Source organism: Salmo trutta, chromosome 30 (assembly GCF_901001165.1).
Source record: "Salmo trutta chromosome 30, fSalTru1.1, whole genome shotgun sequence".
Taxonomy (NCBI): Eukaryota; Metazoa; Chordata; class Actinopteri; order Salmoniformes; family Salmonidae; genus Salmo; species Salmo trutta.
The window spans coordinates 27,591,998-27,736,176 of NC_042986.1; the positions used below are offsets into that span (position 1 = coordinate 27,591,998).

The window sequence follows — 144,179 nt, forward strand, 5'->3', positions numbered from 1 at the left end:
CTGGTCAAAAGTAGTGCACTATTTAGGAAATAGCAAGGTAGTTGAGAGGCATTTGGTGTTGGTTTTAATTGTGGCCAGGGGTCTGGAGCAAGGAGTAGAGTGACACCGTGCAGGCTCCCCCAGCATTAGTGAGCTGAGCTCCACAGCCTGTTAGCTCATGGGCTCAGGTCATTAAAACACCAGAGACGGCATGGCTGCCAGGCACACCCCAGGCTGAGATCACAGTCCAGCTCTGAGCTCTGGACCAGAAGAAAATCTGTGTTTGTTCCCTGGGCGGTCACGACAATGGTATGTAGTCAGTCACAATACAAGTGGACACAATGTGGGTGGATTGACTTGACCTGTACTGGACAACATCAATGGATGCTGGCAAGATAGACTATGGGGCAAATGTTTTACCCAGTTACAGGATAGCACTGAACAACACTTTGGGTCATGGATTACACTTGTACGAATTTGTTTATAACACAGTTTGTTAAACCAGTGAAGCCTGACAGGTGATTTCTCAAAATGAAAAAGCTTGCCATCTTCATTATGTCTCTGTACAAGGGCAATCTGCTGAGATTTTCTGTACTATACCAGTACTATACTAGCACTATACTATACTCTGTACTATACTAGTACTATACTAGCACTATACTCCTGTCAGGTAGCCTAGCGATTAGAGCGTTGGGACAGTAACCGAAAGGTTGCTTGTTTTAATCCCCAAGCCGGCAAGGTGGAACAATCTGCCATTCTGCCCTTGAGCAAGGCAGTTAACCCCCACAACAACTGCTACCCGAGCGCTGATAACGTCGATTAAGGCAGCACCTCTCTGATTCAGAGGGGTCGGGTTAAATGAAGAAGACACTTCAGTTGTGAAACTGACTAGGTACACCGTTTCCCATTCCCTACTACATCAGATCAATAGTCCAGAGGAAGACATATGATCTCCATATTGTTTTCCCTTTTCAACAATGTGCACACAAAAACAAATGCTAGAACCATTGACTCATCCATGTCATTGATTTATAGTGGGGGTGTCCCTAAAATAAAGCCACCAATGGCACCATAAATCCCCTTGTGTTTGTCTGATCAATCTATCCATTCACTGAGGGGACTTTTGTCTCTAGGATCACTCTCACTGATGGCCCCCATGACCCCTAAATAAGATAAAACAGACTGGCTCGAGGTGTGTGTCAGACAGTGATGGAGTTGGTGGTTGCTGACCTCTACTTGAGGGTTATTTAAATCAATCAATCAATCAATAAAATGTATTTATTTATAAAGTCCTTTTTACATCTGCAGATGTCACAAAGTGCTGTACAGAAATCCAGCCTAAAACTCCAAACAGCAAGCAAATGCAAATGTAGAAGCAGGATGGCTAGGAAAAACTCCAGAGGTTTCAGAGGTTAGTCCACATCACAGGAGGTTCCTCTCTGCTGCAACCTAGATGTAACATAGTAAAAGTAAATTCATGACTTTCGATTAGTATGGTATGTTTCCAATTTGAATTCCAATTTGTTTAGACTAACGTTAGCCAGGTGACTAGATTGCTAATGCTACTGTTAGCTAGGTGGCTAACGTTAGCTAGGCTAGTGGTTAAGGTTAGAGGTTAAGGTTAGTGTTAAGGTTAGGAGTTAGGTTAAAGGGTTAAAGTTAGGTTTAGGAAAGGGTTAGGTAACAAAGTAGCTAAAAAGTAGTAAGTAGTTGCAAAGTTGCTAAATAGCTTCACATGCTAAAGTTGTCTATGATGATATCTGAACGCGCAAACTTTGGGCTGCTAGACGTTCACGTTATACACCTATCCATCCAACCTGACCAACCACCCTACTTCAGTTTTTGCCTTAAAGGGAAACTTGTGGATTTTTGGCAATGAAGCCTTTTATATACTTCCCTAGAGTGATGAATTCATGAATACCATTTTTATGTCTCTACATCCAGTATGAAGGAAGTTAGAGGAATGTGTTGCGAGCCAATGATAACTAGCATTAGCGCAACAACTGGAAGTCTATGGTATCTACTAGCGTGCAGAAATTACACTAACGCTAGTTAGCAACTTCCTTCAAACTGCACACAGACAGATAAAAATGGTCTCCATAAGTTCATCTCACTTTGGGGAAGTAGATAATGGGCTTTTTTTTGCCAAAATCCTGAAGTATCCCTTTAAGTAACATTCTGTATTTTATGTAACTATACCAAGTCTAATATATATACTATTTTGAGTGTCCCGGATTTATGTTTATGATTAGGTCTAGTCTATGAGACCAGGCTGTCCTCTCACGTAGACAGAGATTGGGCAAAATCTAATCAACGCTTCAGTCACGTGCCTGTCTTTTAGCGGGAGAGCAGTTTACCCACTCCATTGAATTACAGAAACTGATTGTCGTTAAACAGTTTACACACAGACGGCTATCTTAAATCTCTGGGCCTAAAACATGAAACACCGCATGGATCATGTGATATTTTCTTATTGAGTGAGAAGATTTGCAGGAGAATTTGATTATTGTGTGTGACTTGTAGCCTTTTTAGCCTATCCTTTATCCTTTTCAAGGTAATCAAATGGGCAAAATATGGCCATAATAGTTATTGAGCTCCACAATCTATTTTTGGTTGATTCAGCTGGAATTATAAGAGCTACACAAAAATGTCTCAATAATTAAAATATAAATTGCGCCAGGAAAAATGACTGCATTCATCAGTAAACACAAGTGCAATGGCTAATATTGGAATATGACAGCAAGCAGCCCATTTCAGTAAAGTAAAAGAGCAACGAGATGCAAGGAGTAGGGGATTGGAATTCGTTCAAGCGTGAATCAGTAGAGTAATAAACTAGAGGCGCGAAGTTATTCCAGACTTCTAATTTTCCAAAGTATTAGGAGAGCAAAGAAAGTTTTGTTCCGCCCTTTCCTCTCTCCCTTCGCAGAGAGCGCTTGCACATCCCCCTTCTCTTTAGAACGCGCACAACTAACTTTGGGGACAACCGCTGGCCAGTAGATAATACAGGATAGTCTACCCGTCGCACAGTGACAGAACTGAGACGCAAGGTAAATATACACTTTTCAATCACTGCCTTTGTACACATCATTGTGAAAATATGTTTATGTGCTAACCTTATTTAAGAGACTGCTTGAGATTCTTTCCATGATGTAAAACATGTAAGAAGTATGGTGTTTTCCCACATTTGTGCCCATCAGTTGTGTGCATGGCTTGGCATGACAGCATGTCACTGACTTGAACAGATTTCTCAGGCTATATTTTAGTTCCTTTCTCCAAATAACTAAGATATCAGCATTTGAATAATATATTAAGTTATGCCTATTTCACACTTATTTGTTAAAACACAGAGAAAATGGGTTTAAATCATGTTTCCAATATAAAATAATGCAGTATTCTCTTCAATTATCCCTGAAGTTTAATACTTATATCAATGTGTATGGAATGACAAAGTGTAAACAGTAATATTTGTTAAAAGTGATTTGGATTTATTTGAATTTGTGCACCTTATCACCCCTCAGGCTACTGACTTAATCACATTCAAGACATTCTTATGCAAAGTATACCAGATAACTTCAGTCTCTTTAAATCTTTACAACAGTCAGAAAATACAGTATTTCAAAACCCTAAGACTAACCACAAACAGTACTGTTGAGAACTTTTCCTGATATTCATTATCATGTTAAATGTTTTCTGTGTCCAGGCAAGAGCTGTGGTTGACAAAAGCTGGAGAGTGGGATGAGCAATCCAAGCCCACAACCATTGTTTTCAGAAGCTTTGGACATTGTGTGAACAGACTGAAAAACGTACAATGTACTTTGTTTCATTGAAACAATTGAGTATTATCTATGTAAGCAAAGATACAGTGGCCAGATGTATCTTCTATTCACTTTAGCTTCTTATCACAGATTCTGATAGTGGTTGTGCGTGACATATTTATACAATCAGTTTTATTTTCCCAGACAGACTTTCTATTTCTTTTTTGAATCTCACTCTAAGATGTGGCAGACATAGGAACAATCATGCCAATTGTCTTCACATGCCATGTGCTGAATTAAACATAATTAAAACACCAAACCAGTGGGGCACATGCCAGTCAAGACTGTGAGACCTGAAATGATTCCTTACCCGCTGCGTACAAAGCCATCATTGATTGTCTAAGTGGTGCATTAGTCTGTGCTGCAGTCCTTCTCATTCTGTGGTCTGGTATGATGAAGAGAGAGAAGTAGCCCCAGATGTGAGAGAGGTAGCCAGAACCAATGTTTTACTTTCAATTGGATGTCTGATGGCTCTCAAAAGCTTTGAATTTGAAAAAACGTTGAATTTGGAAAAGGAGATTGTAATATTTCATTTTGAAAACCTCTGCACTTGGCTGTGACTGCTATAACCTGTTCACTGTGCGCTTGGTTGAGTTTGACACTGAGGGGTTGTGTTAGTGTATGATGATAGAATCCTCACTGAAGGGAAGGCTGTGCATGGTCCCTTATATAATCAGCAATGAAGGAGGAATTTGCTCCTAGATAATAGGATGCCTCAACACAGAGCAGCACACTTTGGCATACTTACAGTCCATAACACTATATAGGTTGATAAACTCAACATTCTTATTCAAATATATTTAAACATAATAATATAATATGTCAGGAGCATAGTATTTTAGAATATGTTGATATAGAAAACATTGACTGTATGCAGTTATGAGTTGCTTTGAGAGTTTAAAGACGTGTCAGGGCAGGTTTCTCCATACAACCAATGTACACACGAGCGTGTCTATTGAGTAAAATATACCATGTCAACACGGGGGGATTTTTGCCCTCCCAAACTGCTCCACCACATGTTGGAATCTATGCACCAGCAAGCTGTTTCTTAGCACTAAGGGGGCACTATGTGTGTCTTTTGAGTCTAACTAACACTGTTAATATTCCTCAACTGAGTGTTAAGCTCAGTGTTAAAGATTTCTAAAATGTCAGGAGTAGATCGAATATCGGTTTTTATACACAGAATGTTTCACTTACAACAGGAATGTATTTTGGAAAATAACTTGTGAAATCATAAAACAGATTTCTTTGCTTGAAATGTCACAGTGTCTCTTATAACTGGACCAAGCACACGAGCAGTGGAGGAAAACAGGAAAAGTGAAATAGAAAGCACTTAGTTTTCAATAATATGTTCTCTGATTTGAAGTCACATCAATGACTTGGATGACACACGAGTATAGAATTGTCTGAATAACCAATCTGAATATGGATAACTGCAAAGATTGTTCAGTGCAATAGTGTAAGAAATTCATCTTATCAAGAACTTCCACACTTCCCACGTTCTGAATTGCAGATTTGGAAGCGATCGGGCACTATCAACCACATTACAAGCCTACTACTGTATTGGTGTTAGACCAGTGGTTCCCAAACTTTTTATAGTCCCATACCCCTTCAAACATTCAACCTCCAGCTGCGTACCCCCTCTAGCACCAGGGTCAGCGCACTCTCAAATGTTGTTTTTTGCCATCATTGTAAGCCTGCCACACACACACTATACGATACATTGACAGTGAGGGAAAAAAGTATTTGATCCCCTGTGGATTTTGTACGTTTGCCCACTGACAAAGAAATGATCAGTCTATAATTTTAATGGTAGGTTTATTTGGACAGTGAGAGACAGAATAAGAACAAAACAAATCCAGAAAAACGCATGTCAAAAATGTTATAAATTGATTTGCATTTTAACGAGGGAAATAAGTACTTGACCCCTCCGCAAAACATGACTTAGTACTTGGTGGCAAAACCCTTTTTGGCAATCACAGAGGTCAGACGTTTCTTGTAGTTGGCCACCAGGTTTGCACACATCTCAGGAGGGATTTTGTCCCACTCCTCTTTGCAGATCTTCTCCAAGTCATTAAGGTTTCGAGGCTGACGTTTGGCAACTCGAACCTTCAGCTCCCTCCACAGATTTTCTATGGGATTAAGGTCTGGAGACTGGCTAGGCCACTCCAGGACCTTAATGTGCTTCTTCTTGAGCCACTCCTTTGTTGCCTTAGCCGTGTGTTTTGGGTCATTGTCATGCTGGAATACCCATCCACGACCCATATTCAATGCCCTGGCCCAAGATTTGACGGTACATGACCCCGTCCATCGTCCCTTTGATGCGGTGAATTGTCCTGTCCCCTTAGCAGAAAAACACCCCCAAAGCATAATGTTTCCACCTCCATGTTTGACGGTGGGGATGGTGTTCTTGGGGTCATAGGCAGCATTCCTCCTCCTACAAACACGGCGAGTTGAGTTGATGCCAAAGAGCTCCATTTTGGTCTCATCTGACCACAACACTTTCACCCAGTTGTCCTCTGAATCATTCAGATGTTCATTGGCAAACTTCAGACAGGCATGTATATGTGCTTTCTTGAGCAGGGGGACCTTGTGGGCGCTGCAGGATTTCAGTCCTTCACGGCGTAGTGTGTTACCAATTCTTTTCTTGGTGACTATGGTCCCAGCTGCCTTGAGATCATTGACAAGATCCTCCCGTGTAGTTCTGGGCTGATTCCTCACCGTTCTCATGATCATTGCAATTCCACTAGGTGAGATCTTGCATGGAGCCCCAGGCCGAGGGAGATTGACAATTCTTTTGTGTTTCTTCCATTTGCGAATAATCGCACCAACTGTTGTCACCTTCTCACCAAGCTGCTTGGCGATGGTCTTGTAGCCCATTCCAGCCTTGTGTAGGTCTACAATCTTGTCCCAGACATCCTTGGAGAGCTCTTTGGTCTTGGCCATGGTGGAGAGTTTGGAATCTGATTGATTGATTGCTTCTCCCTTTAAGAGTGTGCTCCTAATCTCAGCTTGTTACCTGTATAAAAGACACCTGGGAGCCAGAAATCTTTCTGATTGAGAGGGGGTCAAATACTTATTTCCCTCATTAAAATGCAAATCAATTTATAACATTTTTGACATGCGTTTTTCTGGATTTTTTTGTTGTTATTCTGTCTCTCACTGTTCAAATAAACCTACCATTAAAATGATAGACTGATAATTTCTTTGTCAGTGGGCAAACGTACAAAATCAGCAGGGGATCAAATACTTTTTTCCCTCACTGTATTAAACTGAAGAATGAGTGTGTGTTTTTTCCAACCTGGCTCGTGGGAAGTGACAAATGACTCTTATAGGACCAGGGCACAAATAATAATATAATAATCAATAATTTTGCTCTGTATTTAACCATCTTACATATAAAACCTTATTTGTTCATCGAAAATTGTGATTAACTCACCACAGGTTAATGATAAGGGTATGCTTGAAAGGATGCACATACAGTAACTCTGCAATGTTGGGTTGTATTGGGTTGTCTTAAATCATTTTCCACACACAGTCTGTGCCTGTATTTCATTTTCATTCTAGTGAGGGCCGAGAATCCACTCTCACGTAGGTATGTGGTTGCAAAGGGCATCAGTGTCTTAACAGCGCAGCCCAATCCAGAAATATGGCAGAGGTTTCTGATTTAAATTCAATTTTCACAGAACTGCTTGTTGCAATTTCGATGAGGCTCTCTTGTTCAGATATTGGTAAGTCGACTGGAGGCAGGGTATGAAAGGGATAACGAATCCAGTTGTTTGTGTCATCCGTTTCGGGAAAGTACCTGAGTAATTGCGCACCCAACTCACTCAGGTGCTTCGCTATATCGCATTTTACATTGTCCGTAAGCTTGAGTTCATTTGCAAACAAAAAATCATACAACGATGGAAAGACCTGTGTGTTGTCCTTGTTAATGCAGACAGAGAAGAGCTCCAACTTCTTAATCATAGCCTCAATTTTGTCCCAAACATTGAATATAGTTGTGGAGAGTCCCTGTAATCCTATATTCAAATCATTCAGGCAAGACAAAACATCACCCAGATAGCCAGTCGTGTGAGAAACTTGTCATCATGTAAGCGTTCAGACAAGTGAAAATGATGGTCAGTAAAGAAAACTTTAAGCTCGTCTTTCAATTAAAAAAGACGTGTCAATACTTTGTCCCTTTATAACCAGCGCACTTCTGTATGTAAAAGCGTTACATGGTCGCTGCCCATATCATTGCATAGTGCAGAAAATACACAAGAGTTCAGGGGCCTTGCTTGAACAAGGTTAACCATTTTCACTGCAGTGTCCAAAACGTCTTTCAAGCTGTCAGGCATTCTCTTGGCAACAAGAGCCTCTCGGTGGATGCTGCAGTGTACCCAATTGGCGTCGGTAGCAGCTGCACTAGCGTTACCACTCCACTATGTCTCCAAGTCATGGCTTTTGCGCTATCAGTACAGATACCAACACATCTTGCTCAAAAAACTCCTGTGGCTTATTTTTCAAATTGGCATGTTTTGTTTCTAAATGTCTGCGCAAGAGGGAAGGTTTCATTGAGTTGTGAGATAGTACTTTTGCACATATAACACACTGTTGCTGAGGAAAGGCACTACTCCCAATATAAGTGAACCCCAAATCAATGTAGTTCTCATCATATTTGCGCCTCTTCGATGGTCCAACGTCCTTGTCTGTTGTTCGGTGCTTTCCCGGGTAAGGGGGCAGTAGCTCTTAGCTGCATCAGATTCACAACTGTCAGTGTCCATGCTAGCTGGGCTAACAACAAATGTAGAATTACTGATGCTAGCATTGGATGTGTTCGTGGAAGCAGAACAACTTGTGTCGTCGACGGGTGCAGGTGTAGTACTGCTGGTAGTAGCAGTACTACCAGTAGAGCTGGTATGTGTCTCTATGGACCTTACTTTTTTCAACCATTTATCAATTTTTCGAGCAAACTGAATAAGCAGCAGCTCGTTTGGCTACATACGGACCGTTAGTGGAATTCCCGCGAGAGAGTAACGGTTAATGTGATTGGATGTTCATTATTTGACTAGGCTACCTGTGTTTGACATTGTGTTGTTATTTTGCTGAACACTAGATGGTTTCATTTTATTTTTGGCAGTGAAACGAGGCTACTCAGGTGAGAAAAAAACCTCACCCAAATGTATAGCCCCGTTGGAAAATATAAATGGACAGAATCTTTTATTTTATTTTGTGTAAAAATAATTTAAAAAAATGTGAATCACATTTTCATTTGGCGTACCCCTGACGGCATTGTGGGTGCCCCAGTTTGGGAATAGCTGTGTTAGAGGATTAGCTTAGCTCTCTGTTTATTATTGTATCTGTTGAAGTTGTTCATGCTCTGTCAGGTGCAGTACTGTAGGTGGAGTACTTTCATCTGTTAATGTTCCTAACAACTTGTTACTGTACCTCAACAATACCCTCTTCATCTTAAAGAAACGTAACTTTGTAAAGCATTTTACAAGGCAATATTAAATTAAGTTGATATTGTTGCTGATAAACAATCTTCTGCTCCAAGCACTCTGTCAACTGTTTATGTGTGGGCCTCCAATTGTATTGTATTGTTTTGGAAGGTTGTGTTATTTCAGCCTTGCTTTTCTAACTGTGGAAAGTTTGTCTAGGGTTGTCCATATTTCCCCCCAACCCTATCCGGCGTTACCTGTAGCCAAATGTCCATGCCAATGTAATGTAAACCACATCATGCATCCACAGCTGTGCTGTGACCCAAGAGAGTGGGCATGGAAAAACATACATTAGCTCAATGGTCAATTTTAGTCTAGGCATAATGACAGTAATGTTAGCTAGTTTAAACACACTGGTGGGACCTAGTTCAAATGAAATGAAATAGAAGTTTGACACGTACACAGGTTACAGCAGCTGTAAACAGTGCAGCAAAATGCTTACCTGCAGCTTCCTCAACAATGCAGTTCAAATACCAATACCAATAATATCAAAAGTCAATCAAAAACAACAAGTAGAAGGAACAGACAACTCGGTGATTACCTTATGGTTCTGTCACTACAGTAACATAACAGAACAGATGTTATGCCTCTTTCATTCTCACAGGTTGAAGGAGGCCATTTGAAATCGGACCTTCAACATCATTCTCACTCTTGTTCGACTGCAGAGGACTGGGTACAATTGTCATCAACAAATTCAATTTTCAATATTTGTTCTTGGGGGACTTTTATGCAAAATGAACCAGAAGAATGTGATGCTGTTTCAATGTGTGCTCCTGTTGTGGCTGGGCACCTGTCTAAGCCAAAGGGACTGTACAAGCGTGGATTGTCCAGTGTTGGACAACTGCATTGAGGAGGTTTTGGAGAAGGGAGCTTGCTGTGCCACCTGTGTTAAAATAGGATGCTCATGTGAAGGTTACCAGTACTATGACTGCATCCATGCAGGATTCCGGAATGGTAAAGTTCCAGAGGGAGAATCTTACTTTGTGGATTTCGGAAGCACAGAATGTTCTTGTCCACAGGGAGGCGGGAGGATCGGGTGCCATTTCATCCCGTGTCCCGAGATCCCTCCCAACTGCATCGCTGTTGCGGAACCCGCGGATGGATGTCAGCAGTGTGAGCGCATTGGCTGTATCCATATTAACCAGAAATACGAGGCAGGTCACTCCTTCCAGATGGACCCTTGTCAGGTGTGTCACTGTCCTAATGATGGCGGGAGCCTGATGTGTTCCCCTATCCCTGACTGTGACTCGGGTAACGTTAAGAAGCCCATGATAGCAACAACCACACAGAACAACGACCCTCCGAGAGACCTCAGCAAACTGAATGATAACAAACAGACAAGCCCGCTAGACCCATTCGCAACCGCTAACACCCTACCTCTTTACAAAGAGGAGCCATCCGTCCTGGATGAAGATGAGGATTATGACTACACACTGCCTGACCCCACATCTACCACTCCACAAGACCTGGTCCAGCCAACAGAATCTACCACTCCACAAGACCTGGTCCAGCCAACAGAATCTACCACTCCACAAGACCTGGTCCAGCCAACAGAATCTACCACTCCACAAGACCTGGTCCAGCCAACAGAATCTACCACAGTGTCACCATCCTATGCTGAGACAAGCTCTTCTCCTTATGAGATTTTGAATGACCTGAGGCAGGAGCTGAGAGAGAGACTAGGAACATACGATCAGGAGCGAACAGAGGAGGCGACCGTTACTGAGGATCCACATCACATAGATCAGACCACCTCAATGGCCCAGGGTGAGTCAACAACATCAACAACTAAACAGGAAGTGACCTCAGAGAGCCAAAGGCGTCAACAGGAGGTTGTTGACCGGGACAACAGGCATCACAGAGACAGTGACAGAATGATGAAGAGTGACAGTTTGGAGGACGGCACACCAACTGTCCGTAGTGACAAGGGAGTGAGACACACTGGCCTCCACGAACAAAGAGACAGCCAAAGCAGTCACCACCATAATGGCAGTCCTTTATCCCAAAGTCATGGAAGGCACCTTGAGGAGCAGCGTGAGGAGCAGCGTGAGCAGCCCATAATGCCCCAGAGTAAACCTGACCAGGAGTCTTCATTCCCCACAGAGAAGTTCAGCCCGACCAGCAGAGCTCCTGTCACGAGGGAGGAGGGAGACCAGCTGGCCAGGAGACAGCCCCACACCCTCTTCAACTACCAGGGCCCAAACGAACAGCCTGGAAACACTGAGGGTAAGTCAACAACACTAATATGGCCACTGTGCTTTTTTTCTAGTTGATATTGAACCTGTCCACAGTCTAATACAATAAGGTACTGCCGATATGTTTCTATTCATTTTCTATAATTACTTTATTTAACGTGAGTAAATCGCATACAATGACCTTTGAGACCTAGTGAAAGGCACTATACATGACAGCAGTTCTTGTATATGCAATTTGTTAATTCATTAAAAGATAGGAACTACATTCATCAAATGAAATGGTTTGTGCCTGTGACAACAGTAGCCCAGTGTTAGAGCCTCAGATGATTTACTGTCCTATTTCTCTTACATCCTGTGTTCAACGTAGGAATTCTTAATCAGTCTATAGTAGCTACTACTGTAGCTGGCGCTGGGTCCAGGAAATGCTAGGGTTCATGGAAAGCATATGGTCCCTAGACAGTGAGTCTTCAACTTTCCTACTCACAACAGGGGTTGGAGATAACTATGCTTGTCTTTTTTTATTTATTTTTTTACTCATTTTAGTTAGGCATTTTATCAAATGGAAATTCCTTAGGATAACCTCTCAATAAAGGACTACAATGGAGGCATTTGGAGAATTCAAGGATGTTTCCATGTTTTCTTTCATTCAAACCCAAAGTGACAGATTGATACAGTATTGTGACATTTCCGTATCTTCCTTGTGACGTCTACATCAGTGCCTTCCATCCTTCCAGGAGCCTCCTGAACACCGCTTAGCTTCTGTAGCAGTGTCACTCATGTACCATCATCAGTAAGCTCTCAGAGCTAGCAGGCCTCCCCAGGGCATAAATACTGTACAAGAGCAGCTTCTGAGATGGACAGCAGATGATGAAGACATTAGTTAAATGTCTGGAGGATGGGTTAAGAGGGTACAGTGTTCATAGAGAATACCTATCTCTGCTTTCAACTTGAGGTCTTCTCGTCTGTGACACATTCATAGGTAGTAGCTGTGATTGTGTATGCCCTCTAAATGGTCGCTGTGTGGGGCCTCCAATATGTTGGAAAGTCTTCTCATCAAACCAGGTTTCACCCTGAGAGAAAAACCCCTCAATCAGATCATGAGATTCCTAAAGGGTTTATGGGTTTACCTTTCATAATGTTTACAGTAATAAAGTGATTTGAACTGAATAAACTCCATGGGATTTCATCATCACCGCCACTGTACAGCTACTGAATTACGAACTAGGTCAGAGTTATGGGAGTTCGGACTCTTGTACTATACTGTAAGTAGGTATCGTGTAACAAACAGTCATCTGTGGATTTTCCCAGCCTCGGCAAGACATCCTGCTTTGCTACACAATCACTGTTCAGACCTGTTGGTATTTTTCTCTGCTTTCAGCATAGGAATGTATAGTATGTATTAGCTGTATGGGGTGTTTCTTTGGGAGTTAGCACAAGAGATACCTGTCACATACATTCCATGCGGAGAGGCTAGATTCTACGAGTCACGGATAGAGTCTGGACTCACGAGAGCGAAGAAAGAAATATGTCAGTTCTTGTCTTCCTCAGTGGCGTTGGTGTTTACAATTCACACAATTTATTTACAAAGGCAAGGCGAAGGTCTGGTCAACTTCTCCAGTATGCCTTATGCCTGCCTGTGAGTAAATATCCCCCGGCCTGCCTTGGCTGCAGTGCAACACGTAGGTTTGTCTTGACAGATGCCCTCAACTGTTTTTCACGCTGCATATCAGAATATTAGGATATCATCCAAAAATTAAATGGTAGATTACTGTTGCTTCACGGTAGGTTGACAGAGAGTCTGAGTTCATTCACATCCATGCTTGTCAAACACACCCTTAGTATCTCTGCCCTGTTCGGAGCAGCGACATAGAGATGACTGGCCTGGCTACTGTCCAGCCCCCGGGTCAAACTGTAATTGTTAAGCAGGGCCGGACTACCGCATTCGGGGCCTTGTGGCCCCTTCCTCCAGGGGGGCCCCAACCCATTTTTTTTGTTGCAGTTTTAAAGAGAATTTCCTGATATTCTACACATTTTGCCATGATGCTGAGAGAAAATGTTGCAGTTTTAAAGCTAATTTACTGCCATTCTATACATTTTGCCATTTCTTATGACGTGTTCATATGCTTGACCACCAGGGTGCCACCAACCCCCCTCCCCCCAGAAAAAGTATTCGGGCCCCATGGAGGTTGGGGGCCCCGGAGCACATGCCCTGCTTGCCTGGCCCTGTTGTTACTGTAAGGGTCAGAGGTCATGGTCACTGGGTGAAGGGAAAGCGGTTCCAGCATGGTGACATCCTTAAGGACAGGAAGAGACTCAGTTGACAAGGCCCTGAATAATGCCTGTTATCAACCCCCTTTAGGGCAGCATGCCAGAGTCTTTGGGAGAGGAAAGGAGAAAGCATCGACTACAAAAACACAACTATTTTTCACTACACATAAAACCGGCCTAGTTTCTATTGAAGTAAAAAATATATATATATATATTTTAGAGTCAATAACTACCCTGCTCCGTCTGGAGTCTGGGCTGCTACCCTCCCTCTACCAGTTACAAGTTGTGGGGGTTTCTTGGCACTCCGAGGCTGTCATGGCCGTGTTGGTGTAGGATTTCACAGGGGGTTGTACCTGAAAAGGGCATAATACACATGTGATGAATGAGACCTCTGTTGTGGCCTGATTGCCAGGCGCTACTCGCTGGTCCCTCATGAGCCACTGTGATTACGCTTCTCCCATGAGGCACTGGGCCTCCCAATCCAACCATTAATCACTGGAGCTCCGCTAGACTTTCACACTCTTCTCCTGCTCATCAAGAAACTTACTTAGCCTACTCAACCAAGCTGAAGCCATTTTGGGATCGATTTGTTAAACAGGCATAGGAAAATGTAAGGCGTGTACAAAACGTTCAAGTTATTTTGGACTTTTGTCCAAAACTCAATTTTCAGTAGCCACTATGCTGTACTTTGTGCCCTCATTATTTGTGTCAGGGATATAGCAAGGAGGACATTTGTATCATTGCCGCTCACAACACCTACTGTTGCATCCAGGGCCGGATTAAGAAATCATAGGCCCCAGGACTTTGTTTTTTTATACAGGCCCCGCCCATCCCCACTTCCCGGCACACCATCATTTTCTGTAAACAAATCCGTGCACCAAAATGCAATTCGATGTGTGATAAATTTACTGTTGAAGAAAAAGCCGCTTTATAATAAAGCCATAATAACATTTGCAATGTACAGTTGAGCAGAGGCGTTTTTAGGATTTCCACACATGGGGAACATGTTAGCAATTCTACTTAAATTTACATGATAGAACACATTAGCTGAATCTTTTTTAATACTATATAAATTACCAAAATGAGTGGCTACACTAACAATCTGAGATCAACAGGTCTTGAATTCAAACAAACAATAGCCAAGGTCACTGAAACGTCACGCAGATTGAACAATATTAAGAGGCAATGTAAGTGCTGTTATTGTGAAGTGGAAAAGTCTAGGAGCAATGATGGCTCAGCTGTGAAGTGGTAGGCTACAGAAGCTCACGGAACGGGACTGCTGAGTACTGAAGCGCGTAGCTCGTAAAAATGGTATGTCCTCAGTTGCAACACTCACTACCGAGTTCCAAACTGCCTCTGAAAGCAACGTCAGCAAAATAACTGTTCATCGGGAGCTTCATGAAATGGGTTTCCATGGCTGAGCAGCCGCACAAGCCTAAGATTATCATGCGCAATGCCAATCATCGGCTGGAGTGGTGTAAAGCTTGTCGCCATTGGACTCTGGAGCAGTGGAAACACGTTCTCTGGAGTGATGAATCACGCTTCACCATCTGGCAGACTGACAGATGAATCTGGGTTTGGCAGATGCCAGGAAAATGCTATCTGCCCGAATGCATAGTGCCAACTGTAAAGTTTGGTGGAGGAGGAAAAATGGTCTGGTGCATTTTGTCATGGTTCCGGCTAGGCCCTGTAGTTTCAGTGAAGGGAGATCTGAACGCTACAGCATACAATGACATTCTAAACAATTCTGTGCTTCCAACTTTGTGGCAACAGTTTGGGTAGGCCCTTTCCTGTTTCAGCATGACTATGCCCTGTGCACCAAGCAAGGTCCATACAGAAATTGTTTGTCAAGATTGGTGTGGAAGAACTTGACTGGCCTGCACAGAGCCCTGACCTCAACCCCATCAATCACCTTTGGGATGAATTGGAACGCCGACTGCGAGCCAGGCCTAACCGCCCAACATCAGTGCCCTAATGCTCTTGTGGCTGAATGGAAGCAAGTCCCTGCAGCAATGTTCTAACATCTAGTGGAAAGACCAGCTCCATATTAATGATTTTGGAATGAGATGTTTGACGAGCAGGTGTCCACATACTTTTTGTCATGTAGTGTTTATTATCGGCTACTAAACACAATTTCCAATAGCACACTGACTCATCTAATGATGAAGATGAAGCCACAGGCTTCTTCCCACCAGTCTTGGCAATAGCATTATCTCAAGATGAGCTACTTATAAAAACTGCTGCTGTTTGCAAAACAATGTATAGTTGTTGAGAAAAATAGTTACTGTTGGTTCCACAGATAGATTAGTCTTCTCTTTCCAGAAGTAGGCATTTGCTTTCCAAACTTTACATTTTTCCCGCAATAGTTGTCACGTCCTGACCAGTAATAGGGGTTATTTGTATTGTAGTTTGGTCAGGACGTGGCAGAGGGTATTTGTTTTATGTGGTTCGGGGTGGTGGTTTGTTTAGAAGGGTGTTTGATTTATTATTTCCGGGTTTTGGGTTATGTTCTATGTTTTTTGTATTTCTATGTTCTCTCTAGTTTAGTATTTCTATGTCTAGGTAATTGGGTGTTGGACTCTCAATTGGAGGCAGGTGTTTTAGTTGCCTCTGATTGAGAGTCCTATATATAGGTTTGTGTTTTGTGGGAGATTGTTTCTGTGTATAGCTTCAAGCCTGACAGGACTGTTATTCGGCGGTGTTTCTTTTTGTGTACGTGTTTATTTTTGGTTCACCTTCTTTGCCAACTAAATAAAAAAGAAGATGAGTGCACATAATCCCGCTGCGTCTTGGTCCGCTTTATCCGACGACAACCGTTACAATAGTATTTTGAAATTTGCAAAAGACAGACAGACAGCTGCAACCAACCATGGAAATATAATCCATAGATGGCCGTTCCCATTAAAGTCAGGACTAGCAGCCATTGATATTGTACCTATGATTTTAATCTTCAAATTGCCAGGGTAAGAGGTTCCAAAACCCTTCTATCAATTATGTCTATAGCCACAACACAACAAGTTGTATATTTGGCTAGCATGCTGGCCAAATAGCAGCCTTTTCTGACTATAGGCAACCGGTAACTGCCAAAATAAAGGAAACACTTGAGTAAATGAGGGATACAAATAATATGTCATGGTGTGGGGTGCATTTTTCCTGTCATGGTCTAGGTCCACTTGTAGAATCTTTGACAAGGATCATTAAAGCTGTTCTGGCAGCTCGTAGTGGCCAAACACCCTTTTAAGACACTATGTTGGTGTTTCCTTTATTTTTGCAGTTACCTGTGTACGCTTGTGATAAAATTTTATCCACAGTATTTTTTTTAAACTATTGATCCTCTGTTGCTAAATTATGCTCCCTGGTGTATTTTCAACATTGAGAGTGGGTTCCTGTGGTTGGATAAAATAATATTAAAATTACAGATTTTTTTATTTTATTTGCTTTGTCTCTTGGGCCCCCTATAGGCTTGGGTCCGGCCCCTGTCTCACACAATTGACCAGTCACATGTATTTGTTATGCAGTTACCCAATCAAGGCAGGGCCCCCCAATTACCCACATGTGCCCCCTACCTTTTCTCCTCCCCCAATCTGACGATTAGCTGAGCGGCAGTAAGCAGCAGCAGTCTGTCTACATTCATTGAGAGCGGGCTCCTGAATCCTCCTGTGGTTGGTGGTTGCAGTAAAACATTTTTTTATATATATTACATATATAATATATACTGTATGTATTTATTTATTTATTTTCTCCATAAAAAATAAAGAAAATGCTGCCTCTTGGGGCCCCAATGGGCTTGGGCCTGGGCCCAGTGGCTTCAGCCCCGGTAAGCTCCTGCATTAATCTGTCCCTGGTAGCATCTGGGAGTGAACTAGGCAGATATGTAATTTTAGTACTGATGAAAAGGAGTGTGAATTCCAGACCTGGCCACATCAGGGTTCATCTTTACCGCTACTTTGAGGGAAGCGCTTGGAGGTGGTTGATCCTCATGCCAATCTACTGTAGGGGGCTTTCCAGGACATTTCCAGGAAGGCTTATCTCACAATTGCATGTCTTTACCGTAAAAGGGCAAACGGATCCACAAAACCACTCAGAATTGAAAATACGAACCCGACAAAGCCATATGCAGGAAACCAGATCGTCAACAAGACCTAGAAATAACATGAAATTGGTGATAAATACAACTGAATAACAGCTCTGCCACTTGTATCCATCTGCATTAATGTAATTGCAATTATGGTTACGTAAGGCCAACGGCTTGGAGCTATTTTCAGCATACTATAAATCTGTTCTCATGGTTAAAGATTAGATGATATGCTTTATTATTCTTCTTTGATGTGATTTGACCTGGCAGTCAAACATTTGCAATGGGCCAAATAAGATTAGGGGTTCACCTGTGTGACCACAAATCAAATCGTTATTTGTCACATGCGCTGAATACAACAGTGAAATGCTCACTTACAAGCCCTTAACCAACAATGCAATTTTAAGAATATTTTTTTTTAATAGAAATATAACAAATAATTAAGGACAGATCCCGGAAATGCAACCCTCTTTAGTGTGTGTGTGTGTGTGTGTGTGTGTTTATATTTGGTGAGGTTATTGCCGTATAACTCTATTGGATTAGGTTTTTTAATACTTAATCATCAATATTCAAAGGGTCTTGACAGTGGAACCAGAGCCTGTTAGAATAAGGCAATAATGAAAAGGAAAAGCTAACACCTTTTGGAAACAACAACCGTTCTTTCTATACAGTAATGTTCCTGTCTGAATGGCTGCATATAAATGAGACTGTTTTAACTGCAGTTTGCAAATTCAACCATGCTGAGCAATTGGGCAATTTTTCCCCCCCGTGGTATCTGATGTTGCAAAATGCAAAATCTGGATTTGGATGGATGTGCCAAGGCATGGAATTAAACAATATCCTGTCCTTTGGCTTGTGAAAACAGGCTGTGATATATTACCCATAGAACACCAACAGGAAATGGCTCCACACGTTGGAGTAAATGAGAGGTCTGGCGAGGGTGTGTTGCATCTAACCATAACTCTACATGTAGGGAAATAATCACATTCAAGAGCTCTATCCTTGAAATGCAGATGGATTTTAGTCTGTTTGAATGTCAATCAAAATCAAATGAGTTGTATTAATATGCATTTTTCACAGACATATTTTCAGAATGCTTAGCAAAACAGTGGAAAGGAACGAACAACCAGACCTAAACTAACTATTTATACTGTAACATTGATCCTGTCAATGATGTGGATCATTCAGATCACCGGAGCCAATCAGGAGTCGGGACGAGGCGATGGGACATTTCAGTGTGTGTCTGTGCCTCGTACTGGTCTGGTCATCCATCCAACACCACCAAAGACAGTGGGGTCTGGATGGCCCTCAGGGCTCCCAACCGCAAACCACAGCCCAGTCAAGAGTTCAGACTCCAGAGAGACTGATGGATCACATGTCCATCTGTTCTACTATCACTACTATCAGTCTCAGTCACTATCAGGGTGATCAGGATAAAAAGCTGTCGATACGCTGTCTTCTTCAACATGCTTCAGCCGGCCATGGAAAGGAAGTCATGCTGATGGGGGAAACACCCTCCCTGTTAAGTCATAGACAGCTGGGGCGTTCCACCAATTGAGTACCTTTTGGGTATTGTAACTTGTTAAAAGTTTTATTTCACTACATTTTTATAAAAGACTAACTTTTGGTGTATGGCTAATTACTTCCCACTCATCTCCCCTGTAACTATTCTCCAGGTCGTTGCTGTAACTGAAAATGTGTTCTCAGTCAATGTACCTGATAAAATAAGGGTAAAATAAAAACGAATTATAAACTGTACAGCAGCACCGGCCACCAATTTATGGCACAAGGATGGAGACATGTCGGGATGGGAGCTGCTCCCCTCTTGTTTTCAATACTCTCAAAGGATGGTGGTGGTGGTGGGCTACAGTGCTGTGTGTGCATGATATTACTGCAACTTAACAGGCTGACAAACAGATGTAATGACAGGCCAAGAAGAGAGAGATGTACCTAGAACCACCTATCAAGGCCACCTCCACAACTTTCCCCCTCACATGATAAATCAGCCATGGGGGTGATTACACACCTGAATGGAACATATTTGCTTTAGTCTCCTAATTAGAGAGATGCAGCATATTCATGGGCTGAGCTTAGACATGGTTCCGCTACTCCAGGTAATTGTTTCAAGGCTGTAAAGTGGCTGTTTCAGTCTAAATGTTTGACCTTTATCTGCAGGGTCTCTTTTCAGAGCCTTTTTGATGTTGTTAACTCAAAAGGCCTCAATTCAATCAAACCTGCATTGTGGTATTTTCAAAGTAGCTCTTTTCCCCATTTAAAAAACCCCAACTTAGAATGGTCTTGGGTTCTGTAAAAACTCACATATTTCATAATAAGAAGTATGTGTTTCTGGGCAGACATTTGTAAACTAAGACCTTGCACAAATATTGCTTTGGCATGTTCAACTGAATTCCAGTCCAACTGCAAATAATATCTTACCTTCTTAATGAGCACATGGGACCATTCTGTACTACGTTTTATGATTGCTATACTGATTCCAGCTGGAGAAAAAAATGAGTAGGATGCAAATGAAACAGATGACTGATGAAGCTCTCTGTCTTATAATAATAACAAATTCACGCAGGTTCAAAGAACATTGTCAGAGAGCGCGAATGGGGACAGATATTTCTGCATCAAAGAGGCCTTGCCTCCTCTGAGGTTCCCTATCTTTTCATTTCTAAACCTATAAATGATTCACTGCTGTGCAGAGCATTCTCCACTGGAAATAACAGCTTGGTGCTCACATGAAAAGGCATGTCAAGGAGAGTGGGCCAAACAAAGGAAAGTGAATCACTAAGAAAAGTTGGGGAAGTGAATTAATGACGAGAGAATTAATGACCAGTTAACATAAGCTCCTTCAAACAAATACTTATTTTTTGCATATGTATTATACTATGCAAATTTGACATTATTTATCCTTTCTGGCTGTTTCTTTAACTGGACTCATGCTTTAGTTGATTTTGTAGACTGTGGAGTTTAATCATGATATTGGGTAAAGATCTCCACTTAGCACTTTTCTCTGTACCGCCTCCAGCTGCTCTCCTATTAAATCAAATGCTATATTTTAATCAGCCTACATAATAATTGACAAATTAAAGTTATAAAAGGTATACAAATGAGTTTTTACAGTCTGCTGATTTAGAAACAGTGCAGCTGGAATGCCCACAAACATAAAACAGTTTTAGAACAATGTCCCAGTTTTGTGTTTCACAAGGGTAAACCCTTCAATAATATCATAACAGTCTTAAGATATTATGTCGTTTTATGAAATGTCATCTGTCAAAACCATTGTGATGCACAAAAGAGGCTTGAGTTAACGCTGCTATTTAATTTAACTGTCATTTGACCAATGTTGTCCCCAAGGTGGTACGGATTACTTGAACATTTTAATTTATTACAGATTACATGACAATAAAACATGATTAGTAACAAAATCCATAGAATTACTCAAAATGAATAATGATTCATTTTGCGTAATTATAACTTTTGGATTACTTCCTTGGTTAGATGGCATCTGCCTGCCTCCTCAATTGATTCTGCAGACCGATCAGTTCCCTCTGACTCTGTCCACCCAACCCCCCCAGCATCCTTAGGCAAGAGCTGGCTCAAATTCCTGCTGCATCTTCTTGATGACATGGCATCACTGCTAAAAGGTCAGCTTCACTATGAAGTTACAGGGAAAGCTTTCCCAACAGTCGTTCTTTGATTGTGAAATTATAGGCCTATTACACCCAGCCACCAAGCAGATTGTGGCCAGTAAAAGAGGAAATGGTCATTTGAGTGTCTGACCCACCATTACCTTGGGCTCCCGAGTGGCACAGCGGTCTAAGGTACTGCATCTCAGTGCTAGAGGCATCACTACAGACCTGGTTAGATTCCAGGCTGTATCACAACTGGCCGTGATTGGGAGACCCATAGGGCGGTGTACAATTGGCCCAGCATCGTCTGGGGTAGGATGTCATTGTAAATAAAAATGTGTTCTTAACTGACTTGCCTAGTTAAATAAAGGTACAAATAAAAAATAAAAGTATACCATAACAGGTTGGTATGATAAAGATGTCAATAGACAGATGTAATGGATCTAGGAGAAATCAGATGATTTGTTATCCCAGTGCTTGGGAAGTGAACAGGGTGGAGCTGTGTTGACACAAAGATCATGATGTTTTTTTTTTTTTTTTTTACAAATCCTGACGTAAAAAAAGTTTCTGTGGAAAGCCACCAACGAGAAAAAATGTGGCCGTTTTGGAGATTTCAAACAGATTACAACAGAAGGGAAAGCTTTAATTCCCACTGAAAACAGTGTGGCTCAGCAAGCTTTAAAACAGGTTCCAAAATAGTATGTGTTTAAGGCAACCATTTGCAGCCCACATCTTGATATTAGAAAAATACATCTAAAATGTAATCAGATGTTTTTAAGAATATAACTGTAATTTAAGTAATCCAGTCAAATTACAGATACTTTATTTTTGTAATCTGATTACGTAATCCCTGGTACTAATTTACTAGTGAACCCTGGTTGTCCCATGACAATATAAACTATCTCATGAGAGACATGGTCCAAGATGGTTGTAGCAGAGGACTTGGCAGCCTAGTTGGGAAGGAGCAGTGACAGAACGCGCAGTCATAAATCAACACCTATCAATAGGCAGCAGTGGTAATACATTTCACAGGCAATAATATTGCACACTACAAATATGAATGGCCAGTACTTAACGCTGAAAATCCATAAAGACATCATTTACATTAATATTAGAAACATTCAAAAACATTACTGAAATGGGATAAACCAAATAACGAGAGGCGCCAGCTCACAACCTGTGGCTAAAAGGTGAATTTGACTGGCGTGCGCACCTCACAGAGACAATTTAGAGGTGGTGAGTAGATTAGAGCAGGTTGGCGATAGAACAAAATCTATAATAAAACTAGTCCTGCCCGACTATATTGCTGACGCATGCCAGATCTTACAATGCCTGGATAGGTATTTTACCTGTGTTATAGCAATCTGGTACCTGAATACACAGTTGACCACGTGGCATGCAACCATTGGTTGATGCAATGCAACGCCTGAGAAGGGGAACACGACCAAACATTTCTTAATAAATTACGTGATTATCTGTCTCTGGCATTCTTTTATTATGCAAAACTAGGGCTGTCAGAGTTAATAATTTAACTCGAGTTAACTTTTTGTAATTTTGTGCACCTTTTTTTATGGTGTGATTCATCACATTGTCTGAAAGTGTTTAAAATAACTGGAAAACATCCATTATACATCATATTATGCTATGTCAAAACAAGTTGACTTTGAGGTTAAAGAAAGTGTGCTTTATCAATTTACCTGATTTTGCTAACTGTTAGTTTGGACACAATCAAGACATCAACATGCAATGTATTTTGTATAAAACAATCTTAATTCTGAATTTGAGATTAATCCTAAAAAATATTTATCGCTTGACATCCCTATGCAAAAAAACGATGTATTGATGGGACTAGCGATAGCATAGGCCTTGGTAAGCAAACATGTTTCATTAGCAACAAACTTAGTAGCAAACGAGGAGTTCATGTGGGAGAAATGGCACATTATAGATTGACCTAATTATACCAACCAGAGAAATACAGTATTGTAGGCTACAGGCCTACCTTTTCAGCTGGAATGGCTACACTGGGAAACATATCTTTGACCTAGAGGGTTAGGTTCAGTCTGTCCAAATGTCACAGAGTTAAGAACGTACCGTAAACTCACTCCATAGCTAGCTTGAAATGGCTCGGATTGCGCCATCCAATCGGTACGTTTTCGGTGGCCCAACCCTTTGGAATCTTGTCAAGGACAGCAGTCACATGTGTTGCAAAGCAGAAGGTCATTGGTTCAAGCCCAGTATGAGGCAGTTGCACAGTGGACTGTTAGCAGCAAACTGTTAGCAGCAAACTGTTAGCAGCAAACTAAGCCCTGTTACACAAAGAACTACAGTACAGGAAACACCAATCAGCATTGGAATGCACTGATCTGGAGTCATCATGATCATTGGGCAGGCTCTAAATGAGATTATTCTTTTTTTCCCCCTGTCTGTTCCTAGTGCTGGATGGGGTGATAGTGTGTTGTCTGAACACTGATTAGCCTTCAAGCTAAGATTTTGTATACATTGGCTCTGAAGTGTACTTTATAGAGTCTAAGGTTTCACAGTGCTCCCTGCCAGGGAAACAGAGAGAGGGAGACGGAGGTGGAAAATAATAAAATAATTTGTTCCTCATGCTGCTGAATGTGAATTCAGTCTATTCACCAAAGCACATTCAGAGCAAAGTCAATCACTCTAACAGACACGTGGAACAGTAACAGTCAAGCTGGGATGCAGACACACTCTCAGTAAACTGCCTCAGATTTATGTATCTTTGGATATTGCATAGACTACAATGTTACACATTAAATCCTTACTTCCATAAAGGACTGAGTGAGATGTATTGCGTGAATGATAGTCTGAGAGTTTGAGATTGTCCTCTCCAATGGTGATCTCTCCTTCATTCTATTTAGTTAGCCACTTTTCTTTTTTCATTTCATGTGTTCCCTCAAAAAAATTGAACTAAAACCCCATCTGTCTGTTGGTGTATTTGTTTTGTGTGTGTGTGTGTGTGTGTGTTTCTGTAGTTTCTTCCAAGGAGTTGGTGGAGACCTGCTGTGGGACAGGGGAGAAGTGGGCCTCAGCCAATGGCCACTGCAGCAACATGGAGCTCCCCAGAGAGGACAGACACTCCATCTGTCGGTACGCCCATGGAGACACACTAAACACAAGTTTTAGGAAGCCCCATTTTTCTGTAGAAATTTCTCATTGGTAGGGACCAGAGTTTTCCCTACTTAGTTATAGAGTGTGTTATAAATGTCAGCTTTGCTGCTTTCACTATGCCAGTGAGGGATGGTCGGCTGCCAAGTTTGTTTCTGTTTCTGCTACTTGTAAAATATGATCATTTTATAAATGGCATCTTACGTGATTTCGCTTCGTGGGACCATGTCATTATTGTATGGCATGATTCCATGAAAGTTGTATTTGTGGTTGATGTGTTAAATATGAAGTGAATCAGATCACGATCTCTAAAACAATTGTGCCAATATGAAAACTATACATTTTACAGGCCCTCACACATTATATTGCACAGCGTACTAGTGTGAATCTTTGCCCTAATAGACTTCCAATTTGATTCCATAACATTTCCAGATGATGCTGGTTTTGGCCAGAGGGAGGCACAGCTAGCCAACACTCTTCTAGTGTAGGACCACAGTTAGGTCTAGGTACAGTCAAAACACTGACTCAAATTCTAACATCTCTCCTGTGTGTCTCTCTCTCTGCCAGGACGGCTCAGAGACAGTGCTGTCTGGGCTCTCTGAAGGAGAGTCGCTGTTTCTCTGGTATGAATGCAGCCAGAGAGGGAGTTGTGTGTGAGGTGGACAACAATGACCAGTGTGGCGCTGACTCCTTCAAGGTAAATGTGGTTCCCATGAGTTGGTTGGTTGGTTGGTTGGTTTGGTGGTGCTAGCTGTAATCCCAGAGTTATGGGTTTGATTCCCACATAGGCCACATTCCATATAGTGAGTAATGTTCTGTTGTTCTTGCCATAACCAACTCCTACCTCTTTTCTAACATGGAATATACAGTATATAACCAACTCCTACCTCTTTTCTAACACGGAATATACAGTGTATAACCAACTCCTACCTCTTTTCTAACACGGAATATACAGTGTATAACCAACTCCTACCTCTTTTCTAACACTGAATATACAGTGTATGCTTGGATTTGGAATGAAAGTGTTTGCTAAATGGCCATATATTTATGTTACCTCATTCTCTGATCTGTTGACAGAGCCAACATAATTTGCTGGGGGAGTCCCCAGAAATGATTTAACATAGCCTACCTAGAATTAATTTAAATCAAACCAAATGCATCTACAAGACAAGAATAGCCACAGTTTCATGGATTAAACGTACAAAGACAACTGTAAAAGCAGTTAAAAGAAAACCTCCCTTCAGATTTCCACTGGCCCTAGTCATTGCCAGTGAAGACCACACCAATCAGGTGGACCGTTTAGAGTCTCTCAGTGACTCAATTACCTCTTATTCAATTTAGGCAGCTCAAAGAGGGAGGACCATGTTTGTGGTCAAGGTTCCCACAGATTTATGAGCTTCACGCTCATGAAACGAGGCTGCAGTACTGCAGGATATGTCTGAAGCTGTTTTCACCATCCTCCCTAGATCAATAGCTTGGACACTGGTATTTTGAAAGCAGTGATATTTGATATTTCTGGAAAATGTAGCTCAAGGTCTGTTATTGATGTCAGTGAGAATCAAATCATTGTGATGTAGTGTGGAGTTGTAGTGTATTAGCCCAGATTTCCAGAGCCATTCATCTGCCATCAGACCTGTCTTCCAGGAAGTACCCAGAGTGCCCAGAATAGTAGGGGGGCATTATATACTCAAGGCCTTGGTCTAATGTTAAATATTGTCTTTCACCACCCCACCATGGGCTCTACATGATCAAGTCATATAATAATTCTGTACAGCCACGCTATATCACAGTGGTCACTATTTCAGTGTTATGTTTCACTTTCCTTCATGTAGCCTGAACAACATCCTGCTGCGCGCTAAGACAGAGAAAGCGGAGAGAGACACTTGATGTGGTAGATATAGTCTGATGTTGAATCTGTCCACCCTACAGGAGTGTTGTAGCTGCTGCTCTCTGGGGCTGAGGTTCCGTAGGGAGGGCCACCGCTGTGAGGCCCATCAGTACCTGGGCTACCCCTGCAGCCACGTCTTCCTCACCTGCTGTGAGGGAGAGGAGGAGGTGGCGAGAGAGGAGGGGGAGGGAGACGGCTTGCACACCCTCAGAGAGAGGCCTGTGCTTGACCCGACTGCAGTGCCAAAGAGAGGTAGTGTCACATACCTGAGCACACACACACACACACACACACACACACACACACACACACACACACACACCACTGTCCTGCCAACACACTACACACACCACTGTCATGCCAACACACACCACTATCCTGCCAACACACTACACACACCACTGTCCTGCCAACACACACCACTGTCCTGCCAACACACACCACTATCCTGCCAACACAATACACACACCACTGTCCTGCCAACACACTACACACACCACTGTCCTGCAAACACACTACACACACCACTGTCCTGCAAACACACACCGCTGTCCTGCCAACACAATACACACACCACTGTCCTGCCAACACACTACACACACCACTGTCCTGCAAACACACACCACTGTCCTGCCAACACACTACACACACCACTGTCCTGCAAACACACTACACACACCACTGTCCTGCCAACACACTACACACACCACTGCCCTGCCAACACACTACACACACCACTGTCCTGCCAACACACTACACACACCACTGTCCTGCAAACACACACCGCTGTCCTGCCAACACACTACACACACCACTATCCTGACAAAACAATACATACACCACTGTCCTGACAAAACAATACATACACCACTGTCCTGCCAACACAATACATACACCGCTGTCCTGCCAACACAATACATACACCACTGTCCTGCCAACACAATACATACACCACTGTCCTGCAAACACACACCGCTGTCCTGCCAACACAATACACACACCACTGTCCTGCAAACACACACCGCTGTCCTGCCAACACACTACACACACCACTGTCCTGGCAAAACAATACATACACCACTGTCCTGACAAAACAATACATACACCACTGTCCTGCCAACACAATACATACACCGCTGTCCTGCCAACACAATACATACACCACTGTCCTGCCAACACAATACATACACCGCTGTCCTGCCAACACAATACATACACCACTGTCCTGACAAAACAATACATACACCATGTCCTGCCAACACAATACATACACCGCTGTCCTGCCAACACAATACATACACCACTGTCCTGCCAACACAATACACACACCACTGTCCTGCCAACACACTAAACACACCACTGTCCTGCAAACACACTACACACACCACTGTCCTGCCAACACAATACACACACCACTGTCCTGCCAACACACTAAACACACCACTGTCCTGCAAACAAACTACACACACCGCTGTCCTGCCAACACAATACACACACCACTGTCCTGCCAACACACTACACACACCACTGTCCTGCCAACACAATACACACACCACAGTCCTGCCAACACACTACACACACCACTGTCCTGCCAACACACACCGCTGTCCTGCCAACACACTACACACACCACTGTCCTGCCAACACACACCACTGTCCTGCCAACACACTACACACACCACTGTCCTGCCAACACACTAAACACACCACTGTCCTGCCAACACACACCACTGTCCTGCCAACACAATACACACACCACTGTCCTGCCAACACAATACACACACCACTGTCCTGCCAACACACTACACACACCACTGTCCTGCCAACACACACCACTGTCCTGCCAACACACTACACACACCACTGTCCTGCCAACACAATACACACACCACTGTCCTGCCAACACAATACACACACCACTGTCCTGCCAACACACTACACACACACCACTGTCCTGCCAACACAATACACACACCACTGCCCTGCCAACACACACCACTGTCCTGCCAACACAATACACACACCACTGCCCTGCCAACACACTACACACACCACTGTCCTGCCAACACAATACACACACCACTGTCCTGCCAACACACTACACACACCACTGTCTTGCCAACACAATACACACACCACTGTCTTGCCAACACACTACACACATCACTGTCCTGCCAACACACACCACTGTCCTGCCAACACAATACACACACCACTGTCCTGCCAACACAATACACACACCACTGTCCTGCCAACACACTACACACACGACTGTCCTGCCAACACACTACACACACCACTGTCCTGCCAACACACACCACTATCCTGCCAACACACTACACACACCACTGTCCTGCCAACACACACCACTGTCCTGCCAACACACACCACTATCCTGCCAACACAATACGCACACCACTGTCCTGCCAACACACTACACACACCACTGTCCTGCAAACACACTACACACACCACTGTCCTGCAAACACACACCGCTGTCCTGCCAACACAATACACACACCACTGTCCTGCCAACACACTACACACACCACTGTCCTGCCAACACACAACACACACCACTGTCCTGCAAACACACTACACACACCACTGTCCTGCCAACACACTACACACACCACTGCCCTGCCAACACACTACACACACCACTGTCCTGCAAACACACACCGCTGTCCTGCCAACACACTACACACACCACTGTCCTGACAAAACAATACATACACCACTGTCCTGACAAAACAATACATACACCACTGTCCTGCCAACACAATACATACACCGCTGTCCTGCCAACACAATACATACACCACTGTCCTGCCAACACAATACATACACCACTGTCCTGCAAACACACACCGCTGTCCTGCCAACACAATACACACACCACTGTCCTGCAAACACACACCGCTGTCCTGCCCACACACTACACACACCACTGTCCTGACAAAACAATACATACACCACTGTCCTGACAAAACAATACATACACCACTGTCCTGCCAACACAATACATACACCGCTGTCCTGCCAACACAATACATACACCACTGTCCTGCCAACACAATACATACACCGCTGTCCTGCCAACACAATACATACACCACTGTCCTGACAAAACAATACATACACCATGTCCTGCCAACACAATACATACACCACTGTCCTGCAAACACAATACACACACCACTGTCCTGCCAACACACTAAACACACCACTGTCCTGCAAACAAACTACACACACCACTGTCCTGCCAACACAATACACACACCACTGTCCTGCCAACAAACACCACTGTCCTGCCAACACAATGCACACACCACTGTCCTGCAAACAAACTACACACACCACTGTCCTGCCAACACAATACACACACCACTGTCCTGCCAACACACACCACTGTCCTGCCAACACAATACACACACCACTGTCCTGCCAACACACACCACTGTCCTGCCAACACACTACACACACCACTGTCCTGCCAACACAATACATACACCACTGTCCTGCCAACACAATACATACACCGCTGTCCTGCCAACACAATACATACACCGCTGTCCTGCCAACACAATACATACACCACTGTCCTGCAAACACACACCGCTGTCCTGCCAACACAATACACACACCACTGTCCTGCAAACACACACCGCTGTCCTGCCAACACACTACACACACCACTGTCCTGGCAAAACAATACATACACCACTGTCCTGACAAAACAATACATACACCACTGTCCTGCCAACACAATACATACACCGCTGTCCTGCCAACACAATACATACACCACTGTCCTGCCAACACAATACATACACCGCTGTCCTGCCAACACAATACATACACCACTGTCCTGACAAAACAATACATACACCATGTCCTGCCAACACAATACATACACCGCTGTCCTGCCAACACAATACATACACCACTGTCCTGCCAACACAATACACACACCACTGTCCTGCCAACACACTAAACACACCACTGTCCTGCAAACACACTACACACACCACTGTCCTGCCAACACAATACACACACCACTGTCCTGCCAACACACTAAACACACCACTGTCCTGCAAACAAACTACACACACCACTGTCCTGCCAACACAATACACACACCACTGTCCTGCCAACACACTACACACACCACTGTCCTGCCAACACAATACACACACCACTGTCCTGCCAACACACTACACACACCACTGTCCTGCCAACACACACCGCTGTCCTGCCAACACACTACACACACCACTGTCCTGCCAACACACACCACTGTCCTGCCAACACACTACACACACCACTGTCCTGCCAACACACTAAACACACCACTGTCCTGCCAACACACACCACTGTCCTGCCAACACAATACACACACCACTGTCCTGCCAACACAATACACACACCACTGTCCTGCAAACACACACCGCTGTCCTGCCAACACACTACACACACCACTGTCCTGGCAAAACAATACATACACCACTGTCCTGACAAAACAATACATACACCACTGTCCTGCCAACACAATACATACACCGCTGTCCTGCCAACACAATACATACACCACTGTCCTGCCAACACAATACATACACCGCTGTCCTGCCAACACAATACATACACCACTGTCCTGACAAAACAATACATACACCATGTCCTGCCAACACAATACATACACCGCTGTCCTGCCAACACAATACATACACCACTGTCCTGCCAACACAATACACACACCACTGTCCTGCCAACACACTAAACACACCACTGTCCTGCAAACACACTACACACACCACTGTCCTGCCAACACAATACACACACCACTGTCCTGCCAACACACTAAACACACCACTGTCCTGCAAACAAACTACACACACCACTGTCCTGCCAACACAATACACACACCACTGTCCTGCCAACACACTACACACACCACTGTCCTGCCAACACAATACACACACCACTGTCCTGCCAACACACTACACACACCACTGTCCTGCCAACACACACCGCTGTCCTGCCAACACACTACACACACCACTGTCCTGCCAACACACACCACTGTCCTGCCAACACACTACACACACCACTGTCCTGCCAACACACTAAACACACCACTGTCCTGCCAACACACACCACTGTCCTGCCAACACAATACACACACCACTGTCCTGCCAACACAATACACACACCACTGTCCTGCCAACACACTACACACACCACTGTCCTGCCAACACACACCACTGTCCTGCCAACACACTACACACACCACTGTCCTGCCAACACAATACACACACCACTGTCCTGCCAACACACTACACACACCACTGTCCTGCCAACACACTACAAACACCACTGTCCTGCCAACACAATACACACACCACTGTCCTGCCAACACAATACACACACCACTGTCCTGCCAACACACTACACACACCACTGCCCTGCCAACACACTACACACATCACTGTCCTGCCAACACACACCACTGTCCTGCCAACACAATACACACACCACTGTCCTGCCAACACAATACACACACCACTGTCCTGCCAACACACTACACACACCACTGTCCTGCCAACACAATACACACACCACTGTCCTGCCAACACACTACACACATCACTGTCCTGGCAACACACACCACTGTCCTGCCAACACAATACACACACCACTGTCCTGCCAACACAATACACACACCACTGTCCTGCCAACACACACCACTGTCCTGCCAACACACTACACACACCACTGTCCTCCAACACAATACACACACCACTGTCCTGCCAACACAATACACACACCATTGTCCTGCCAACACACTACACACACCACTGTCCTGCCAACACAATACACACACCACTGTCCTGCCAACACACTACACACACCACTGTCCTGCAAACACAATACACACACCACTGTCCTGCCAACACACTACACACACCACTGTCCTGCCAACACACTACACACACCACTGTCCTGCCAACACACTACATACACCACTGTCCTAACAACACAATACACACACCACTGTCCTGCCAACACACTACACACACCACTGTCCTTCCAACACACACCACTATCCTGCCAACACACACCACTGCCCTGCCAACACACTACACACACCACTGTCCTGCCAACACAATACACACACCACTGTCCTGCCAACACAATACATACACCACTGTCCTGCCAACACAATACACACACCACTGTCCTGCCAACACACACCACTGTCCTGCCAACACACTACACACACCACTGTCCTGCCAACACAATACACACACCACTGTCCTGCCAACACAATACACACACCACTGTCCTGCCAACACAATACACACACCACTGTCCTGCCAACACACTACACACACACCACTGTCCTGCCAACACAATACACACACCACTGCCCTGCCAACACACACCACTGTCCTGCCAACACAATACACACACCACTGCCCTGCCAACACACTACACACACCACTGTCCTGCCAACACAATACACACACCACTGTCCTGCCAACACACTACACACACCACCTTCTTGCCAACACAATACACACACCAATGTCCTGCCAACACACTACACACATCACCGTCCTGCCAACACACACCACTGTCCTGCCAACACAATACACACACCACTGTCCTGCCAACACAATACACACACCACTGTCCTGCCAACACACTACACACACCACTGTCCTGCCAACACAATACACACACCACTGTCCTGCCAACACAATACACACACCACTGTCCTGCCAACACAATACACACACCACTGTCCTGCCAACACACTACACACACACCACTGTCCTGCCAACACAATACACACACCACTGCCCTGCCAACACACACCACTGTCCTACCAACACAATACACACACCACTGCCCTGCCAACACACTACACACACCACTGTCCTGCCAACACAATACACACACCACTGTCCTGCCAACACACTACACACACCACTGTCTTGCCAACACAATACACACACCACTGTCCTGCCAACACACTACACACATCACTGTCCTGCCAACACACACCACTGTCCTGCCAACACAATACACACACCACTGTCCTGCCAACACAATACACACACCACTGTCCTGCCAACACACTACACACACCACTGTCCTGCCAACACACTACACACACCACTGTCCTGCCAACACACACCACTATCCTGCCAACACACTACACACACCACTGTCCTGCCAACACACACCACTGTCCTGCCAACACACACCACTATCCTGCCAACACAATACACACACCACTGTCCTGCCAACACACTACACACACCACTGTCCTGCAAACACACTACACACACCACTGTCCTGCAAACACACACCGCTGTCCTGCCAACACAATACACACACCACTGTCCTGCCAACACACTACACACACCACTGTCCTGCCAACACACTACACACACCACTGTCCTGCAAACACACTACACACACCACTGTCCTGCCAACACACTACACACACCACTGCCCTGCCAACACACTACACACACCACTGTCCTGCAAACACACACCGCTGTCCTGCCAACACACTACACACACCACTGTCCTGACAAAACAATACATACACCACTGTCCTGCCAACACAATACATACACCGCTGTCCTGCCAACACAATACATACACCACTGTCCTGCCAACACAATACATACACCGCTGTCCTGCCAACACAATACATACACCACTTTCCTGACAAAACAATACATACACCATGTCCTGCCAACACAATACATACACCGCTGTCCTGCCAACACAATACATACACCACTGTCCTGCCAACACAATACACACACCACTGTCCTGCCAACACACTAAACACACCACTGTCCTGCAAAAACAATACACACACCACTGTCCTGCCAACACACTAAACACACCACTGTCCTACAAACAAACTACACACACCACTGTCCTGCCAACACAATACACACACCACTGTCCTGCAAACAAACACCACTGTCCTGCCAACACAATGCACACACCACTGTCCTGCCAATACACTACACACACCACTGTCCTGCCAACACAATACACACACCACTGTCCTGCCAACACAATACACACCACTGTCCTGCCAACACACACCACTGTCCTGCCAACACAATACACACACCACTGTCCTGCCAACACACACCACTGTCCTGCCAACACACTACACACACCACTGTCCTGCCAACACAATACACACACCACTGTCCTGCCAACACAATACACACACCACTGTCCTGCCAACACACTACATACACCACTGTCCTGCCAACACAATACATACACCGCTGTCCTGCCAACACAATACATACACCACTGTCCTGCCAACACAATACATACACCGCTGTCCTGCCAACACAATACATACACCACTGTCCTGACAAAACAATACATACACCATGTCCTGCCAACACAATACATACACCGCTGTCCTGCCAACACAATACATACACCACTGTCCTGCCAACACAATACACACACCACTGTCCTGCCAACACACTAAACACACCACTGTCCTGCAAACACACTACACACACCACTGTCCTGCCAACACAATACACACACCACTGTCCTGCCAACACACTAAACACACCACTGTCCTGCAAACAAACTACACACACCACTGTCCTGCCAACACAATACACACACCACTGTCCTGCCAACACACTACACACACCACTGTCCTGCCAACACAATACACACACCACTGTCCTGCCAACACACTACACACACCACTGTCCTGCCAACACACACCGCTGTCCTGCCAACACACTACACACACCACTGTCCTGCCAACACACACCACTGTCCTGCCAACACACTACACACACCACTGTCCTGCCAACACACTAAACACACCACTGTCCTGCCAACACACACCACTGTCCTGCCAACACACTACACACACCACTGTCCTGCCAACACAATACACACACCACTGTCCTGCCAACACACTACACACACCACTGTCCTGCCAACACACTACACACACCACTGTCCTGCCAACACACACCACTGTCCTGCCAACACACTACACACACCACTGTCCTGCCAACACAATACACACACACCACTGTCCTGCCAACACAATACACACACCACTGTCCTGCCAACACAATACATACACCACTGTCCTGCCAACACAATACACACACCACTGTCCTGCCAACACACTACACACAGCACTGTCCTTCCAACACAATACACACACCACTGTCCTGCCAACACAATACACACACCACTGTCCTGCCAACACAATACACACACCACTGTCCTGCCAACACACTACACACACACACCACTGTCCTGCCAACACAATACACACACCACTGCCCTGCCAACACACACCACTGTCCTGCCAACACAATACACACACCACTGCCCTGCCAACACACTACACACACCACTGTCCTGCCAACACACTACACACACCACTGTCCTGCCAACACAATACTTCCACCACTGTCCTGCCAACACACTACACACACCACTGTCCTGCCAACACAATACACACACCACTGTCCTGCCAACACACTACACACACCACTGTCCTGCCAACACAATACACACACCACTGTCCTGCCAACACAATACACACACCACTGTCCTGCCAACACACTACACACACCACTGTCCTGCCAACACACTACACACACCACAGTCCTGCCAACACAATACACACACCACTGTCCTGCAAACACACTACACACACCACTGTCCTGCCAACACACACCACTGTCCTGCCAACACACTAAACACACCACTGTCCTGCCAACACAATACACACACCACTGTCCTGCCAACACAATACACACACCACTGTCCTGCCAACACACACCACTGTCCTGCCAACACACTACACACACCACTGTCCTGCCACCACAATACACACACCACTGTCCTGCCAACACACACCACTGTCCTGCCAACACACACCACTGTCCTGCCAACACACACCAGTGTCCTGTCAAAGAGGGGTAGTGTAACACACACCAGTGTCCTGTCAAAGAGGGGTAGTGTAACGCACACCAGTGTCCTGTTAAAGAGGGGTAGTGTAACACACACCAGTGTCCTGTCAAAGAGGGGTAGTATAACACACACCAGTGTCCTGTTAAAGAGGGGTAGTGTAACACACACCAGTGTCCTGTTAAAGAGGGGTAGTATAACACACACCAGTGTCCTGTTAAAGAGGGGTAGTGTAACACACACCAGTGTCCTGTTAAAGAAAGGCACAGAGTTAAACAAAAGAAAACCTTTATACTCCAGCCCTCCTTACTAAAGAGAGGCTTTGTAGTGGAATCTCCCCACTTTGTGCACCTCACTGCCCTGCCGGAGTGAGGATGGAAACTACTATAGACCCCTCTATGAGAGATACAGCTCAAATTGTATTTGTCACATGCACCGGTGTAGACCAGGTGTAGACCTTGCAATGAAAAGCTTACTTACAAACCCTTAACCAACAATGCAGTTGTAAGTGATAAGATACAGTTCCTGTTCTGTATTCTCTTGTACTGCCTTGGTTACCTTCTGCTTTACTTGACTCTATTCTACTGTACAACATAAAGGTTAGGCTATTAGTGACAGCCCTCTCTCCTTGTCCTGTAGTGTCAGACAGTCCGTTCCCTAAAGAGGCCTTCTCCATCGGGGAGGAGGAGGAGCAGGAGAGGGAGAATACGGTGGAGGGCCCTCTGGAGGTGGAGGATGTAGATGAGTGCCAGGTTTACCAGGGAACACTATGCCACCACAGGTGTATCAACACCCCTGGCTCCTTCAGGTGTGCCTGCTACCCTGGCTATGTACTGCAGAAGGACGAGGTCAGCTGTGTGCCAGGTAAAGGAAAACTACTCTTAGGTTGTTAGAGTATGTCAGAGTACTGTACAGTACCATGCACTGTACTGTACAGTACTCCACAATACTATATGTGCAAGACCACATAGCTATTAGCCTGGTTGCCTGTCTGTTTGGGCCTTGAATAATGGCACACAGTTGCCTTAATTGGCAATACGATGACACATTGGATAAAAACAGATTGGCACCTAGGCTAATAACTCAAGTATAGAACAGTTATGTTTAATTACATAAAACAAGTGAAGGATGACTGATTCCAGAGTGGAGTACCTTTGTGCCAAACCATTTTTCACAGCCACAGTATGATTAACAGCCTTCTGTGTTTTCAGACTCCTGCCAGACTCTATCTGTCCATATTTGTCCACACTTTTGACAGCATATGATTTTCCTGCTCTGGCCTGAACATTGCTTCCTGCCTACTGTCTCTGATTCAGACTGATAATTGTTATTCAGATCTCATTAATACATTTTTTTATTGTATTTTTTATGTGTATTTTTTACCCCTTTTATCCCCAATTTTGTGATATCCAGTTGATAGTTACAGTCTTGTCCCATCGCTGCAACTCCCGTACGGACTCAGGATAGGTGAAGGTCGAGAGCCATGCGTCCTCTGAAACACCCCCCCCCCCCAAGCTGCACTGTTTCTTGACACACTGCTTGCTTAACCCCGAAGCAAGCCGCACCAATGTGTCGGAGGAAACACTGTACAGCTGGCGACCGGGGCCAGCGTGCATGCACCCGGCCGCCACAAGGAGTCGCTAGAGCGCGATGGGACAAGGACATCCCAGCCAGCCAAACCTTCCCCTAACCCGGACGACGCTGGGCCAATTGTGCGCCGCCTCAAATGTCTCCCAGTCGCGGCCGGCTGCGACACAGCCTGGGATCGAACCAGGATCTGTAGTGACACCTCTAGCACTGATCAGTGCCATAGACCGCTGTGCCACCCGGGAGGCCCCCAGATCTCATACTGTTTTGATAAAGCCTTTCTTCACAGTTATCAGTAGCCTTCATACATTTAGACAAGTAAAGACAGTATGTTCAGGTATTTCCAACCTACTGTACTGTAGGCTACTGTAAGTGTGCCATACATTTATCGAATGGGGCTTTCACCAGCACAAGCCTGTCTCAACAGGAATCTAATGTGAAACCTACTTTACAGAAAGGTGCAGTGAGTCTGCAGGCTGATAAAAACCCAGGTTTGTCTGCAGGCCATGCCTTTTCCTGTCATGCCTCAACTCTCTGTCTCTAAGGGAACTTTCATCTGTGCCCTGTTGCTGCCTAACCTCATATCTGTGGATGAATTGAAGGCATTTCACAGCTCTCTCTTCTCAGGGCTGCGTGGGACGCTACCGTCCCACCCACAGTTCACGCTATTCAACAGCCAGTGAAAAATGAGAGCGCCAAATTCAAAACAACAAAATGTCATAATTCAAAGTTCTCAAACATACAACTATTTTACACCATTTTAAAGATAAACCTCTCCTTAATCCAACCACATTGTCCGATTTCAAAAAGGCTTTACTTCGAAAGCATAAAGTTAGATTATGTTAGGACAGTGCCAACACAAGAAAAACCACACAGCCATTTTCCAAGCAGGAGAGGGGTCACAAAACCATAAATACAGCTAAAATTAAGCACTAACCTTTGACGATCTTCATCAGATGACACTCCTAGGACTCAATGTTACACAATACATGTATGTTTTGTTTGATAAAGTTCATATTTATATTAAAAAAAAACATTTTACATTGGCGCATGATGTTCAGAAAATATTTTTCCTCCAAAACTGCCGGTGAATCAGCACAACAATTTACAAAAATACTCATCATAAATGTTGATAAAATGTTAAACTGTTATTCAAAGAATTATAGATAAACATCTCCTGAATGCAACCGCTGTGACATATTTCAAAAAAGCTTCACGGGGAAAGCACACTTTGCAATAATCTGAGTACGGCGCTCAGAAAAATACAACAGGCAATACAGATACCCTCCATTTTGGAGTCATCTAAAATCATAAATAGCATTATAAATATTCACTTACCTTTGATGATCTTCATCAGAAGGCACTTCCAGGAATCCCAGGTCCACAATAAATGTTGTTTTGTTCGATAAAGTCCATCATTTATGTCCAAAACCTCCTTGTTGTTAGCGCGTTCAGTAAGCTACTCCAAATGTAGGAAGTGCGCCCAAAATTTCACAACAAAAAGCCCAAAAAAGTTCTATTTACATTCGTTGAAACATGTTAAACGTTATATAGCATCAATCTTTAGGGCCTTTTTAACATAAAACTTCAATAATATTCCAACCGGACGATTCCAATGTCTTGAAAAACGTTATGGAACACAGCTACCTCATCACGTGAACGCGCGCCACAAAACTCATGTAATTTTCTGAGTCACCAACTTCCCGGCCTTCTTGTTCGCTCTGTGTTCACCGCAAAAGCCTGAAACTAGGTTCTAAAGACTGTTGACATCTAGTGGAAGCCTTAGGAAGTGCAAAATGAACCCTAAGTCACTGTATGTTAGATAGGCAATGACTTGAAAAGACTATAAGCATCAGATTTCCCACTTCCTGGTTGGATTTTTCTCAGGTTTTTGCCTGCCATATGAGTTCTGTTATACTCACAGACATCATTCAAACAGTTTTAGAAACTTCAGAGTGTTTTCTATCCAAATCTACTAATAATATGCAAATATTTGACTCGAGTATTAGGCAGTTTACTCTGGGCACGTTTTTCATCCGAAATCGAAAATACTGCCCCCTGTACCTTGACAGGTTAACCACCAAGACAGGATGACTGGGCGGTTTGTTGGTTATACTGTTTAATTAGTATTTTCCGTGATGAGTTTATTTCTGTTTTCACAGAGACGGTAGATGAAGAGAACAAGTTGAGAGAGGATGACAGGCCAGAGGTGGAGTCTACCTCCACCACACCCTCCACCACTCCAACCTCTGTTAACCCCTGTGAGGGTGGGTAGAAACTGACAGCAGGCCAGAGTGGTGCCTATCTACTGTAGACCTGGCAGACTACAATGTCGACAGTGTTTTCATACCTTAAAATAAGTCATTAGTCTTGATAGAAGAACCCAAATGCATGTCTGGAATCAGTGTGTGGAAGTAGTCCCATTATGATGGTGCGCCAGCATTAGAGGAATCATAGTGGAACACCATATTTGGTACGGAATAGAAAGGTAAATGAAGACACCCATTAGTCCGCTTAGAGAGCACAAAGCCTAGAAGGTTTTCAGTCATGCACCCTTCTAGTATAGTTCATGTCACATTCCTTCACATGACAGATGTTTCCTCATTCAGTTTAATACTTTAACCACCTTTGTCCATTTTAATTATGTTTGACCCATTGTACTTTTAAATGTCACATACAAGTTTTAAGATTGCATCAAAGGCCACAAAGCTCCTGTGTGTATTGCGAAGTATCCAGCCATTCCCATGTAGTCCAGCATAGTATGTAGTGGGGGTCTCCTCAGGGTGTGTGTGTTTGGCTCCATAATTCCAGGGTGGGGATCCCGCCCCATTGGGACGCAGGAGGAAATACAATCCGAACAGGTCAGGGGTCAAAGTGGAAACAGGAAATGAGTACACATGGATACAGTAAATCAGAGGTTATATAACACACACACACATACACACACACACACACACACACACAACACACACACACACACACACACACACACACACACACACACACACACACACACACACACACACACACACACACACACACACACACACACACACACACACAGGGCCAGGGACTGCCCTGTGACGTATGTCACCTTGACTACTGTTGTGTTGTGGTGTGTTTTGGTGTGATGTTGAGCTGTGTTGTGACCCTTTGAGCAGGAAATGGCCTCTGTATGCAACAGTGCTCCTCAGTGGCTGGTAGACCTGGCTGCTCCTGTTTCCCTGGATTCTCTCTGATGGCTGACGGACAATCCTGTGAAGGTAAGAAAAAAGACATGCACACACACACGCACGCACGCACGCACGCACGCACACACACACACACACACACACACACACACACACACACACAAACACAGAGGGCACATCAGCTCAGTATTTCAGCAGTTCCAGTCGGGCAGACTCTGTATGGCTGTCACTGACTCCAGTCTCTCCTCAGTCTCCCCCCAGTGCCCCCGAAGCAGAGCAGAGCTGCTCTCTGTGTACAAGATTAGCAACGGTCATCATAATTGTTTAAAGCTATTCTAATAAATGCAATAGTTGGACAATGAATGAAGATATTGACTGAATTATAGAATTATTGAACTGGCACGGACATAATGAATGGAATTCCAGTATTAAATGTATTGTCAAATGTCACTTTTTTTCTTATAATGCACTCATATATATATATATACCTTACCAGTCACAAGTTTGGACACATCTACTCATTCCAAGGTTTTTATTTATTTATAGTATTTTCTACATTGTAGAATAATAGTGAAGATAACAAAACTATGAAATAACACATATGGAATCATGTAGTAACCAAAAAAGTGTTAACCTCTCTGGCGCATGTGGGACGAACTCGTCCCACCTACGTAACAGCCACTGAAATCCAGTGGCGCGATTTTTGAATCGTTTGAAATACTATTACTTCAATTTCTCAAACATATGACTATTTTACAGCTATTTAAAGACAAGAATCTCGTTAATCTAACCACACTGTCCGATTTCAAAAAGGCTTTACAATGAAAGCAAAACATTAGATTATGTCAGCAGAGTGCCCAGCCAGAAATAATCAGACACCCATTTTTCAAGCTAGCATATCATGTCACATAAACCCAAACCACAGCTAAATGCAGCACTAACCTTTCATGATCTTCATCAGATGACACACCTAGGACATTGTGTTATACAATACATGCATGTCTGTTCAATCAAGTTCATATTTATATCAAAAAACAGCTTTTTACATTAGCATGTGACGTTCAGAAAAAGCATATCCCCCGCAAACTTCCGGGGAATTTACTAACAGTTTGCTAAATTACTCACGATAAACGTTCACAAAAAGCATAACAATTATTTTAAGAATTATAGATACATTACTCCTCTATGCACTCGATATGTCCGATTTTAAAATAGCTTTTCGGATGAAGCACATTTTGCAATAATCTAAGTACATAGCCCGGCATCACAGGGCTAGCTATTTAGACACCCACCCAGGTCAGCCTCCACCAAAATCACATTTCCTATAAGAAAAATGTTCTTACCTTGCTTGTTCTTCGTCAGAATACACTGCCAGGACATCTACTTCAATAACAAATGTAGGTTTGGTCCCAAATAATCCATCGTTATATCCAAACAGCGACGTTTTGTTCGTGAGTTCTAGACACTATCAGAATGCTACATCACGGTCTTGCGCATGGCGCATTGGCGTGACAAAAAATGTCTAAATATTCCATTACCGTACTTCGAAGCATGTCAACCGCTGTTTAAAACCAATTTTTATGCCATTTATCTCGTAGAAAAGCGATAATATTCCGACCGGGAATCTGCAATGAGCTTAAACAGCCGAATTAAATTTCTCACCAGGGGCGAATCGTGCACGCGCCTCATTCAATGGTCCTCTGATCCGCCACTTACCAAAGGCGATAATGTGTTTCAGCCTGAGGCTGCCTCGTCAACCTTCAGGTTTTTCGCGGGTTCTGAGAGCCTATTGGAGCCCTGGGAATTGTCACGTTACAGCTAAGATCCTTACTTTTCAATAAACAGATGCAAGACGCACGACTCCTTGTCAGACAGGCCACTTCCTGCATGAAACCTTGTCAGGTTTTTGCCTGCCATAGGAGTTCTGTTATACTCACAGACACGATTCAAACAGTTTTAGAAACTTTAGGGTGTTTTCTATCCAAACCTGAACAATAAAATGCATATTCTAGCTTCTGAGTTGGTGTAGGAGGCAGTTAAAAATGGGCACATATTTTTTCCAAAATTCTCAATACTGCCCCCTAGCCCAAACAGGTTAAACAAATCAAAATATATTTCATATTTGAGATTCTTAAAATTAGCCACCCTTTGCCTTGATGACAGCTTTGCTCACTCTTGGCATTCTCTCAACCAGATTCATGAGGTAGTCACCTGGAATGCTTTTCCAACAGTCTTGAAGGAGTTCCCACATATGCTGAGCACTTGTTGGGTGCTTTTGCTTCACTCTGCGGTCCAACTCATTCCAAACCATCTCAATTGGATTGAGGTCGGGTGATTGTGGAGGCCAGGTCATCTGATGCAGCACTCCATCACTCTCCCTGATCAAATAACCCTTACACAGCCTGGAGGTGTGTTTTGGGTCATTGTCCTGTTGGAAAACAAATTATGTTTGTGTATTTGATACCATTCCACTCATCCTGTTCCAGCCATTACCATAAGCCCATCCTCCCCAATTAGGTGCCACCAACCTCATGTGACTTTAAAATTAAATGTGCCTTATTTGCATATACACTGGGTGTATTTGCATACAATAATAAATTAATATAAAGGAGTGGGCTGCAACCACCAGAAACTTGTCTCTAGGCCTACCTGCGCTCTACTGCCTCACTAATTATTAATTACCATTGTTATCATGTTCTCTTGCCTGATTCAACAAGTGTGTCAAGAGAAGGATACCCATGCGATTTAAAATCACAACTCTTGGCTCTAGATTACACCTATGTAAAAATGTTGTTCATTGACTACAGCTCAGCATTCAATACCATAGTACCCTCCAAGCTCATCATTAAGCTTGAGGCCCTGGGTCTCGACCCCGCCCTTTACAACTGGGTCCTAGACTTCCTGACGGGCCGCCCCCAGGTGATGAAGGTAGCAAACAACATCTCCACTTCACTGATCCTCAACACTGGGGCCCCACAAAGGTGCGTGCTCAGGCCCCTCCTGTACTCCCTGTTCACCCATGACTGTGTGGCCATGCACGACTCCAACACCATCATCAAGTTTGCAGACAAAACAACAGTAGTGGGCTTAATTACCAACAACGACGAGACGGCCTACAGGGAGGAGGTGAGGGCACTCGGAGTGTGGTGTCAGGAAAACAACCTCTCACTCAACGTCAACAAAACAAAGGAGATGATCGTGGACTTCAGGAAACAGCAGAGGGAGCACCCCCCCCTATCCAAATCGACGGGACAGTAGTGGAGAAGGTGGAAAGTTTCAAGTTCCTCTGCGTACACATCACGGATAAACTGAAATGGTCCAACTACACAGACAGCGTGGTGAAGAAGGCGCAACAGCGCCTCTTCAACCTCAGGAGGCTGAAGAAATTTGGCTTGTCACCTAAAACCTCATCGAGAGCATCCTGTTGGGCTGTATCACCGCCTGGTATGGCAACTGCACAGCCCACAACCGCAAGGTTCTCCAGAGGGGGTTGCGGTCTGCACAACGCATCACCGGGGGCAAACTACCTGCCCTCCTGGACACCTACAGCACCCGATGTCACAGGAAGGCCAAAAAGATCATCAAGGACAACAACCACCTGAGCCACTGCCTGTTCACCCCGCTATCATCCAGAAGGTGAGGTCAGTTCAGGTGCATTAAAGCTGGGACCGAGAGACTGAAAAACAGCTTCTATCTCAAGGCCATCAGACTGCTAAACAGCCATTACTAACACAGAGAGGCTGCTGCCTACATACAGACTTGAAATCATTGGCCACTTTAATAAATGGATCACTGTCACTTTAATAATGTTTACATATATTGCATTACTCATCTCATATGTATATACTGTATCTTATACCATCTATTGCATCTTGCCTATGCCGCTCGGTCATCGCTCATCCATATATTTAAATGTATATATTCTTATTTCATCACTTTACTTAGATTTGTGTGTATTAGGTAGTTTTTGTGGAATTGTTAGATTACTTGTTAGATATTACTGCACTGTCGGAACTAGAAGCACAAGCATTTCGTAACACCCGCAATAACATCTGCTAACCATGTGTATGTGACCAATAACATCTGCTAACCATGTGTATGTGACCAGTAACACCTGCTAACCATGTGTATGTGACCAGTAACACCTGCTAACCATGTGTATGTGACCAGTAACACCTGCTAACCATGTGTATGTGACCAATAACATCTGCTAACCATGTGTATGTGACCAGTAACACCTGCTAATCATGTGTATGTGACCAGTAACACCTGCTAACCATGTGTATGTGACCAGTAACACCTGCTAACCATGTGTATGTGACCAGTAACACCTGCTAATCATGTGTATGTGACCAATAACATCTGCTAACCATGTGTATGTGACCAATAACATCTGCTAACCATGTGTATGTGACCATTAACACCTGCTAATCATGTGTATGTGACCAGTAACACCTGCTAATCATGTGTATGTGACCAGTAACACCTGCTAATCATGTGTATGTGACCATTAACACCTGCTAATCATGTGTATGTGACCAATAACATCTGCTAACCATGTGTATGTGACCAATAACATCTGCTAATCATGTGTATGTGACCAGTAACACCTGCTAACCATGTATATGTGACCAGTAACATCTGCTAACCATGTGTATGTGACCAGTAACATCTGCTAATCATGTGTATGTGACCAGTAACACCTGCTAACCATGTGTATGTGACCAGTAACATCTGCTAACCATGTGTATCTGACCAGTAACATCTGCTAACCATGTGTATGTGCCATTAACATCTGCTAATCATGTGTATGTGACCAGTAACACCTGCTAACCATGTGTATGTGACCAGTAACATCTGCTAATCATGTGTATGTGACCAGTAACACCTGCTAACCATGTGTATGTGACCAGTAACATCTGCTAACCATGTGTATGTGACCATTAACATCTGCTAATCATGTGTATGTGACCAGTAACACCTGCTAACCATGTGTATGTGACCAGTAACACCTGCTAATCATGTGTATGTGACCAGTAACACCTGCTAACCATGTGTATGTGACCAGTAACACCTGCTAATCATGTGTATGTGACCAGTAACACCTGCTAATCATGTGTATGTGACCAGTAACACCTGCTAATCATGTGTATGTGACCAGTAACACCTGCTAATCATGTGTATGTGACCAGTAAACTGTGATGTGAGATCAGACATAATATCGCTATCATCCCAGTTTTCCTTTTTGGAAAGATGCTTTTATTTCAGCGCATCTAATTTGTAAACATTTCAACTTTATTAAATCATACCTTTTTTCAATTGCACAAACATCAACACCCACAAAAATAAAGTTATCTTTCTTCCCTTTCTTGTGATGTAACTGCCGAGACGATGCGTGTAATCCCAGACGAAACATTCGTGTTTTTATAGAGCAACAGAATGCCGATGCATTCCATTGAGCCCATTTCAGCCATTACCGGAGTGTGTTTGGCAGATCATAACAAAGGTTTCCCCGGTCATTACATTAACGGGAACACACTAATGGCACAAGCAAGAGTTGGAAAGAGTCACCAGAGTAAAATGAAAGCAATCAATCCAGATTTAAGTGACAAGTGGATTTTGCAATCCTCAAACACAGGAAATGGAAAGGTCCTCAGGTGGGCGGAGCATGCACATTGCTAACCAGAGTACTAATCCCCTTTTCTCACAGTGACATTGGAGGCGAAGACGCCAGGCTGCAGACTAACAGAGCCTTATACTTGGAGGCAGGCTCCACTATGTGATTAAATGTGTTTCTATCTTTGTGATCTCACACTGTCCCTACAGTACTACACGCCACACATGTCTACTAGTTGAGACACAATATGGGATTGTATGGTTGTTACGATGAAGCTAATTAGTGAGCTAATGTATCTGTTTAAGTAATCTCGTAGAAAAGCATATGTTACGCCACCCTTGTTAGAGATTGCTCGGATTCCATATTAAAGGGATAAGCCATCGCTTCTTGCAGACTGAGACTTCCTGCTTGGTGGCAGTGGATTGTTCTGTTGTGACATGGTGGTGCAGTGTTTTGACAGACCTCTCATTGTGTGAGACTTACACCCTGTGGCTGTGCCCCCAATCCCTTCCCTCTGTGGAGGCCAGGCTGCTTAATCTATTTGGGACTGCCCCTGTGTTACACTAAGAATTGAACAGGACTAGGGGTGACTAGGGTATTCCAATGTGCTTACTTTCCCTCTCTATTTCTCTCACTTACTCTGATTTACCCTTTCCATCCCACTCCCCTCTCTCTCCATCTTGTCTCATGCTTTCATTCTCTCTTTTTGCTTTTGTATCTCCCCTCCTACACTCTTGGTGTCTCCCTTGGTGTCTCCCTTGGTGTCTCTCTTGGTGTCTCCCTCGGTGTCTCTCTCGTTGTCTCTCTCGGTGTCTCTTGGTTTCTCTCCACCACTCTCTCCTTTCACACAGATATCAATGAGTGTTTGATGTCCACTCGTACCTGTCAGATGAACGAGAGATGTGTGAACACGGCTGGTAGTTTTGTGTGTCAGCGTCAGATCACCTGCTCTCTGGGTTACCAGATCAACAACGACGTCTGTGAAGGTATGGAGACAGTACAGTAGCTGCAAACTGTACAACACCCAAATCATTCACTCTCCAGTATAGGTGTAACTAGTAGCAACACAACAACTGGTGTGTATTCATTTGACCTTTCACAATGTGAGGAAAGCACATTGTTTAGTTTTACAATCACAGTTGCCACCCATGGGAGTGACTACGAGTCAGAGATTGGGAGCTGCCAATTAGATCTTGAACCATGTAAGCTACATTTTTCAACTGACCACACGAACAAGTCTGTTTGATGCTGAATATGATTACAAACAAGATATTAGCATTAGGTTTTGCCTGCATACCCTCTATACGAAGATCTCACTTGACTTGTGTTTATGTCGGTGGAGAATGTACAATGCTCCAACACAAAAATAAACCTCACAGCCTTCATCATTATTTCCGTTGCCCACACTTGGCAGGACACACTAACTCTGGGCTCTTACACACAGCCAGTGTGCTCTGAGATAGAGCTATGAGATGAGCAAGTTGTTAAAGTTCTGTTGTTGACTACTGGAAGGAAATGGAGAGAGAGATGGGTCTCAGAGATGAGTCTCTTCTGCTCTGGTGGAGGGTGTTAGAGTAGGGGCTACAGCTGCTCTGGTGGAGAGTGTTAGAGTAGGGGCTACAGCTGCTCTGGTGGAGAGTGTTAGAGTAGGGGCTACAGCTGCTCTGGTGGAGAGTGTTAGAGTAGGGGCTACAGCTGCTCTGGTGGAGAGTGTTAGAGTAGGGGCTACAGCTGCTCTGGTGGAGGGTGTTAGAGTAGGGGCTACAGCTGCTCTGGTGGAGGGTGTTAGAGTAGGGGCTACAGCTGCTCTGGTGGAGAGTGTTAGAGTAGGGGCTACAACTGCTCTGGTAGAGAGTGTTAGAGTAGGGGCTACAGCTGCTCTGGTGGAGAGTGGTTAGAGTAGGGGCTACAGCTGCTCTGGTGGAGAATGTTAGAGTAGGGGCTACAGCTGCTCTGGTGGAGAGTGGTTAGAGTAGGGGCTACAGCTGCTCTGGTGGAGAGTGTTAGAGTAGGGGCTACAGCTGCTCTGGTGGAGAGTGTTAGAGTAGGGGCTACAGCTGCTCTGGTGGAGAGTGTTAGAGTAGGGGCTACAGCTGCTCTGGTAGAGAGTGTTAGAGTAGGGACTACAGCTGCTCTGGTAGAGAGTGTTAGAGTAGGGGCTACAGCTGCTCTGGTGGAGGGTGTTAGAGTAGGGGCTACAGCTGCTCTGGTGGAGAGTGTTAGAGTAGGGGCTACAGCTGCTCTGGTGGAGAGTGTTAGAGTAGGGGCTACAGCTGCTCTGGTGGAGAGTGTTAGAGTAGGGGCTACAGCTGCTCTGGTAGAGAGTGGTTAGAGTAGGGGCTACAGCTGCTCTGGTGGAGAGTGTTAGAGTAGGGGCTACAGCTGCTCTGGTGGAGAGTGTTAGAGTAGGGGCTACAGCTGCTCTGGTGGAGAGTGTTAGAGTAGGGGCTACAGCTGCTCTGGTAGAGAGTGTTAGAGTAGGGGCTACAGCTGCTCTGGTAGAGAGTGTTAGAGTAGGGGCTACAGCTGCTCTGGTGGAGAGTGGTTAGAGTAGGGGCTACAGCTGCTCTGGTGGAGAGTGGTTAGAGTAGGGGCTACAGCTGTTCTGGTGGAGAGTGTTAGAGTAGGGGCTACAGCTGCTCTGGTGGAGAGTGTTAGAGTAGGGGCTACAGCTGCTCTGGTGGAGAGTGTTAGAGTAGGGGCTACAGCTGCTCTGGTGGAGAGTGTTAGAGTAGGGGCTACAGCTGCTCTGGTGGAGGGTGTTAGAGTAGGGGCTACAGCTGCTCTGGTGGAGAGTGGTTAGAGTAGGGGCTACAGCTGCTCTGGTGGAGAGTGTTAGAGTAGGGGCTACAGCTGCTCTGGTGGAGAGTGGTTAGAGTAGGGGCTACAGCTGCTCTGGTGGAGAGTGTTAGAGTAGGGGCTACAGCTGCTCTGGTGGAGAGTGTTAGAGTAGGGGCTACAGCTGCTCTGGTGGAGAGTGGTTAGAGTAGGGGCTACAGCTGCTCTGGTGGAGAGTGTTAGAGTAGGGGCTACAGCTGCTCTGGTGGAGAGTCTTAGAGTAGGGGCTACAGCTGCTCTGGTGGAGGGTGTTAGAGTAGGGGCTACAGCTGCTCTGGTGGAGAGTGGTTAGAGTAGGGGATACAGCTGTTCTGGTGGAGAGTGTTAGAGTAGGGGCTACAGCTGCTCTGGTGGAGGGTGTTAGAGTAGGGGCTACAGCTGCTCTGGTGGAGAGTGGTTAGAGTAGGGGCTACAGCTGCTCTGGTGGAGAGTGGTTAGAGTAGGGGCTACAGCTGTTCTGGTGGAGAGTGTTAGAGTAGGGGCTACAGCTGCTCTGGTGGAGAGTGTTAGAGTAGGGGCTACAGCTGCTCTGGTGGAGAGTGTTAGAGTAGGGGCTACAGCTGCTCTGGTGGAGAGTGTTAGAGTAGGGGCTACAGCTGCTCTGGTGGAGGGTGTTAGAGTAGGGGCTACAGCTGCTCTGGTGGAGAGTGGTTAGAGTAGGGGCTACAGCTGCTCTGGTGGAGAGTGTTAGAGTAGGGGCTACAGCTGCTCTGGTGGAGAGTGGTTAGAGTAGGGGCTACAGCTGCTCTGGTGGAGAGTGTTAGAGTAGGGGCTACAGCTGCTCTGGTGGAGAGTGGTTAGAGTAGGGGCTACAGCTGCTCTGGTGGAGAGTGGTTAGAGTAGGGGCTACAGCTGCTCTGGTGGAGAGTGTTAGAGTAGGGGCTACAGCTGCTCTGGTGGAGAGTGTTAGAGTAGGGGCTACAGCTGCTCTGGTGGAGGGTGTTAGAGTAGGGGCTACAGCTGCTCTGGTGGAGAGTGTTAGAGTAGGGGCTACAGCTGCTCTGGTGGAGAGTGTTAGAGTAGGGGCTACAGCTGCTCTGGTGGAGGGTGTTAGAGTAGGGGCTACAGCTGCTCTGGTGGAGAGTGGTTAGAGTAGGGGCTACAGCTGCTCTGGTGGAGAGTGTTAGAGTAGGGGCTACAGCTGCTCTGGTGGAGAGTGGTTAGAGTAGGGGCTACAGCTGCTCTGGTGGAGAGTGTTAGAGTAGGGGCTACAGCTGCTCTGGTGGAGAGTGTTAGAGTAGGGGCTACAACTGCTCTGGTGGAGAGTGGTTAGAGTAGGGGCTACAGCTGCTCTGGTGGAGAGTGTTAGAGTAGGGGCTTCAGCTGCTCTGCTGGAGAGTGTTAGAGTAGGGGCTACAGCTGCTCTGGTGGAGAGTGTTAGAGTAGGGGCTACAGCTGCTCTGGTGGAGAGTGGTTAGAGTAGGGGCTACAGCTGCTCTGGTGGAGAGTGTTAGAGTAGGGGCTACAGCTGCTCTGGTAGAGAGTGTTAGAGTAGGGACTACAGCTGCTCTGGTAGAGAGTGTTAGAGTAGGGGCTACAGCTGCTCTGGTGGAGGGTGTTAGAATAGGGGCTACAGCTGCTCTGGTGGAGAGTGTTAGAGTAGGGGCTACAGCTGCTCTGGTGGAGGGTGTTAGAGTAGGGGCTACAGCTGCTCTGGTGGAAAGTGGTTAGAGTAGGGGCTGCTCTGGTAGAGAGTGTTAGAGTAGGGGCTACAGCTGCTCTGGTGGAGAGTGTTAGAGTAGGGGCTACAGCTGCTCTGGTGGAGAGTGTTAGAGTAGGGACTACAGCTGCTCTGGTGGAGAGTGTTAGAGTAGGGGCTACAGCTGCTCTGGTGGAGAGTGTTAGAGTAGGGGCTACAGCTGCTCTGGTGGAGAGTGGTTAGAGTAGGGGCTACAGCTGCTCTGGTGGAGGGTGTTAGAGTAGGGGCTACAGCTGCTCTGGTGGAGAGTGTTAGAGTAGGGGATACAGCTGTTCTGGTGGAGAGTGTTAGAGTAGGGGCTACAGCTGCTCTGGTGGAGGGTGTTAGAGTAGGGGCTACAGCTGCTCTGGTGGAGAGTGTTAGAGTAGGGGCTACAGCTGCTCTGCTGGAGAGTGTTAGAGTAGGGGCTACAGCTGCTCTGGTGGAGAGTGTTAGAGTAGGGGCTACAGCTGCTCTGGTGGAGAGTGGTTAGAGTAGGGGCTACAGCTGCTCTGGTGGAGAGTGTTAGAGTAGGGGCTACAGCTGCTCTGGTAGAGAGTGTTAGAGTAGGGACTACAGCTGCTCTGGTAGAGAGTGTTAGAGTAGGGGCTACAGCTGCTCTGGTGGAGAGTGTTAGAGTAGGGGCTACAGCTGCTCTGGTGGAGAGTGTTAGAGTAAGGGCTACAGCTGCTCTGGTGGAGAGTGTTAGAGTAGGGGCTACAGCTGCTCTGGTGGAGAGTGTTAGAGTAGGGACTACAGCTGCTCTGGTGGAGAGTGTTAGAGTAGGGGCTACAGGTGCTCTGGTGGAGAGTGTTAGAGTAGGGGCTACAGCTGCTCTGGTAGAGAGTGGTTAGAGTAGGGGCTACAGCTGCTCTGGTGGAGAGTGTTAGAGTAGGGGCTACAGCTGCTCTGGTGGAGAGTGTTAGAGTAGGGTCTACAGCTGCTCTGGTGGAGAGTGTTAGAGTAGGGTCTACAGCTGCTCTGGTAGAGAGTGTTAGAGTAGGGGCTACAGCTGCTCTGGTAGAGAGTGTTAGAGTAGGGGCTACAGCTGCTCTGGTAGAGAGTGTTAGAGTAGGGGCTACAGCTGCTCTGGTGGAGGGTGTTAGAGTAGGGGCTACAGCTGCTCTAGTAGAGAGTGTTAGAGTAGGGGCTACAGCTGCTCTGGTGGAGAGTGTTAGAGTAGGGGCTACAGCTGCTCTGGTGGAGGGTGTTAGAGTAGGGGCTACAGCTGCTCTGGTGGAGAGTGTTAGAGTAGGGGCTACAGCTGCTCTGGTGGAGAGTGTTAGAGTTGGGGCTACAGCTGCTCTGGTGGAGGGTGTTAGAGTAGGGGCTACAGCTGCTCTGGTGGAGAGTGGTTAGAGTAGGGGCTACAGCTGCTCTGGTGGAGAGTGTTAGAGTAGGGGCTACAGCTGCTCTGGTGGAGAGTGGTTAGAGTAGGGGCTACAGCTGCTCTGGTGGAGAGTGTTAGAGTAGGGGCTACAGCTGCTCTGGTGGAGAGTGTTAGAGTAGGGGCTACAACTGCTCTGGTGGAGAGTGGTTAGAGTAGGGGCTACAGCTGCTCTGGTGGAGAGTGTTAGAGTAGGGGCTTCAGCTGCTCTGCTGGAGAGTGTTAGAGTAGGGGCTACAGCTGCTCTGGTGGAGAGTGTTAGAGTAGGGGCTACAGCTGCTCTGGTGGAGAGTGGTTAGAGTAGGGGCTACAGCTGCTCTGGTGGAGAGTGTTAGAGTAGGGGCTACAGCTGCTCTGGTAGAGAGTGTTAGAGTAGGGACTACAGCTGCTCTGGTAGAGAGTGTTAGAGTAGGGGCTACAGCTGCTCTGGTGGAGGGTGTTAGAATAGGGGCTACAGCTGCTCTGGTGGAGAGTGTTAGAGTAGGGGCTACAGCTGCTCTGGTGGAGGGTGTTAGAGTAGGGGCTACAGCTGCTCTGGTGGAAAGTGGTTAGAGTAGGGGCTGCTCTGGTAGAGAGTGTTAGAGTAGGGGCTACAGCTGCTCTGGTGGAGAGTGTTAGAGTAGGGGCTACAGCTGCTCTGGTGGAGAGTGTTAGAGTAGGGACTACAGCTGCTCTGGTGGAGAGTGTTAGAGTAGGGGCTACAGCTGCTCTGGTGGAGAGTGTTAGAGTAGGGGCTACAGCTGCTCTGGTGGAGAGTGGTTAGAGTAGGGGCTACAGCTGCTCTGGTGGAGGGTGTTAGAGTAGGGGCTACAGCTGCTCTGGTGGAGAGTGTTAGAGTAGGGGATACAGCTGTTCTGGTGGAGAGTGTTAGAGTAGGGGCTACAGCTGCTCTGGTGGAGGGTGTTAGAGTAGGGGCTACAGCTGCTCTGGTGGAGAGTGTTAGAGTAGGGGCTACAGCTGCTCTGCTGGAGAGTGTTAGAGTAGGGGCTACAGCTGCTCTGGTGGAGAGTGTTAGAGTAGGGGCTACAGCTGCTCTGGTGGAGAGTGGTTAGAGTAGGGGCTACAGCTGCTCTGGTGGAGAGTGTTAGAGTAGGGGCTACAGCTGCTCTGGTAGAGAGTGTTAGAGTAGGGACTACAGCTGCTCTGGTAGAGAGTGTTAGAGTAGGGGCTACAGCTGCTCTGGTGGAGAGTGTTAGAGTAGGGGCTACAGCTGCTCTGGTGGAGAGTGTTAGAGTAAGGGCTACAGCTGCTCTGGTGGAGAGTGTTAGAGTAGGGGCTACAGCTGCTCTGGTGGAGAGTGTTAGAGTAGGGACTACAGCTGCTCTGGTGGAGAGTGTTAGAGTAGGGGCTACAGGTGCTCTGGTGGAGAGTGTTAGAGTAGGGGCTACAGCTGCTCTGGTAGAGAGTGGTTAGAGTAGGGGCTACAGCTGCTCTGGTGGAGAGTGTTAGAGTAGGGGCTACAGCTGCTCTGGTGGAGAGTGTTAGAGTAGGGTCTACAGCTGCTCTGGTGGAGAGTGTTAGAGTAGGGTCTACAGCTGCTCTGGTAGAGAGTGTTAGAGTAGGGGCTACAGCTGCTCTGGTAGAGAGTGTTAGAGTAGGGGCTACAGCTGCTCTGGTAGAGAGTGTTAGAGTAGGGGCTACAGCTGCTCTGGTGGAGGGTGTTAGAGTAGGGGCTACAGCTGCTCTAGTAGAGAGTGTTAGAGTAGGGGCTACAGCTGCTCTGGTGGAGAGTGTTAGAGTAAGGGCTACAGCTGCTCTGGTGGAGAGTGTTAGAGTAGGGGCTACAGCTGCTCTGGTGGAGAGTGTTAGAGTAGGGGCTACAGCTGCTCTGGTGGAGAGTGTTAGAGTAGGGGCTACAGGTGCTCTGGTGGAGAGTGTTAGAGTAGGGGCTACAGCTGCTCTGGTAGAGAGTGGTTAGAGTAGGGGCTACAGCTGCTCTGGTGGAGAGTGTTAGAGTAGGGGCTACAGCTGCTCTGGTGGAGAGTGTTAGAGTAGGGTCTACAGCTGCTCTGGTGGAGAGTGTTAGAGTAGGGTCTACAGCTGCTCTGGTAGAGAGTGTTAGAGTAGGGGCTACAGCTGCTCTGGTAGAGAGTGTTAGAGTAGGGGCTACAGCTGCTCTGGTAGAGAGTGTTAGAGTAGGGGCTACAGCTGCTCTGGTGGAGGGTGTTAGAGTAGGGGCTACAGCTGCTCTAGTAGAGAGTGTTAGAGTAGGGGCTACAGCTGCTCTGGTGGAGAGTGGTTAGAGTAGGGGCTACAGCTGCTCTGGTGGAGAGTGTTAGAGTAGGGGCTACAGCTGCTCTGGTGGAGAGTGGTTAGAGTAGGGGCTACAGCTGCTCTGGTGGAGGGTGTTAGAGTAGGGGCTACAGCTGCTCTGGTGGAGAGTGTTAGAGTAGGGGCTGCTCTGGTAGAGAGTGTTAGAGTAGGGGCAACAGCTGCTCTGGTGGAGAGTGTTAGAGTAGGGGCTACAGCTGCTCTGGTGGAGAGTGTTAGAGTAGGGGCTACAGCTGCTCTGGTGGAGAGTGGTTAGAGTAGGGGCTACAGCTGCTCTGGTGGAGAGTGTTAGAGTAGGGGCTACAGCTGCTCTGATGGAGAGTGTTAGAGTAGGGGGTACAGCTGCTCTGGTGGAGAGTGTTAGAGTAGGGGCTACAGCTGCTCTGGTGGAGAGTGTTAGAGTAGGGGCTACAGCTGCTCTGGTAGAGAGTGTTAGAGTAGGGGCTACAGCTGCTCTGATGGAGAGTGTTAGAGTAGGGGCTACAGCTGCTCTGGTAGAGAGTGGTTAGAGTAGGGGCTACAGCTGCTCTGGTGGAGGGTGTTAGAGTAGGGGCTTCAGCTGCTCTGCTGGAGAGTGTTAGAGTAGGGGCTACAGCTGCTCTGGTGGAGAGTGTTAGAGTAGGGGCTACAGCTGCTCTGGTGGAGAGTGGTTAGAGTAGGGGCTACAGCTGCTCTGGTGGAGAGTGTTAGAGTAGGGGCTACAGCTGCTCTGGTGGAGAGTGTTAGAGTAGGGGCTACAGCTGCTCTGGTGGAGAGTGGTTAGAGTAGGGCCTACAGCTGCTCTGGTGGAGAGTGTTAGAGTAGGGGCTTCAGCTGCTCTGCTGGAGAGTGTTAGAGTAGGGGCTACAGCTGCTCTGGTGGAGAGTGTTAGAGTAGGGGCTACAGCTGCTCTGGTGGAGAGTGGTTAGAGTAGGGGCTACAGCTGCTCTGGTGGAGAGTGTTAGAGTAGGGGCTACAGCTGCTCTGGTGGAGAGTGTTAGAGTAGGGGCTACAGCTGCTCTGGTGGAGAGTGGTTAGAGTAGAGTAGGGGCTACAGCTGCTCTGGTGGAGAGTGATAGAGTAGGGGCTACAGCTGCTCTGGTGGAGAGTGTTAGAGTAGGGGCTACAGCTGCTCTGGTGGAGAGTGTTAGAGTAGGGGCTACAGCTGCTCTGGTGGAGAGTGTTAGAGTAGGGGCTACAGCTGCTCTGGTGGAGGGTGTTAGAGTAGGGGCTACAGCTGCTCTAGTGGAGGGTGTTAGAGTAGGTGCTACAGCTGCTCTGGTGGAGAGTGTTAGAGTAGGGGCTACAGCTGCTCTGGTGGAGAGTGTTAGAGTAGGGGCTACAGCTGCTCTGATGGAGAGTGTTAGAGTAGGGGGTACAGCTGCTCTGGTGGAGAGTGTTAGAGTAGGGGCTACAGCTGCTCTGGTGGAGAGTGTTAGAGTAGGGGCTACAGCTGCTCTGGTGGAGAGTGTTAGAGTAGGGGCTACAGCTGCTCTGGTGGAGAGTGGTTAGAGTAGGGGCTACAGCTGCTCTGGTGGAGAGTGTTAGAGTAGGGGCTACAGCTGCTCTGGTGGAGAGTGTTAGAGTAGGGGCTACAGCTGCTCTGGTGGAGAGTGGTTAGAGTAGGGGCTACAGCTGCTCTTGTGGAGAGTGATAGAGTAGGGGCTACAGCTGCTCTGGTGGAGAGTGTTAGAGTAGGGGCTACAGCTGCTCTGGTGGAGAGTGTTAGAGTAGGGGCTACAGCTGCTCTGGTGGAGAGTGTTAGATTAGGGGCTACAGCTGCTCTGGTGGAGGGTGTTAGAGTAGGGGGTACAGCTGCTCTGGTGGAGAGTGTTAGAGTAGGGGCTACAGCTGCTCTGGTGGAGAGTGTTAGAGTAGGGGCTACAGCTGCTCTGGTAGAGAGTGTTAGAGTAGGGGCTACAGCTGCTCTGATGGAGAGTGTTAGAGTAGGGGCTACAGCTGCTCTGGTAGAGAGTGGTTAGAGTAGGGGCTACAGCTGCTCTGGTGGAGGGTGTTAGAGTAGGGGCTTCAGCTGCTCTGCTGGAGAGTGTTAGATTAGGGGCTACAGCTGCTCTGGTGGAGAGTGTTAGAGTAGGGGCTACAGCTGCTCTGGTGGAGAGTGGTTAGAGTAGGGGCTACAGCTGCTCTGGTGGAGAGTGTTAGAGTAGGGGCTACAGCTGCTCTGGTGGAGAGTGTTAGAGTAGGGGCTACAGCTGCTCTGGTGGAGAGTGGTTAGAGTAGGGGCTACAGCTGCTCTGGTGGAGAGTGATAGAGTAGGGGCTACAGCTGCTCTGGTGGAGAGTGTTAGAGTAGGGGCTACAGCTGCTCTGGTGGAGAGTGTTATAGTAGGGGCTACAGCTGCTCTGGTGGAGGGTGTTAGAGTAGGTGCTACAGCTGCTCTGGTGGAGAGTGTTAGAGTAGGGGCTACAGCTGCTCTGGTGGAGAGTGTTAGAGTAGGGGCTACAGCTGCTCTGGTGGAGAGTGTTAGAGTAGGGGCTACAGCTGCTCTGGTAGAGAGTGTTAGAGTAGGGGCTACAGCTGCTCTGATGGAGAGTGTTAGAGTAGGGGCTACAGCTTCTCTGGTAGAGAGTGGTTAGAGTAGGGGCTACAGCTGCTCTGGTGGAGGGTGTTAGAGTAGGGGCTACAGCTGCTCTGGTGGAGATTGGTTAGAGTAGGGGCTACAGCTGCTCTGGTGGAGAGTGTTAGAGTAGGGGCTTCAGCTGCTCTGCTGGAGAGTGTTAGTGTAGGGGCTACAGCTGCTCTGGTGGAGAGTGTTAGAGTAGGGGCTACAGCTGCTCTGGTGGAGAGTGGTTAGAGTAGGGGCTACAGCTGCTCTGGTGGAGAGTGTTAGAGTAGGGGCTACAGCTGCTCTGGTGGAGAGTGTTAGCGTAGGGGCTACAGCTGCTCTGGTGGAGAGTGGTTAGAGTAGGGGCTACAGCTGCTCTGGTGGAGAGTGATAGAGTAGGGGCTACAGCTGCTCTGGTGGAGAGTGTTAGAGTAGGGGCTACAGCTGCTCTGGTAGAGAGTGTTAGAGTAGGGGCTACAGCTGCTCTGATGGAGAGTGTTAGAGTAGGGGCTACAGCTTCTCTGGTAGAGAGTGGTTAGAGTAGGGGCTACAGCTGCTCTGGTGGAGGGTGTTAGAGTAGGGGCTACAGCTGCTCTGGTGGAGATTGGTTAGAGTAGGGGCTACAGCTGCTCTGGTGGAGAGTGTTAGAGTAGGGGCTACAGCTGCTCTGGTAGAGAGTGTTAGAGTAGGGGCTACAGCTGCTCTGGTGGAGGGTGTTAGAGTAGAGGCTACAGATGCTCTGGTGGAAGTGGATAGAGTAGGGGCTACAGCTGCTCTGGTGGAGAGTGTTAGAGTAGGGGCTACAGCTGCTCTGGTGGAGAGTGTTAGAGTAGGGACTACAGCTGCTCTGGTGGAGAGTGTTAGAGTAGGGGCTACAGCTGCTCTGGTGGAGAGTGGTTAGAGTAGGGGCTACAGCTGCTCTGGTGGAGAGTGGTTAGAGTAGGGGCTACAGCTGCTCTGGTGGAGAGTGGTTAGAGTAGGGGCTACAGCTGCTCTGGTGGAGAGTGTTAGAGTAGGGGCTACAGCTGCTCTGGTGGAGAGTGTTAGAGTAGGGGCTACAGCTGCTCTGGTGGAGAGTGTTAGAGTAGGGGCTACAGCTGCTCTGGTGGAGAGTGGTTAGAGTAGGGGCTACAGCTGCTCTGGTGGAGAGTGTTAGAGTAGGGGCTTCAGCTGCTCTGCTGGAGAGTGTTAGTGTAGGGGCTACAGCTGCTCTGGTGGAGAGTGTTAGAGTAGGGGCTACAGCTGCTCTGGTGGAGAGTGGTTAGAGTAGGGGCTACAGCTGCTCTGGTGGAGAGTGTTAGAGTAGGGGCTACAGCTGCTCTGGTGGAGAGTGTTAGAGTAGGGGCTACAGCTGCTCTGGTGGAGAGTGTTAGAGTAGGGGCTACAGCTGCTCTGGTGGAGAGTGGTTAGAGTAGGGGCTACAGCTGCTCTGGTGGAGAGTGATAGAGTAGGGGCTACAGCTGCTCTGGTGGAGAGTGTTAGAGTAGGGGCTACAGCTGCTCTGGTGGAGAGTGTTAGAGTAGGGGCTACAGCTGCTCTGGTGGAGGGTGTTAGAGTAGGGGCTACAGCTGTTCTGGTGGAGAGTGTTAGAGTAGGGGCTACAGCTGCTCTGGTGGAGAGTGTTAGAGTAGGGGCTACAGCTGCTCTGGTAGAGAGTGTTAGAGTAGGGGCTACAGCTGCTCTGGTGGAGGGTGTTAGAGTAGGGGCTACAGCTGCTCTGGTGGAGAGTGTTAGAGTAGGGACTACAGCTGCTCTGGTGGAGAGTGTTAGAGTAGGGGCTACTGCTGCTCTGGTGGAGAGTGTTAGAGTAGGGGCTACAGCTGCTCTGGTGGAGAGTGGTTAGAGTAGGGGCTACAGCTGCTCTGGTGGAGAGTGGTTAGAGTAGGGGCTACAGCTGCTCTGGTGGAGGGTGTTAGAGTAGGGGCTACAGCTGCTTTGGTGGAGAGTGTTAGAGTAGGGGATACAGCTGTTCTGGTGGAGAGTGTTAGAGTAGGGGCTACAGCTGCTCTGGTGGAGGGTGTTAGAGTAGGGGCTACAGCTGCTCTGGTGGAGAGTGTTAGAGTAGGGGCTACAGCTGCTCTGGTGGAGAGTGTTAGAGTAGGGGCTACATCTACTCTGGTGGAGAGTGGTTAGAGTAGGGGCTACAGCTGCTCTGGTGGAGAGTGTTAGAGTAGGGGCTACAGCTGCTCTGGTGGAGAGTGTTAGAGTAGGGGCTACAGCTGCTCTGGTGGAGAGTGGTTAGAGTAGGGGCTACAGCTGCTCTGGTGGAGAGTGTTAGAGTAGGGGTTACAGCTGCTCTGGTGGAGAGTGGTTAGAGTAGGGGCTACAGCTGCTCTGGTAGAGAGTGGTTAGAGTAGGGGCTACAGCTGCTCTGGTGGAGAGTTGTTAGAGTAGGGGCTACAGTTGCTCTGGTGGAGAGTGTTAGAGTAGGGGCTACAGCTGCTCTGGTGGAGAGTGGTTAGAGTAGGGGCTACAGCTGCTCTGGTGGAGAGTGGTTAGAGTAGGGGCTACAGTTGCTCTGGTAGAGAGTGTTAGAGTAGGGGCTACAGCTGCTCTGGTGGAGAGTGTTAGAGTAGGGGCTACAGCTGCTCTGGTGGAGAGTGGTTAGAGTAGGGGCTACAGCTGCTCTGGTGGAGGGTGTTAGAGTAGGGGCTACAGCTGCTCTGGTGGAAAGTGGTTAGAGTAGGGGCTGCTCTGGTGGAGAGTGTTAGAGTTGGGACTACAGCTGCTCTGGTGGAGAGTGTTAGAGTAGGGGCTACAGCTGCTCTGGTGGAGAGTGTTAGAGTAGGGGCTACAGCTGCTCTGGTGGAGAGTGGTTAGAGTAGGGGCTACAGCTGCTCTGGTGGAGAGTGGTTAGAGTAGGGGCTACAGCTGCTCTGGTGGAGGGTGTTAGAGTAGGGGCTACAGCTGCTTTGGTGGAGAGTGTTAGAGTAGGGGATACAGCTGTTCTGGTGGAGAGTGTTAGAGTAGGGGCTACAGCTGCTCTGGTGGAGGGTGTTAGAGTAGGGGCTACAGCTGCTCTGGTGGAGAGTGTTAGAGTAGGGGCTACAGCTGCTCTGGTGTAGAGTGTTAGAGTAGGGGCTACAGCTGCTCTGTTGGAGAGAGGTTAGAGTAGGGGCTACAGCTGCTCTGGTGGAGAGTGTTAGAGTAGGGGCTACAGCTGCTCTGGTGGAGCGTGTTAGAGTAGGGGCTACAGCTGCTCTGGTGGAGAGTGGTTAGAGTAGGGGCTACAGCTGCTCTGGTTGAGAGTGTTAGAGTAGGTGTTACAGCTGCTCTGGTGGAGAGTGGTTAGAGTAGGGGCTACAGCTGCTCTGGTAGAGAGTGGTTAGAGTAGGGGCTACAGCTGCTCTGGTGGAGAGTGGTTAGAGTAGGGGCTACAGTTGCTCTGGTGGAGAGTGTTAGAGTAGGGGCTACAGCTGCTCTGGTGGAGAGTGGTTAGAGTAGGGGCTACAGCTGCTCTGGTGGAGAGTGGTTAGAGTAGGGGCTACAGTTGCTCTGGTAGAGAGTGTTAGAGTAGGGGCTACAGCTGCTCTGGTGGAGAGTGTTAGAGTAGGGGCTACAGCTGCTCTGGTGGAGAGTGGTTAGAGTAGGGGCTACAGCTGCTCTGGTGGAGAGTGTTAGAGTAGGGGCTACAGCTGCTCTGGTAGAGAGTGTTAGAGTAGGGGCTACAGCTGCTCTGGTAGAGAGTGTTAGAGTAGGGGCTACAGCTGCTCTGGTGGAGATTGTTAGAGTAGGGGCTACAGCTGCTCTGGTAGAGAGTGTTAGAGTAGGGGCTACAGCTGCTCTGGTGGAGAGTGTTAGAGTAGGGGCTACAGCTGCTCTGATGGAGAGTGTTAGAGTAGGGGCTACAGCTTCTCTGGTAGAGAGTGGTTAGAGTAGGGGCTACAGCTGCTCTGGTGGAGGGTGTTAGAGTAGGGGCTACAGCTGCTCTGGTGGAGATTGGTTAGAGTAGGGGCTACAGCTGCTCTGGTGGAGAGTGTTAGAGTAGGGGCTACAGCTGCTCTGGTAGAGAGTGTTAGAGTAGGGGCTACAGCTGCTCTGGTGGAGGGTGTTAGAGTAGGGGCTACAGCTTCTCTGGTGGAGAGTGTTAGAGTAGGGGCTACAGATGCTCTGGTGGAAGTGGTTAGAGTAGGGTCTACAGCTGCTCTGGTGGAGAGTGTTAGAGTAGGGGCTACAGCTGCTCTGATGGAGAGTGGTTAGAGTAGGGGCTACAGCTGCTCTGGTGGAGGGTGTTAGAGTAGGGGCTACAGCTGTTCTGGTGGAGAGTGTTAGAGTAGGGGCTACAGCTGCTCTGGTGGAGAGTGTTAGAGTAGGGGCTACAGCTGCTCTGGTAGAGATTTTTAGAGTAGGGGCTACAGCTGCTCTGGTGGAGGGTGTTAGAGTAGGGGCTACAGCTGCTCTGGTGGAAAGTGGTTAGAGTAGGGGCTGCTCTGGTAGAGAGTGTTAGAGTAGGGGCTACAGCTGCTCTGGTGGAGAGTGTTAGAGTAGGGGCTACAGCTGCTCTGGTGGAGAGTGTTAGAGTAGGGACTACAGCTGCTCTGGTGGAGAGTGTTAGAGTAGGGGCTACAGCTGCTCTGGTGGAGAGTGGTTAGAGTAGGGGCTACAGCTGCTCTGGTGGAGAGTGGTTAGAGTAGGGGCTACAGCTGCTCTGGTGGAGAGTGGTTAGAGTAGGGGCTACAGCTGCTCTGGTGGAGATTGTTAGAGTAGGGGCTACAGCTGCTCTGGTGGAGAGTGTTAGAGTAGGGGCTACAGCTGCTCTGGTGGAGAGTGGTTAGAGTAGGGGCTACAGCTGCTCTGGTGGAGAGTGTTAGAGTAGGGGCTACAGCTGCTCTGGTGGAGAGTGTTAGAGTAGGGGCTACAGCTGCTCTGGTGGAGAGTGGTTAGAGTAGGGGCTACAGCTGCTCTGGTGGAGAGTGATAGAGTAGGGGCTACAGCTGCTCTGGTGGAGAGTGTTAGAGTAGGGGCTACAGCTGCTCTGGTGGAGGGTGTTAGAGTAGGGGCTACAGCTGCTCTGGTAGAGAGTGTTAGAGTAGGGGCTACAGCTGCTCTGGTGGAGGGTGTTAGAGTAGGGGCTACAGCTGCTCTGGTGGAGAGTGTTAGAGTAGGGGCTACAGCTGCTCTGGTGGAGAGTGTTAGAGTAGGGGCTACAGCTGCTCTGGTGGAGGGTGTTAGAGTAGGGGCTACAGCTGCTCTGGTAGAGAGTGTTAGAGTAGGGGCTACAGCTGCTCTGGTGGAGGGTGTTAGAGTAGGGGCTAGAGCTGCTCTGGTGGAGAGTGTTAGAGTAGGGGCTACAGCTGCTCTGGTGGAAAGTGGTTAGAGTAGGGGCTGCTCTGGTAGAGAGTGTTAGAGTAGGGGCTACAGCTGCTCTGGTGGAGAGTGTTAGAGTAGGGGCTACAGCTGCTCTGGTGGAGAGTGTTAGAGTAGGGACTACAGCTGCTCTGGTGGAGAGTGTTAGAGTAGGGGCTACAGCTGCTCTGGTGGAGAGTTTTAGAGTAGGGGCTACAGCTGCTCTGGTGGAGAGTGGTTAGAGTAGGGGCTACAGCTGCTCTGGTAGAGAGTGTTAGAGTAGGGGATACAGCTGCTCTGGTGGAGAGTGGTTAGAGTAGGGGCTACAGCTGCTCTGGTGGAGAGTGTTAGAGTAGGGGCTACAGCTGCTCTGGTGGAGAGTGTTAGAGTAGGGGCTACAGCTGCTCTGGTGGAGAGTGGTTAGAGTAGGGGCTACAGCTGCTCTGGTGGAGAGTGTTAGAGTAGGGGCTACAGCTGCTCTGGTAGAGAGTGTTAGAGTAGGGGCTACAGCTGCTCTGGTAGAGAGTGGTTAGAGTAGGGGCTACAGCTGCTCTGGTGGAGAGTTGTTAGAGTAGGGGCTACAGTTGCTCTGGTGGAGAGTGTTAGAGTAGGGGCTACAGCTGCTCTGGTGGAGAGTGTTAGAGTAGGTGCTACAGCTGCTCTGGTGGAGAGTGGTTAGAGTAGGGGCTACAGCTGCTCTGGTGGAGGGTGTTAGAGTAGGGGCTACAGCTGCTCTGGTGGAAAGTGGTTAGCGTAGGGGCTGCTCTGGTAGAGAGTGTTAGAGTAGGGGCTACAGCTGCTCTGGTGGAGAGTGTTAGAGTAGGGGATACAGCTGTTCTGGTGGAGAGTGTTAGAGTAGGGGCTACAGCTGCTCTGGTAGAGAGTGTTAGAGTAGGGGCTACAGCTGTTCTGGTGGAGGGTGTTAGAGTAGGGGCTACAGCTGCTCTGGTAGAGAGTGTTAGAGTAGGGGGTACAGCTGCTCTGGTGGAGAGTGTTAGAGTAGGGGCTACAGCTGCTCTGGTAGAGAGTGTTAGAGTAGGGTCTACAGCTGCTCTGGTGGAGAGTGTTAGAGTAGGGGCTACAGCTGCTCTGGTGGAGAGTGTTAGAGTAGGGGCTACAGCTGCTCTGGTGGAGAGTGTTAGAGTAGGGGCTACAGCTGCTCTGGTGGAGAGTGATAGAGTAGGGGCTACAGCTGTTCTGGTGGAGGGTGTTAGAGTAGGGGCTACAGCTGCTCTGGTGGAGAGTGTTAGAGTAGGGGCTACAACTGTTCTGGTGGAGGGTGTTAGAGTAGGGGCTACAGCTGCTCTGGTGGAGGGTGTTAGAGTAGGGGCTACAGCTGCTCTGGTGGAGAGTGTTAGAGTAGGGGATACAGCTGCTCTGGTGGAGAGTGTTAGAGTAGGGGCTACAGCTGCTCTGGTGGAGAGTGTTAGAGTAGGGGCTACAGCTGCTCTGGTAGAGAGTGTTAGAGTAGGGGCTACAGCTGCTCTGGTGGAGAGTGTTAGAGTAGGGGCTACAGCTGCTCTGGTGGAGGGTGTTAGAGTAGGGGCTACAGCTGCTCTGGTAGAGAGTGTTAGAGTAGGGGCTACAGCTGCTCTGGTAGAGAGTGTTAGAGTAGGGGCTACAGCTGCTCTGGGCTTCAACGGAAATTAAACTCCCACCGCAGTGAGTCAACCAAATGAGCATTTAAACACGGTGCTCATAACTGCTGCCACTTCTGTCAGCTGGTTGGAGTGTGGGATGGAGACTGTGTTGTTATGTTTCTACTACTCTTTCAATTCCCTGCCCATTACTTCACATCAATTAAACTCCCCTCTCATCGACTGAAGTCCCGTCCCCTCCGACATCTTACAAAGAAAGCAAATTCTCTCCTCACTGCTTACTCAAGGAGTTGATTGTCTTCCCCAATTTCTCATCCAATAATTGCTGTCCCTGCTTGGGTAGAGTGAACACCCTGGCCTCTGTGAGGTTGTCGAGCCAGCTCCCTCCTTGATTTGTCATGAGCCAATTACCTTCCTAAAGTATTGCTTTGACTGCGACTGAGCACCCTGCCAGTCTCTCACACGTTTATTCCTGTCCCTGACCGCGGTCTCGCTCTGTCTCAGTATGTCTGGGTCTGTCAGAGCTTCACTCAGTCCTGTGCCAGCCGTGCCAAGACCAGGATTGTCTTAATGTGCTAGTTGAAGCCTTGCCCTTTCCAGGGGCCAAGCTGAGGCTTTAGCATGGTACATACCGTATGATGTCCCTACATGGATCATAGAGCCTCACAGACATACAGTACATGTGGCTTCATGCACAGAGGAAGACACACACTCACACTTGTTTTCTGCATGCACACACACACATACACACACACACACACACACACACACAGAGAAGTTCGCTCTCTAAGCCCTGTTTATGACAGATGTGATATCTCTGCAGTGACAAGGCTGTGTACAACAGCAGATGTGTCAGGGTGATTGACATCAGGGGAATCCCAGTGTAGACAGGTGAAAGAGCTGCAAGGAGCTGTGCTCTGGGGGAACTCACTGCTCTCTACTGTCACAGATACAAACACCAGATAATAGGAAGACTAATGCACATAACTATGGTCTGACAGGCTGGCTCATTGCAGATAATTCATCATGGAGAAATAATAAGCTGTGTTTGCTGTTGTGTTAATGTAATGAGGATGATAGGTGGGGGGAACATTCCTAGGATCCTCTCTGAAGTTGGAGAATTAACCATTTTACTGTTGATTGTTTTCTTAAAGGGGAAGGAGAGTGTATAAATAGATCTATGTGAAATGATTTATCTGGTCATTTAGGAGCGCTTTAGCTGCTGTCTCAAAGCCACAGTAACACAGTGACACCCAGTGGTTACAGTAGACGTTACACTCTAACAGGCTAACGTGTGAGTTTTACTTCTCTAAGCAACTTAATGGATTACAATAGATTGATTACAAACTGACAATAGATCACCAACCAAACATGTTTGTACATCATTTGTCATACATTAGATTCAATGTATAATATGCATCCTGCTTATTCCTGTCTCTGTTTACAGATGTTGATGAGTGTTTTCAGGGGACTCATAACTGTGGGCCAGGCTTTGAGTGTGTGAACAGTGAGGGCTCGTTCAGGTGTAATGCCAAACCTCGCTGCTCCATGGGCTTCACACAGGACACACATGGAAACTGCATTGGTAAGAGGGGCTGTCGGGACTAACTGGGCTGTTAACAAGAGTAATAGTATGAATGTAACATTATGAACATAACTATAGCAGTGTGTCGATAGAAATGTAAAGGTATACCCAGACCAGGTAAAGAGAGGTTGAATGCCACACAGGTAGTGAGGTTTAAACCTACACCCAGTAGACCAGACCAGGTAAAGAGGGGTTGAATGCCACACAGGTAGTGAGGTTTAAACCTACACCCAGTAGACCAGACCAGGTAAAGAGAGGTTGAATGCCACACAGGTAGTGAGGTTTAAACCTACACCCAGCAGACCAGACCAGGTAAAGAGGGGTTGAATGCCACACAGGTAGTGAGGTTTAAACCTACACCCAGCAGACCAGACCAGGTAAAGAGAGGTTGAATGCCACACAGGTAGTGAGGTTTAAACCTACACCCAGTAGACCAGACCAGGTAAAGAGAGGTTGAATGCCACACAGGTAGTGAGGTTTAAACCTACACCCAGCAGACCAGACCAGGTAAAGAGAGGTTGAATGCCACACAGGTAGTGAGGTTTAAACCTACACCCAGCAGACCAGACCAGGTAAAGAGAGGTTGAATGCCACACAGGTAGTGAGGTTTAAACCTACACCCAGCAGACCAGACCAGGTAAAGAGGGGTTGAATGCCACACAGGTAGTGAGGTTTAAACCTACACCCAGCAGACCAGACCAGGTAAAGAGGGGTTGAATGCCACACAGGTAGTGAGGTTTAAACCTACACCCAGCAGACCAGACCAGGTAAAGAGAGGTTGAATGCCACACAGGTAGTGAGGTTTAAACCTACACCCAGCAGACCAGACCAGGTAAAGAGGGGTTGAATGCCACACAGGTAGTGAGGTTTAAACCTACACCCAGCAGACCAGACCAGGTAAAGAGGGGTTGAATGCCACACAGGTAGTGAGGTTTAAACCTACACCCAGCAGACCAGACCAGGTAAAGAGAGGTTGAATGCCACACAGGTAGTGAGGTTTAAACCTACACCCAGCAGACCAGACCAGGTAAAGAGGGGTTGAATGCCACACAGGTAGTGAGGTTTAAACCTACACCCAGCAGACCAGACCAGGTAAAGAGAGGTTGAATGCCACACAGGTAGTGAGGTTTAAACCTACACCCAGCAGACCAGACCAGGTAAAGAGAGGTTGAATGCCACACAGGTAGTGAGGTTTAAACCTACACCCAGCAGACCAGACCAGGTAAAGAGGGTTTGAATGCCACACAGGAGGGAAATCAGAGGGGAGCAGAGCAGAGTGGGCAGCAGTGGGGCGGATGAAAGCCAACCCTCCTCCAGTCAGTACATTCTGATACTGAGGAATGAGCCTGGGGGACAGGAACTGGGGCATGTCGAGGCAGCTCTGAACCACTGAAAAACAGTCAAAGGCAGGGTTAGAAGATGAGAAAATAGAGGGAAACACACCAAAATGATCCCAGGGAATGGGAGTGTATGATGTATGTCTGAGTAACACAGTGTGACTAACTGGCTGACATCTCTCTCGGACGCTGTCCTCTCTTTCACCCTGTCTTCCTGTGGTCCTCTGTTCTTCCTTTTCTATCTTCAAACTGTCCCTCCCTCCCTCTGTCTCCAACTCTCTCTCCTACCTCCCTCCCTCTGTCTCCAACCCTGTGTCCATCCGGCCTCTCTTCTCCCTCCATCGTCCTCTCCATCCATCAGACATAGATGAATGTGGTGTAGTGGGCCAGCCCTGCAGTCCAGGCTTTAACTGTATCAACACTGTGGGATCCTACAGCTGCCAGAGGAAGATCATAATGTGTAGCCGTGGTTACCATGCCAGCCCAGACGGAGCCAGATGCATAGGTAAGAGGAGGAGAGGTATACAGATCTGTGGAGTTTTCATTTCCATGGTTAATACCATCAACAAGTCTTTAATAGAGATGGTTGACATTGAGCCACAGTACCCACTCTGTATCTTTCCTCTCTTCCTCTCTACCGCTCTTCCTGTGCCCAGATGTGGATGAGTGTCAGAGCGCTCTACACCACTGTGGTGAGGGACAGATCTGCCACAACCTGCCCGGCTCCTACCGCTGTGACTGCCAGACGGGCTACCAGTACGACATGTTCAGGAAGACTTGTGTGGGTAGGTACTGTGTTGCCTACTGACCTCAAGAGAAGAAGCTCTCCCTTTAACTTTTTTATTTAAATAAAAATCTCTGTCAGAGTAGTTCTCTGTGGTTTGGTAGGCTAGTTGAAATATCTCCTGCTGCAGCTCTCTCCTGCTGCAGTTAGTCTACCAGGCAGCTCTCTCCTGCTGCAGTTAGTCTCCCAGGCAGCTCTCTCCTGCTGCAGTTAGTCTCCCAGGCAGCTCTCTCCTGCTGCAGTTTGTCTCCCAGGCAGCTCGCTCCTGCTGCAGTTAGTCTCCCAGGCAGCTCTCTCCTGCTGCAGTTTGTCTCCCAGGCAACTCTCTCCTCCTGCAGTTAGTCTCCCAGGCAGCTCTCTCCTGCTGCAGTTAGCCTCCTGCTGCAGCTCTCTCCTGCTGCAGTTAGTCTCCCAGGCAGCTCTCTCCTGCTGCAGTTTGTCTCCCAGGCAACTCTCTCCTCCTGCAGTTAGTCTCCCAGGCAGCTCGCTCCTGCTGCAGTTAGTCTCCCAGGCAACACTCTCCTGCTGCAGTTAGTCTCCCAGGCAGCTCTCTCCTGCTGCAGTTAGTCTCCCAGGCAACTCTCTCCTGCTGCAGTTAGTCTCCCAGGCAGCTCTCTCCTCCTGCAGTTAGTCTCCCAGGCAGCTCTCTCCTCCTGCAGTTAGTCTCCCAGGCAACACTCTCCTGCTGCAGTTAGTCTCCCAGGCAACACTCTCCTGCTGCAGTTAGTCTCCCAGGCAGCTCTCTCCTCCTGTAGTTAGTCTCCCAGGCAACACTCTCCTGCTGCAGTTAGTCTCCCAGGCAACACTCTCCTGCTGCAGTTAGTCTCCCAGGCAGCTCTCTCCTCTTGTAGTTAGTCTCCCAGGCAGCTCTCTCCTCTTGCAGTTAGTCTCCCAGGCAGCTCTCTCCTCTTGCAGTTAGTCTCCCAGGCAGCTATCTCCTCTTGCAGTTAGTCTCCCAGGCAGCTCTCTCCTCCTGCAGTTAGTCTCCCAGGCAGCTCTGTCCTCCTGCAGTTAGTCTCCCAGGCAACACTCTCCTGCTGCAGTTAGTCGCCCAGGCAGCTCTGTCCTCCTGCAGTTAGTCTCCCAGGCAACACTCTCCTGCTGCAGTTAGTCCCCCAGGCAACACTCTCCTGCTGCAGTTAGTCTCCCAGGCAGCTCTCTCCTGCTGCAGTTAGTCTCCCAGGCAGCTCTCTCCTCTTGCAGTTAGTCTCCCAGGCAGCTCTCTCCTCTTGCAGTTAGTCTCCCAGGCAGCTCTCTCCTCCTGCAGTTAGTCTCCCAGGCAGCTCTCTCCTCCTGCAGTTAGTCTCCCAGGCAGCTCTGTCCTCCTGCAGTTAGTCTCCCAGGCAACACTCTCCTACTGCAGTTAGTCTCCCAGGCAGCTCTCTCCTGCTGCAGTCTTAACTCTTGCTGCTCTGCTCCTCTGGGCTGCAGTCAGTCAGTCAGTCAGCCAGCCAGCCGCTGCAGAGGACAGTGTGCTGATTCACTGGTATGTGACTTTAATAATAATGAACTCCAGTGGAGTGTTTTGACTTATCAGCAGGCAGCTGGCCCTTCCACTTCCAACCCCTATTCACACACATACACTAAGAAGGTGCACACACATACATGCATATGTTTTGTATACACACATTCTCTCTCTCTCTCTCTCTCTCTCACACACACGCATATTCTCTCTCTCACACACACACGCATATTCTCTCTCTCACACACACACGCATATTCACTCACTCACACACACACACACACACACACACACACACACACACACACACACACACACACACACACACACACACACACACACACACACACACACACACACACACCCACTCTCTTTAGATGTGAACGAGTGTTGGCGCTACCCTGGCCGCCTTTGTGCCCAGACCTGTGAGAACACCCCGGGATCCTATCAGTGTTCCTGCACCGCTGGGTTCAGCTTATCCAGGGATGGCAAGAACTGTGAAGGTGTGTCTGTCCGTCTGTCCGTCCGTCCGTCCGCCCGCCCGCCCGCCCGCCCGTCCCTGTCTGTCTGTCTGTCTGTCTGTCTGTCTGTCTGTCTGTCTGTCTGTCTGTCTGTCTGTCTGTCTGTCTGTCTGTCTGTCTGTCTGTCTGTCTGTCTGTCTGCCTGCCTGCCTGCCTGCCTGCCTGCCTGCCTGCCTGCCTGCCTGCCTGCCTGCCTGCCTGCCTGCCTGCCTGCCTGCCTGCCTGCCTGCCTGCCTGCCTGCCTGCCTGTCTGCCTGTCTGTCTGTCCTGCAACACCCCCAGCAGGACAGAGAAGGCTTTTGTTCCCCCATCACACCTCTAGAGGACTGTGAGATTCGACTGATAGGACAGTAGTGGATGTTGGTGGAGAGACAGAGACACAGACATATGTTGCATTCCGTGGTGTCATGGATGTCATGGCATTTGTTTTAGGAGTATTTTTCCATCTTTGAATGTCTTACAGATGTGAATGAGTGTCTAAGCAACCCCTGCAGTCAGGAGTGTGCCAACATCTATGGCTCCTACCAGTGTTACTGCAGACAGGGCTCCTACCTAAGGGAGGATGGACACACCTGTGAAGACATTGATGAGTGTGCCCAGAGCATTGGCCACCTGTGTTCCTTTAAGTGTGTCAACGTCCCAGGGAGCTACCAGTGTGCCTGTCCCGAGTACGGTTACACCATGTCTCCCAACGGACGCTCCTGCAGAGGTGAGGAGACACTGATACACACATTACATACACATAATACACACACACACATTACCTCTGAGCTGACTATGGTTTGGGTTACAGACATAGACGAGTGTACCATCGGGGCCCATAACTGCTCCTTGGCTGAGACCTGCTACAACATCCAGGGAGGCTTTCGCTGTCTGTCCTTCGACTGTCCACAGAACTACCGCAAATCCTCTGACATGTAAGTGACTGTATCTCCACTAATCCGATATCCCAGGACTCCTTGGAAACGAGAGGAACTACAGTTGAATTGAAGAATTGTAATCTTATGTGTTGTTGGAAAAGTTCAAACAACAATGAATGGACATTTTCAGAGGTATTTTCATGTTGCCCTCTGGGGCTGGCAAACTGTGCTGTCTTGATTTTCTCAAAGTTCAAAGTTCTTTAGAGGTTTTTCTCCAACTAGTGGAGTATACGCAGGAAGGAACAATGTTTCCCTTGAGGGGAATGTGTCAGGCTGGGTAATCAGATCAAAGCTGTGAAACAGAAAGGCCACAGTGGACACAGAGGCCATGATAGATCAGCTAGGATTCAGAAGAAGATTGGCTTTATTTCTCTTCTATCTTATTCTATATTATTCTGAAATGACCTGGAAAAACAGTCATGTTTTGCCTATATGATTCTGCCCATTTGACTGTTATTATTTATGATGTGTTGATTCCATGACTGACTGACTGACTGACTATCTGACTCATGTTTTGACTGTTCTCATTCTGTGAGTGTTTTTCATTCTGATTAATATAGTTTTGAAATTCTGACTCTCTCATTGGCTGGTCCTCTAGGCGCTGTGAACGACAGAGCTGCCCCAACTTGCTGGACTGTCAGAACTCTCCTCTCAGGATCACCTACTACCACCTGAGCTTCCAAACCAACATCGTTATCCCTGCCCAAATCTTCCGCATCGGCCCCTCCCCTGCCTACTCCGGGGACAACGTCATCATCAGCATCACCCAGGGCAACTTGGAGAACTACTTTAGCACGCGGAAGCTGAACGCCTACACGGGCGCGGTGTACATGCACAGGCAGGTGCGTGAGCCACGGGACTTTCTGATCGATGTGGAGATGAAGCTGTGGAGACAGGGCACCTTCACTACGTTCCTGGCCCGGATCTATGTCTTCATCACCGCCAACTCACTCTAAAAGACTGGCCCCCAGCCTCACCCTACTTCCACCCTTGTTCCACCCTCTCAATGGACAGCCCATCCCCTTCTATCCCCCTAGCCCTACCCCTCAATGGACAGCCCATCCCCTTCTATCCCCCCTAGCCCTACCCCTCAATGGACAGCCCATCCCCTTCTATCCCCCCTAGCCCTACTCCTCAATGGACAGCCCATCCCCTTCTATCCCCCCTAGCTCTATCCCTCAATGGACAGCCCATCCCCTTCTATCCCCCTAGCCCTACCTCTCAATGGACAGCCCATCCCCTTCTATCCCCCTAGCCCTACCTCTCAATGGACAGCCCATCCCCTTCTATCCCCCTGGCCCTACCCCTCAATGGACAGCCCATCCCCTTCTATCCCCCTAGCTCTACCCCTCAATGGACAGCCCATCCCCTTCTATCCCCCTAGCCCTACCTCTCAATGGACAGCCCATCCCCTTCTATCCCCCCTAGCTCTATCCCTCAATGGACAGCCCATCCCCTTCTATCCCCCCTAGCTCTATCCCTCAATGGACAGCCCACCCCCTTCTATCCCCCCTAGCTCTACCCCTCAATGGACAGCCCATCCCCTTCTATCCCCCTAGCCCTACCCCTCAATGGACAGGCCATCCCCTTCTATCCCCCCTAGCCCTACCCCTCAATGGACAGCCCATCCCCTTCTATCCCCCTAGCCCTACCCCTCAATGGACAGCCCATCCCCTTCTATCCCCCTAGCCCTACCCCTCAATGGACAGCCCATCCCCTTCTATCCCCCCTAGCTCTACCCCTCAATGGACAGCCCATCCCCTTCTACCCCCCCTAGCTCTACCCCTCAATGGACAGCCCATCCCCTTCTATCCCCCTAGCCCTACCCCTCAATGGACAGCCCATCCCCTTCTATCCCCCCTAGCTCTACCCCTCAATGGACAGCCCATCCCCTTCTATCCCCCCTAGCCCTACCCCTCAATGGACAGCCCCTCCCCTTCTATCCCCCTAGCCCTACCCCTCAATGGACAGCCCATCCCCTTCTATCCCCCCTAGCTCTACCCCTCAATGGACAGCCCATCCCCTTCTATCCCCCTAGCCCTACCCCTCAATGGACAGCCCATCCCCTTCTATCCCCCCTAGCCCTACCCCTCAATGGACAGCCCATCCCCTTCTATCCCCCTAGCCCTACCCCTCAATGGACAGCCCATCCCCTTCTATCCCCCCTAGCTCTACCCCTCAATGGACAGCCCATCCCCTTCTACCCCCCCTAGCTCTACCCCTCAATGGACAGCCCATCCCCTTCTATCCCCCTAGCCCTACCCCTCAATGGACAGCCCATCCCCTTCTATCCCCCCTAGCTCTACCCCTCAATGGACAGCCCATCCCCTTCTATCCCCCCTAGCCCTACCCCTCAATGGACAGCCCATCCCCTTCTATCCCCCTAGCCCTACCCCTCAATGGACAGCCCATCCCCTTCTATCCCCCCTAGCTCTACCCCTCAATGGACAGCCCATCCCCTTTTATCCCCCCTAGCTCTACCCCTCAATGGACAGGCCATCCCCTTCTATCCCCCCTAGCCCTACCCCTCAATGGACAGCCCATCCCCTTCTATCCCCCCTAGCCCTACCCCTCAATGGACAGCCCATCCCCTTCTATCCCCCCTAGCTCTACCCCTCAATGGACAGCCCATCCCCTTCTATCCCCCCTAGCTCTACCCCTCAATGGACAGCCCATCCCCTTCTATCCCCCCTAGCTCTACCCCTCAATGGACAGCCCATCCCCTTCTATCCCCCCTAGCCCTACCCCTCAATGGACAGCCCATCCCCTTCTATCCCCCCTAGCTCTACCCCTCAATGGACAGCCCATCCCCTTCTATCCCCCCTAGCCCTACCCCTCAATGGACAGCTAATCTTCAGCACAGCCCTGCATTTGTTTCCTACCATACTGACCGTCTAGTAGACGAGTTGCCCAGTTTTATACCACACTGATGATATCAAAAAGTAGTTTTGCACTGTTAACAAAAAAACGATTCAACTTAAAAAGTTAAGTTACCTGGCTGCCTTACAATCGGTTACGTCAACTAGTAGTTCAAAATTAGTTGACAAAACATAATATGAGTGACATTAGTTTATCAAGTTGATTCAACTTGAAATCTTAAGTCAGTGGGCTAGAGGTAACATTATTTTTTACAGTGTAGAGAAGGGCTCTCCAACCCCAGTTGTAACTAACCCGATTCAGCTTATCAACCAGCTAATTATTAGAATCAGGTGTGCTAGCTTCGGGTTGGAACGAAAACGTACAGGATGGTAGTTCTCCAGGAACAGGGTTGGGGATCCCTGGTGTTAGCGTGTTGTTGTCTTTAACCCACTAAGACAGGTTGTGTCAGGGCCTCAATCCAAATTCTCTCTTTTCTATCTCCCTTAAGCTGCTGTTCCTTTCTATCCTCTTGAAGAATGTTGTACCACTATGCTAATTTAATATCACAGTATATTATGACATGTATTTGTATTTACTGTATGTATTATTCAGACACATTAGATATGACTGGATGTATCATATTTTGTTCCGCTATTTTCATAAGCTGCAAATTATTTTTAGTAAAAATGAAAACTACACAAACTGTTTTATGTTCCGTGTCTACCGTATGACCTATAACAGTAGCTATATCCGATGAGCAGATTCAAATGAAATACAATGCATGTTTTTTTTACACATAAAATCCAACTGAAGAAAAGTATTCAATTGAATTGACTTAAAAGTAAACCAAATTAGTGCTACTCCTGTTTATGTTCACACAGTACAAGTGAATCCAGAAGTGGTTCCAATGTTAGCACCATGTCAGAACATGTTATACTGTTAATATACATGCTTATTTACATACCTTTTCACACCTCTCTAGAGAGATCACCACCGTGAGACCGACAATATCAAATATAAAAACAACACACATGTTTTATGATGACTAATCAAAACCAGCGCTATTATCATAATAAAAACACATTATCTTATTTATAATAATATAATGAATCACTGTATGAAGCAGATGATTTTAAAGTAGCTGTCCAGTGTTTCCAGATTTCTATGAATAATTAATTACAATATGAGTGAATGTTTTTTTTTACCCCAACTCTGATATTGTAGCACTTGTTGAAAGAGTAACATCTCCATCTACAGGATATTGTGTGCTCTACACTCAGTATTTAGTTCTACGCCATTGCTGCACATGGCTGGAATTCAATCCAACTCACAATGGAAATGTAAAAGACGGGTCATAAAGGCTTGGGTTTTGAGCCAAAACGGGTCCCGATTGTTTATTTTTTTCACAATCATATGGTTTGTTTCTAATCCAATTTGTACAATGTGTTACACATTTGTTGTGGTTAAGATCTCGTTCAATCTCTTCAAGTGTCTGTTGACAAACTTCTGCCCATATACACTACCTGGTACAGTAGTAGGTTTACAGAACCCAAATTCATTCTGTGGTTTTATATGACCATGGCACAAACAACTACTGTGTAAATACCATGATGCAGGTTTGAATGTAGAATTCACATCAATTCTACAGAATGTGGGACTAATATTATTAGAATCTCAGAATAGAAACTTTTTGAAATGGAGTCGATAAAAAAAGATAAGATTCCCTACCTCTTTTTTATTTGCTTCAGTTTGAGTTAAGGTCATCTGCTCCTCTAGCTCTGGGCTCTGAGGACCTTACCATTGTAAACACGGAAAGGGTGTGAGTGGCTCCTTGACAACTGTATTAATGTATATTGCACATCCAAACAGAAACGTTTGCCAGTTATCTGCTCACTAGAATGAGTTATATTTCCAAAGGTCATTTCAACAAAAGAATCGAAATTACATTTTGTTTTCCACTCTCCCTTGTCTAGTTTTAGTCTAGAGCTCTTCGCTTGGCTCTGAGAGCAAATGTGATAGCAATTACAGCACACATGCTTCAAAGCTAACCCATGTCTTCCACAGATACTGAGCTGTACAGTATGTACACTGAACTAAAATATAAACACAATGTTGGTCCCAGGTATCATGAGCTGAAATAAAATATCCCGGACATTTTCCATATGCACAAAACGCTTAGTTCTATAAAATTTGATTACAGAAAGTTAGTATTTCTCCTTTGCCAAGACAATTCATCCAACTGACAGTTGGGGCATATCAAGGCCACACAACCATGCCACAGATGTCTCAAGTTTTGAGGGAGTGCGCAATTGGCATGCTTACTGCAGGAATGTCCACCAGAGCTGTTGCCAGATAATTGAATGTAAATTTCTCTAACATAAGCCGCCTCCAACGTCATTTTAGAGAATTTGAAAGTACGTCCAACTGGCCTCACCACCGCAGACCAGCCCAGGACCTCCACATCTTGCTTCTTCACCTGCAGGATTGTTTGAGACCAGCCACCCTGACAGCTGATGAAACAGTTGTTTTGCACAACCGAACATTTTGTGCACAAACTGTCAGAAACAGTCTCAGGTAAGCTCATCTGCGTGCTCGTCGCCTTCACCAGGGTCTTGACCTGACTGCAGTTCGGCGTTGTGACCGACTTCAGTGGGCAAATGCTCACCTTCTATGGCCACTGGCACACTGAACAAGTTGGCCACTGGCACGCCGGTTTCAACTGTATCGCCAACTGTGGGCGAGCGGTTTGCTGATGTCATCATTGTGAACAAAGTGCCCCATGGTGGCGGTAGAGTTATGGTAGGGCAGGCATGAGCTACAGACAACGAACACAACTGCATTTTATCGATGGCAATTTGAATGCACAGAGATACCATGACGAGATCCTGAGGCCCATTGTCGTGCCATTCATCTGCCGCCATCACCTCATGTTTCAGCATGATAATTCACGGCTCAATGTCTAAAGCATCTGTACAGAAGTCCTGGAAGCGGAAAATGCCCCAGTTCTTCAATGACCTGCATACTCACCAGACATGTCACCCATTGAGCATGTTTGGGATGCTCTGGATCACCGTGTACGACAGCGTGTTCCAGTTCCCGCCAATATCCAGCAACTTCGCACAGCCGTTGAAAAGGAGTGGGACAACATTCCACAGGCCACAATCAACAACCTGATCAACTCTATGTGAAGGAGATGTGTCCTGCTGCATGAGGCAAATGGTGGTCACACCAGATACTGACTGTTTTTTTTATCCACTCCTACCATTTTTTAAGGTATCTGTGACCAACAGATGTATATCTGTATTCCCAGTCATGTGAAATACATAGATTAGGGCCTAATTTATTTATTTCAATTGACTGATTTCCTTATATGAACTTTAACTCAGTAAAATCTTTGAAATTGTTGCATGTTGCGTTTATATTTTTGTTCAGTGTAGTATGTAACTAGTATGCACCTGTTGTAGTACACAGAAGAAGTCCTACTGACAAATATCAACATACATAAACAGTTATGTGCTTACTGTACATGATGAGTGTAGGCTGCTATCATGATGACATTCTTTCTCAACTCATATGGTTTAGCCCAAGACAAAAAGGGGTCAGCAGCTTTAGCTGTACTGACCAACCCTACAGTACACTTTATGGGTGTATTGAGTGGCTCTCCCCTCCGCGTTCACTAGAGTCAAGTCCAAGCACTTCCTGCCATTGAGGTGCCATCCCACACATATTTATGAGTGCACTGGCCTTGATCAATGGTCCCCTTCCCTAATTAACTTTATCTGCTGCTCTAGATTGACTTGTGTTGTGTTTCAGGGGCGCAGTGAATCATGCATCCCAGAGAGGGGAAGTTAAAATCTCCTAAGGACAGTCACAGGAAGTTCTGAAGTCTCCTGCACAAAGGGAGAGGGACAAGAGAAAGTTATAGGATTGAGGTTAGAGCCAATGACAATGACAACATCTTAGAAGGCCAGCAGTGTTTTGACCTTTGAGATAAATATATTTGCCTTCTATCTAACCAACATTAAGAAATGTAGAGCCTGCGAGGGATGAATTAAGAAGCTTTCATAATCAAACAAGGAAGCATGAAATTGTTACTGAGAATCTGAAATTCCATTAGTTTGGAATGAGCCTGACGGAATCCTTAGCCTTATATAATGTAACCTTATACACATTCCTTACACTAATCAGATGCCACCTCAGCATCCTTGTTGTAACATGAAGATAAGCAGAAATGTGATTACCAAAATCAAATGTGATTCTTTCCCAAATTTAGGCCTACCTCCCAAGTGTAGAGAAATCTTTCCTGGTTGAATTGGATGAAGTAAATGTCACGCTGAACAGAAGTATTGTGACACTGCAGACTTTCTATTTAGCTCCAAGATGTTGGTACTAGTCCAGATTGAGCTTGTAATTGGTATACGGTCACTATCACAATAAGTGGTAGTAGAATAGAGGCCTGCGGGCGCTCTTAATCTGTTGTGAAATCTGTTATGAATGAATTGTAATGTTTTTAAAATGTATAACTGCCTTAATCTTTGCTGGACCCCAGGAAGATTAGCTTGCAGCAGCTAATGGGGATCCATAATAAATACAAATACAATCTGTGGTTTGTGAGGAGGGGATGTGTGAGTGGGAGAGGGGTTGGGAGAGGGGTTGTTGCAGACACGGTTGTCTTTGATTTCTCAGGTGGTCATCACCTGAGGGGGAGTGTTAATGGACATTCTCAGCTCCAGACATGAACAGGCTAGTGCACCCTCTCCTCTGGCTAGTGCACCCTCTCCTCTGGCTAGTGCACCCTCTCCTCTGGCTAGTGCACCCTCTCCTCTGGCTAGTGCACCCTCTCCTCTGGCTAGTGCACCCTCTCCTCTGGCTAGTGCACACTCTCCTCTGGCTAGTGCACCCTCTCCTCTGGCTAGTGCACCCTCTCCTCTGGCTAGTGCACCCTCTCCTCTGGCTAGTGCACCCTCTCCTCTGGCTAGTGCACACTCTCCTCTGGCTAGTGCACCCTCTCCTCTGGCTAGTGCACCCTCTCCTCTGGCTAGTGCACCCTCTCCTCTGGCTAGTGCACACTCTCCTCTGGCTAGTGCACCCTCTCCTCTGGCTAGTGCACACTCTCCTCTGGCTGCCTTACATGGAGGGAAGTGTGCATCATTAGAGGCACTGGAGCTAACTATCTGTGTTCCTCCAACGAACTCACTCCCTTAGAGTGCTCAGGCCAGCTCTGGCACTAGCACAGGTGTCACACACTAGTACCTTCAGAGACGTCTGATCTGATATGTTACATTTTGGTTCCACATTTTGATTATGTATCTGTTGTATTAAAACTCAACTTATTGATGTATGTGTTGTGTAGTTAGGCTATCAATCATTACATAGATGAAAACCACTACAGTATCAGAATCTGTAGTATCTTAATTGACAGAATATGAGGATAATTTTGTCACTACGTCTTAATCACTTCAGGAAGTGACTAAGCGGGCTAAGCCTGGAAGGCACTGCTCTGTGTTTGGTTTCTCTAGAGTTAAACCATGCAATTGGCTCTGTCAAGAGGTCAGACATAACTACAGGTACCTAAATGGGACATACAGTGCCTTGCAAAAGTATCCATCCCCTTGGCATTTTCCTTTTGTGTTGCATTACAACCTGTAATTTAAGTGTTTTTTTATTTGGATTTCATGTAATGGACATACACAAAATAGTCAAAATTGGTGAAGTGAAATGAAAAGAAAAATGGTGGTGTGTGCATATGTATTCACCCCCTTTTCTATGAAGCCCCTAAATAAGATCTGGTGCAACCAATTACCTTCAGAAGTCACATAACTAGTTAAATAAAGCCCCTCTGTGTGCAATCTAAATGTAACATGATCTGTCAAATGATCTCAGTATATATACACCTGTTCTGAAAGGTCCCAGAGTCTGCAATACCACTAAGCAAGGGACACCACCAAGCAAGCGGCACCGTGGAGATCAAGGAGCTCTCTAAACAGGTCAGGGTAAAAGTTGTGGAGAAGTACAGATCAGGGTTGGGTTATAAAAAAATATCTGTAACTTTGAACATCCCACGGAGCACCATTAAATCCATTACTAAAAAATGTAAAGAATATGGCACCACAACAAACCTGCCAAGAGAGGGCCGCCCACCAAAACTCACGGACCAGGCAAGGAGGGCATTAATCAGAGAGGCAACAAAGAGGCCAAAGATAACCCTGAAGGAGCTGAAAAGCTCCACAGCGGAGATTGGATCATCTGTCCATAGAACCACTTTAAGCCGTACACTCCACAGAGCTGGGCTTTATGGAAGAGTGGCCAGAAAAAAAGCCATTGCTTAAAGAAAAAAATAAGCAAACACGTTTGGTGTTCGCCAAAAGACATGTGGGAGATGTATGGAAGATGGTAATCTGGTCAGATGAGACTAAAATGTAGCTTTTTGACCATCAAGGAAAACACTATGTCTGGCGCAAACCCAACACCTCTCATCACCTCGAGAACATCATCCTCACAGTGAAGCATGGGGGTGGCAGCATCATGCTGTGGGATGTTTTCATCGGCAGGGACTGGGAAACTGGTCAGAATTGAAGGAATGATGGATGGGTCTAAATACAGGGAAATTCTTGAGGGAAACCTGTTTCAGTCTTCCAGAGATTTGAGACTGGGACGGAGGTTCACCTTCCAGCAGGACAATGACCCTAAGCATACTGCTAAAGCAACACCTGAGTGGTTTAAGGGGAAACATTTAAATGTCTTGGAATGGCCTAGTCAAAGCCCAGACCTCAATCCAATTGAGAATCTGTGGTATGAAAGATTGCTGTACACCAGCGGAACCCATCCAATTTGAAGGAGCTGGAGCAGTTTTTCCTTGAAGAATGGGCAAAAATCCCAGTGGCTAGATGTGCCAAGCTTATAGAGACATACCCCAGGAGACTTGCAGCTGTAATTGCTGCAAAGGTGGCTCTACAAAGTATTGACTTTGGGGGAGGGTGAATAGTTATGCACACTCAAGTTTTCCGTTTTTTTTGTCTTATTTCTTGTTTGTTTCACAATAAAAAATATTTTGCATCTTCAAAGTGGTAGGCATGTTATGTAAATCAAATGATACAAACCCCCCCAAAATCTATTTTAATTCCAGGTTGTAAGGCAACAAAATAAGAAAAATGCCAAGGGGGGTGAATACTTTCGCAAGCCACTGTAATTATCCCCAGGATTGGGTGACAAAAATTGGAGGAGAGATACTTTGGAGTGTACCCTGGGTAAAGAAGCTATCAACTGCTAAAGGCATAAGCAAGTATTAAGTAAGTGTAGGATCATCTGGGTTACATAACATGGAGTCTCTTCCACCATTTGCGACGGAAGTGTTCCTTTAAGAGCTGGGATAGAGATGCTGGGTGTCTGGTCCTTCGGAAGAGAGAGAGAGAGAGAGAGAGAGAGAGAGAGAGAGAGAGAGGAATTTGCCTGAGAGAATGAGAGAAGGTATGTGAGAGTACCTGTCACACCGGGGCTCCTGTGTGTTTGCTGTTTGTTGGTTAAGTTCCAATCCGATAACATTCCCTCTATCCTTGTTGACCCCTCTCTCTGATCAAAGGACTGGACTGTATCAAGTAACAAATAGGGTAATTGCTCCACTTACCCTTCTGGTGGGCTAAATACTATTCATTGTCATAGGTCTTACATCTCTATCCAAACTGGACAGATCTGGGACTGGGGATAGTGAACAACGGCAGATGAAAGAGAACAAGGGAGCATACATTTTTCTGCTCCCTGCTTGGGAAGATTTACTGCAGTCCTAATGTCAAGTCAACCCATCAGCAACACAACCTCTGACCAATGGGAGGCAAGCTGGAGATGAAGAATTTCCTAGTTAACTGCCATTTTGACAGTGTGCAATGCTAGAAAGGCAGACTTTTGACACCACAAATATTGTTTTCGCCATTTCTGATTTACTGTACCGAGCTTTCACCATTGGCAAATTTCATGCAGAGTAGATTGTTTAGAGGAATTTGTAATGCCAATATTTTTGCCATTTAGCAGACACTCTTATCCAGAGTGACTTACAGGAGCAATTAGGGTTAAGTGCATTGCTAAAGGGCACATCAACAGATTTTTCATCTAGTTGGCTCAGGGATTCAAACCAGCGACCTTTCGGTTACTGGCCCAACACTCTTGACCACTAGGCTACCTGCTGCATGTGTGTTTCATTATTGATTTACAGTAAGTATCAAATGAAAAGGGATACGAAATGTATTTCTTCTCTTGCATTGAGAGAAATTACAACTCCATAAACAATGTATACATAAATAAAATAAAACTGCTATTTTCATTACTTGCTTTGCAGCAAACATTTAGAATGTAATTCATCTTGTGTTATCAAACACTTAGTACATGTAGAGATATTACTTAACTGCCCTCTCATTCATACTGCAATGTACTTGTTCATCCCAAGAGTAGTGTTGAGACTATAGTGTAGATAAAGAGTAATGTTGAGACTATAGTGTAGATAAAGAGCAGTGTTGAGACTATAGGGCAGATAAAGAGTAGTGTTGAGACTGCAGTGTAGATAAAGAGTAGTGTTGAGACTGTAGATAAAGAGTAGTGTTGAGACTGCAGTGTAGATAAAGAGTAGTGTTGAGACGGCAGTGTAGATAAAGAGTAGTGTTGAGACTGCAGTGTAGATAAAGAGTAGTGTTGAGAATGCAGTGTAGATAAAGAGTAGTGTTGAGACTATAGGGTAGATAAAGAGTAGTGTTGAGACTGCAGTGTAGATAAAGAGTAGTGTTGAGACTATAGGGTAGATAAAGAGTAGTGTTGAGACTATAGCGTAGATAAAGAGTAGTGTTGAGACTGTAGTGTAGATAAAGAGTAGTGTTGAGACTATAGGGTAGATAAAGAGTAGTGTTGAGACTGCAGTGTAGATAAAGAGTAGTGTTGAGACTATAAGGTAGTTAAAGAGTCATTTTGAGACTGTAGTGTAGATAAAGAGTAGAGTTGAGACTGTAGATAAAGAGTAGTGTTGAGACTGTAGTGTAGATAAAGAGTAGTGTTGAGACTATAGGATAGATAAAGAGTAGTGTTGAGACTATAGGGTAGACAAAGAGTAGTGTTGAGACTATAGGGTAGATAAAGAGTAGTGTTGAGACTGCAGTGTAGATAAAGAGTAGTGTTGAGACTATAGGGTAGATAAAGAGTAGTGTTGAGACTGCAGTGTAGATAAAGAGTAGTGTTGAGACGGCAGTGTAGATAAAGAGTAGTGTTGAGACTATAGAGTATATAAAGAGTAGTGTTGAGACGGCAGTGTAGATAAAGAGCAGTGTTGAGACGGCAGTGTAGATAAAGAGTAGTGTTGAGACTATAGGGTAGATAAAGAGTAGTGTTGAGACTGCAGTGTAGATAAAGAGTAGTGTTGAGACTGTAGATAAAGAGTAGTGTTGAGACGGCAGCGTAGATAAAGAGTAGTGTTGAGACGGCAGTGTAGATAAAGAGTAGTGTTGAGACTATAGGGTAGATAAAGAGTAGTGTTGAGACTATAGGGTAGATAAAGAGTAGTGTTGAGACTGCAGTGTAGATAAAGAGTTGTGTTGAGACGGCAGTGTAGATAAAGAGTAGTGTTGAGACTATAGGATAGATAAAGAGTAGTGTTGAGACTATAGGGTAGATAAAGAGTAGTGTTGAGACTGCAGTGTAGATAAAGAGTAGTGTTGAGACGGCAGTGTAGATAAAGAGTAGTGTTGAGACTATAGGATAGATAAAGAGTAGTGTTGAGACTATAGGGTAGATAAAGAGTAGTGTTGAGACTGCAGTGTAGATAAAGAGTAGTGTTGAGACTATAGGATAGATAAAGAGTAGTGTTGAGACTGCAGTGTAGATAAAGAGTAGTGTTGAGACGGCAGTGTAGATAAAGAGTAGTGTTGAGACTGCAGTGTAGATAAAGAGTAGTGTTGAGACTGCAGTGTAGATAAAGAGTAGTGTTGAGACTGCAGTGTAGATAAAGAGTAGTGTTGAGACTGCAGTGTAGATAAAGAGTAGTGTTGAGACTGTAGTGTAGATAAAGAGTAGAGTTGAGACTGTAGATAAAAAGTAGTGTTGAGACTGTAGTGTAGATAAAGAGTAGTGTTGAGACCATAGGGTAGATAAAGAGTAGTGTTGAGACTGCAGTGTAGATAAAGAGTAGTGTTGAGACTGCAGTGTAGATAAAGAGTAGTGTTGAGACTGCAGTGTAGATAAAGAGTAGTGTTGAGACGGCAGTGTAGTTAAAGAGTAGTGTTGAGAATGCAGTGTAGATAAAGAGTAGTGTTGAGACTATAGGGTAGATAAAGAGTAGTGTTGAGACTATAGGGTAGATAAAGAGTAGTGTTGAGACTGCAGTGTAGATAAAGAGTAGTGTTGAGACTGTAGATAAAGAGTAGTGTTGAGACTGTAGATAAAGAGTAGTGTTGAGACTGTAGTGTAGATAAAGAGTAGAGTTGAGACTGTAGATAAAAAGTAGTGTTGAGACTGTAGTGTAGATAAAGAGTAGTGTTGAGACCATAGGGTAGATAAAGAGTAGTGTTGAGACTGCAGTGTAGATAAAGAGTAGTGTTGAGACGGCAGTGTAGTTAAAGAGTAGTGTTGAGAATGCAGTGTAGATAAAGAGTAGTGTTGAGACTATAGGGTAGATAAAGAGTAGTGTTGAGACTGCAGTGTAGATAAAGAGTAGTGTTGAGACTGTAGATAAAGAGTAGTGTTGAGACTGTAGATAAGGAGTAGTGTTGAGACTGTAGTGTAGATAAAGAGTAGAGTTGAGACTGTAGATAAAGAGTAGTGTTGAGACTGTAGTGTAGATAAAGAGTAGTGTTGAGACGGCAGTGTAGATAAAGAGTCGTTTTGAGACTGTAGTGTAGATAAAGAGTAGTGTTGAGACTATAGGGTAGATAAAGAGTAGTGTTGAGACTATAGGGTAGATAAAGAGTAGTGTTGAGACTGCAGTGTATATAAAGAGTAGTGTTGAGACGGCAGTGTAGATAAAGAGTAGTGTTGAGACTGCAGTGTAGATAAAGAGTAGTGTTGAGCCTATAGGGTAGATAAAGAGTAGTGTTGAGACTGCAGTGTATATAAAGAGTTGTGTTGAGACGGCAGTGTAGATAAAGAGTAGTGTTGAGACTGTAGATAAAGAGTAGTGTTGAGACTGTAGATAAAGAGTAGTGTTGAGACTATAGATAAAGAGTAGTGTTGAGACTGTAGATAAGGAGTAGTGTTGAGACTGTAGTGTAGATAAAGAGTAGAGTTGAGACTGTAGATAAAGAGTAGTGTTGAGACTGTAGTGTAGATAAAGAGTAGTGTTGAGACCATAGGGTAGATAAAGAGTAGTGTTGAGACAGCAGTGTATATAAAGAGTAGTGTTGAGACGGCAGTGTAGATAAAGAGTAGTGTTGAGACTGCAGTGTAGTTAAAGAGTAGTGTTGAGACGGCAGTGTAGATAAAGAGTCGTTTTGAGACTGTAGTGTAGATAAAGAGTAGTGTTGAGACTATAGGGTAGATAAAGAGTAGTGTTGAGACTATAGGGTAGATAAAGAGTAGTGTTGAGACTGCAGTGTATATAAAGAGTTGTGTTGAGACGGCAGTGTAGATAAAGAGTAGTGTTGAGACTGTAGATAAAGAGTAGTGTTGAGACTGCAGTGTAGATAAAGAGTAGTGTTGAGACGGCAGTGTAGTTAAAGAGTAGTGTTGAGAATGCAGTGTAGATAAAGAGTAGTGTTGAGACTATAGGGTAGATAAAGAGTAGTGTTGAGACTGCAGTGTAGATAAAGAGTAGTGTTGAGACTGTAGATAAAGAGTAGTGTTGAGACTGTAGATAAGGAGTAGTGTTGAGACTGTAGTGTAGATAAAGAGTAGAGTTGAGACTGTAGATAAAGAGTAGTGTTGAGACTGTAGTGTAGATAAAGAGTAGTGTTGAGACGGCAGTGTAGATAAAGAGTAGTGTTGAGACTATAGGGTAGATAAAGAGTAGTGTTGAGACTATAGGGTAGATAAAGAGTAGTGTTGAGACTGCAGTGTATATAAAGAGTAGTGTTGAGACGGCAGTGTAGATAAAGAGTAGTGTTGAGACTGCAGTGTAGATAAAGAGTAGTGTTGAGACTATAGGGTAGATAAAGAGTAGTGTTGAGACTGCAGTGTATATAAAGAGTTGTGTTGAGACGGCAGTGTAGATAAAGAGTAGTGTTGAGACTGTAGATAAAGAGTAGTGTTGAGACTGTAGATAAAGAGTAGTGTTGAGACTGTAGATAAAGAGTAGTGTTGAGACTGCAGTGTAGATAAAGAGTAGTGTTGAGACTATAGGGTAGATAAAGAGTAGTGTTGAGACTGCAGTGTATATAAAGAGTTGTGTTGAGACGGCAGTGTAGATAAAGAGTAGTGTTGAGACTGTAGATAAAGAGTAGTGTTGAGACTGTAGATAAAGAGTAGTGTTGAGACTGTAGATAAAGAGTAGTGTTGAGACTGCAGTGTAGATAAAGAGTAGTGTTGAGACTGTAGTGTAGATAAAGAGTAGAGTTGAGACTGTAGATAAAAAGTAGTGTTGAGACTGTAGTGTAGATAAAGAGTAGTGTTGAGACCATAGGGTAGATAAAGAGTAGTGTTGAGACTGCAGTGTATATAAAGAGTAGTGTTGAGACGGCAGTGTAGATAAAGAGTAGTGTTGACACTGCAGTGTAGATAAAGAGTAGTGTTGAGACTGTAGATAAAGAGTAGTGTTGAGACTGTAGATAAAGAGTAGTGTTGAGACTGTAGATAAAGAGTAGTGTTGAGACTGTAGATAAAGAGTAGTGTTGAGACTGCAGTGTAGATAAAGAGTAGTGTTGAGACTGCAGTGTAGATAAAGAGTAGTGTTGAGACTATAGGGTAGATAAAGAGTAGTGTTGAGACTGCAGTGTATATAAAGAGTTGTGTTGAGACGGCAGTGTAGATAAAGAGTAGTGTTGAGACTGTAGATAAAGAGTAGTGTTGAGACTGTAGATAAAGAGTAGTGTTGAGACTGTAGATAAAGAGTAGTGTTGAGACTGTAGATAAGGAGTAGTGTTGAGACTGTAGTGTAGATAAAGAGTAGAGTTGAGACTGTAGATAAAAAGTGGTGTTGAGACTGTAGTGTAGATAAAGAGTAGTGTTGAGACCATAGGGTAGATAAAGAGTAGTGTTGAGACTGCAGTGTATATAAAGAGTAGTGTTGAGACGGCAGTGTAGATAAAGAGTAGTGTTGAGACTGTAGATAAAGAGTAGTGTTGAGACGGCAGTGTAGATAAAGAGTAGTGTTGAGACTGCAGTGTAGATAAAGAGTAGTGTTGAGACGGCAGTGTAGATAAAGAGTAGTGTTGAGACGGCAGTGTAGTTAAAGAGTAGTGTTGAGAATGCAGTGTAGATAAAGAGTAGTGTTGAGACTATAGGGTAGATAAAGAGTAGTGTTGAGACTGTAGTGTAGATAAAGAGTAGTGTTGAGACTGTAGATAAAGAGTAGTGTTGAGACTGTAGATAAGGAGTAGTGTTGAGACTGTAGTGTAGATAAAGAGTAGAGTTGAGACTGTAGATAAAGAGTAGTGTTGAGACTGTAGTGTAGATAAAGAGTAGTTTTGAGACCATAGGGTAGATAAAGAGTAGTGTTGAGACAGCAGTGTATATAAAGAGTAGTGTTGAGACGGCAGTGTAGATAAAGAGTAGTGTTGAGACTGCAGTGTAGTTAAAGAGTAGTGTTGAGACGGCAGTGTAGATAAAGAGTCGTTTTGAGACTGTAGTGTAGATAAAGAGTAGTGTTGAGACTATAGGGTAGATAAAGAGTAGTGTTGAGACTATAAGGTAGATAAAGAGTAGTGTTGAGACTGCAGTGTAGATAAAGAGTAGTGTTGAGACTGTAGATAAAGAGTAGTGTTGAGACTGCAGTGTAGATAAAGAGTAGTGTTGAGACTGCAGTGTAGATAAAGAGTAGTGTTGAGACGGCAGTGTAGTTAAAGAGTAGTGTTGAGAATGCAGTGTAGATAAAGAGTAGTGTTGAGACTATGGGGTAGATAAAGAGTAGTGTTGAGACTGCAGTGTAGATAAAGAGTAGTGTTGAGACTGTAGATAAAGAGTAGTGTTGAGACTGTAGATAAGGAGTAGTGTTGAGACTGTAGTGTAGATAAAGAGTAGAGTTGAGACTGTAGATAAAGAGTAGTGTTGAGACTGTAGTGTAGATAAAGAGTAGTGTTGAGACGGCAGTGTAGATAGAGTCGTTTTGAGACTGTAGTGTAGATAAAGAGTAGTGTTGAGACTATAGGGTAGATAAAGAGTAGTGTTGAGACTGCAGTGTATATAAAGAGTAGTGTTGAGACGACAGTGTAGGTAAAGAGTAGTGTTGAGACTGCAGTGTAGATAAAGAGTAGTGTTGAGACTATAGGGTAGATAAAGAGTAGTGTTGAGACTGCAGTGTATATAAAGAGTTGTGTTGAGACGGCAGTGTAGATAAAGAGTAGTGTTGAGACTGTAGATAAAGAGTAGTGTTGAGACTGTAGATAAAGAGTAGTGTTGAGACTGTAGATAAAGAGTAGTGTTGAGACTGTAGATAAAGAGTAGTGTTGAGACTGTAGATAAAGAGTAGTGTTGAGACTGCAGTGTAGATAAAGAGTAGTGTTGAGACTGTAGTGTAGATAAAGAGTAGTGTTGAGACTGCAGTGTAGATAAAGAGTAGTGTTGAGACTGTAGATAAAGAGTAGTGTTGAGACGGCAGTGTAGATAAAGAGTAGTGTTGAGACTGTAGATAAAGAGTAGTGTTGAGACTGTAGATAAAGAGTAGTGTAGATAAAGAGTAGTGTTGAGACGGCAGTGTAGATAAAGAGTAGTGTTGAGACTAGTGTAGATAAAGCAGCAGACAAAGCTAACTGCTATCACCTGTATTTGCCATTTTCTTTAGTATTTTATATATCACATCAACCATGTCATTGAACACCTAGTGATAGCAATACATCTGATGTCCCATGCAGTCCCACAGTAAATGGGTAAAAACAAGCCTCCTTTGGATAACTGGTTCAATTTTACATTTCAGAATCTGAATTGTGCAAGATGAAACAGGTACTGTAGCGCTTTCAAGGCTGTCTACATACCAGGGTGACCGCAGAGCAGTCTAATACTCTCGTTATTCCAACCCCCCCCCTCCGGCTTTCTCTCTGATAAAACCTTGTACTCCTTCCAAAAAAAACAACATTTCTTCGGGATGTGTACATTTGTTTGTGTTTACGCCTAAAGCAACGTCTTTTTATGACACTTGACAAAGTATTCCATTTAGAAAGAGTTCAGGGAGAGTGAAAATGTAGTTCTGAAAAGGAGCCTCTTTTACATAGAGCTGTGTTTTAAAATGGCCGACGTACAGCTGTCATACATTACAGGACCCGAGCAGCCAGAGAGTCAGTTTCATTAGCAGGCATTACAAACAAACGTAAACATTCCCACTTGCCATTGTTCTTGTCTCTGTCATACACAAGTTTACTGCTCTGTTAGGGAGATTGATGCCTGTGTGTTTATCTATCCACTCTCTGAGTGACTGGTTATTATCGAGGCGTATTCATAAATACAAACAGCAATCAGCATAAATCTTGTCACTATCACCGTTTAATACGATATGTTGAAAAAATATGATTCTAAAGATGGGCCTGATTCCTTGTTATTTCTATCTAATTATATAACTTGTCACTGATGCATGCTCTTAAGACTCATACCCAACACGCCCAGATAATGGTCTTGTTCGAGGGGGGAAGTTCCCACTCTTCACGTTATCTTATCTCCCCAATAGCCCGAGGAACTGAATGGGCACCCGTCTACAGCCTAGGGGATCCAAAACCTCTGTTTGGAAAACAACAAATACTGTATGACATTTAACAATGTTTCCACCTGAGAGACAGACGGACACTCCAAGCCTGTGGAAAGCCTCTTCAGACTGATACAGTGTCACTTTGTAGGCATGATGGTCTGTTCTGAGGCCTGTCCTACCACAGCAGTCTGGCATGGGTCAGGAATGTCACGTGGACATCTCGAGACAGCTTGTGGATTGTGTCAAGTTTGGGTTTATTGTAAAATATTGTCTTTATGCCATAATGCCAACATTACAGGTAATCTGATTTAAGGAAGTAGGCAGCCCTCATTCACAGTAATGTAAATGTAGTGTAACCTGCATGTCCTTTGTGTTTCCTTTGTTACATTTCAACTTGTTGTTGCCTGATATTGAGCCATATAAAACATATGTCAATCAGGGAACCAGTGCCCAAAATGCTTAAGTTCCAGCCCTGAGTGCTACAGTAGCATACATTTTTGTATGGATGAATTTAAATGAATTGAGATATTTCCATAGAATAACAAAAGCTCTGACGAAGGCCGTGAGACCGATACGTAAAGCTTATTAAAGATCAGTGATACTACCAAGAGCAGTGTGCGGTTTCCTTTTTCCTTCATCTTGTTCAACTGTTACCATGCACCTGCAAAAAAGATTTCTCAGATGTGCGAGTGCCTTTTGAACATAGAATAACAGTAACAACAATATATTGTTCTTGTTATTTCAACTCAAGCACACAAGCTGATGGACATGGAGGCCAAGATGGCAGATGCTGAGACCCACGTGGAGGAACTGCAGACAGAGAATGATGGTAATTCATGATTAATTAGATAATGAGGAAACCTTTATCACTAATGTTATGGTAACAAGGAATTAATACATTTGTCATTTTAGCACAAGCGGGTTTGCTGACAGGCAGGGGAGCCAGGATGACAGCTGCTGAAAGTCATATGGAGGAACTTCAGACAGAGAATGAAGGTGAATAATGACAATTAAATACACAACAGATACAACGGATCACAAGCAACATGAACATTTCTAATGAGATTTTCTGCAAAGCACAAGTGATACATTAAGAGGACCACAATGAAAATAAGCCTTCAGGCTTTACTGTGTTTTATCCTCAATAATTGTTTATGTATGTAATGTTGTCTCTGGCTGGAGCAGCACTACCACTTTTAAATGTAAAAAATGTCAATTAATCCACCAATCAAATAATCTTGGCTGTTGACAGGAAAGGAATTTCTGTTATCTTTAGTCCAAGCAGCAGAGTTGAGTGCAATGAGAGAAAATTGGAATACCACAGAGAGCCAGGCAGAGGGACTGAAGACACACAGTGACGGTAGATAAACTCACATAGAAGTAACATGTTTTCTAATTAATTTCAGCTCAAAGTGTGGAGCTGGGTGTCACAAAGGTCAAGCTAAGCTCTGTGGAAGCCAGGTTGACAGCCAGTGAGAGCCAAGTGGATGGACTGGACAGAGCAGGAAGGCCGGAGGTGGACTGGGGACAACGACATGTGCAGTGACTACCCACTGGGCACAGACATCAATTCAATGTCTATTCCACGTTGGTTCAACGTAACTTAATTGAAATGACGTGGAAACAACATCAGACTGTTAAACAGCCGTCACTAACATTGAGTGGCTGCTGCCAACATTCTGACTCAAATCTCTAGCCACTTTAATAATAAAAAATTGGATGTAATAAATGTTTCACTAGTCACTTTAAACAATGCCACTTTATATAATGTTTACATACCCTACATTACTCATCTCATATGTATATACTGTAACTCTATACCATCTAGTGCATCTTGTCTATGCCGTTCGGCCATCGCTCATCCATATATTTACATGTACATATTCTTATTCATTCCTTTACACTTGTGTGTGTATAAGGTAGTTGTTGTGAAATTGTTAGATTACTTGTTAGATATTACTGCATGGTCGGAACTAGAAGCACAAGCATTTCACTACACTCGCATTAACATCTGCTAAACATGTGTATGTGACCAATAAAATGTGATTTGATTTGAGTCAACCAGTGTGTGCCCAGTGGGTAGATTTCATGGGAGTTGTGGGCTGAAATAGTATATAGAGTATTTATTGGTTTCTGAGAGATCTGTCTGTCAGGTCAAACATCACTGAGAATCAGGTGCTGAGCGGGAGACAATGGTGGTGATGCTGGAATCATCGGTGGACGCCCTCCAAAGCCTGAATGATAGTAAATTAATATTGCACTGGAAAGTGTGTGAATGGTGAGTGTGAAAAGTCTGAGAGTGATAAAGGGCCCGTGTTTTGCATGTGTGTGTACATGTGTGGATTTTAATTTGTCTGTAAATCAATATGTGTTGCAGAGAGGAAAGTGGTGTTCTCTGCTTCACTTTTGGCGTCTGCTGAAGGAAACACGGGACCAAATGACTACGAAACCAAACTGATCTTCACAAACGCCTTCACAAACATTGGTAATCATTACAACTCAGCCACGGGTACAGTATGTATTTTCTTTTGGGGGGAGGGAAGGGTTTTTCTGATACAGATGACTCACCAGTGAGAGGTGTTTGCTACTTCAGATTTACCGGCCAGTTTGTGACCGGGAAAAATATGAGAGTAAGGTTGTTCAAGAATGAGCAACCAACCCATTGTGATCATAGGGGATCGTACCTCTCCTGAAGACGGTGAGGATGGTGCGTCCAATGGAGTAGTTCTGCATTTAGGAATGGGAGGTGTAGTATCAATGAGGCTTATGGACAATGCCCATATATGGGATGACCAATATCATAGAACTACCTTCAGTGGCTTCCTGCTCTTTCCAATGTGAGAAGATAATAGAACAGAGCAGAAAAAGTACAGCATGAGGGCAATACCTACTCCCTCTGTCCCGGTTTGACTGAGAATGAGGTCAAGTCTCAAACACTGCCGTTTAAAAAAGGGCCACTTTGGTTGAGGTGGACATTACGTTATGAAAACCATCAACAAATTCCTCAGATAAAAGAGGAAAATGACATTGCATGAATGTGATCATTGTTTCCTTCCCTTTGGTGTTTCACATCATAAACCTCTGGGAATGCAACTGCATCACTGTTTAAGCTTTGACTCAGATCTATTCAGACGCTTTGTTGTGCAGTCAGTCAGATCATACATATTGACACACACACACACACACACACACACACACACACACACACACACACACACACACACACACACACACACACACACACACACACACACACACACACACACACACACACACACACACACACACACTGACGGTACACACCCTTCTTTATCAGTCATCAACTACAGCCCTGATAACCATTATGAACACCACTCTGAGGCTGAAAAGAGACATGCAAGTACTCCAGTTCCCTCTATTCACTGCCAGTGGCCGTGGTTACAACAGGTTATGTTGAGAAGTAGCGTTTGGTCTCCCCCCTCTCCCTTAGCAAAGACTGCTGTGCATGTCTGCATCCCAGTGACGATGAATGATGTGAGCTAAGATCTCCACAGAGATTCCAACATGGTGCCAAAGCATGCCCTCTCTGTATCTGTGTCACATGACAAGTTGTCATACTATCCTTGGGTAAGGACACAGTAACATATCTACTTCCTCAAAGTATGATAGCCACTTTTCTAAGAAGGTGAAAAAGGATGTTATCGAGAACCTAAAATGGTTCTTCAGCTGTCCCCATAGGAGAACCCTTTGAATAACCCTTTTGGTTCCAAGTAGAACCGTTTTGGGTTCCATGTAGAACTCTTTCCACAGAGGGTTCTACATGGAACCCAAAATAGTTCTACCTGGAACCAAAAAGGTTTCACCTAGAACCAAAAAAGGCTTCTCCTATGGGGACAGCCAAAAAAACCTTTTGGAACCTTTTTTCTAAGAGTGTATGCAATTAACAATAAATACAGTCAGTAGGCCTACACCAATTCCTTCTCGTGCAGTACGTAAAAGTAAAAAAGGCATGCCCATGTCAGGTGAGAGTTGCTCGTCCCAGTCGGCAGGATTAATTCACCTGAGTTTATGGAAAGCGCCTGCAGTGCCTTGGAGAAGCGGTGGCTCCTTTGAATGTTAAGATCCTACCCCCAGCTACAGCCACAGTACCAAGAGCTCTGCTCTGCTGCACCAAGGCTGGCTGATCAAACAGCTGCCAATATGAAGAGGACTGCCATATCCTCTCTGAAATGAATACACCTTTCTTGCGTCCCACATTTTTTCTCTCTCACCCTCACTCATCAGGTGGATTTTTTTTCTCTCCCAATTGCATTTAATTCTACGTTGCATGTCCCCACTATAGACAGTTTGGATAGGGAGTTTCAAGACACTTTGCAAACAGAAAGAGCTGTTCAGAGAACCTCACTTCTACAGAGGTCATGACTCACATTGTGGTGCATTATCATCAGAGGAGAAGGGGGAAACCTAGTCAGTTGTACAACTGAATGCATTCAATCAAAATGTGTCTTCCACATTTAACCCCACCCCTCTGAATCAGAGAGGTGCGGGAGGCTGCCTTAACCGACATCATCGGCACGCGGGTAGCAGTTGTTGTGGTGGTTAACTGCCTTGCTCAAAAACAGGACGAAAGAATCTTCCACCTTGCCGATTTGGGGATTCAAACAAGCAACCTTTCGGTTACTGTCCCAATGCTCTAATCGCTAGGCTCAGGCTAACTCATCACAGCATTATCATCAGGGACATGAGGCCAACTTATTACAGTATTATCAGTAGGGACATCAGGCCAACTTATTACAGCATTATCACCAGGGACATCAGGCCAACTTATTACAGCATTGTCATCAGGGATATCAGGCCAACTTATTACAGCCGTATCATCAGGGACATCAGGCCAACTTATTACAGCATTATCATCAGGGACATCAGGCCAACTTATTACAGCATTATCACCAGGGACATCAGGCCAACTTATTACAGCATTATCATCAGGGACATCAGGCCAACTTATTACAGCATTGTCACCAGGGACATCAGGCCAGGTTATTACAGCATTGTCACCAGGGACATCAGGCCAGCTTATTACAGCATTATCATCAGGGACATCGGACCAACTTATTACCGCATTATCATCAGGGACATCAGGCCAACTTATTACAGCATTATCATCAGGGACATCAAGCCAACTTATTACAGCATTCCCACCCAATATGCAAACCCAATATGCAAATCCATGTGAATGTGCAGTCCAAATCAAGTCTGACATTAAAGTAGAAATTGCAAACTTTAGAAGCCTTTTTTAACCTCAAATACACTACAAGTTTTCATTTGCTGCTGTGCAGGAAAATTCTCAGTAACAAAAGAGCGGTCAAATGAAGATCCTACATCTTTATTCCCAGACTCCTCTCTATCATGTTGACTTTTAATTGTGTGTGCAGCTGTGAAAACCCCCAGATGAACGACTCTTAGTTGTGTGGTTGATGAATCAGATGGGTAGAAGAGACACAGAGGATGGTTAAGGCTTGTTAATTACCAAGGCAGGGAAATCCCTATTGGAAAAAGTCAATCACAATGTTTAATTTGCACTAGCAAATCTTTCATCTAGGTGATTTTCTTTCTGTGGGATTGTTCAGATGTGAAGGCTCATTAATCGTGACAGTGTTGGGCAGGTTGCGTGCCACCTCTCTCTCTCTCTGATGGCTTAGCTATAAGGATCTATTGAACTGTGAATGTTATGGTTAGGGCTGGGTTCATCCGTAAACCATTAAAGTACAAGGGGCAGGACTTTGTGGTTTCATGAACGTACGAATGCAATAATTGTGTGTGTGTGTGTGTGTGTGTGTGTGTCTGTCTGTCTGTCTGTCTGTCTGTCTGTCTGTCTGTCTGTCTGTCTGTCTGGGGTTTTCCATTACAGTCATTTATTTTGTCAGGCCTTCACAAGCTTTGCATCTCATTAGTAACATGTACAGCAACAGTCTAGTTTATTTGCACATAAGAGGACATTGTTGTTGGTAATTTGTAGTTCATGGCTATAAAATGTAGTGTCAGGTCTAATATGATAATTGGAGTGTAGCCAGGTTAGCAGCTTCTGCTAATCATAGGCCCATGAGTTCCACAGTAGGTGCCATTAGTGCTCTTTTCGCCACTACAAAACATGTTTGGTGCAAGCAAAGCCCAGAGGCTGAACTGACAGTAGATGAGCATTCCATTCTGCCTGATTTAAAAGCAAAGTCTAATCTTTTTATGAATGACCTTGATCAGAGATGAGCATGAGGCATTTTCTTGATCAAATAAAAATTGGGTTTAAAGAAAGGTAGGAGTTATTTTACCATTGGAGGGGACCTACCCCTGATGATGAAAGAGTTAAATCTTCAATCACCCTGGTAAAATGATATGAGTGTATGTCGGGAGCTTCAGTGAAAATATAGTCGAGCCCAAGGGCTTCTTTCAGATGCAAATCTAAGCGTGTTCCATGTGTGTTTCAGAGGCCTAGCACCGTAATCTGGTCTGAGCATTACTACAGTTTTGATTACCAAACACACACACACACACACACACACACACACACACACACACACACACACACACACACACACACACACACACACACACACACACACACACACACACACACACACACACACACACACACACACAAGTGTAGTGGAGGGTATACTCAGGTAAAAGCGATATATATACCCACTTTTTTTTCAGTGGGTATTGTACTTACTTATACTTACTTCTTAATCCATACTGATGCATATCAAAGTATTGTAGTGGAGGTATACGATTTATCAATTATGTAGTACAATAGAGAAATCATGCACAAAGTAGCCTACACAATCGTAAAGCACGTGAAATATATTCACATGGGTAGGAAAGTTCATTCGAAGAATGTATGAAAACATGAAAATTACCATATCTAAGTGGTCGCTTGTCAGAATCAGAAGTGTCATATTCTTCCTGGGGGTGTATATGAACAGACTTTAATAAGATTTCATGTTGCTAAAATGCTGTCAGTTCCACTTTAAATGCAACAATGTTTCACCACATACACTACCATTCAAATGTTTGGGGTCACTTAGAAGTGTCCTTCTTTTGTTTTTTTTAAAGCACATTTTTTTTGTCCATTAAAATAACATCAAATTGATCAGAAATACAGTGTAGACACTGTGAATGTTGTAAATTACTTTTGTAGCTGGAAAAGGCAGTTGTTTTATGGAATATCTACATAGGTGTAAAGAGGCCCATTATCAGCAACCATCACTCCTGTGTTCCAATGGTACATTGTGTTAGCCAATCCAAGTTTATCATTTTAAAAGGCTAATTGATCATTAGAAAACCCTTTTGCAATTATGTTAGCACAGCTGAAAACTGTTGTTCTGATTAAAAAAGCAATAAAACTGGCCTTCTTTAGACTAGTTGTGTATCTGGAGCATCAGCATTTGTGGGTTCGAGTAGAGGCTGAAAATGGCCAGAAACAAAGAACTTTCTTTTGAAACACGTCAGTCTATTCTTGTTCTGAGAAATGAAGGCTACAGTGAAGAGGCGACTCCGGGATGCTGGCCTTCTAGGCAGAGTTCCTCTGTCCAGTGCCTGTGTTCTTTTGCCCATCTTAATCTTTTCTTTTTATTGGCCAGTCTGAGATATGGCTTTTTCTTTGCAACTCGGAGTCGCCTCTTCACTGTTGAAGTTGAGACTGGTGTTTTGTTGGTACTATTTAATGAAGCTGCCAGTTGAGGACTTGTGATGCGTCTGTTTCTAAAACTAGACACTCTAATGTACTTGTCCTCTTGCTCAGTTGTGCACCGGGGCCTCCCACTCCTCTTTCTATTCTGGTTAGAGCCAGTTTGCACTGTTCTGTGAAGGGAGTAGTACACAGCGTTGTACAAGATCTTCATTTTCTTGGCAATTTCTCAGATGGAATAGCCTTCATTTCTCAGAACAAGAATAGACTGACAAGTTTCAAAAGAAAGTTCTGGAACACAGGAGTGATGTTTGCTGATAATGTGCCTCTGTACGCCTATGTAGATATTCCATAAACAATCTGCCGTTTCCAGCTACAATAGTCATTTACAACATTAACAATGTCTACACTGTATTTCTGATCAATTTGATGTTATTTTAAAGGACAAAAAAAATAGCTTTTCTTTCAAAAACAAGGACATTTCTAAGTGACCCCAAACTTTTGAATGGTAGTGTAAGTTATTTTCAAAGAGACGGCTAACAACAGCAAGCTCACTACAATGAAAAACAGTTCCACCCACCAGATGATGATAATTTGAAACTTAACTTCTTGTTGAAAGTTAATCTTGAAAAGGGAGAAGCTAACAAATTAGCAACAACCTCCTCCTTGATAACACCTGCTGCAGTCGGTGCAAACTAGCCGACAACAAAAGCTAGCTAGCTAGACTGTGGGAAAACTACTGCTGGCTATTGCGCAGTGACCTTCTTCTTCTGCTTCTTCTTCTGCTTCTTCTTCTGCTTCTATGATATCATGGCGGTCCGCAAACAATCGTTTTAGTGCAAGCCGCCACCTGCTGTGCTGGAATGTACGATCAATCATGATGTGCCCAATTCTTTACTACCATGAAAATACAATTTAAAACCAAATAAATCCTTAACCCCCCCCCCCCCCCCCGCAAACCCATTTAAATTTTATCTATGTCATGCGAAACACTCCACCCTTAGGATTGTTCAGCATGTCAACAACCATTTCAACAGTAACAACTGTTACCCCCAGTATCGCTTTTGCTGTCTTCACAATAACCTTCAACCTGGCATTTCTGCTTTCCACAACCCGAGTCGTATTGATAACCTTACCAATAAACACTATGAAGTCAACTTTCTTGAATTGGACTCACATTTTTCTGGTCTCTGTCTTGACTCGGTCTCTGTCTTGACTCAGACCCCCCCCCCCCCCCCCCCCCCCCCCTCTGGTCTTGGTCTTGACTTGGTCTAGATTTGCTCCGGTCTTGGTTTTGAATCGGTCTCGCTTTACGTGGTCTCGAACACAACACTGGCTCACACACACAACCAGAACTGATCCGAGACAGCGGTTTCCATGGAAATGAGGGCTTGTACCCTGGCCAGAGCCTGAAGATGCATATCTCCTTAGAATCCTGAAAACACCTGATTGTACTCAGATTCAAATGCATTGCACTGAACCGGACAGAGAGGGACTGTTCTTTGGAAATACACACAGGAATTATTTTCCCTCGTGTCCGGGGTAACAGGGCGTTTGAAGTTCTATCAGAGACTAATACACATGAAAATATCTCTAGTTGTCTACAATATGATTCGTTCTCTTTCCTTTTATAGCCAGTCTATTGGACAAAAGCATCATGAGAAGGCTATGCAGTCGAAACTGATATCATCAAATTTCAAGATATTTGACATCAACACAGGGTCCTCCTTTCAGTAATACCTGGATAATAGCATAGAAATAACTTACTATCATTACAGTTTCCATTTACTGTTCAAACATTACAAATCATCCTTGTCTGCATGATGTTGCACAATAATGATGGTTTAAAGGCACAATGCAGATGTTTTTATCTCAATATCAAATCATTTCTGGGTAACAATTAAGTACCTTACTGTGATTGTTTTCATAGCTTCTTAGCAAGAGAAATTTCTCAAGCAAGACTTTTGCTATAACTGTCTGGGAGTGGTCTGAGTGGGAGGGGAAAACTTCAAACTCGCTGTTATTGGCAGAGGTTTGGAACTCTATTTTTTATTGGTGTATTAACTCATTTACCTCCTGGTGATGTCACCAGGTAGGCCAAAACTCCATCCCAGCAAAACAGGCAGAAATTTCAGGCAGTCTTTTCAAATGGCTCTTACACTAAAAGGGCATTATCATCATTTTCACAGTATTATTCCAACCACATAGTGAGGAAATATACACTGATTATACCAAACATAATATTGAGCCCCCCCCCCTTTTGCCCACAGAAAAGCCTCAATTGATCAGGGCATGGACTCTGTCAAAAGTGTTGCACAGGGATGCTGGTCCATGTTGAAACCTAATGCTTCCTACAGTTGTGTCAAGTTGGCTGGAAGTCAGCAGCGTTGCAGTTCTTGACACAAACCGGTGCGCCTGGCACATACTACAATACCCTGTTCAAAGGCACTTACATTTTTTGTCTTGCCAATTCACCCTCTGAATGGCACACGTACATAATCCATGTCTCAATTGTCTCAATGCTTAAAAATCCTTCTTCAACCTGTCTCCTCCCCTTCATCTACACTGTTTTGAAATTGATTTAATAAGTGACATCAATAAGGGATCATAGCTTTCACCTGGATTCACCTGGTCAGTCTAAGTCATGGAAAAGCAGGGGATCTTAATATTTGGTATACTCAGTGTATATAAAACACAGGAACATCAAATTCTAGACTGCACTGGGCCTTTAAACTCTACAAAGGGTCATCAGTGGTTTGCTGACTCTATAATGCATCATCTGAGAAATAACCTCTTCCCCTAGATGACTGTGTTATGTTGTGCAACCTTCTGAGTACACTTGTTGGCTTCCACCACAGTCTCCTCCAGGAAACAGTGATAGCAGGTTCATATTTACCTTGGCTTGGTGCTTATCTGCCTTGATGATATTTGTGTTATGAGAGACATAGTTCTGGGTGGCCTCAAGGGTCTTTGTGAGGCGATGCTTCGTTACACTCGGCCAATCTAGGTGAATTTCAATCACACTTTGAAGTCTGTGGAATAATGTTTATTTTCTTAAAGCGATGTCACCCTTTTCATATCAAGTGACCCAATTCAGTGTGACGTAAGTGTAGAGGTAGTGTGTTGTGAATGGTTGGATGTGTTTTCCCTCAAAAGCTCAGCTGTTGAAGGAAGAAAAATGTTTACCTTTGACACAGGAAGTGATACTTGGTCTAGGTGATGAACTATCACTGCCTATCGGTCATGGTAGAAACCCCTCATTTGGCTCGGCTGCTGAAATATGTCGCAATCACTAGGAAGAATTTTCTTCCTTAGGTATGTAGCTTTTTGTGGTATTTCGACTTAAGAAGCTCTGAATTCCTAATTGAGGAAGAACTTAAAGTGTTGTGTTTCTGCAGTAGCTGTAAGAATAATTGAACAGGCCCAGCCTTTGGAATGAGCAGAGCTACCTGCAGGGCTCCGTTTCTCCTATTCTGCCTCATTGACTTTAATATGGGCTTCTTCTATAGGTTATCTCCAGACTTGTTCCCACAGGAGCAGATGACTCAAAACTTTGTAAAGGACGTATCATGGGAGCGAGGAGAAGCTTAGGTTGTGAAACAGCTTGATTTGTGTTGTCCTAAAACCCCTTATCAAACAATGGAGTAAATGCCACTCACCACAAATGAGTCTACCAAGAACATGTTTTTACTCACTTAGTTTTTGTCAGGAATGCTGCATGTTTCATTCACCCCTACCCTGTACACAGAAAGCTCTCTCTGCTCTGTCTCTCTGCTGAAACAGAGGGACACCCATGTAGTTGATCAATACTTTTTTATTGTTTCAGTAAGACTGGATAGGTGAAAGCAATTTGATGACGCATAGTCGGCCATATTACTTTCACCTATCCACGGTAGACAGACAGTAGATTATTGGTTATAACCTGGAATGGAATCCATGTGAGAGTGTTGGGCCTTCATGCCGGACACCTCTCCTCTGCTTTTCTCTCAGCTGGTGTCAGGCATTCCAGAGAGCTTCCTTCTGTCTCTCCCCCTGCCGTAAATAACACAGCGGCTGTGGAATGCACACTGTCTGTCTGCTGTAAGTGGATTTGAAGGTTATACATTTTCTGTAGGTGAGCAATGGGCAGAGTTGTAGAATGATGATGAGTTGGGGCTTGTTTCAGGAGAAACAGCGTAGCTGCTGAAGTAATGAGCTAGCGTTAAGTGTTTTCTAAAGGCATTTTTCCTCTTCAAGGTGCAATCGTTGTCACATCGCGAGACTGCGCTGCAGTACGTTGTTCTTCAAAGAACATTTAAGTGGGAAAAACGGTGTGTGCGAATTTGAATTTGCTATAATGTTACTGAAATACAACATTTACCAACATTTTGGATGGATTGAGATAAGGAAATCAATGGATGCATACTGTCAGCTCCAAATTACGTAGGCTACCTTATTACGTATATTGTTCTCTAATACAAGTACTGTACAGGCAGGGATGATCATATACTGTCAGCTCCAAATTACGTAGGCTACCTTATTACGTATATTGTTCTCTAATACAAGTACTGTACAGGCAGGGATGATCATATACTGTCAGCTCCAAATTACGTAGGCTACCTTATTACGTATATTGTTCTCTAATACAAGTACTGTACAGGCAGGGATGATCATATACTGTCAGCTCCAAATTACGTAGGCTACCTTATTACGTATATTGTTCTCTAATACAAGTACTGTACAGGCAGGGATGATCATATACTGTCAGCTCCAAATTACGTAGGCTACCTTATTACGTATATTGTTCTCTAATACAAGTACTGTACAGGCAGGGATGATCATATACTGTCAGCTCCAAATTACGTAGGCTACCTTATTACATATATTGTTCTCTAATACAAGTACTGTACAGGCAGGGATGATCATATACTGTCAGCTCCAAATTACGTAGGCTACCTTATTACATATATTGTTCTCTAATACAAGTACTGTACAGGCAGGGATGATCATATACTGTCAGCTCCAAATTACGTAGGCTACCTTATTACGTATATTGTTCTCTAATACAAGTACTATACAGGCAGGGATGATCATATACTGTCAGCTCCAAATTACGTAGGCTACCTTATTACATATATTGTTCTCTAATACAAGTACTGTACAGGCAGGGATGATCACATACTGTGCAGCCATGACAACAGGTATGCTTTAAACAAACTTCCCACTGGGCAAAAACTGGTTGAATCAACGTTGTTTCCACATCATTTCAGCCCCAAAAAATCAATGTGATGACGTTAATCAATGTGGAAAACTGATTGGATTTGAAAAAAGTCATCAACGTAAGGGAATTTCATATTTTTTTCAGCCTACTTTGAACCTTTTTTGGGATTTCACATTGAATTCACGTTAGTTGACAAACCAACCAAATGTAAATAAAAACTAGACGTTTAACTGACATCTGTGCCCAGTAGGTTGGTATTCTTTGGTATTTTATGACATGGAACCAGAATAAACAACGATAAACAAACCAAACTGTTTTCCACAGTAATATTATCATTGGTGAACATAACAAGCAGCCAAATCAAACTCTGTCATCTCTCTCTCTACAATGTGCATGGGACACTTATATCTCCCATAAAACACTGTGCCGTGTACACAAGCTTACCTACCAACACACCTCAGGCTGGGGGAAGGGGGAAGACCTGGCAGGCAACTAAATGAAACTAATCAAATGTTAGAGAAATTTAGCTGATGATGAGAGCGAGAGAGAAACTGAAAATATGAAGCTTGACACTACTAGAATGACTCGCTTCCCAGAAACTTCCAAACTCACTGCATTTTCCACTGTAAGTGTATGCAGCAGCTCTCAGCCAATCCGGTCCTTTGTTTTCAAGATGAGGAGACATTGTGTGGCCATCTCTCTGACAGAATTACTGTCATGGTTGACAGGATGACTCTCTTAAAGCGATAAAAGAAGTGTTGATCCTGAAACAGCTGGCAGGCTGGTGGTGAGATCTTGACAGATTCTCCTCTCACCTAACTTCTTCAGAATGCCACACTACCTCTGGTCCGCACTTTAGGTTGGTCGTTTCACCTAACTTCTTCAGAATGCCACACTACCTCTGGTCCGCACTTTAGGTTGGTCGTTTCACCAATTCGGTGCCTTTTGAGAAGTGCAACTTGGTCCCCAAAAAATTATGATTTCACCTAATTTTAACAATCTGTCATAAAGAGCGTATGTTCACCTTCATAAAAAAACATGTTTTCACATCCCAAGAGGTTAAATAAAAAAGTGCCTATTAAAAAAGTGCCTATTAAGTGCCAAATAAAGCAACAGGTTTGACCATAACAGGGTTGATGATTTCAAATCAAATCAAATCAAATCCTTTGATAAATAAATAAGACGTGTAAAAAATAATATACTTTATTATCCCAGAGGAGAAATTTTGCTTGGACAATTCAAGAGTGCTGCTCCTTCCACAGAATCAATTGACACAAAATGCATAGAATAGCACCCCATGATATCCCCCTCCCCACCCACACGAAAACAAATCTGTCCACTGAGTCTTTTGATGTCTTGTAGGCAGAAGAAGATGGGTTACATATACATCTCTTTATATAGTCTGGGCCCTCTCCTTTCTTTTCTCAGAACTGTTCTTTCATTTCAGGGGAGATTTTCAAGCCTACTGTTACCTGAGGCTTGTTTTTTATGGGTTTTGTGAACGTTTTAGATTGAAGGTCTTTGTCAACCAAAATATTACCAGAATTTAGTCGAAACCTTCATAAAATTAAATTAAATTGAAGTGTCATGCATCACAATCATCATTCATTAATTTCAAGCAGCATTTTCACTCTAATTGCTTCAGCTCGACCTTCCTCTTGTCTCTGTCAGGTATCTAGTTGGGCAGACAGACCTTAAAGAAGAGGGATGGGAGAGAGCCTGTAAAACCACAGACAACAGTGGATGTGTGCATGTTTGTTCACATACTGTAGCTCCCCCATTGAATCTCTCTCTTTCTCTCTTCCCATTTCTCTCGCTGTCTGTCACCCTCTCTCTCTTCCTTTCTCTCTCTCTGTCTGTCTCTCTCTCTTCCCTTATCTATCTATCTCTCTCTCTGTCTCTCTCTCTGTCTCTCACTCCCCCCCTCCCCTCCTCTCTCTTGATATGACTAAAGTGCTGGAGGGACAGAAGCCATTTTTCATGTAATTACAGCAAACCTGCCTGACTGGCTCTAAGGCGTGCTGTGAAAGGAGGGAACTTGACTTGCATGCACTGTACAGCCCACCAAGTCATCCTGGATCCAAATACACTGTACAGCCCACCAAGTCATCCTGGATCCAAATACACTGTACAGCCCACCAAGTCATCCTGGATCCAAATACACTGTACAGCTCATCCAGTCATCCTGGATCTATTTACACTGTACAACTCATCCTGGATCCACATACACTGTACAGCTCATCCACTCATCCTGGATCCACATACACTGTACAGCTCATGCACATCCTGGTTCCACATACACTGTACATCTTATCCACTCATCCTGGATCTATTTACACTGTACAACTCATCCACTCATCCTGGATCTACATACACTGTACAGCTCCTACACCCATCCTGGATCTACATACACTGTACAGCTCCTACACCCATCCTGGATCCACATACACTGTACAGCTCATCCACTCATCCTGGATCCACATACACTGTACATCTTATCCACTCATCCTGGATATATTTACACTGTACAACTCATCCACTCATCCTGGATCTACATACACTGTACAGCTCCTACACCCATCCTGGATCCACATACACTGTACAGCTCCTACACCCATCCTGGATCCACATACACTGTACAGCTCATCCACTCATCCTGGATCCACATACACTGTACAGCTCATTCACTCATCCTGGATCCACATACAGCTCATCCACTCCTCCTGGATCCACATACAGCTCATCCACTCATCCTGGATTTATATACACAAAGATCATACATTTTAGTTCTATAATGTGTGAAAGTGTAGGAAACGGCTTGTCTGATCTATTGACTCTTACATGTCACTACTACTTCAACTGTACTGTGTAACTTCCTCCATCCTGTACTTGCTATGGACCTGTCCTTTCATAAAGTATAACATTATGCTGTAACATGAGTGGTTTTGTGTAGGGTGGAGTGCAGCAAATGGACAGATACCATGGATTCACCTGTTCTACCGTTTATGTTTCATTTACAGTTTATTGGATTAGGCTTCCATGGCAGATTTCTATTCATTTCAGTCTACCATTGAGATAGGCATGAATTTAGGACCTTTTAACATTTAACTTTTAAAAACCACACCCCACTCTGTTGTTTTTATATATTCAGAGTCATTTATCACAATTGTTTTCTTATTTTTGACTGATGATGTTCAATGAACATGCATTCCTGTTGGTATTTTCCAGACCTCACGTTAGTGCTTAGTTATACTCTGTTTTTCACTGTGAGCGTAAGATACCCTAGCTACTCTTGTAGGATCTTAATTTGATCACTATTTTGTTGCTGAGAATGTTCCAGCACAGCATTTCCTGTTGCTGCAGGATTATTATTATGCTGTAGCAAACTGGCTCAAATGAAGATCCTGTATATCTTCATATCTAGAACATCCTCGCTGAAAACATAAATGTCTTCATGATAGTGGAATTTTTCCACTGACATTGTACACATATATATCATCATATGACCCAACGTTGACAACTGCAGTCTGCTCTGAAAGGGGCATTAGTGGAATGGAATTCCCCCCAGGATAGATCTCTGCTGTCTATAGATATGGCCGCTCACTGTCTTTAGGGTGGAGAGCAGAGCTAGGCTTCAACAACCACAGTCTTTAGTTTGACTCTGTCTTTTCTCAATCACCTGGGAAATACCTGTAGTTTCATCCACTTTCTAACATTGCTATTCCTCTGTGTTTGATACAGTAATTAAGTGACTCAGTGAGTAATGCTGTATTCACACTGTTAATGGATTGATGTATGTAACAAACAATGGGCAGAAATGCCAAGTACAAGGTGATCAAAGACTTGTGCTGTACAGTGCCTTCAGAAAGTATTCATACCTCTTGACTTAATCCACATTTTGTTGTGTTACAGGCTGAATTCAAAATGGAAATAGATTTTTTTTCTCACCCGTCTACACACAATACCCCATAATGAGAAAGTGAAAACGTTTTAAGAAAATTTGGCAAATTTATTGAAAATTAAATACAGAAATATCTAATTTCTGTATTCACACTCCTTTGCTATGACAGTCCAAATTGAGCTCAGGTGCATCCACTAATGCCCCTTTCCTTTGATAATCCTTGAGATGTCCACCTGTGGACAATTCCATTGTTTGGACATGATTTAAAAAGAAACACACTTTTCTATATAAAAGGTCCCACAGTTGACAGTGCATGTCAAAGCAGAAACTATACCATGAAGTCCGTAGATCTCTGAGATAGAATTGTGATGAGGCATATATCTGGGGAAGCTTATAAAACTATTTCTAGAGTGTTGAACGTTTCCAAGAGCACAGTGGTCTCCATCATTGGGAAATGTAAAAATTATGGAACTACCCAGACTCTGCCTAGAGCTGGCCGTCCGACCAAACTGACCCACCGGGCAAGAAGGAACTTCTTGGTCAGGGAGGTGACCAAGAACCCAATGACAACTCTGACAGAACTACAGAGTTCCTTGGCTGAGATAGGAAAACCTAGCAGAAGAACAACAGTCTCTGGATAAAACCAGGCACAACTCATCACCCGTCTAACACCATCCCTACCATGAAGCATGGTGGTGGCAGCATCATGCTATGGGGATGCTTTTCAGTGGTAGGGACTGGTAGACTGGTAAGGATAGAGGGAACAATGAATGTTGCAAATCCTTGTTGAGAAGCTGCTTCAGAGTGCAAACGACCTTAGACAGGGCGAAGATTTAGGTTCCAACAGGACAATGACCCAAAGCATACAGCCAAAGCAACGCTGGAATGGCTTCAGAACAAGAATATGAAAGTCCTTGAGAGGTCCAGCCAAAGCCCAGACTTGAATCCCATTGAAAAGACTTGAAGATTGCTGTTCATTGCCACTCCTCATGTAATTTAACACTGCTTGAGAAAATTTGCAAGGTAGAATGGGAGAAATCTTCAAATCTAGATGTGCAAAGCTGATACAGGCATACACAAGACGGCTCAAAGCTGTAATCGCCGCCAAAGGTGCGTCTACAAAGTATTGATTCAGGGGTGTGAATACTTATAGTTAATTTTCGATACATTTGCAAAAATGTGTTTTCAGTTAGTCATTATGGGGTATTGTGTGTAGATGGGTTAGAAAAAACATTTAATCCGTTTTGAATTTGGGCTGTAACACAACAAAATGTGGAGTAAGTCAAGGGGTAGGAATACTTTCTTGTTATACTTGTCCATAACCCCAGGGGACAACTCTCCCTTTCCATTCTCTCTGCCATGCAAACTGTGCTCCCCTATCACAGCAGCATTAGAGCAACTCTTTTATCTGAGCCAGATCTGACCAATTAGGTACATTCACTACTATTCAAAAGTTTGGGGTCACTTAGAAATGTCCTTGTTTTGGAAAGAAAAGCAAATTTTTTTTGTTCGTTAAAATAACATCAAATTGATCAGAAATACAGTGTAGACATTGTTAATGTTGTAAATGACTATTGTAGCTGGAATATCTACATAGGCGTAAAGAGGCCCATTATCAGCAACCATCACTCCTGTGTTCCAATGGCACGTTGTGTTAGCTAATCCAAGTTTATCATTTTAAAAGGCTAATTGATCATTAGAAAACCCTTTTGCAATTCTGTTAGCACAGCTGAAAACTGTTGTTCTGATTAAAGAAGCAATTAAACTGACCTTCTTTAGACTAGTTGAGTATCTGGAGAATTAGCATTTGTGGGTTAGTGTAGAGGCTGAAAATGGCCAGAAACAAAGAACTTTCTTCTGAAACTCGGCAGTCTTGTTCTGAGAAATGAAGGCTATTCCATCTGAGAAATTGCCAAGAAACTGAAGATCTTGTACAACGCTGTGTACTACTCCCTTCACAGAACAGCGCAAACTGGCTCTAACCAAAATAGAAAGAGGAGTGGGAGGCTGCGGTGCACAACTGAGCAAGAGGACAAGTACATTAGAGTGTCTAGTTTGAGAAAACCTCAAATACGCTACACGTTTTACATTTCCTGCATTGCAGAAAATTTCTTCTGCAACATGGTGATCAAATTAAAATCCTACATCTGTACTAACGGTCTACTACATCTGATTCACACCATCATCAGCAGGTTCTTTATCTATCATTATTGGTCTTATGAACATTTGAACATCTTGAAGAACAATCTGGCCTTAATTACCATTTACTCTACCTGGCACACGTCAGAGCCTGGCCACCCCTCAGAGCCTGGTTCCTCTCTAGGTTTCTTCCTAGGTTCCTGCCTTTTGAGTTTTTCTTAGCCACCGTGCTTCTACTGTACTACTGTTTGGGGTTTTAGGCTGGGTTTCTGTATAAGCATTTTGTGACATCTGCTGATGTAAAAAAACCTTTACAAATACATTTGATTTGGCTTTATTAATACATTTGATTTATACTCTGCCTTTCACTGCACTTTAAAAAAAGACATTCAAGGGTGTGGATTAGGCTCCAAGTGGCAAGCCTTTTTCTCTATTCCAACAAAACAACCAGGATCCCAGAACGTCTGTATTACCCAGCGAATGGGAGGGATTTGTCCTGTGATGACTAGTCATTCCTTCAGACCTTTACGAATTAATCCCTTACGAAACAGTGGGCCCTGTCTCTATACAGGCTGGTGGAGTGAAGTCACTTAAGGCTGTTTTTTAATGCCTTTACTTAAGCAGTTCTTTGAAGGGTTGCCCTCTAGTACTACCCGGGGCAGAGGAGTGGAGAAGTTACCATAGACTTTTGGCATAGTCTTCTGAAACTTGGAGTAAAGCACTTATACATAATGTGACTATCTGCCTGCCAGACAAAGAAATATGATATAGAGCCCTCTAAAAAGACACTATTGGACATGGCTTACAAAGCCATGACGTATCTTTTATGAGCAAGTTCATGCCAACTAATGATGATGAAATCAACTCAGGTTGTGTTTTTCCACATACAGTGCATTCGGAAAGTATTGACTTTTTCCACATTTTGTTACGTTACAGCCTTATTCTAAAATGTATTATATCAACCTAGTCACACACACACACACACACACACACACACACACACACACTACCCTATAATGACAAAGCAAAAAGTGTTTTTTTAGACATTTTTGCAAATTTATTAAAGACTTATCACATTTACTTAAATACTTTACTCAGTACTTTGTTGAAGCACCTTTGGCAGCAATTACAGCCTCGAGTCTTCGTGGGTATGACGCTACAAGCTTTGAACACCTGTATTTGGGGAGTTTCTCCCATTCTTCTCTGCAGATCCTCTCAAGCTCTGTCAGGTTGGATGGGGAGCGTTACTGCACAGCCAATTTTAGGTCTCTTCGGAGATGTTCGATCAGGTTCAAGTCTTGGCTCTGGCTGGGCCACTCAAGAACATTCAGAGACTTCAGAGACCCGAAGTCAACCCTGCATTGTCTTGGCTGTGTGCTTAGGGTTGTTGTCCTGTTGAAAGGTGAAAATTCACCCCAGTCTGAGGTCCTGAGCAGGTTTTCATCAAGGATCTCTCTGTACGTTGCTCTGTTCATCTTTCCATCGATCCTGACTAGTCTCCTAGTCCCTGCCGCCACCATGCTTCACCGTAGGGATGATGACAGGTTTCCTCCAGATGTGACGCTTGGCATTCAGGCCAAAGAGTTCAATCTTGGTTTAATCAGACCAGAGCATCTTGTTTCTCATGGTCTGAGTATCAAGGCACAAGGTGAGACCCAATTGCAGACACAGGAGGCAGATGGTTGGAGTCTTACAATGTTTATTAATCCAAAGGGGTAGGCAAGAGAATGGTTGTGGACAGGCAAAAAGGTCAAAACCAGATCAGAGTCCTGGAGGTACAGAGTCGCAGACAAGCTCGTGGTCAAGGCAGGTGGGTACAAAGTCCAGAAACAGGCAAGGATCAAAACCAGGAGGAATAGAACAAGGAGAATGCAAAAAGCAGGAGAACAGGGAAAACGCTGGTTGACTTGGAAACATACAAAATGAACTGGCAAAGAGAGACACGAAACACAGGGATGGAAGTGGATGGAAGTGGAATACGGAGGGTACGGGGTAATAAGACAGACAGCAGTGGAACTCAGGACTCTGGAGATGGGATTAGGACCAATGAAATGAGGGGCCAGTTTGCGGGACTCTGCCCGAAGGGGCAGGTCCCGTGTGGACAGCTATACCCTCTGCCCAATGTGGTAGCGGGGAGCTGGGGTCTGGTGACGGTGCACTTGTTGACGATACCTGGAGTTGGTCTTGAGAATAGCCGCCCTGGCTCTTCTCCAGGTATGTCGACAGTGGCAGACAAACATCTGGGCCGAGGGTACACTGACCTCCTGCTCTTGTTCAGGGAAGAGTGCAGGCTGATACCCCATGGAGCACTCGAAAGGGAAGAGTCCCGTGTTGTAACTTTAATGGGTTACAGAGTTAATGTTTAAGTTAATTCATTAAGCTGTATCTAAAGATATTTTCTTTACAGTTATTTACATATGTAATTGTATTAGAATTTGTTTCCGGATTCAGGACCGAACCTGAATCCGGATCTGCTGATTTCAGACTACATGAAATCGCATTCATGGCAGACATCAAGAAGGCTTTCCTGCAGATATCCCTAGCAGAGAGAAACAGAGACGCCGTGAGATTCCAATGGCTCAGTGGTGTTCAGAACTACCCCAGTTGCACCAGCTCACCATACCAAGATGGTACAGAACAGACATGCGGCCACAGAATAGCCACACCCTGAAACTACACGTGTTCTGTGATGCAAGTGAAAGGGCTTACAGAGCAGTAGCTTACTTACAAGGTGAATCACAAGACCGGGAAACAACAAGTCTAGTCGCATCCAAGTCCAGGGTAGCCCCACTCAAGAAAATGACGCTGCCACGCCTGGAGCTCATGGGAACTGTGATTGGAGCAAGACTAGCAAACAACCTGATGACCACACTGAAAATGGAAGAAAAACAAATCAAAATGTGGACAGACTCGATGATCGTGCTGCATTGGATTTGCAGATCAGCTCAGAAATGGAAACAGTTTGTCATGAACAGAGTGACAGAGATCCAGTCCTTGACCAATCCAGAGTCATGGTCACATATTGAAGGGAAAACTAATTGATCCGACATCCCTACAGGAGGACAAACTGTTCGAAACTTGACACAGAGCGAGCTATGGTGGAATGGACCCAGAATTCTGACATCACCCAATCAGTCCGAGGAGACTGATGATAACAAGGTTCCAGAAGAGGTAAATACAGAACTCAAGTCCAGTTGCCAGGTTACTGTACAACTCGCAGCAAACAGCACAGACATCACTGAACCTGTGTTGGAGCTTGAAAGGTACAGCAAACTGAAAAGAGTGTTCAGAGTCACCGCCTGGATAAAGAGATTCATGGCCAATGCTCGTACAAGCATAAAGATGCAAGTTGAACTGACTGCTGATGAACTGTTCGATGCAGAAAGGTACTGGATTAAGGTAACACAACAATAGAGTTTTGGACAGGAGATCAAACTACTGAAGGCAGGAAAAAGCCTAAACAATGACTGTAAAATCAGAGAACTGAAACCGTTCTTGGACGAACACGAACTACCCAGTGTAGGAGGAAGACTGGAACAGTCCAACTTTACATTCAGAGAGCAGCACCCATGGGTTCTGCCCAACAAGTACAGATACTCAGAAATGCTGATACAGTACCACCATGAGAAGGTGATGCATTCTGGAGCAAGAGACACTCTAGTACAAATCAGAGAGCAATACTGGATCTTGCGTGCTAGGCAGCTAGTCAAGAGCACAGTGGCAAGATGTATAGTGTGCAAGAGATTCAAGGCAAGGGCCGGACAGCAGGTCACTGCGCCTTTACCAAAAGACAGAATAACTGAATCCCCACCATTCGAAGTCACAGGTGTGGATTTTGCAGGACCGCTCTATGTGAAAGAAAATGGTTATGTGAAGAAGTCATACATTGCACTGTTCACTTGTGCTGTAACCAGAGCAGTGCATTTGGAACTGGTCTCATCAGTCAACAGAGACATTCCTGTTAGCTCTAAAAAGATTAATCTCATCGGAGAAGATAACACACCCAGACAAACCTGGAAACTAGGAAAGATTGAGGAACTGTTTGCAGGCCGAGATGCCCTAGTTAGGTCATGTTCAGTTCGTACTGCTTCAGGGACTTTGTTGAGGAGACCTATTCAGTTGATATACTGCCTAGAGATTTAGATGAACACAGTTGTTCATCAGGAGGGAGGATGTTGTAACTTTAATGGGTTACAGAGTTAATGTTTAAGTTAATGAATTGAGCTGTATCTAAAGATATTTTCTTTACAGTTATTTACATATGTAATTTTATTAGAATTTGTTTGTTGGAGATTGAGAGAACTACATACATATTTGTTGTATTGGTTAGTATTGAATTATGCTTTTGACTGCAAGTTCCAGAATTCCTTGCGACAGGAGGGAGAGAGAGATCGCGCCAGTTATGTCAAGTGACAAGTGATTATCCTGACCTTTTTCGCTAGCAACCAACTTTTATTGTTTTGTAGAATCTAAAGTTGTTAACGTGAACAAGTATTATTACTAAAAGAAGCTTTCATTTCAAACCCGACGTCCCGAGTCATTACTTTGAAGATACTTATTCTATATCCGTTGGCAGAACTGGGAAGAATGTCCTGGGCATACTCCACCCAGACCAGTTGACGGCTCCAGGTATTGGGGTTGGTTGAGACCAGGCACCTTAAGGTGGTCTCCAGGTCTTGGTTGGCTCGCTCCCACTGACCGTTAGTTTGGGGATGGAATCCGATGACAGGCTGGCCGACGACCCAAGAAGCGTGCAGAATGCCTTCGAGAACTGAGATGAGAACCCAGATCGGAGACCATGTCTACCGGGAGTCCATGGATCTGGAAGACATGCTGCACCATAAGCAGTCTCCTTGGCAGAAGGTAGTTTGGGGAGAGGGATGAAATGGGTGGCCTTGGAGAACCGGTCGAGTACTGTCAGAATGACAGTGTTGCCATTAGACGGAGGGAGCCCAGTGACAAAATCCAGAGGTATGTGAGACCAAGGACGATGAGGAACCGGTAGTGGCTGCAGAAGGCCAGAAGGAGCTTGCCGTGGAGTCTTGTTTTGAGCACACACAGTGGATTCGGTGACGAAGGCAGAGACATCAGGGACCATTGTGGGTCACCAGAAACGTTGTCGGACGAAGGCTAGTGTATGACGGGACACTGGATGATTGGTCAGCCTGGAGGAATGAGCCCATTCCATGACCCGGGACCGGACTGGATTAGGGACAAACAGACGGTTAGCCGGGCCCCCTTCAGGTCCATGCTGGGAGCGTTGTGCCTCGTGGACCAGGTTCTCAATACCCCAATCCACAGTGGCAGCAAGGCATGAGGTAGGGAGAGTGGTTTCAGAGGTTGAGGGTGTGCCAGAGGAAGTGTATAGGCGGGAGAGGACGTCCAACTTCACATTCTTTGATCCTGGGCAGTAGGAGATGATGAAGTTAAATCTGGTGAACAAGAGTGCCCACCGGGCCTGCCTGGAGTTGAGGGCTGTACGGAGATATTCCAGGTTTTTATGGTCGGTCCAGACCAGGAATGTCTGTTCTGCTCCTTCTAGTCAGTGCCCCCACTCTTCCAATGCCATCTTCACTGCCAGGAGTTCTCGGTTGCCAACATCGTAGTTCCTTTCAGCAGGATTGAGACAATGGGACAGGAAGGCACATGGATGAAGCTTCTGGTCCTGGGCAGATCGCTGGGATAGGATGGCCCCCACTCCAACATCCGAAGCATCCACTTCCACCACAAATTGTTGCGAGGGGTCTGGATGGATGAGGATGGGTGCTGTTGTGAACCGATGCTTCGGGTCCACAAAGGCTTTGTCGACAGCTGGAGACCATTTGAACGGTACCTTGGGAGAGGTGATTGCAGAGAGGGGGACTGCCAGGGTGCTGTAGTCCCGAATTAAATGGCGGTAGAAGTTTGCAAAACCAAGAAACCGTTGCAACTGCACCCTGGACGTTGGCTTTAGGACAATCCACCACTGCTTTCAACTTTCCAGCATCCATCTGAATATTGCCCTCAGCAATGACAGAAAGGTGATAGTAGAGCGTTGGAACTCACACGTCTCGGCTTTCATGAACAGTTGGTTCTCCAGGAAGAGCTGAAGGACTTGTCTGACATGAAGAACATGTTCTTGTGCAGATCGGGGAAAAAACAGGATGTCGTCAAGGTACACGAACACAAACCGGTTTAGCATGTCCCGAAGCACATCATTGACCAAAGCCTGGAAAAGAGTTGGTGAGTCCAAATGGCTTGACCTGGTACTCATAATGTCCACTGCATGTGTTGAAGGCTGATTACCACTCATCGACCTCGCTTATGTGAACCAGGTGGTGGATATTTTGAAGGTCCAACTTGGAAAATATGGTGTCCCCCTGGAGAGGTTCAAATGCAGAGGAGAGGATAGGTAGGGGGTAACGATTCTTGACAGTAATGTCATTAAGTCCCCGGTAGTCAATGCACGGACGCAGGGTCTTGTCCTTCTTCTCCACAAAGAAAAACACTGCGCCGACAGGAGATGCAGATGGACGGACGGCCCCAGTGGCCAGAGACTCCTCTATGTACTCCTCCATAGCTTTGGTCTCTGGTCCGGACAGAGAATACAACCGACCCCGAGGTGGTGTAGTGCCTGGGACAAGATCAATGGCACAATCATAAGGACGGTGCGGGGGAAGGGAAGTAACACGTGCCTTACTGAACACTTCCAGGAGGTCATGGTATTCTGTGGAGATAGCAGAGACATCCACTGTCTTGTTAACATCCCGAGGAAGATGACTTGAGGAAGGCTGTGCTGCTTGAAGGCAGTGGGAATGGCAAAATGGGCTCCAACCCAGGATGGAGCTTGTGGTCCAATCAATCATCGGATTGTGCTTTTGAAGCCAGGAAAAATCCCAAAACCACCGGAACATGGGGAGAGGTAATGAGGAGGAACTGTATTGTCTCACTGTGGTTACCAGAAACCCGTAATTGAACGGACACAGTACTAGGCGTGATTTCCCCTATAGTGTGGCCGTCCAGTGCCCTAGCAACCATGGGCACAGAGAGAGGCTGAGTGGGAATACCAAGCTCCGAAGCTATCATGGCATCCATAAGATTTTCATCAGCCCCAGAGTCAATGAGCACTCAGAAAGACATAGATTGGTCTCCCCACAGCACAAGAGCAAAAAGGGGTGTGCGGGTGATGGGAATGAGGAAAATCCCAGTCTTACTCACCATAGTACTGGTAGCCACTAGAGATAAGGGTTCCTAATAGGGCAGGTAGCTATAAAATTACCTGCCCCGCCACAGTACAGACAACAGTTATTATTCATCCTCCGTGAGCGCTCCCAAACTGATAGGCTCAGGAGCATCCAACTCGCCCGTCGTAGATTCACGAGAGAGCTCAGGTGGCTTCGACTCCTCTCGGAAGAGCTGCCCTTGGAAACGTCCAGATTCCATAGGAGATGAACACGCCATATCGGCGAGACCCAAATGCAGACGCAGGAAGCAGATGGTTGGATTCTTACAATGTTTATTAATCCAAAGGGGTAGGCAAGAGAATGGACGTGGACAGGCAAAAAGGTAAAAACCAGATCAGAGTCCAGGTGGTACAGAGTGGCAGACAGGCTCGTGGTCAAGGCAGGCAGAATGGTCAGGCAGGCGGGTACAAAGTCCAGAAACAGGCAAGGGTTAAAACTGGGAGGACTAGAACAAGGAGAATGCAAAAAGCAGGAGAATGGGAAAAGCGCTGGTTGACTTGGAAACATACAAGACGAACTGGCACAGAGAGACAGGAAACACAGGGATAAATACACTGGGGAAAACAAGCCACACCTGGAGGGGGTGGAGATAATAACGAGGACAGGTGAAACTGATCAGGGTGTGACACAGAGTCTTTATGTGCCTTTTGGCAAACTCCAAGCGGGCTGTCATGTGTCTTTTACTGATGAGTGGCTTCAGTCTGGCCACTCTACCATAAAGGCCTGATTGGTGGAGTGCTGTAGAGATGGTTCTGGAAGGTTCTCCCATCTCCACAGAGGAACTCTGGAGTTCCAGGATTCGGGTGTCACGCACTTCATCATCCGATGATATAGCGAAATCGTCGTCTGATAGTGTGGACCAATACGCAGTAGAGTTGACGTTCATTTTTTTCTTAATTTTATTAAAGAACGTTGAACACGAAAAACAAGAAAACAATAAGCACGACAAATGACAGTTTTGCAGGCTCACAACAACACGCAATGCAAAAACAATCTCCCACAAATCCCAAACAAACACACCCTAATATATGGGACTCTCAATCAAAGGCAAAGACAAAACACCTGCCTTCAATTGAGAGTCCCAACCCCAATAAATCAACCATAGAAACACAGACTACCTAGACTAGACATAGAATTACCTAAACATAGATCATAAACCAAAAACCCGGAAATACTAAATCAAACGCCCTTTTCCCAAAACACCACCCTGAACCACATAAAACAAATACCCTCTGCCACGTCCTGACCAAACTACAATACCAATTAACCCTTATACTGGCCAGGACGTGACATCGGGTTCTAGTTCACCTCACTGACCAAGGCTCTTCTCCCCCACTGACTGCTCAGTTTGGCCGAGCGGCCAGCTCTAGGAAGAGTCTTGGTGCTCCCAAACTTCTTCCATTTAAGAATGATGGAGGCCAATGTGTTCTTGGGAACCTTCAATGCTGCAGAAATGTTTTGGTACCCTTCTCCAGATCTTTGCCTCAACACAATCCTGTCTCAGAGCTCTACGGACAATTCCTTCGACCTCATGGCTTGGTTTTTGCTCTATCATGCACTGTCAACTGTGGGACCTTATATAGACAGGTGTGTGCCTTTCCAAGTCATGTCCAATCAATATAATTTACCACAGTTGGACTCCAATCAAGTTGTAGAAACATCTCAAGGATGATCAATGGAAACAGGATGCACCTGAGCTCAATTTCGAGTCTCATAGCAAATGGTCTGAATACTAAAATAAGGTATTTCTGTTTTTTATTTGTTATAAATTTGCTAAAATTTCTAAAAACCTTTTTCGCTTTGTCATTATGGGGTATTGGGTGTTGATTGATGAGGAAAAAAACCGATTTAATACATTTTAGAGTAAGGCTGTAATGTAACAAAAGGTGGATAAAGTCAAGGGGTCTGAATACTTCCGAATGCACTGTACATCAACGCCAACATTATATTAATACTCTTGTAGAGAGTATGTTTGATCACTGGGGGAAAGCATATTACATTGATTGCATCTCATCCTGGAATTTGATTAGATTTCTTTTACTATTATTGATGACTAAATAATTGAATTTCATAATTGTTCTGACTCCACGACCAATGACCCATATACCGTATCAAACATGGAAAGGGTATACTGTAGTTCTCATCTTGAACTTTATTGAACTTTATTGTCTTACTATGTGTATGACTATATTATCTTTGAATGCAGCCTCCCCATACACTAGCTATATGTATTACAGTAGAGTTTTGATGTCTTAACTTGTCTCCCTCTCTTGCCTTTGAAGGTCTGCCACCTGCAGCAAGCTTCCACCAGTTAAAGGCTACATCAGCAGTGTAGATGTCTTCAGCCTGTACCTGGAAAAACTCAGCGTCATGCTTCATCTTGTAGAGGATTCTAGCTCTCTTGCCAATGCTCATCATTTTCATAGATATCATAATCAAAGCAACCCTGATATATGCAGGCTCTAAGAAGGCACACAAAGATATTTATCAAGACATTTTGTAGGAATCTGTCAATTTTATGAATAATTTGAAATCATCAACCTGTGGGCCAAAATGGTGTTGTTTTTTCATAGATGGATGATTCAAATACAAACAAAAGCCACATGCTGTGCTGCATAATCCTGTATCGACCTGCTTAATGGTTACTGTGCTATGATGTACTCCATTAACAGTGAGTAAGGAAGGACAAATACTGGTGTTTATTCAGGCTTAAATAGACACAAATGTCAGGTAAGATTTTCAGTCAGGAAATACTGTCTTCATCATGTGGACTTGCTATGAGGGGAAACAGTTAAAGTAGAAATGATATGAATTACAACATGCCCACTCTACCTGCCATTCTCTGAACTACTCACTGTGCCCCAGGCAGTCCTTTTGGAGTGTACCCATGGAGATAGAACAATATGGTCTACTGTATGATTGTACCCCTACTCTTTTTACCTAAGTCGGTTTTGTACTTGTCCCTGTATCACCAGCCATGACCTGCGGTGTTAAACCATCCCTCCTATTGAGATGCTACTGTAACTAGACCACCAGACACCTCTTTGTTGCTCTTCCTGTAATCAGAGATTAGTGCTTTTGAACAAGTGTAATTTATGATGGAAGTGATCGCTCAGGTATCTGTGCCGACTGACAATTACCACTCTTTTTCTTCTGAAGAAGGTAGGGGTGACAACAGTTCATGGTGATAACAGTATACGTTTCCCCCCTGTGGGACCGGCCTTTCAATAGACACGTCCTTCCACACCATCCCATTTATTAGGCCTTCTCTAAGCACCCTGACATGTCCCGCTAATGTCTTCCTCTCCTCATTGCATGGTTTCTTGGTTGAAGAACAGCCTCCAGTCTTAACACTTCCTGCCAGAAATCCCTAGAGGGAGTTTGGGACTGTTTACTCGTAATGCAGTGTCACCATTTACCAGCCTTTTCTTTTCTTACCGAATCTATGGAGCCTAAACTACATGCCACTGTGGATGTCACACTCAAATAATGTATGCCTATTTCCTAACTACCAAGTACTATAATTATATGACTCAACTTCTCTTTTTCATTGTTGATCATGTCTATCCTAATGATAAATAGAATACAGATGTAGGATCTTAATTTGATCACACTGTTGTTTCCGTAAATGCAAACTTGCAGTGTATTCAACGTTTAAAAAGGCTTCTAAAGTTTCTAATTTCAACATAAACACTTCAGACTTGATTTGCCATCACAAAAAATGTATCAACCCCTACAAAAATTCCATAAATTTTTATCCACACAAGAATTCCCTTCTCCTGTTGCTGCAGGATTATTTTCCTGCTGTGAGAAACTGGTCAAATTAATATCCTACATCAGTGCAATCATTCTGGAGAGACAAACTAACCTCTGATTGGTGTCGGAATGATACAATGATCCTCTTCTCCCCCATCTCTCTCTCTTTATCCTCCATCTTTTGTCCTGTTCGTTATCTCATTACCATTACTTAGGCTGACCTCAGAGCAGTGCACCCAACTGTGGTCCTCTGCCACACACAACAACCTTTGACCTCCATGTGAACTGTAGAACCATCTACAAGTGTCACAAGGGGCCGTTCCCACACTGGGCCTTTTTCAGGACACGGTTCCATAGGGGCTGAGGATAAGGTCAATTTCCCAACCAACCCCATACAATGGAAAGTGCTTTGAGCACCTGATGGAAACAATTTTTTTCTTCTTCTCGGGGGTACATTTTGGGAATAGCCTAACCAGTGTGTATAGGGAGAATGACTGGAGGTACCATTCATCAAAGCTCTTCACCACTGAGGTCTTTCAACTGTTTACAGCAAACACTGCCTGTCATTTACAGAGAGGGAGTCAGGGATGTAAAACTACTCTGGGTGGTAGATTATCACTTTAGCAGATCTACTGTTAAGTTTACTCTTTAATCAACTGAGTTCTAGGTTGGTTTTTAATCTACAGTATACTCCTTTTTAAAGCTGCAATTTGTAACTTTTTGGGCAACCCAACCAAATTCACATAGAAATGTGTGTTATAGATCTGTCATTCCCTTTGAAAGCGAGTCTAAGAAGAGGTAGATCTGTTCTATGTGCGCTATTTTTATGCTTCCTGTTCTTAAGTTTCTGTTTTGTACTGAAATTAAGCAAACTATTAGAATGTTAGCAACCAGCAAATGGAGGAGGGATTTCTGCATAGAGCCCCACAGTGGAGGTGTCATAATACCCATAAAACCTAGCGGTCAAACAGGGAAATGGTTCCACCTGTTTTTCCACCATGCATTTTTCCCATTGGGGATTTTAAATACACTTAAAATGAGGGCTGTGTTTCGTGTAGGATTACCCTGGTATGACGTTTTGATAACCATGTAAATCTCTCTCGGACAAGGTGACTTTTATCAATATATTCGACTCTATTTACTCTCAGATTCAAAAATTTTAATTAGCATCAAAGTAGACATCATGCAAAACTAAAAAACCCTGCACGTCATCTCTAGCTGACACCTTTGCTAACAGGTATTGTGTAAATTTACAACCTGCACAAGACAGTTCACAGAATTGTCCATTTAAAGAAATGTAAGCAATTTATTAATTACTCCATTTAGCTAACATTAGATAGTTAATAAAGAGATTCTTATGTTTGCCTCGATTCTGCATTCCGTACAGATCATTATGGCATTTGTAGTTCTTTATGATAGCCACATTAGCAACTAATTAACATTTCATTTTTGGGTGGTAAATACAGGTGAATATATTGATAAAAGTCACCTTGTCCTAGAGAGATTCACACGGTTATCAAAACTTCACGCCAGGGTAAGTCTACACGAAACACAGCCCTTATTTTAAGTGTTTCCAAAATCCTCTGTAGGAAAAATGAATGGTGGAAAAACAATTGGAACCATCTCCCTGTTTGACCGCTAGGTTTTATGGGTATTATGACTCATACTGTGGTACTCTCTTGAGCATCTTTAATTGGGCAGAACACATTTTCTCTGCTATTACAGATTTTGTTGTTACAGCTAAATCATGCTTTGCTCTAAAAACACATACCAAGTTGAAACTCCCCTGTTGTGTATTTTACTATCTGTAAAACCAGAGGGAAAGGCTTATATTATTGATCTGACTGAGATCTATTCGTGCCTGCCTCTTTGCGAACCAGTGGAATCATGAACAGTGTTTTGTACATTATTTTCACCTGCGTCCCACCGATTTGCCTCACTGTGCCTTTTTAGTAGCACATTCACCACTCTCTCAAACGGCTAACTCCGCTCTCTCGCGGCGCAGGCCGATGGCCTGAGAAGTGAAATGTACTAGGCCTACCCCTACTCCAGCTCGCAGTCGGCTCTGCTGACAATGTGTTTGCGAGATGCTGGACAAAAGGCAATTTTAAAACCTTCCCCCCTTTTAAAACTGCTACCCAAGCAAGCAAAAACCGAGTCTCGGAGAATGAGTGCACAACTGGTAAATAGTGGCTTATGTCAGTCAGTGAAGTGGCTATAGCTGCCGGCAGATACTTCTATTGCAGTAACGTTGAAGGGCTCTGGCCAGTATTACTTAGCCAGCTAGGATGAAGTAAGATGCTAACGTTAAACGGAACCTACCTCAGCAGGAGCAAAAAATACGCTACCAAGTTCTCATAACTTTGATTTACAGAAAGTAGGCTGAGACAGACAGTGATGTGGTGCTCAGGGGTGAGGCTGATGCAGACTGCAATGCCTGCAGGAGGAAGCAGAGGAGACAGAGAGAGATAGGAAGCAAGCAGAGAGAGAGGTTAGTACAGTGGTTCCCAAACTTGGGGTTCAGGCCCCATGTCCCTGAGAACATCTGTACTAATCGTGTCAAACAAGTTAGGAACAAAAAAGAGAAGATATGTTTCCGTATGAACATCTCCACATGGCCCATCGTCCTTATATTCTACATTCAAATGCAATCAAAATGCAAACAATACAGTTTACAGAATATCAGACGTTTTTGTATCGTCGCTGATGCTACAATATGTATCATTGTGAATAATTTCTCATATTTCCCCCCTTTCAGGGGTATAACATTGCAATTGTATAGCTAATAGGTTATGTGTTTGTAGATAGACTGAGGTGAATGAACCTACAGCAGCCAAGGTGATAATGGCTGGGGTCATTTTTGCTTGTTTTTGCTGTTCTTCAAATAGCTTTTAAAGTTGTTTAATTGTATAGAAATGCAGTAAATGAGCTTCAGCTTTCAAAAAAATTCTGGAACCTCACTAAAACTCAAACCTTGGTTACAGCCTCGGGTGTTATCCATCACTTGGCACAACAGGAGTCGAGGAACAGAAGATGAATGATATAATAGCTCTGACCACATGGCTTAGTTATTTCAACTGGCAGCATCAGCTCAAAGTGTTACATGGCTCTCTGCAATGATACATTTAGTAGCAAGTCCGGGCAGGTAGCAAGATGCTGGAGGAGAGAATGCCTTGCAACTCCCTCTGAACCCATCAGCCAAGTGACAGGGTTTGGAAGCTATGGCACCATCAGTAAAGTACACACAGAATGTTTATTCCACAATGACTTGTTTGTGCACCTTTCCTCACCGTTCTCTAAGACAGGCATCACCACTTCAACATCAAAGAAATATGACATTTGACATGTTAATATGAAGGAGTAGTCCGAAGAGTAAGTCTCTTTAATTGAAAAAGTGGAGAAGATTGGACTCAATTTGAAGTTAGATGCTGTTCCTTTCTTCTTCCCAGTTCCCAGATCATGGGGTTACAGATGTTGGATCTTAATTTGACCAGTATTGTCGCAGCAAAATAATGTTGCAGCAACTGAATTTGACCATTTAGTCCATAATGTTTGATCGGTAGTTAGGCTATTAGCTGGCCAAAATTAGGCTACATGAAAAGTGCAATACTGTTAATATAACATTGTGTTAGTGTAGGTTTTCACTGAATTCATGTAAATCATGAAGCTCATCTGCATTTTCTTCGGTGCAGGAAAATTCTCAGCAACAAAAGAGTGGTCAAATTAAGATCCTACATCTATATGTGTTGAACCGGTGAGGTGAACACTAGTTGGAGAGGGCTTTCCTAATCCGTCGGCAACTACTGACTGACAGTGACAGTGAGCAACTCTGTGGTTTGTTATAAACCTTTTGCACTGTCAACCAAAGAGGAAAGCTTGGCTGGCTGGCTGGCACTGCTGGAGGAAGATCAGGGATGTTTCCCAAGTGTCTCTGGGCCTTGTGGGGTTACACTAAGGTTGGTGTTTGTCTTCAAAACATCCTGTGTCAGGAGGCCCGAGACGTCGGCAGATTACTGTAAGCTTGGCTCAGGTGACGTTATCAGAGAGGGGGGCGGGCATGAGGGCCTTCTATACCCTGTTTCAAACTACTCACAGAGAAAAAATGAAAAGTATCGCATGGGGCCGCTGAGATCTTATGAAGATACTGCATTACAGAATATTACACAGCTCATGGACAATCATCAAAGACGGTCTTTAAACAGTGCACTCAAAGGTCTCATTTCTCGATTACTCAGATGCATTGCTGTGCCCTGACTACCACAGGGGCTGTTTGAACGGGTATCCTCCAATTGAATGTCCCCTAGAGAGCTGAGAAGACCTCTGTCAGGGGCTCTTACTGATGACAATACCAGGAGGCTGTCATGCCAAACGTGTTTACATCGGAAATCAGATAGACCCTGTGAGGGTTGCTTTGAGACTAACAGTGGAGGATCTCTCTTGTGGGGAGTGGATACTGTCGGCTATCTCCTGCTTCAATCGTATGGCCTCCAACACCACACACACATTGTTAAGAGACTGCACAATGAGTGTATGTACCCATATCTCAGAGAAATCGCATAAAGACAACCTTGTACTCTACAATTTACTGCTGCAGAGCTCAGGTGCTTGTGCATGTCCCAACCAGAGGAAAAACAAAAGTACCTGTGACTGACAGAATCATGTGTCAGAAGATTTATAGAGAGAGAGACAGACAGACAGACAGACAGACAGACAGACAGACAGACAGACAGACAGACAGACAGACAGACAGACAGACAGACAGAGAGAGAGAGAGAGAGAGAGAGAGAGAGAGAGAGAGAGAGAGAGAGAGAGAGAGAGAGAGAGAGAGAGAGAGAGAGAGAGAGAGTGGAAAGCACATTTTCTCTCTCCTTCCCCTCTCTCAAATTACTGTCTTTACTGGTGTTCTATGAGTGAAGTGCTTGAAACCAGCTAATTATTGTTCTGACATACAGAGGCTGGTTTGTTTTGAATTAAGATACTGTAAATGCGTATATATTTCCAATTCCTTTAAACTTTGAATGCTGTGAAATTGTGAGTCCCCTCCCGCTACTATAGATGTCATTGTATACATACCGTATATAGCCAGCCTGTTCACCAATCAAAGCTGGAAAGATGAAATGCTACAGTTGGACTCTAATCCTCTGGATGGTTAGGTAGACTCACAAAATGAAGCTACACCCGCAACAACATCTGCTAAACACGTGTATGCTACCAATACAATTTGATTGGATTTGATTTGAAGTGCGTATGAAGAGTAGAGCTGCCATTTTTATAGAATTCAATTCTGTGCCACATTTGGTGAGTGGCACCAAAAGCCTTGAATTAAGATAAAATAAGTTGAACTCTGTGTTTTGTATGTCAATATTAGTGGTAAGACTACATTGCTGTCATCTCCCTCTCAAATAGATGCCAAAGACTGATGTTAGATTCCATCAGGTGAAACCTGTTGACAGGCAATCTCATCACTATTCCAAACAGGTGATATTGAGGATGAATAAGTTATAAGTGCTTTAAATGAATAATGAGTGATTTAGACAGTGGGTACTAGCTACAGCAGACTGAATGGCTGCCCTAATGTAGCAGGTCACAGCAGCAGATAGGGAAGCCATGGCAAGCCTCCAGCAACAACACAGAGATACAGCCAGACTACTAACTATAAATCAGTCACTACCGCCGATCTCCAGGTAACGCAGGTGCTACCCCTGGCATCAGTGTGTGTGTGTGTGTGTGTGTGTGTGTGTGTGTGTGTGTTGTGTATTTGTAAACAAACCTTCAAAGGATACAACCCCCCCAGTTCAGAGTGACATGTCTATTACACCCCTGAATGTTTTGGCAGTGACATAGTCTTGTTTATGGAGAAGCACAGTTAAGGGTATAATTAGTATTGCAGTGATCCTCTAACTTGATTAAGAGTGTCTGGCTTATGCCGTGATATCAAAGAACATGGGGTTTTGGTTTGATGAAACAGTGTGTGTTTGTGGGGGGTTGTGGGAGAGACTGTGTCTTCTGTTGTGGTGTAGATCTTACTGAGTCACAAGGCAGGTGGATCACACACACACACACACACACACACACACACACACACACACACACACACACACAAACAAACAGATCCAATGTGAAGGTTTCTTTAGGTCACTGACAATATGACTGTAACAGCACCTCATTTAATCATTACTCACCATAAATGGGTGCTGAACCATTAGGACGCATCAGTCACAGAGTCTACCCAAGCCTGAGATTCTCCATAGTCATTGAAAGGTTAGCTGAAGACTAAGTGAGTGTGAATTGGCCTAAGATGACCCATATTAGATCCTCAGAGATGTAGAGGGAGGGAGGACTTCTTTAGACACTGAGATAATGTGCTGAGTCTTCAACACAAACCCTGGTTTAACTTTAACCAGGGCTGTTTAGCCAGCTGCCTTTTCTTATGCTGGACTCTATTGAGGCAATGAACACTGGAAGCTTTTCTCTCAACCAAAAATAAGTCACAGTTACAACCCTCTTCAGGGGTCAACAATAGCAATACATTCCAGTATCATTTTTGTTAGAGTACTTCAGGTGCAGCCGGACCCCTATTCAGAGCGCTGGGCCCATATTCATAAAGCGTCACAGAGTAAAAGTGTTGATCTAGGATAAGCCCCCCTCCCTATCCATTCATTATTCTAAAAGGCTAAACTGATCCTAGATCAGCACTCCTACCCTGAGATGCTCTATGAATACAGCCCTGGAACAGAATATTACATCAGAAGAAGATTTTATTTGGGAATGAATGAAGGCCCTCACTGTAGGAATGTAAGTGGTCTTCACAAAATGTGTTAAATATTGAGCTATTGGCCAAATTCATACATAACTTTATTTCAGAGGGTCATTGCGTCCAAGTTATCCATTAACACCTTTCTCTCCCTGTTCTAGTTTTATTAGGGAAGTGGAAGTGGGCGATTGTGGGCTTGAGCATCGTTAACATTTCCCTGACATGTCAGCCGGCATCTCCTTTGAACTGCCTCGCATTTTCTGGGGTGCAGAGGGAGTTGTTGTAGCAACTAGGGGCTTTAGGAGTGAATGAAGCAGATGTGCTGGTCATCTATCAGCTGACAGCTCCAACTCCTCCCTGCCTGAACAAGTCATCACCACCGTGACAGCCAGCCCAACCAGCCTCATCAATTACACCAACATCCTACCATTAGCGCACAAACGCTTTTATCCTCCGCTACATTCAACCGCGTCCTTCCCAGTCTGTGAGGCCAAGATGGGCCCTCAATTAAGTCTGAATAACTTTCCGCACTTTCTCCAAGAATGTCTCTGTTTCTTTTCCCCTGCTTACTTCACAGTTTGCAACCATAGAGTGAACAGTGTCAGTGATTGATTTAACTCTAAGCATTTAGGCCTTACCATGATCGCATATGATATCTATGGTCTATTAGCTTCATTGTCTTTAGTAAGTAATAGTTTGCTCAATGTGGCGTGTTGTAGCCTAATGGCAGCATAAAACTGTCATACAATACAATCAACTTAAAGTTCAAGTAATAAAGCCCATAGTTAATTAATGTGTAGTTAACATGTTATTAATATGTAATAACATTGTGGTTTTAGAGACCAGGCTATATTTAGGCTGAAAATCAGAACTAATTTGAGCTGCCTCTTGTCGTGAAAGTTATAGATGTAGGGTCTTAATTTGAGCTAGTTTGCTACAGCAGGAAAATAGTCCTGCAGCAACAGGAAATGTGAATTATTATGTGGGTTATAATTACGGGTTGATATACTTATACATTTTTTCGGCTCACTCAAGTCTGAAATTTCAAAGGGGAAATTACAAACTTAAGTATTTTTAAAGCTCAAATAGACTACAAGTTTGACATCTCCTACAGTGCAGGAAAGTTCCCCTACCACAGGGTGATCAAATAAAGGTCTGTAGGGTTAGTAGTGAAATGAAACCCTCAGAGTCATGGCTTGTTAGTCTTATCCCGTTCCTGTATTCCAACCATAGCAGTCATGAAATGCAGTAAACAAAGCAGTTTGAACACAGCCATATATTCACAGGGACAAACACATGGTTCCAAATAACATACAGTATACAGTACAACAATGAAGTGACAGCAGTGGCAAACACAAGATCGCACATTTTCCCACATGGATTTTACAACGGGATAAAGAGGGAAGAGCATGATATTGAATTATGCCAGAAGAAATAGTATAAATAAGACATTTATATAAAAATAGGCTTTTTCAAAATATACTCTCTTTACCAATATTTACCAAAAAGAGTGTCTGGTTGAATATGTCTTGTTAAATTTAGTCAGCTTGAGGTGAGCATTGTCATTCAACACAGACAGTAGTGTTGATGCCCTTAGACCACAGTGAGGGATTCTCCAGACTAGCAGCAAACAGAAGGAAGACTAAGGTCACGTCCAAAATGGCACCCTTTTCCCCATATAGTTCACTACTTTTGGCCAGAGCCACTACAAAGGGAATAGGGTACGATTTCAGATTAAGCACAAAATCATGAGAAAGTCAATGTCAGTAGCCTATTACCAGCCTAACCTGGAACAATGAGCAACATAATATTCCAGGTTGACCTAATTCCAGTGTATGACTCTTAAGTTCTATTTTGGATTGTATTAACTAACAAAACAATAACAAAAACTCTCATTGGGGAAGAACCCACCATCTACACAATTAAGACTTGCTCCATAATGGATAAAATCAGTAGTTTCTTTATGAAATAAATTAATATTATTTATTTGTCTCTAAATACAGTGTGTTAAATATTCCCGATGGCTGTTTAATTTCATTTGTGCATAGCGTGTCTTATTGAGCTACACTCTTAGAAAAAAGGAGCTATCTAGAACCTAAAAGGGTTCTTTGGCTGTCCCCATAGGACAACCCTTTGAAGAATAATTGTTGGTTCCAGGTGGGTTCCTTATGGGTTCCATGTAAAACCCTTTCCACAGAGGGTTCTATATGGAACCCAAAAGGGTTCTACCTGGAAGGGTTATACTATGGGGAAAGCTGAAGAGCCCTTTCAGAACCCTTTTTTCTAAGAGTGTACAGATATAGAGAACTACAGTAGTAGCACAGTCCAGCATTATATCCAGCATTGATTTATGGTGAGCGTTGGGGGAATCCATTCACTCTACAGTCAACAAATAGTACACATCCATCCATAGCTTTTTAACAGTCTCAGCATTGACACCTAGTCCAAAAACATAGGCTGGCTGGCTGGCAGATAGCTCAGTGTGTTATAGTTAATGTCCTGAGGCTGTCCCATCCTGCCATCCAGGACACAGTGTGTTATAGTTAATGTCCTGAGGCTGTCCCATCCTGCCATCCAGGACACAGTGTGTTATAGTTAATGTCCTGAGGCTGTCCCATCCTGCCATCCAGGACACAGTGTGTTATAGTTAATGTCCTGAGGCTGTCCCATCCTGCCATCCAGGACACAGTGTGTTATAGTTAATGTCCTGAGGCTGTCCCATCCTGCCATCCAGGACACAGTGTGTTTCCCTTTATGGTGATCTGTTGCAGGCATCCCAGTATATGTCCAATGAGAGGGGAGAAGGAGCATTGTGTGCAGACAAAATCGCTGTTGTTCCATCTTCTGCTTATAGTTCCTCAACGTCTACTGCTGCAAATACAGCATTGATCCATTACCTAAAAAAGTTTCCACTATGTACACACACACACATCCACACACACACACATCCGACGGTCCAATAAATACTGTCATTTGCAGGTGTACACCTCTGTCCTCTCACTGCAGGTGTTGCATTTGACGTAGCAGCACCACAGGAACTTGCAGTTGCACTGCCACACGCGGGAGTACTGGTGTGTGTTGTACCCTCGTCCACAGCACATCAGGTCACAGCCGCTGATCTGCTGCGTAACAGTCTTATTACACATCCGGCCCTGCGTCCCCATACTGCCTGTCACTGGGTCCGCCTCGCAGTAGTTAGGGGACTTCTCAATGAACACAAGGTCTGTGTCCATGGGCTTCCGGTAGGAGTAGGGCTTCTTGATCTTGAGGAATTTGGGCCGCTTGTTGCGGCTGGCTTTGACCGGTTCCACGTGCACAGCATGGGCATACTTCTCTTTGAGAATGTAGCCGAGCTCGCGAAACTTGGGAAGTTTAGTCCAGCAGGTTTTAGTGGTGCAGGAGCCCGAAACACCGTGACACTTGCATTCCAGATGCATGTTCTTCTCCAGGATCTAGACACACAAACAACCAGGAGAGAGGTTACCTTTACAGGCCTTGCAAACCATCTGCTGAAGCTTCTATCACTATTTATAAAAGTAGGTCATTGAAAAAGAAAGGCATCTGCAAACATACCATACTATTATGTTTATAATTCACTTATACTGCACGATAATGGCCCCAAGGGTTCCACGTTTATTGTCATAATAACATGATCCTCTGAAATCAAAACATTCTGTGCAGGCCCAAGAGTCAATGGATGTTGAAGTAAATTACAGGCCTACATAGTTTGATTGCTGAAAATAGCAACATAGCACAGTGACACACTCTGAGACTCAGGTATGTAAAAGTCAAGGAAGTGGGTAACATTATGTGAACAGTGCAGCATTAGATCAGTAACTAGCTACTTGTGAATACAACAGCCCTTTAGAAAACAGTAGCTTTATTCAGACTGTACACAGCAGACATAATTCTGGATCAGGTTACAGTCTCCTTGTGTGTAGGAGTGACTGGACAAGCTGCTGAATGATGTGGATTACTGTTAAAGCCTGCTCCGATGACTATTACAAGTGTCTGCTATCTCAACCTGAAAAGGCACAGCCAACAATATAGCTACACTACTGTACTTGTCCCAATTCCTTGAACTAAATTGTATGGGGAGTTTGTTTGGAATCTATTATCTCTATACTAAAATAGATAGAGATTTGGAGAGTTCCCGCAATCAATGACAAGTGAAAAACCTTTAATTATGTTGCATAAGAACAATGCATATTGATTTTCCATGTCCACAAATTCTAGAATCAATAAAACATATTGTATTTTAGTGCCTTTTACTGGAAATGCATACAACTGCATGAAAGTGCGGAGAAACAACGGTCTTTGCGGTTATCCCTCCGTGGTATACCAGACAACACTTGGCTTCCCAGTTCCTAATCCATCAGTAGCCCTGTGACCAACACTTGTGACAGGCTTTGTCTGGTCGTATTGGACCTGGGGGCTGTGAACCGCGCTCCTGCTCAGTGTCACTGCTTTGATTAGCATAAATAAAGGAGGGGGGATAACTATCAAAACAGAGAGGCCATTTATTACCAAGGAGAAGGAAAAAAGAAAAAGCCCAACTGATCTGAATCCACGAGTGTAGCCCGTTTCACTGTGAGAGGCAATTTAGCTGTCTAGATAAGCGGGATGAATTCAGGCCCCACACAGAAAGGCAACAGTGAGCTGTTGAGCACAATGTGTGAGTGAAGGCTTTTCAGTCTGTCTGGGTACGTGTTGGTGGTTTGAATCAGGCCTCTGTGGCACAGAAAGAAGAGAGAGAGAGAGGGGTAAGGCTTGACTCTGGAGGGAGAGGTGCTTCTTTCCTCTTCACTAACTCCAGTGTACTACTAAGGAGCCTCGCCCAAGTTGTTTGGCACAATTATTCCGCTTCTTCTTTGACTTGCAGACTTGCTGGAGTCTCAGGGCTGATCTATTATTTGCTGCAGCCATGGATGCACAGGAGCCTTGATCTGAGAATGTGAACAGTCCCTAGTCCTTGATCCATCTTGGTTGTTTCTAGGGATTTGCCACAGTGTTAGACATTGACAGACTACAAGCCATACAAAACAGCTGGTGACTCACATAAGTTGCTTTAAAGTCTTCGTTAGGCAGGTAACCGCTCCCAAGAGACATGGTGATACAGTAGATATGATTCTACGATGTTAGGAGAGGTTATGGACAATAAGTATCACATAGAAACCTGTGGCACAAGACTATCACACACAATAAGTGCTTGGCTCTGCAATATCAGACAATCCAAGGAATTTAGGTATTGTGATAAACATGAAGTAACTGTATCTTCTCCCAAAAGTGCAGAGCATGGGGAGCAGGCTAATGTACAGTGTCAATTTGTTTTCAGCCCAGAGATCTGGGTCGTAATCAAACCCTGCCACTTAAACTGCTCTTCTCCCCCTAAAAGCTTCCATTTATTTCACTGCCTGTTTAATCTTGGCCCCAATGCCCAGATCCTTGGCAAGGTCCACCCGCTTCTGAGCATGGTGGAGACTACTAAATCACAACAGCCATGGTTACTGAGGCCTAGCCTACATTCGGAAGGCCATGTCGTTAACCAACACTTCGGTCTCAGATTTAGATTCGGTCTTTACTTTCAAGTCTTCTCTGTACCTGTTTGGGTAAACTACAGCACATTTTATCTTCAAGAAACTAGTTCCTGATTACAGTAAAGACATTATAAGAGATTACTGAGATTGTTCTGAAAAATCTATGTTTGTCTGATGTTTTCATACCACAAAAAATGTTGTTTATTGAGTGAACTACCCTCAGATTTAGTTGTATTGAAACGTTTTTGGAGAATGGTCCTACATCACCTAATTAAATACTCTGGGATCCAGTTTAGGTTTGCCGGGATGACATTTTTACAATGGAAAATACATGCTGCCTTCCATCTAAGATCCTTCCCTATGGAGAGAGAAACAGGAAATGGAGTAGTGTAGTCATGTACCTTGCATCCCACCTCGTTGATGTGAAGGTTCATCAGAGATCTGGCTTTCTGTTTGAAGATGCATGGACTTCCATCTACAGATGTGCTATCTTAATTTGTTTCAGAGGATTTTCCTGCACAGCAGGAAATGTAAACTTGTAGTATATTTGGGATTTAAAAAGGCTTATAAAGATTGTAATTTCCACGTAAACATTTCAGATATGATTTGCCCTAACAGAAAATGTAGCAACCCCTACAAAAATGTCCATTAATTAGAATCCACATAATGATTAACATTTCCTGTTGCTGCAGGAATATTTTCCTGCATTGAGAAACTGTTCAAATAAAGATAGCACATTTGTAAGATCCTTCCCTATGGAGATAGAAACAGGAAGTGGAGTGGGTGGTAACGTACCTTGCGTCCCACCTCGTTGTTATGCAGGTTCATGAGAGACCTGGCGTTCTGTTTGACCTCCCTGGCATCAACGAACACCTTCGAAAAGCCCAGGCCGTAGCTGATGTCTGCTGAACAGCCTCCCCACTTCCAGCCCTGGCCTTTACTGTAGAAACCCTGCTTCTCCGTATCACAGCTGCAGTCACTCAGGTTTCCCTGCGTACAGGCTGCAGTGATGGCGTGGGCAACTCCGGCCGCAATGATGGCGTAGGTGAACGCAGCCTCTTTACTGCCTAGGAGAGAACATAGGAGGAACTTTAGTATTTTGCTGACTTGCAGTTGATCATTTTTATGTATGAATGAGTGTGATATCCGGGAGATATCTGATATCAGGGATAATGCATCTATTTATGGTGCTACAGCTGTATGTTTCACCACTTGATAAATAGGACAAGGATAAGGGAGGAAATCTGAATTTTCATTACATACTTCCGTCTAAATGGTGTATATAAAATATACTGTATACTGTATGTTGAAAAATAGCAATTTGAAAGCAGATTAACCATTAAGTGTGAGTGCTCATATCAAACTCTTTGTCAGTCTCACTCACAACCACTCAAGGACTACAGTAATCTGGAAACTGGCCTGCCTTTGAACCAAAATGGCTGTGAACTTCCAAGTCAATAAAGCAGTATGAATGAGAGGGCTTTGGAGAAGGAAGAGATATTGATCCGATCAGAGCCTGGTACGCTCTGTGTATTCTTGCAGGGTGGATCTTGATTCAGAGGTTATCTCCCCAAGGTCCGACTAACAAATCATTTACGCACACTGGGGTGTTTGAATTATTGGCAAATAGTTTAAGGTTAACCTGTCATGATTTAAAGAGAGAGCTTCTTGCAAAAAGTTTTTAGTCATAGCATGTATTTCAAGGTCTCAAGATGATAGGTAAATAGGGAACAGGGAAACTGGCTTATACCAAGCTTTAATGTACAAGTGCATACTTGTGTAATTATCCAATGAGTTAGTTTAGTTGAACATTATTTCCTGATGCAAACAAATGTGTTGCAGATATCAATCTTATTATTAACCAAACATGAATTCTCTGTGTGCAAGCATAGAGAATGAAATATCTGCATCTGAAGTTATGTAGCTAGAGAATATACAAACAATAAGCTACTGATGGCAATATCCATCATATCTATGTAAACAAACTCCTCTAGTTGACATGTCTTCAAAACAAACATGATACCATCCTCGGTACTTTCTGGTGAACACAGATTCACTAGGTGCTGCTGCCCTGTTCTTGATAAACATTTTGGATCTGTGCCCTTGCCATTGGAAAAAAACTCATATTGAGGCATCAATTATGTGGATGTTTTTATAGATTCGACTGGCCCCGAGCCAAAAAAAGAAGGTGTGCCAGCACAAAGTCAGTCAGTTCTGACTGCTCCGCTGTTCATTTCCCCCAGATCATTGGTTCAAAACAAAGGAGGGTAGGAATTATTTAGTACTTTGTCGTGAGACCTGAGTGGAAAGACCTAAAAGCAATGGAAGCAATGCTTTGAAGTGTTGAATATGAATACTCTTAATGCACCAAGTTATATGTAGAAAAGTATATTTTTAAAAAGTCTAATTAAATGTTATTTTAGTATTCATGTTGGTTGATACGCAACGCACAACATACTACTGAAAAACTACTCAAATACTAAAAACATTAGATGCACCTTGCACCCCTGCAAACAAAAAAACCATAGGCTGCCTTTCCTAGGCCACAAGTGAGAGCATGCAAGCTCCACCCCACTCACGCTAGACATCAACAATGGCATTCATTTCTAACCACTAATCTGATCAGTGAAACCAATCTATTTTGCATGGTTGTCCATGCCAAACTCTTCAATGTCTTAAACCACTCATTCATGAAGAAAACATATTGTGAAAGACCACCGTTTTCACTTGAACAGCAGGAGAGGATTATGCCTTTCACACCAACAGCTGTAGATAGCAAAGACCTTTTCATAGTGCCAACCAACCAATAATATTGTGAACTGCCATTAAATGCACTAGTTGTGGATTTATAGTAATGCATTGTATGAAGGGAAATAAGAGATCAGAAAATGACAAGTAGCTATACTGTAGTCTACACTCTTAGAAAAAAAGGTGCTATCTAGAACCTTAAAGGGTTCTTCAGCTGACCCCATAGTAGAACCCTCTGAAGAACCCTTTTTGCTACAAGTTGAACCCTTTTGGTTCCAGGTAGAACCCTTTTGGGTTCCATGTAGAACCCTTTCTACAGAGGGTTCTACATGGAAACAAAAAGGGTTCTCCTATGGGGACAGCCAAAGAACCCTTTTGGAACACTTTTTTCTAAGAGTGTAGCTACTTGTCATTGATGGTTTAAACACCACCAGTTTTCTATTACAATGCTATTAGCTACATTTGTTGTGTGCGACTCTGTTGAAGAGCCCAACTCCAGGTTGGGATAGGGTAAGATCCTAGACTACATTCTAGTTGCGCCCTGAATATGCAACAATCTGGTGGTTGCCACAGATTCACCATCTACTGAATATCTGATCACATTGTGGATCAACATCAGCTGCTCTGTTATCCAGAGTATCTGTGACTTTATGCAATATTATGCACAGGAGCATATTCCAAGAAGTCCTTCAGACAACTCCAGGGCATGTTTGATAGGCACAACATGGAAAAGTTCTTATTGAACAAGTTCAGCCTCCATTGTACCAGCCATGAGCCTACATCTACTGTAGGCCATCCCTGTGTCCCCAAATACATCCAATACATTCATCAATGCTATTGCCTGACCAGGTAGCTTCAGTACTTCATTTGAACCTTTCCTTCCTTTCATTATTCCCCTGTGTATGTTCAGTTCAGTGTTTTAGGACTTTATTTCTCTGTACTTTCTATCCACTGTAACTTATACCCGTGGTAAGATTGTCATCTTTACTGCGAGAGCCACAGCACCCAGTGATAGAGAAAGATAAAGACCGGCGAATATGTGCCTCAGGAGACTAGGCTGCGCTGAAAAGACAGGCTGTCAATGTTCACAAGAGCTTTGTTACTGTGCTGGCTTCTGATACCTTTTGGACTTGTTCAGTTCCTCTCCTTTCTCTCTCACTCTGGCTCTCCCGTGTAAAACCAGTGTTAGACTTTAGAGATAGGAAGTAAATGACACAGCTTCAACCTAACCATGATAATTTAGGTTATTGGGAAAATGTGTATGCTGTTACAATTAAGTTGCCTGTTGATACTTCTAGTGTATAGCCTATGGGAAACGTTTTAAATCTCACAGTCAACATATTGTAATTGCCACAGCGTGTTGCTCTCAAATGGACACGCAATACCCTTTCTCTAAAGTTTGTCCATGTTATCGACGCACACATAATGCAAGTATATATAGCTTAAAGACAGGAATGTATACGCACTGGTGACATTAAAAGGGGAAATATATTAGCACCTAAGAGTCCGTAGATAATATTCAGAAAAGCAACAAAAGATTTGTGTCAAATATCATTTGAATAGATAGGCTATGCCAGGTTCTCAAAAGGATACGGGACATTTGGCTGCATGCGGCACTGTGCGCTCTTGACGCACAATGCGAAAGCTAACCTACAGGCCTATATATATTATACAATTGGGGACATTTTCAGTAATGAAATGACATTTAAAAATACTCTAACCAAACTTGAATTGATTTGCAACATACCCACTTTCAACTCTTTTCCGAAGACCGTTCTCTCTCCAAGCGCAGAGCAGTTCCAGCGCCCATTTTTGAATTGAAACTGACACTCGTTGATCCCCATTTGGGCTCCCTCTCCGATAACAATAATGGCATCGGGGCGACTCTGGCAGATTATCCGCTGTCGGGGAGCCAACCCGGGAATCTTGTTACAGATTATACTCGCACCTAGCGCGACCACGGATGAAAAGCCACTGTAAGGGTACAAGAGTTAGACATGAAATTAAAGTGACTGCCAGATATTGCTATATGGACAACATGGTTTTCAAACTCCCAGATAAAACCGTGTTTATTAAAGCTTTATTACATGTTTATAATATGAAATAGGGTTATACATTCATATATACATTCATACAATTTAAAAGCACAGACGTAATGTTTTCCTTGGCTCTTGAGGTTATTAAACGTGTGTTGTAGAAATACGATACATATTTAAGTGGTGAGGACATGCTTTCCCTTAAACTCAATGAACCTGTCTTTGGGTAATCTACAAGTGTGTTACAAAATAGAAAGGACTAAACTGAAGCATTCTGTAGCCTAATTTATAAACTTAATTTATTTGATTTGTATAGGCCAAGAGATCGGAATAAACTTCGTCAGGTGGTTTCTAATTGGAAAAACTCCGATTTTCCATCAACTCGATAGACTTTTTGGAACAGAATAATTAAACAAACTCTCAGAAACTTTGCATTGTTCACGGGCCAATGTCAAATGAACAATGAATCTAGTTTACGTAGATGAATAATTACAATAATTGAAAGAAAGTTTAATTTATAGAAACGTAGCCTGTGTAACAAAATGACAAAATGACATCCGAAACGTTCTGTTATAGTCTATACTCTTTATGTTTTATATTCTGATATTTAGGAACATAACTATGTGAGATGAACATGCCTATAAGAATCAAACTAACCCGATTTTCAAATAGACAATCCCAAGGCAAAGCAAAACCCGAAAAATCCAGCGTCTAGTTTTCCGACTCATGGTGCTTCCACTCTCAGTTTCATGCAATGTGTAAGCGAAAATGATGACTAGATAGATCTTCTCCGATTGTCACTGTCCAAGTATCCAAAGTTACTCCAAGTCGATACCAACGAATATCCCCAATAGTTACTGTCAATTATTTTATATAGTTTCCTAGCTGTAATGATTTCCGTAAATTCCCCTTAAGTGTCCCCTTTGCTGCTCCGGCTTGTCATTGCGAGGGTGTCACAGGTAAAACTGAGGATGAGAAAGTCTTGTAGTGTGATTATCTCCTTCTCACAGTTCCTTTGCTACCCGCATGATCTATATATCTGGCTCATATATCCGGGGCGTGATCAGAGAAGACATAGGGCCCTACTGTGGAATCCCGCCTGGGCTGAATCTCTGTGTCAGTTCACCTACTCATTAAGACTTTGACCTTTCTAATAAATGAAAACACACACGCAGTGCAGTGGATAGTGATGGTTGTACATCTGTGCGTTGATAATGACAATACATTATTTTCACTAATGGCGTATGATTATCATTAAATGGGCTACTACTTGTTTTCTGTAGCGTCAAAAAAAACAGTGTCTATGTTATCTTTCCTTTATACTTCAAAAATAAACATAGCCTAACTCGAACTGCCGAACTCATCTCAAATTAAATTGCATGCATACATTTTCATTGCACTCACTTAATAAATTGTCCACATAAGCTACTTTGAATTAAAACATGTCAACAAATGGTCACCTTTATATATACCATGTTGGCACAATCTGTACATAACTTGCTAACCTGTGACAGCTCCTTCCTTCATCACATACGTCCAGCGCATCCATTCGTCTCTGTTTTGGAGAGGTTTTGTACCATTTATAATAGCGCCATCTGCAGACCAATTAAAATAGGTAGCGTTGAAAACTGAATAAAGATTCGCTGAAATTATATTTGACAGCCAGCAATACAGCACAGCCGTAAAAAGTTAAATTATTGTCTGATTTAAGATTTGTCGTTTTTTCCAGAAAAATTATTTAATCCGAGCATCAAGTGTCTGTAAAGTAGCTAAGAGAATCACAATAAAGTCTCAGAAGCATAAGTAAAAATTCAAGTTTTGAATATAGGCTATTCTCTATCTGTTTCAGCATAACGTTCCACATATTGTTGCTCTTTTGTCAAGCGGTTGCTTTACTTTGAAACATAATGCTATTATTCATTTGTAATATCTGTTGCTAGATTTGGGCAATTCCACGATAACGGAGTAACACTGAGACTCAGATGTAAAGTTTGGTAACATAATAATGGTTTGTACTGTTTGTGCCTTTATTCTCTTTCCAAACTTTGCATCGGCACTGTTCTTCAAGTAAATGTGTTTTTGTAACATTTTCTGTGAAAATTGTTAAATGTGGTCCTTCTGCATATAGTTGTGTGGTTTGTTTAACTTTGCAATCATTGTTTTTTGTTTGATGTACATTTTAAAGTGAAAAATCCGAATCTCAGTGTCACTCTGTTAACATGGAATTGCCAATTTAGGCTATTTCAATAGGGCTGCCCTATTTGGATCTTTTTTTGCCACTAATTGGTATTCTGACAAATCAGATATTTCCCATAATTGGGCAAAAGATCAGAATTGGGATGCCTACGTAAAGTCAGCCTATCCATAGTCGCAGGAAGTAGGGGTGCAGAGGGTTCTGCAGCACCCATTGATAATTCAGCACCCTCAACCCTAAACATCTTCCCGCGGCCATGAGTTTATCTGTGCCAGTGTCTCTGTCTGTCTCAGGCTGCGGTCTTCCTGCCCTCCCAGCCGGTCAGACTGACCAGTGTCCACTGCAAGGACCACTCACACATCACAACAAGGTCTTCTCTGTGTTCGACATCAGCATTAAAAATACTAGATACAAGTCAGAGATCCAGGGTAAAGTGTCGAGTTTGGGACATTTAATATCTTAATCTATTTAGATTCTCGTTACCTGTTACTTTAACAAGCTTGTCCCCATGTGTCATTTTGTCAGTTGTACTCATTTTCATGGTTGTGTTTGTAATGGATTTTTGGTCTAACTGCCACACATTTCCTCCTACTTCAGTTGAGCAGGTAGAGAAATTGTTGATATTTGAGGGCAAGACCTCGGGCATCCTTCTGGAAGGGAAGGGCAGCAGCACTCTGTGATACATTTCTATAGCACTTTTCATAATCTCAAAGCACTTCAAAAGCTCAAAAAACAAATAAGCAGTTGTGTAGCTACTGAACCTTCTCCTTCACAAAGTATGGTACCCACTTGTGTGATGCCTCAACAGCTCTGGCCACCAGAAAGCTCACCACACACAGTTCAGAGTAGTAGCCAGTCGTCCTCACTATGAGCCCTCTGTCTCAGTACTGCATTCCTTTACTGCATCTCACATTCCTCTCAAGGTTCAGGTCACTCTTCAATTGATGTTTTCAAAAGATCGGGAAACAGCAGCCAGGTGAAACAAAAAAAAGCTGGTACAGTTAGTGGTGCACGACTCCAGGATTTGGATTTGTGATTGGAGTCGACTCTTGCTCAACTCCAACTCCTGTGGTTGGAGTCATAGGAGTCGACTCTTGCTCGGATGCTCATACACACCATCTCATTTTAATTTAACCTTTATTTTATCAGGGAGTCATACTGAGACCAAGATCTCTTTTACAGATGAGCCCTGAATTACATTAATTACAGAAAAAACAGATCAATATAAATACAAAATGCAAGCAAAAAGAACATGGTCATAAAAAACAAACACATTCATCAGTAATAAGGTCCTCAATCAGCTTTCTGAATTGCACTAGAGGCACCAAAATATCACATTTAAGAACATTTTGAAGATTGTTCCACAAATAAGGTGCAAGAAACCTAAAAGCTGATTTACCTAACTCAATAGAGACCAAAGGAGTTTCCGGAGTTAACCATCCCTGAGACCGGGGGTGGGAACTCATATGTCTAAAGTTTAGTAAGATGTTCCGTAAAGTCCGTGGCGTATATTCATGGACGGCAAGCGACGCCAGGCTTCCCAAAAAAAGTAACTATTTTATGTTTTTATTTTCATCTTTCGTCTCTCTGTGTTTCATAATTTTCCTTCAGTTCGCAAGAGGCTGACAGGAGAAAGCATCCGAGCGAGTGAAACAGCGCCCCTCTGTCACTCTACATGTAGGCCATCTATCTGATACTGTCTGGTCCAAACGAGTATGACCATGTTGCCGCTCTATCCTAAATTAGCTATGAATGGAGGTAGGGATTTGGTTTGATTTAATTATCTGTACTGGTCAATGATTATAATGGCTTTTCTGATCCAAGCATTTATTCATACGTTGTTGTGCCCCTGGTCTGAGAGGATGGAAGATCAATATGTAGCTAGAGGTAGAAGGCTAATGTTAACTAGAGGACGATTCACACAGGATTCGTTTTTCTAAACTGCCCTCTGTAATTCTTAAATTTTTTTCTCAAATTGAATTGACCCATGATGGAAGCCTGGAGGTTTTTATTGTAGGCGTGACGATATTTCAACGCCGTGTCTAGACGACAACAGGCTACACTGATAACTCGTGCTTGGCTGCCAAATGTATATGTCTCCCCATAATATTTACATTTATGAAGTGTGCGCATAATCATTATTTTAGCGATCCATAAATGGTAGACATCCTTCCTAATAACAATGCCCCACATCCTGCTGCTTTGCGCTGCTGAACCGAATTTGCGCTTGACTGTGTTAATAGATGAGAAAGTTTTACACGTTTTACACACGTTTGCTGAATTTTTGGTCCATTTTCCCAAAACTCTAAACACAAAACCACAAACCCAAAATGCAAAACTCTACAAATCTCTAGCAAAAGCAAACAATGCATTCAAAACTGTTTTCTCTCTTAACAAAATGCTTTTTTTGCATCAAAATAACACACGCGTCATATGAATAGATCTGTCTACCAACCAACAACACACTGAGAAATATCCCATCAGTAGGTTTATGCCTTTTGCATTTTCAGTGTTACACTGTAGCCGGCTGTAAAAGATTGTTACAGTAATGTATACCTACTCAAATATACATAAAAAAACACACACAAATGCAATACAGTAACAAAAACATTGTCATTTATTTCCAAAATGCTGTATTTTTGAACACTTGTGTTTTGTATGGAACACTTTCCATGCCCAACAGGAGAAAACCAGGAAAAACATGCAGGAAGATAAAGTGTTTTCTGTAAAAAAAATTATAGTAATGAAAGTGGCTCATTCTTTCAAAACTCTAAATACAAAAACACATGTACCGTGCAGTATCGAAGAGCCCTCACTGCTGCACGATCATCCTATTTTTCCAACTTAATTGAGGAAAATAAGAACAATCCGAAATTTCTTTTTGACACTGTCGCAAAGCTAACTAAAAAGCAGCATTCGCAAATGGAGGATGGCTTTCACTTCAGCAGTAATAAATTTATGAACTTTTTTGAGGAAAAGATCATGATCATTAGAAAGCAAATTACGGACTCCTCTTTAAATCTGGGTATTCCTCCAGGGCTTCATTGTCCAGAGTCTGCACAACTCTGCCAGGACCTTGGCTCAAGGGAGATACTAAAGTGTTTTAGTACTATATCTCTTGACACAATGATGAAAATAATCATGGCCTCCAAACCCTCAAGCTGCATACTGGACCCTATTCCAACTAAACTACTGAAAGAGCTGCTTCCTGTGCTTGGCCCTCCTATGTTGAACATAATAAACGGCTCTCTATCCACCGGATGTGTACCAAGCTCACTAAAAGTGGCAGTAATAAAGCCTCTCTTGAAAAAGCCGAATCTTGACCCAGAAATTATAAAAAACTATCGGCCTATATCGAATCTTCCATTCCTCTCAAAAATTTTAGAAAAAGTTGTTGCGCAGCAACTCACTGCCTTCCTGAAGACAAACAATGTATACGAAACGCTTCAGTCTGGTTTTAGACCCCATCATAGCACTGAGACTGCACTTGTGAAGGTGGTAAATGACCTTTTAATGACGTCAGACCGAGGCTCTGCATCTGTCCTCATGCTCCTAGATCTTAGTGCCGCTTTTGATACCATCGATCACCACATTCTTTTGGAGAGATTGGAAACCCAAATTGGTCTACATGGACAAGTTCTGGCCTGGTTTAGATCTTATCTGTCGGAAAGATATCAGTTTGTCTCTGTGAATGGTTCGTCCTCTGACAAATCAATTGTAAATTTCGGTGTTCCTCAAGGTTCCGTTCTAGGACCACTATTGTTTTCACTATATATTTTACCTCTTGGGGATGTCATTCGAAAACATAATGTTAAATTTCACTGCTATGCGGACGACACACAGCTGTACATTTCAATGAAACATGGTGAAGCCCCAAAATTGCTCTCGCTAGAAGCCTGTGTTTCAGACATAAGGAAGTGGATGGCTGCAAATTTTCTACTTTTAAACTCGGACAAAACAGAGATGCTTGTCCTAGGTCCCAAGAAACAAAGAGATCTTCTGTTGAATCTGACAATTAATCTGGATGGTTATACAGTCGTCTCAAATAAAACTGTGAAGGACCTCGGCGTTACTCTGGACCCTGATCTCTCTTTTGAAGAACATATCAAGACTGCTTCAAGGACAGCTTTTTTCCATCTACGTAACATTGCAAAAATCAGAAACTTTCTGTCCAAAAATGACGCAGAAAAATTAATCCATGCTTTTGTTACTTCTAGGCTCGACTACTGCAATGCTCTACTTTCCGGCTACCCGGATAAAGCACTAAACAAACTTCAGTTAGTGCTAAATACGGCTGCTAGAATCCTGACTAGAACCAAAAAATTTGATCATATTACTCCAGTGCTAGCTTCCCTACACTGGCTTCCTGTTAAGGCAAGGGCTGATTTCAAGGTTTTACTGCTAACCTACAAAGCATTACATGGGCTTGCTCCTACCTATCTTTCCGATTTGGTCCTGCCGTACATACCTAAACGTACGCTACGGTCACAAGACGCAGGCCTCCTAATTGTCCCTAGAATTTCTAAGCAAACGGCTGGAGGTAGGGCTTTCTCCTATAGAGCTCCATTTTTATGGAATGGTCTGCCTACCCATGTGAGAGACGCAGACTCAGTCTCAACCTTTAAGTCTTTACTGAAGACTTATCTCTTCAGTAGGTCCTATGATTAAGTATAGTCTGGCCCAGGAGTGTGAAGGTGAACGGAAAGGCTGGAGCAACGAACCGCCCTTGCTGTCTCTGCCTTGTCGGTTCCCCTCTTCCCACTGGGATTCTCTGCCTCTAACCCTTTTACAGGGGCTGAGTCACTGACTTACTGGTGTTCTTCCATGCCGTCCATGGGAGGGGTGCGTCACTTGAGTAGGTTGAGCCACTGACGTGGTCTTCCTGTCTGGGTTGGCGCCCCCCCCTTGGGTTGTGCCGTGGCGGACATCTTTGTGGGCTATACTCGGCCTTGTCTTCGGACGGTAAGTTGGTGGTTGTAGATATCCCTCTAGTGGTGTGGGGGCTGTGCTTTGGCAAAGTGGGTGGGGTTATATCCTGCCTGTTTGGCCCTGTCCGGGGGTATCATCGGATGGGGCCACAGTGTCTTCTGATCCCTCCTGTCTCAGCCTCCAGTATTTATGCTGCAGTAGTTTATGTGTCGGGGGGCTAGGGTCAGTCTGTTACATCTGGAGTATTCTCTTGTCTTATCCGGTGTCCTGTGTGAATGTAAATATGCTCTCTCTAATTCTCTCTTTCTTTCTTTCTTTCTTTCTCTCGGAGGACCTGAGCCCTAGGACTACCTGGCATG

The 144,179-nt window shown here is 44.6% G+C and overlaps 2 protein-coding genes across 4 annotated transcripts; one reads left to right on the plus strand and one right to left on the minus strand.

The window, feature by feature from the left end:
- The first annotated feature begins 2,589 nt into the window (after nt 1-2,589).
- LOC115168404 (fibulin-2) lies at nt 2,590-74,649 on the plus strand. 3 transcript variants are annotated; one of them, XM_029723648.1, is made up of 17 exons: nt 2,591-3,026; nt 9,882-10,746; nt 10,783-11,503; nt 24,450-24,564; nt 25,150-25,279; nt 26,512-26,722; nt 37,118-37,342; nt 40,228-40,332; nt 41,227-41,328; nt 47,725-47,859; nt 65,924-66,061; nt 67,760-67,903; nt 68,055-68,183; nt 70,022-70,147; nt 70,629-70,874; nt 70,959-71,082; nt 71,684-74,649. In XM_029723648.1, the coding sequence occupies exons 2-17, from the start codon at nt 10,012-10,014 to the stop codon at nt 72,039-72,041; spliced, it is 3,744 nt and encodes a 1,247-aa protein (XP_029579508.1). In that variant the 5' UTR covers nt 2,591-3,026; nt 9,882-10,011; the 3' UTR covers nt 72,042-74,649. The 3 variants fall into 3 exon arrangements, with proteins under 3 accessions (XP_029579510.1, XP_029579508.1, XP_029579507.1); XM_029723647.1 differs by having other exon boundaries at nt 9,882-11,503; XM_029723650.1 differs by lacking the exon at nt 47,725-47,859 and having other exon boundaries at nt 2,590-3,026; nt 9,882-11,503.
- A 52,923-nt stretch (nt 74,650-127,572) lies between these two features.
- Nucleotides 127,573-137,808, minus strand: LOC115168407 (protein Wnt-7a). Its single transcript, XM_029723651.1, has 4 exons — nt 137,355-137,808; nt 136,409-136,635; nt 132,709-132,980; nt 127,573-129,828 (listed from the first exon to the last, which is right to left on the minus strand). Exons 1-4 carry the CDS (start codon nt 137,423-137,425, stop codon nt 129,346-129,348), a joined length of 1,053 nt encoding a protein of 350 aa, XP_029579511.1. The 5' UTR covers nt 137,426-137,808; the 3' UTR covers nt 127,573-129,345.
- Between the last annotated feature and the right edge of the window lie 6,371 nt (nt 137,809-144,179).

Bases quoted from the DNA above. Each gene is read 5' to 3' on its own strand.
- LOC115168404 (XM_029723647.1), top strand. From the start codon at position 10,012: ATGAACCAGAAGAATGTGATGCTGTTTCAATGTGTGCTCCTGTTGTGG. The intron at 11,504-24,449 runs GTAAGTCAACAA...GTGTTTCTGTAG, and splicing joins ACAGCCTGGAAACACTGAGG to TTTCTTCCAAGGAGTTGGTG. The intron at 70,148-70,628 runs GTGTGTCTGTCC...AATGTCTTACAG, and splicing joins GGATGGCAAGAACTGTGAAG to ATGTGAATGAGTGTCTAAGC.
- LOC115168407 (XM_029723651.1), bottom strand. From the start codon at position 137,425: ATGAGTCGGAAAACTAGACGCTGGATTTTTCGGGTTTTGCTTTGCCTT. The intron at 132,981-136,408 runs GTATGTTGCAAA...GTTCTCTCCTAG, and splicing joins CGGAAAAGAGTTGAAAGTGG to GCAGTAAAGAGGCTGCGTTC. The intron at 129,829-132,708 runs GTACGTTACCAC...TTGTGTGTCTAG, and splicing joins ACAACGAGGTGGGACGCAAG to ATCCTGGAGAAGAACATGCA.